We start from the raw sequence: 144,179 nt of genomic DNA on the forward strand, positions 1-144,179 counted from the left end.
AAATTACATGATTTCTTTTACATTTAAATGATAATAACTGTGCTCATCACTATTGTTTATCTTGGCCAAGATTATAGTAACAAACTGTACAAAATGATGTTTTATATATGCTTACAATTACCACATTAAAGTTGCTACTGTATAGCTCCTGATTGAAAAGACTCACATATTAAACCTGTTCCATTATTTGACAGATTTTTCAACTAAATAAAATGTAAATAAATAATCAATCATGATCACAACATTATTATAACAACATCTGTGATCTTTTCACTCTATAAATCCAAATCACCTGAGTCTAACAGTGAGAAACATGTTTCACCACCATGTTGCCTCTACAGCACTGTTCCAGCAGCTTTGGACTATTCTTCTGTTTTTCCACCATGTCACACTTTTGTGATAAGGACTCGGTATATGCTGGAAGAAATGGAAAAAGCAAACCAGAATCTTTATCTCTCAACATACTGGATAAACTTAACCTCTGCCTGGATGTTATCAAACACCAGTGAGCAGGACCATAATTCTAGTCCATGTGAACATTTACCCTCTGGTCTTCTCTGAATGGAAAGGTACTGTAAATTCTGAATCTCCCATCTGGGGAACTGTTCCTTTTGCACCCTGCATGTCTTGCCTATGATAAATCCTTTTCCACCATATGTGTTCAGAGGGAAAAACATGATTTTGTGTCCCCATTTCCTCCCCACACGAGGCCAAAGGAATATAATTTAAATGTATTAAGCTATCATGCAAATGTACATTCAAACTGTCTAATTGAAAAATGCAGGATACCAAAAATATTTTACTACACACTAAACAAAACACGGAAGAAAGGATTTCAAATGCCACCTGGCTAATTAAGGAACAAGGGTGCTTAATATTTGAAAAAGACATTTAAAGACATTTAAAGGAAAAAAAAGAATGAACAGAAAGCCTTATGTGCATAGGACTAGTATTACCCAAAGACACCAAGCAATGCAATATTTGCAGAGTGTGTCTGTAAATCTATGAACATTTTCACTGCAAATTACATATAACAATTGAGAAGTCCTGTATTAGTACAGTATTAGTCAACTGTGGCACCTCTGCGATTAAAGGTCATTTGGAAACTTTGCGTGTCTCATTTTGATAAGCAGCCCTGAGACTCGTTCACTAAAAAACAGCATGAGGAAATCAACACTTTGCTGTCTCAGCATTTGTTCTGTAAATGCCTATTTATAGTAACATTAGGTCTATAGTGAGTGACTAGACATTTTCCAATCAATATTTGTCATCATACCCCGGTTTAATGTCAGTAAATATGAGTAAAACTCAGACAATGCTTAGCCCCTGCACAAAAAGACAGACCTGGGAGTCATTTCTAAATCTCATGATGTCCCCTGGTAACACTAAGCCAGTCCAAATGATGCTGTGAAAGCCTAATAATTCAGACTAGGCTTTAAGAACAGTTTAACCATTGTCTGATCTGATTCTTATGGGACAGGTTTTTTTTTTCTCCACACAGTTTCAGGGCTGACACAGTTACAGCTCCATCGGAGAATGCTGAAAGGAGAAACATCACAGTAGTTTGAACGCAGAGCACTGATTTAGTCTCTGTTGCAGGGGACTTGTGTTACCTGGGGAATCTTTAGTAAAAATTAGTTGTCTTTTGTGATCCCAATCCTGTGCAAATCTCTTTTGCATGAATTCAGAAAGACATATGTGGCTACACTGTAATATAGACTCATTAAAAAAAGCATAATCTGTTGGTATGATGAGCTATTTCAAAAGGACTTACAACTATATGGCAGTCGTGGTTTTGGTATAGATTTATAACTGGCAACCAGTAAGTTTGACTGGTTTGGCTTCTGTAAGTATGACTTCTCTTTTTTGCTCATGTGCAACATGAAACGTAAACGTGGGTTTCTAAAATATATCAAGTCCCATGTTAATACTCATTCTTTGTACATAGGACTTAAGAAATAATGAGATGTGTTCCTATTACGGGTTGAAGAATAAAGAACCAAGATGCAGAAGTCTTGGCAGACTAGAATAACAAAAAGCAAACCTTTTATTAGGTTGAAGGTGCAGGCCAAAATGAGGACAAACAAAAGTCCAGAAATCATCACAGGGAATAAGGCAAGATATTACACAGCAGAATGGCTGTAGAAATGAGGAGGAAGTGTTGAGGAAGACAAGATTGAAGTTTGGAATCAGCCACCCAACAGAGGAAATCTGAAAAGAACTGTTCCTTTTTTTCTGATGCCTGCAATAAACACTGACCCTTGTGTTTTCCTGACATCAGATCAAGTGTATGAAACCCCAGCCCAACAGAGCAGAACAGTTGTGGAAACATGCTCTGCATGTCAGTTATTGGTAAATCAGGTGGAGAATCAGAGACAGCTGCTTCACTTATTCTTTCGGTGCTTGGAAATGGGAGGGGCTCTTAACAACTGAGCTAGACCGCTGTCGTTCATAAAACATATCCGCATTTAAAAATGTGCCTTCTCGAAACCCTGAATTTTTTTCATATTACTATAAAAACTGCCTTTTAATTCTATTGTCTGTAGATTATAATAATGGCTTGATAATCAATTATGATCTTAAAAAAGAAAATCTTTGAGAATGTATTTTGGCACAGTAACCGACTCCTAGGTTGGGTTTACTTTCTTTGACTAGCAATGTTAAAACGAAACCTTTACTAGCTCAAAGTTCAGGGTTATGGGAATACCTCTCACTGCAGTTAAGTCAGGACATGGACAGTTAAAACCAGGAAAAACACACACTGCTATGGCCAGTTTAGCCGTGTAAGATAAAAGCCTCTTCGGTAAGTCTTTACCGTTTTGTATTACAGGCCAAACATGGCGTTCACGCTGTCTTTAAAAGATTTTTACATAACAATTTTCATTCAATATTCAAAGTTACTGTATTGCAACAGTGCAATAATAGCTAGTGAAGAAAATTATCTAATGGTTATCCCAATGTAAAGACATCATACCAGCTTTATAAGCATAGTAAGCATTTAATTTGAAGCAGGTAATTCACTTTACACACTGCAATGTTTGTCGTGTGTCTTGATGCATGGTCAGTCATCCAGATAAGGAAATCCCAGAAGGTATAGTTTTTCATCTGGCGCTACGTCCAAGCAACAGAATCAGCCGTCTGGGATTTCCTAGAAGAGCTTTGTCCTGAATACTGGGTTGAAAGGTATATTCTATGGAAAACACAAAATATGTAGGCATTAGTGCAGATACTATAATTTAAAACTAGCTGAATGTCTGCAAAAAATGTAATTACAAGCAAATATTTAAGCTTCAGTGATTATTATTACTATCTAAATGCCTAAACTGGCCTGAAAGAATTTGACTGAACGGCATCTTTTTAAAAAAAAAATCTTATTTGCACATTAATTATTGCAAAGGTTAGTGGCCAAGTTGTCTGGCTCTACCTACAAGTCATTACTATGTGGAGGGAGGGAAATGTATATTTACATATGCATGCCCAGCAGAATACAGATGCTTTTTTCTGCCAGCACTATTAGGGGTGTTCTCCATTCACTGCACATGTTTTGTGAACAGTATGGCATTCTAATTTGGTCATTTCAGAGGTATGCTGCACACTCCATGCAGCCCAAGCCCCGGAGTCAGAGTCTGCATGTTTCATCCACTGCAACAGTCGAGGCCACAAGAATAATTTGTTTGTGAAAGCCATCATAAAATCAGCTGAAAGCAACATTTCACACTGACTTATATCTTGGCGCGGCATTTTATCTCAACTCCGAGGAATGATAAAAAACATATGGTGTCATTCCCACTGCAAGAATGTCTTTCTAAACATTAAAAGAGAGTCGGGTTAGTAAATGTGCATTTACCCTACAGCCTAAATGACTCCATGGTCACAGTTTACAGATGGTATGTATTAACAAAGAGTCAGCTAACAGGTGTGTTGGTGGCACAGCCATGCTGTTTTGAGCTGTGAATAGAGGATTTGTCCACCTGTTCCGTGGATTACCTCAGCTTTTTAAACACTCACGTGCTTTGTGATCAAACAGAAATATTATTTGTTTTAATAGTATAATTAATCCTGTTATATTGATGTACATTGTTTCATTTTTCCTAAAGTCTGAACCCAAGATCTTTGAATTCCATGTGTACTTACCTAAAAATGTGGATAGCTTCCATGTGGCACTCACCCATGCACCCACACAAACATAGAAAAATAAATCTAAACAAGCAAGGAAAACCGCTCACACAAGCACACAGATAGGACCTTTCCTAAACACTGCTGCCAATTCTGATTTAGTTACTTTGTATCATATAGCACACATCATTATAATTACATATATTTCAGTTGCAAAATATGCAAATGCTTCTTACTGGAAGATTTTTTTTTATTATCTTAGGAAGACATTTGCAAAAGCCAGTCTCTTGTTCCTTTTCATAAAGTCTTTAGTCATTTTTACGGATCATTCAAATAGTTTAAAAGTACAAGCTGCAAAATGATACGTTTTATTTTTATTTTAAGTATTCATGCTGTGCCAAGTTTCTGATCTGCTCTGCTGCGTATTTGTTTATGTCTTGGAGACAGAATATGTGATTTATAGTTAGACTGGTGGGGGTGGCAGCAAGGGAAGCTGTTATGTTCTTCCTTTGCTGCTTGTCGTGCGCCGCTGCTGTTCTCTCCAGCTTGCTGTACGTTCACCCCGATATGCACCCTCAGGCAGTATGCCTTTCATTATTTCTTTTGAAACTTTCATCTGAAGTCTCTGAGGGATTAGCCCTCTTGATTCCTGACACAGTCAATGAAAAACAAGCCTCATATACAGGGAGGCTTACAGCCAGAAAAGCTGTGCACAGCCCCCCCTCTCCCCCCAATCTCTCAGTGTGAAACTGTATAATGGTTTGCACAACAAGTGGAGTTTCATTTTTGACCATTTTGGCACATTCACATTTGTGTTGGATTTGTATGCAAATATATTATAACTGTGAATGATCATCCCATACTCTCACTGCAGTCGTTTTATATTTTTTTACCAAGTTCTTGTAATTCTTTTTATACACAATGAGTCAAATGATTATAATGCAGTATGAAGCTGTTGCTTGTAGTGTGGCCAAGAGATATAAAACACCAAACCTTTTCACACAATGCAAGTTTAGCTCCTTAGCTGATTTGGGTTCACAGGCTGCACTTGTGGCTGATTACCCAGCGCTTACTAATCGACTCCAGTGAGATGTTGCTTTGTTTTGGCTGAATATTTGCATCAATTATATTTTCTGCTACCTTGTTGACAGTGTGCACTCAAAAATAAACCAGTTATCATATGGATACATTTGGTGAGATACACTTTCAAATATTTTATAATTAAATAATTCTCCAATTAGGATGAAGGGAAATGTATAGATGTTAATAAATGTTGTGCAAAAACAAAGAGTGTTATAAGGCTTTTTTTTTTTTTGTAACAGAGCTATGTGTACCCTTTGTAATTTTTATGTTACTGTTTATTAGTATTGCAGCATAATGATAGCTGGTGAACATTTTGCAGCATGTAGCAATGCTAACCACATATATCCTCCCAGAGTAGGTAGAGACCATAAACAGAACTACAAGAGATTGAAATGAATTTAAAAGAAGCTTTAGATTGTAATTCTTCTGGATATGCAAATGAATTAATTGAATGAAAGAATGAATGAATTTCCCATATTACCTTGAAAGGTTTTTGTTTGTCTTGTGTTTTCTATTTGATCACAAAGGGCAAAAAATGTTGATTAATTTTGAGTTAATTTAAAATTAGAAGATAACAGAAACTAGCTACACCATATATTTGCTTCTTAAGTCTTTTTTTCCTGAATGACCTAATAAAAATATTTCTGAAAACAAAAATTTACAACTGGTTATTGATTAGTACTGACGCAGGAGGTAAGACTGGGACCTGGTTTCTCGATGTCAATGTTTCAGTTGAAGTTTTAGATGATGATCAAGTTTAATTTACATTAAAGCAGTATGAGTAAGTGACTGAATATGATCTAAATTTAAACTCAGTGTCTTACGAAGTCATGATACATGATTATGCGGAAGATCAGGATATTTGCTAAACCATGTTGAAATGTTGAAATGTTGTGATCTTGACTTCTAAAACTGTAAAAACGGCGAGTTCTTAAAAAAGAGCATCAAAGTCCCTTTGGGACCTAAATGCAGTGTAATGACGCACACCCCACTCATTCTCCTTTGAGCTTACTTTTGTCAGCAGTTTCATTACTTTGCACTTTGCTACTAAGCAGGTGGAGCTAATCTATCTAGTTTGCCCTTCAGTTATGGTTTACTGTCCAGGGGACTGGACACAAGTGTCTCCAATAAGCCCTTAATTAGGCAATGATAGACTATTCATTTAGTATGCAAAGCTGCAAATCTCTCCATCCACTGCACAGAGCCCTCTGCAGTCATATGGAGACCAACGCTAATGATCTCAGCAAGTGGCAGCAATCCATTGGAGCGCTGTAGCAAGTGCACATTAATCTTGCTGGTGATCCAGTTGATGAATGACCCTGGCCCAGAAGCCCTGGCAGATCCCACCTTAATTATGCTGAGGGAGTCACACCTGGGAGGCACCAGGGGACATTGCTAACTCAGGAACGACTCAGGAGGAGGCCAGTGGTCCACAGACAGTGCGCTCCATGCAGATCCAGTCTGGTCGTCATTGTATGGCCTTGCTAAAAAGAGTTTTACAGCAACTCCATGGAGAACATTATACCTGGGAGTGACTTCCAAAGCACAAGTTGTGTAAAGGGCAAATAGGTGTCACAAATTCACGACAGCTCCCGCCGATAAATCACAAGAGGAAAGCAATTCTTAGGATTAAACCAAAAGAAAATAACTCATGATGTCTCCTTTTTTTGTGACGACACCTCCAACAGAACATTTTGAGCACAACCCTAATTGTACCCCATTATCTGGCTGTGATCTGACATGTTTTAAGAAAAAAAAGCACAGCGGGCCAAGTGTTGCATCAGTCTAACATCAACATCCTAAAGATAGCACACTGGCATAATGGGAGGTTGAGTAAAAAGAAAATACGATCAAAAAGCATGAGTAAACAATATGAGAAAAAAAGGAAAAACACTAGCAGAAACATTAAATCGTCTGGAAAAAATGTGATTATACATGACAGAAAACCTTGGACACCACCTTTATTTAATTTTAAAAAATCTTTAACATTTATGGAACCTTTTATTTATTTTGTTTCTATCTTCATTTTTGATATAATATAATATAATATAATTCCCCAGACAAAGCTCACAAGCTTTGTTTTAATGATCTCTAATGCTATAATAACATTGTTTTTGTGTTTTAGTTGTTATCACTATACAGTTGATAAACTGGGTAGTAGATGAGAGGAAGCGATTGGGCAAGTCTTGAAATGAGTTTTTGCTCCAAAACAGAAAACTGGTCATTGCTGCTCTAACAGAAAAAAAATATAGCTTGTCCCTGTAAGATGACTGTTCTGCTTGCCCTAATTTTAACTACACTTAATACAATTTATATTTCAAATGTAGGGACAAGAAACCTTGAAATTACCTTGATGGTAAAAAAAAAAAAACCAGAGCTAATCAAAATGCTTTGCAGTTTAAGGGCTTTCTAGTCACCTCTCACTGATCCATTGGGAATTCTCCCTCCCTCTATGTAATTTACACTTTCCCTACTGAAATGGGCAACATGTCCTTATGTCCTCATATGAACGCAAATGACCAATATAGGTTAACTGAAGTAAGATCTATCTATCTATCTATCTATCTATCTATCTATCTGTGAATCAATGCGTGCAGTCTAACTGATGCATCACAAACATCCAGCAATCCGATAAAACTGCATTCATGTACAATAAAGTTAGGATCTAAAAGGTCAGCTCAAAATAGGACAAAACCCAAAGGAGTTCTCTTAAGGTCCAGCTGAATTTAATACACATCCATCACTTTTTATCATCTAATTAGTCCACAGTGTGGCAGCCTGGTCAACAATGGAGGGAGGCAGAATTATTGATCAAGAAGCAGATAGTATCTATCATTTCACTTCAGCATTGGCTCTCTAGTGATTTGAAAACAAGGAAGACAATATCATTGTGACAATGTGCATAGGAAATCACGAATGGCATTGATAACAAAGGTAATTCTATTGTTCTCTTCAGTTGCACCACAGGCTAATAGACTTGTACTGACTCTGCAGTTCGACACTTGGTGAGGTATTAGCACTACTATTTCCACCATAGTTTCTCAATCGATTTGCAAATACTTAATTAATAACGACTTGTCTTAACCAAACGTGAGATGAAAAATTAGTCAGTTGACATTATCTTCTACAAGTTGAGGGCATCACATCAAGCAAACTGATAAGATGTTTTCTTCTAAAATTAGGGTGTTTTTTAAGCAATGGGATTGGTATAAGAGTACAAACATGAAGGCATCAAGGGGTATTATTCGAAAGAGCTGAAAGAACAAGTGAAAACACTTAGTAAATGGAAAAGGCAATTTGATGTTGGCCTTATCTTTGCCGTAGTAAAAAAGAAAAAAGAAGAAAAAGAAAAGATAAAAAATAAATAAAGTTATCATATTCTTTCTTCGCAACCCAAACCCCACACCAACCACTCTCTCATTACCCCTCTGCCCCTCAAGTTACAGAAAGCCAGCTAGTAAAGGGGGACCAAATACAATTATATTGGTGCAATTTATCTAATAGACCATAAGTCACTTTTTCATAAGATGCCAACTTAACCATCGTCATTAGCCACTCCTCATAGGGAGGGGGTTTCTTTTTCTGCCAATGTCTTAACAAGAGCTGTTTTGCCGTAGTAAAAGTCAGGATGATCCATTTTTTTGTATAGCAGGAAAAGTCTCCATCAGAAACTTCTGTAGTTATACCAAGTATGGACAGTTTTTGTGAGATGCCAAATCTTCTTTTCAAAACACTGAAAATGACCTCCGTTGACCTCCCACCAGTCCCGAAGTGCCGAACAGCTTCATAAGATATGTGAAATCAAAGCATTTTGACTCCAGCAATCGTCCACGGGGGCCAAGTTCCTTTTATACAGTTGTTGCGGTGTTCAATGCCACCTATGGTTATCTTAAGTTGGATAAATCTACTGCCTATTTCTTTATACATAGTATTAACATTATGGAGACATGAGTCCCATTCAACTGAAGATATGTCCAATGCCAGGTCCTGGGCCAATAACTTTAAGGGTGCATTCTACCTTTTATATCTGTAGGGAAAAATGATGAGATAAAAAAAGAAAAAGGGGAATATACATGCTATCTTTAAAACATTTCTGACGGTAACTTCCAAAGTCTCTCAGTTTTCTTGGTCATCCACTAACAAGAAACCTCTACTGTTCCCCTTCTAGAATCCAGTTGGCTTATGCCTATGTCTGTTCCTCAGTCTGCATTTGAATCTGCATGTAGATTTGTCAAATTTCAGACCCATTTGATGGCCTGCCAATGCAAAGACTGTTCCAGAATCGCTAACATTTGTGTTCACTGATCCTGGAATATGTCTACTTTCATCTTTTCTGTTTCTGAGTCTCAACTGGCAAATGTAGATGGCTCCTGAGTTATTGTTTGGAATTGCTGTTATTTCTTGTTATATCTCCTTCAATCTTTGTTTCTTTCAATTTTTAATTATTGTTTGTTTTGCCAATTTAGTTTTGACTCGTATTCAATGAATTCATTGTGTATTTAATCCTGCCCTTGTTACTTTGTGTGCATACATTTTCCATAATTGCCTCTCTTTTGTTTTAAAGTATTCATGTTCTTTCCACAACCTTCCTTCATGTCTCTGTGTCCTGTATTTGGGTCATCTCTTGAACTGAAATCCTTGACAAGACAATTAACTGAAGTGCCAAGGACTGATGAATACTGAGGGCCATAGATGATGTGTTCACTGTGTCAGAACAACGCTGCCTTTCCACTGCCTAATCTGCTGTAGACTTTGAAATAGGACAGACCATGCCCATCCGTTATGATGATTTTAAAAATTCAAACTTTTAAAGATGAAAATTCCACAACTAGGACATGGCTACATGAATCTCCAGTGTCATCTGTAATGCTAGAACAAGCAAATCAATACTGCCAGTTAGTCATTCTGTCAGGTGACCCAGCTGAGTTGTGCTGGCAAATTCAACACTTGCAAAGCAAGTGTTTTAAAGGAACAGTTATCTGTTCTAAGACAAAACGCTCAGCAATTGTGTTGCAAAAATTACAACAAAAGCACAGGGGAAAGTGTAGCTGTCCAGTGAGTGCACCTCATCACTCATAACTATACACAAGTCTCATGACAATGAATGATTTTAGTGCCAAAAAATTGAATATACCTTGATTATTCTGGTAAGTCCATTAAGTTAAATAAAAATGTTGTATAATAATGAATCATTACATTTAAATGTTAATTTTAATGTCTAAACTTTGATATGCAGTATGACCCTCCCCCTCGAAACCACCCGTTCTGGAAACAAAAAGCAGCTCCTCTTTATTGCCTTTCACACTTATTAAGGTGACTGCATTAAAAATCGATCAGTAGAGTTTTTACACTTGACCTTCTAAACTGAATTAAGGCGCTTCGAAATTCCTTGGTATGCTGGATGGAAAAAGGGACACCATTTTATAGTGCAGACCTTGAGATCGGGTTGTGATTTTGCGTTCGAACAGGGTGATAAATTAAGCTCACTGTATAATCCAGGGATGTGGCTTGGTGTTATAGGATCAAAGCACTAAAGAGGACTCTAGTCTGCCTCCATTTGGTCCTATTCAGTCACTAATGACTCTCTATATTTGTCTCCATTCCGAAATGTATCGTGCATGTGTTACGTAGCCAATAACTGATTAACCAAAGATTTAATAACAACAACAAACAAAAACAAAGAAATAAAGAGACATGAATGCAATACATAAATAAGTAAATAAATAAGAAGATTTTTATGCACATGGGGAATAAAAGTGCACACAATAAACACCAGAAAAAAAGAGAACGTTTATGTTGTACTCCAACTTTGTTTTTTGTTTTTTTAAATTAAGCAAACCCACATTTTCATGAAAATGTACAAGACGTTATATCTAAGGAGATATTTAAATATTATTTTTCATGGTTATTCATCCCAAATTCTGTTTTATATGTAGGCCCACAGGTTTAAGTCTCAAAGTGTTTATTGTTTACCATTCCTACACAAATGCATTAACCAAATTTCCAATTATGTTTGGGTTGCTTACCATAACCAAATGGTTTTTTTTCCACATATGATTGATACTTGTCCAAATGTGTTTACCAGGCCCCAGAAATAAAGAACGACAATCTAACGTTTCTGGCATAATGAAAAGGTGATTTGTAGGTGTGTCATTTTTGAATAAGGAAATGTGGAAATCTTTTTTTTCCCCGTAGTACTCTTTGGTGCTTCACATTGTTGTTCTACATAAAAAGAACAATAAAAGTAATAACAAAAACAAAATAAAATAAATTCATGCCTTAAAACAATATTTCTACTCTAGGGCGAACATACAAAATCTTTATATTTCCAATCTTCCTGCTGAGAGATTCCACAATGAAATTCATGAGGAAAATGCCTTCAAGGATCACTCGGGGGTATTTTCCTCATGAATTTTATTATCTTCATTAAAGGAAGACAACAAGGCAAGAGATTCTCCTGAACCTGCACCACTCCTACTTAAGGTAGATTGCTGCAAAAGTTTCTGTATCTAGATTGCACATGCTTATGCTTCAGCACCATGACATTGTGATTAATTCAAAGGTTCCATGAAAGAGAGAGAATTAAATTACAAGGTCATGCAAATATTGATTTACTGATTTGTAGGCCAAAGGCAAGTTTGCTCTTTTTATGGTATTTTCTACTTTCTTTTATCACTATCAGGACGGTCACTTAAATCCATTTTGTCATTTCCTTTCTAAATGTAGCCTGGTAAACCATTTTTGCAGGTACGAGCCCCAGCGGACAGCAGGGTGTGATTCTGCTGGCCGCAGTACTCTGACTTTAATTGCACTGAGCCCCGTAACAGTTTGAGCATATACAGTCTGCCAAAACCTTCCCACAATAGCCGTTCATCTCAGCTCCACCAGACAAGCTTAGACTGTGGCAGAGTTCAGAATCAAGTCATTTCATATTAGTAGACTCAAATCTCAAAGGTGGAGCTGCAGCTCCTGAGCTGTAACTATATTGAGAAAGTGCCACAGGCCTGATGTAGTTTGCACTGGCAGAACAGAAGCTTCGTGTGTGTGTTGTGACAAGAATTATTTTGCAGTCTTTGGGGTTTCAGCATAATACTGTGTATTGCAACTTCAGATACTCAATCAGACACAGAAGAGCCTCTGTTGTCACATTAATTCACCATAGAAATGATGTGTCTTGCAGGAACTGGCTCTTGGCTAACTAGGCTGCATCCCCAGTACACCATGGAAAACAAACTGGGCATTAGTTGCTGGTGTAAAAGTCATTTTTTTTACATTTTAGATTTAACAATTTGTTGTCAAGATATACAAACCACATTACATCCTTTATGCTGATTTAAATCATTTGCTTTATTTTTAATCGAATTCCTGTAATAAATATTTTGGTCTTTAACTAATAATGATGGCATGTTTAAACATCATGGACTAGATGTGTCTCATGTGTATATAGCATTTGAAATGACATTTATTTTCTTAAGATCCAATATGGATAATTCATATCCAAATAATATCTACACATGAGGCAAGTGTTGATGTGAGCTGCAAGGAGTAATAGCTCATTTGGCTCAGAGTCTTACCCTGATGAACACTAAATATGTGGTGGTTCACTGTGTGGCACTCTTGTGCTAGTTACATAATGAAATAATGAGTTAGGTCTGTTAGAGTAACAGCAATGCTGTAAAACATGTAGTATAAATTCCTAAAAGACCTACTGCCTATGGGTTAGGAAAATATCTGAGTTCTGATTTTGGCCTTTGACACAACCAGTAGGTCTGCAGCTCTCTCGACTATCAGAAGTAAATGTCAGTAAACATTTTTTTTTTTTGAACAACCACTTATTTGTAAATGCAAATAGACACAATCTGAACACTCAGTTACCAGAGGGATAGACAATGTCTGAGCAATTTATGAATGGCTCAGATAACAGACACAACAAAGGGAAGATAAAATGACTTAATATATTTTCTCATGTGCTCGTGTGATAATCATTTATCATCAGCGGCAAGTCGAAGCTTCCTTTTGAATACCATTTCACTTGTGTTATTATTAACAAAGGAAAATTCTGCTGCAACTACTTCATGGAGATTCTGAACATGCCCAGAAATCTCTGACAGAGTGACTCTTAGACAGGTAGATGGTCTGATAACAGTGGGAATTCACAAACGGTGCAGTTCGTGTTTGAGAGCTCTCTGATTCTCTGAGTGGCAATTTATGAATACAACAATTTCAACAAACCCATTGAGCTCTCCTACACTCTCTTGACTGCCAAACACCTAGTAACCATTGTGCTCTAAACACTTGTTCATACTTTCTTCCCACTCAGCCAATCACCTGCATTGCTTACATGTAGTTTTGCTTTGTGGGTTTACTTGTTTGTTTGTTTTTTAATTACTAAAACCCACACACACACACACACACACACACACACACACACACACACACACACACACACACACACACATATATATACATATACATTTATTTATGTGTCTCTGTGTGTGTATTTCAGCAACTTATAGCCCAGTGAATCTCATGATGCTATCTATTGTGTAAGTGAGGTTTATTTTCCAAGGAATAACTCGGATTTTTTCATATAAATGTATATTGATAGCAAACTGTTGCTTAGTTACACACCCAAGAGTTAATATTATAACCGTTATGTTTCTGACAATGTGCTTGGTCATCTTATGGATGCAAAGTTCAATAAAAAATTCATTCTTCTCTTTCTGAGTTTTTGCTTCCTACTCACTGCTGAAATAAATACATGACCCAATATGTCAACCAGTCACTACATGTATCTTTCTAACCAGGAGTAAATATTTAGACCTCAAACATTCACAACAATCAAAATGACCAACTCTTAAACCCAAGGTGAGCTACAGATCTGGCTTTGTAGGTTGATCAATATGACAATGTGATTATTATTCATATTGATAATCACATTGCTTGTCCAAATGTCAATTTACATCACCGTGTAACAAAAGTATAAATTATTACAGCTTTACACTAATACAGCACCTGCAAAAGCCTTAGTCATGGTAACATGTATTTTTGTGTGTAATAGTAGCTCCCATAATCACAGTTTTTCATTCTTATTTAATGGAAATGCACTGGCTAAATATTAAAGAGCTCCTTTGCTATACTGCAATCCTTTACCGACACTATAATATGACTTGGTATCACCCCTGGTTTGCATGCCCAGCCAGCTACAAGCATTAGAAATGACAAATCTGGTCAAGCAACATATACATAGAAATATTTTTTTCCTATTACGACACAGAGATCTTTAAATATAGCAGGGGCGCGCTGTTCTGAGAAGCAGGCATTGCAAATTGTTTGTGACCCAGTACTTATTGTGACGATGGCTCTCCTGGTGTGTTGGAGGTGTGTGATGAATGAGATTCTCTAATACAGGGAGACATTTCGGTGGCATGCAATTTTAGATCCTCATATTGTGGCAACAAAGTGTACAAGTTAAGGTCTACTGAATATTCTCATCAGTAATTATAGTCTGCAGCCCATGTATAATAAATTCAGTGAATAATACGCCTAAGCAACATCCTCAGCACAATGCAAAACGCGGGATTGTTTTCTGCCTGGATTCTTTCACTTAGAAATGTGACTTCACCATCAGCGTTGTTAATTTAAAAACGCTAAATATCCGTTTCCCCTCATGTATCAGGTTAAACTTTGTTTCCGTTTCTTTCTCCGTCATACACACATTCTCTCGTCTTTTGTAAATTAATGCGCCGCAAAAAACCAGCAGGGTGCAGACATGAGCTTTCTATAAAAAATAACCTCTATCAAAATAATCTCTCTGATATTGAATTTAACAGTGAACTTTATATGGAGCAAATCACACTGCAATAAGCTCTCGCATATTCCAGTGTCGAGTTTTATATCTCCACGAGTAGTTCTATAAAGGAATAAAGATGAGCTTTTTTTCCCAACACAACTCCCTTAGATTAGGAAATCTGACGTTTCTAGCACTACTTGTGCACGGACAGAGGAAAAGTGGGTGTACACACTAGTTGTGCTGTGTGGCTCTGTAGTGCCTCAGCTCAGATGAGCTCACCCAGCCGATGCGCACATCGTAGTATCCTACCAATGTGAGAAGGCGTAAGGACGGCGAGCAGCATCCTGTAGTCAGTGGGAAGTGTGGATGCTTTGGTACAAAGGAAACCGAGTTTCTACTACGCAAAGTAAATAAAGGGACGCGTAAAGGATTGCGCGCCAAACTGCCTCATGTTGGAAAGATTTAGTGGCTTTGTAGGTTGCCTCCACCGATGGGAATCTACTCTTTTGTGGGAGACGGGACTGGACTTCGGGTTGAGCGGTTGAAGAGAAGAAGCGTACTTTAAACACTCTGTTTTTCATTGCCCTTTTCTTTTTCTTTTTCTCCTCTTCGCAAAATGCCAGGATTTCGTCCATCATACGCTGCCCAGTTCCAGTCAGGCTGCTAATTTGGAAGGACGCCAGACCTCCAGCCTCTCATATCTGCAAGTTCAGTCCAATAAATTGTGACATTGTCTGTCAGCCTTGGAATTAGAAATCGATACTCGAGAAAAGGGACGCATTGTTTTTCCTTCGGAATTTTTACGGTCTAGTTCCAGCTATCCTTGTAAATATGCGGTTTGGTTGGATTCGGGTGGTTTGGTCCAGCTTCACGCTTTTTTAGCTGGAGCAGCGTTGATAGTGACTGATTATTGCTGTTGAATTTGTCCATGCAAGACTCGGGGTGGAAACATGTCTGACCACTTCTTTGAGAGGATCATTGCTATCAGAGATGGCATTTTGGTCCAGCACTTCGGTTTTCACCTCTAAAGTGCCCCGGAAAATCTTATTCATGTTCACCCTCTCCCTGTCTGTCACCTACTTGTTCTATAGCTTGATGAGCTGCTACAACTCGCTGCAGTTCCCTCTGCAAGAGACCTATGTGTATCAGGGGAGGCTGGTGACAGAGGAGACAACTTTTGTGACATTGAGAGAGAAACTTTATTCCACTTCCCAGGGCTTTTCTGAATTCACCGAATCCGAGAGAACAACCCCGGTATCCATCGCGAAAGAACATGCCGAGGCCGAACAAAGGACAGTGGAGTGGATTAGGACTCAGCCGTCTCCAACTAAATCGGCGGCGGCGTATCATACCACTGCGCTGGAGAGGGAGCACCAGGAATTCAGCACCACGGACAGCGAACTCAGGGTGAACTGCACCTCGGATTACGGAGAGAAGAAACTTCCCCAAGCCATTATCATCGGGGTGAAGAAAGGGGGAACCAGAGCCCTGCTGGAGGCTCTCAGGGTGCACCCGGATGTCAGAGCAGTTGGAAATGAGCCACATTTCTTTGATAGGAACTACGAAAAGGGGCTTGACTGGTACAGGTGAGTTACCTTTTCAATCACGTGCAGTTGTTTGTAGAAGGTCACGCATATATATATATATATATATATATATATATATATATATATATATATATATATATATATATATATATATATGCTTCATTAGTTAATTAATATTTCCGTGTAGAAATGGCATGTATAGATGACCTGTGTATAGATGACATGTAATCCCATTCACGGAACATAATTTCAGCCTTCACGGCAAAACTTTTCCACTTGTCAATCTGCTCTTTCAGCTACATTAGCATACTTACGCTAAAATTACAAAGGAGAGCCTAAAAGGAAAAGCATCGCACTGTTATTCTCTATACCGATTTTTCGTACATACACACTGGAGACAACGGCATGCTGAAAGTGTCGGAAAAATCTAATAGAGCAGCTTTAGAGAGTGGTTGCTGTACCAGTAATACACATGATTTATGACATTTGTCTAAAACATGATGTTGTCCTTTAAAAGAATTCTTTTGAATTCTTTTCCTTCTCTACTACATGGGTTAAGTGAGTTCTATGACTTTTTATCAGACAAAAACGAGACGTGGTTTTACTGTTTTTATTTGAAGCTTCCCCTGGCTTTATCATAGGGTTTATAATGAAAACATATTTAATCCCATTAAAGACCCACAATAGTATTAAAAATAGCAAAGAGTTATACATTGTTCACCTGGTGTCTGCCATATACCAGTGGATGTGCTGTCACACAGGAGGTTAAAGGTTAGACAGGGGATCATCATCATATATTTTTAAGATTTTTAAGCTATTTATATCCATCTTATACAACATTTTATTTTTATTTTTACAATTTAGCTAATTTGTTTTGAAAGAGCCAATTTGGGCTCCATTCCTCTGCCTTTATCGACCAATAAAACTGAAACACACAACACTTTGGAGAAAAAAAAAGATTAAAGAAAGCCTATCATAAATAAACAATACATCGTTGATAAATTGTAAGAAATTTTCACATTTACATTTTGACTGTGAAAATATGTAGTTAAACATTTCTTAACTTTAGTTTTCCTTACAATTCTGTACACAGTCACACCCATGCACACAAAAGCGTTACCAGTTTTTAAAAAAAAGGGTCAGATTGTTTTTTTTTGTACGTATACTGCTTATTACATAAAGGTATCCCACAAATATTTAAATATATTTCAGTTTATATTTTGATTTTATGAGTCAAAACATAAAACCAATAAAATGAAACCATGAATTGCTGTAGCAACTGCTTTCTTTTATTGTCCTTCCATCTACTTGACTAATAGTACCATAAAAGCTTGATTTCTTGAAACACTCTTTGTTACCAGTACAACCAGTTCTCGGTTATGTGAGAATTATTTACACAACCTTTCATGTGTGGTAGTTGACATTCACTTTGACTCCAGGTTTATATGCCAGTGAAGAACCTGTTTATCACTAATGTGTTTATAGGAGGAAAAAAAAATCAATTTAGGAGTTCATTCATGGTCAGTTGGTCATGGCTCAGTTAGGCGTTGTTTTCACATAATGATGTTTGACCAGGGGAATTTTCTAATGGAGTCAATGAGCTGATGAGAATGACACTGACTCAAAGTCCCTTCTGTTCCTCTGTACATCTAAGTCTGTTACACTGGTGTTTGGGTTGTGGAACATCTGCTTTCATCTCACTGCGTAGACATGGGAGCTCTCAGGCTGTTCATTTATCCTGTGCTAATGCAAGCTGTTTCATTATGCTTACGGTGGAAGGCTCATTAGACAGGAGGATGACATGCTCACATAAATAATAATAAATGCACTTGTGTGTTTTAGGGCCCCTGGGCTAAATAATTCCTGAAGGGGCATTTCATTTTGAACATTCACCTCAAAATGACGCAAATAAACACGCAAGAAATATTTTACGTCGATGGATAGGCTTCATCGAGAAGGGTGTGATTTTGACTTGTTTCAATGGTCAAAGTGAATAGATATATGCTTTAATCATGAGTTGAGTCACCCTTTTGTCATTGATTTAAACATTAATTCAGGCAAAGTTTGTTTGTTTCTAAACACTAAATGATGTATTATATTGCCTCTCTCTTCCCTGTCGGTAATGCTCTGGCTAATGCGCACTTAATGGAAGTGAAATTATGATCACATACTAATGTTTGCAACAGTTTGACATTGCTGTAGTTGAATGAGACCAGTAATCTCACAAAATGGAATTCATAAATTTGGGCCTGTCTCACTAACACCTGCTCTGTATTTTGACAGCTATGATAGAAGATCTATAGGGAATATATCAGTCTGACGACATCCTATAAGTACATAATGAAATGCCTCGGCTTACTTTCTGACCATGTGTTTTTCTGCCGAGGGCTGGTATAAATACAAGATAACAGAGCGTTACGGTTTTCTACACATATCCTACAAATGTTGTTAAAGTGTCTTTAGAATGAATTGGGATTGTGTTTGTGTTTTTCTTGTTTTTGTTAACTACCTATGTCATATCATGGCATTGCACAGGTACATTTTACATTTACATATGTTTATGCATTTTGATATTTTTTCATGCAATTTTGTGAAATTAAAATACATTAAAAAAAATGCCAGGATCAGGAATGAAGGGTTTTTCTTGACACACAATGCATGTCTCTAGTTTAGTTTGGAAACACTGGTAGCACTAGCTTTTTTTGGTATATCATGCAAAAATGACAGATAAAATTCCAAGATTTTTCTCTGCGGTACCCATCTATGAATATAAGCTCTAGTAAACTCTTGCTACAGATGTTATCTTGTACACAGCCACTTTTTCTAGTATTTCAACTGTTATACAATGTTTCTTTACAACCACTCTTACAGAATAGGGCATGTTGTAAAACAAGGTCATATGCATAATTACATGAGTCTGTTGGAGGCACAATCTTGCTAACCCTAAGTAAGTTTTGAGGTTTGGATGTTTAACTGTGGAGTTTTAGGACTACAGTAATGGTAATTTACTTGTTGGGGCATAATGTTAACTTATGCCATACACGTAACTCGCTCTTGAGTATATTGCATTCAACACAGCAGGTTAAAGCATATGAAAACCATTATCTACTGACCAATAAACTCTGCTGGAAAGAAACATTATCATCCCAGGAAAATCTCTTGGACATCTATGTTCTGATAACAGATGATATATATATATATATATATATATATATATATATATTAGAATCAAATTAATCTCTGATCTTACATAAATCTGTGCTAATACATGTGTTTACATTACACCTAATAAACCAATTGTAATTGCTTCTAACACCCAAGCATAATAAAAACGCTCCATAAAGTCAAAGTAAGCAGGTCCAGATGTTTCACAAGGTTGGTTTAAACCTTTTAATAAACTGATCCGAAGAAAAAATATGTCCAGTGTCAATGACTGTTCGTGATTACTTTCTGGCTGTATCCCTTCCACAGGACAGATCATGTTGTAAATGTGTGGGGACATCTGCTTCTCCACGTCCCAAAAATAGCAGCTTCCAAGCTGAACTTCTTCATTGCAGAGTTTCCTTTGAATTCAAACTCGTAAATAATTAAAGAGCTAAGAGCAATGCAATAATGGCAACTGCTGTGCTGAACAAGTGATACATATCCGTTTTCAGGGAGCTGATCAAACACACGTGAAAGAGAAAAGATGCTTAACATACTCATCACTTTTATACATGTCACACTGTTCTGCATCAGTGCATGTAAACACCAGAGCTTATTAAAGCTATGTTCCTTAAAAAGAGCTGGCACAACATTTTTAATTGGAATGATTTCACTCAGAATGAAATGTAAAAAAAAAAACAAAACACATGGATATAATCACAGTCAAAGGGAGTCATAGGTTCTCAGCAGGAACATATTTTCTATTTTTTTTTTCCTGCTGGCTTCAAGCAGTTAAAGCAGTTATGTCATAAACAAAAGTGTAAAGCCTTGTGTATCTTGCCTTGATATTAGAATTTAGTAAGCCTTTCACTGGTTTCAGGTTTATTTTTAAACGTGAATTTGTTAGTTATAGGACCCTTTATCTTGACAGAAATGGCAGGGCTAAATAAGGCCCTGCCATTTCTTACACACAATAAGAATGCATCTAGGCAATGTAGTACTTTAATTGACAGACAATAGTCAGTTGTATCCATCCTCAGTGATATATTTTGCATTTATTCATTTAGAATGAAAATAGCTTTTTTTGTAGGAAATGTAAGGAATGCACTCATATAGACAAATGTATTGGACCATCTACTTATTACAGCTACAAAGCTGTGGCCTATGGCTAAGCAGCGGAGGAACTGAATTGAATAGTTATTGATCCAACTGCATAGACATAGTATAAAAATTGAATATAGCTACCATGATGTCACCTGTTGATGTCTGATATCCTGTTCTGAAGTCTTGAGATAAACACTTCTGTAATCGTGGTCAAGAAAAAGGGAGGGTCTCACAGTTGAACCATACACTTACTGGCTAATGACTTGTGATTTACATTTTGTTAGCCGATGAGCATGTCGTTTCGTAATCCTTAATCTCTAAACCACGGTTAGAGCAAATAAAACTTCCGTCCAAAATGAGTGACTGACCCTTCAAACTCCACATGAAAGTTTCTACATGGGTCTTCACAGAAAGCTAATTTCACATTGACTTCTATAGGTCCAGCTGTCTTTTTGCAGCCACAGTTATTGTCGTCAAGTGGCCGAGAAATAGAATAAATGTTTAATGCACTTCCACATTAGCTTCCGATGCAGAAGCTGCGTGCATGTATTTTATACTGTCCATGGACAGCAAAGCACTGGAGACACACTGTGCGCCTCAGTACTTGGTGATCCTGCTCTAAACTTTATGTCGTTTGCCATTTTGTGGCTAATTTGCATTGGTTCCTAAACACTTTCACTTTGTAATAATACCACTTACAGTTGATTGTGGAACATCTAGGAGGGAAAATCTTCCTGGAACTGACTTGTTGCAGCAGTGGCATCTTATTACAGCCAAACTCGATTCAGTGAACATTTTAAAATGAGGCATTCTTTCACAAATGCACATACAGGCAGACTGCATTGCTGTGTGGTTGATTTAGACACCTGTGGCACAGGGACTAAAAATACCTGAATGCTAAGATTAAGAGGTATGGCCCAAGACTTTTGTCCATATAGCGCATAGTTAGATTTAAAACAAAACTTGAGTTGATATTCCAAGTAGATAACCACTAGGGTTTGCTTACTCTTCATAGCTTTAGTGATGTAAGTGTTGAAGTATAGAAAATATATGTTGGTCAATCTACATTGAAAGGGAATACATTTTTATTTAATCTGATTAAACTAATAGGCTATGAATAAAAAAACACAGAAAAAAACACACTACATTAACAATGTGTTACCATGAAATCATTCACTATAGTGCCATAAAAAAGTCTGTAAATTATGGTAAATTTTTTTAAACTCTGTTTGTATGTATGGTGTACATAACCTAACCACTTAAATCTAAAATTACACATTAAAAAAAAGAAACAAAATTAACTTAATGCAGTTTTCTATGCATTTTCAATCACCAATTCCAGTATTTAGATCATATGGAGAGCTAAATACCTTCTGAAATATCTATCTAGTGTCCTATAGTCTATGTTTTAGCAAAACAATATAAAATACCGTATTTATAATGTAATGTATCATACTCTTAGATTGCTTAATTTGCATACAATTATACTAATTTATACTGGAGAAAAGTAACCCATTGCTAAAACCTTAGCAGCTGGAGAAACTTGAGGGATCAAAATGCAAAACTAAGCTTTTTTTTTTTTTTATAGAGAACTTGGAAGGAAAATGATAATTTCACACATTTTGTATATTTCAGAAGATTTTTTAACTTTCTGAAATGGTAACATAAGCATGCATTTCTTTTGCAAAAGATTTCTGACTGGATTTGAGGTTAAAGAAGTTTTTAGTTTTTTCAAGACTATAAAAGTTTAGTTTCAAACCCACCACATGTGATATTCCAATTAGGTTTCCAAGTTTAGTGTAGGCCTGGTATAAACCTCCATAGACAGTCCCAGATTGGGGACTGGTGCTGGGTTCTTGTTTTTAGCACTCTTGGATAGTTTCTCCAGTGTGTTTTGAGCTTACTTGAACAAGCAATTTGCAATGTAGTGCCATCATTACTGCTCACAGAGGACTTTCATCAGCCAATTGGCACTTTTAATGCTGCCTCTATTTCTGAGGAAAGAGGATAAGCCATCACCACAAGGATTTAACTTATCTGTTCTCTTGAGCTTGAGTCAACCTGGTGCAAACGCCCATGCTGGAAAAGGAAGTGTTAGATGCTTGGTGACCAACACAGCAACTGTTGACTCCAGCTCTGCCTGTGCTCACGCATACAGTACTTTAGTGGAAAAAAAATACGTGCATCATAAATTGTTCTAAAGAATTTAATTGATTACCAGTCATTCATTAAGATTTGTGTCTGATGTGGGTAAACACTCAGCAGGAATTCACTTTACACTGATTTAATGAGCACCTATTAGAGAGGTTGACTGTTTGGTATTTTCGTCACTTTTGCAAAATGTCAAACAATGGTGTTTACATTATTGTTAACTAATAGGGTTTGTGAGGGGTGAGAAGCACAGCAAGAGTCTATAAAGAAAAAAAGGATGCTAAACTGCTGTCAAAAAAGCTTCAAAAAGTCATGTATCAGTAAACAAGGCAGAAAACTATCCATTTTTGGACTCACAAATGGTAAATGGACTAGTACTTACATGGTGCCTTTCTACTCAGTTGAGCACTCAGAGCTCTTTCTACAAAATCTGGGGTTCAATATCTTGCCCAAGGTTTTTTTGGCACGTGAACTAGAGATCAGTCCGCTGACCTTCCAATTGTTCAATGACCTCCTGTACCACCTGACCCACAGCTGTCTGATTTTTAATATGCTTCTATTTTAAAGATAGTTAAAATATTAAATTTCAAAATAGAAAAGATATATTTTTCCAAACTCTTTAACATCTAAGGTGCATAGAATATTAATACTAGGAGTATCTGCCTACTACACAGTGGAAAAAAAACCACAATTTTGGAACATGTCAGATTGTCCATTTCAGATTAATTCTATTTGAAAAGCATGTGTATCCAGATCAAATAATACAGCAGAGAGCACGAGGTTTCTCATCTATTGAGGCTCAGTGTAATTCTGTTCCACACTGATGAATACACTGCAAAGTCAGTAGTTAGATTACTCTTTTCACAAATCAGAATAGCTTTCTGCCTGCAAAAAAGAACATCATATGGAGCAATTATGTTGTGTATTATGTGATAAATATGTAATTAAATAATGTTAAATGTTGAAGCCAGAATGCAATTTGCGAGCAATTCCAAGATTCAAGGTAATTAAAAGTGAAATGCACACCAGTTCTGCCTGCAGACTCATATTAAATTTGTGCAGCCTATCTGTATTATGTATAAAGGTGAACATTCGATAAGAGTCTGCTGTACAGAGAACATCAACAGAGTAGATTCAAGCCAAATCCTATGTGAAATTCATCAAAAATCAATATGACTCTGAAACAAAGATGCTGGGTAAATTTCAAGTAGCTCTGTCTCTGTGTGCTAGTACATGCACCTCATGAGTACATGTGCTGTGTTTTACCTTCCATATGTTTGGATAAACTGTTACATATTGAGTTTTCTTTGTAACTCTGGATATCAAATTTGTCAGAGTGACCTACTTCACAGGGGGTAGGGTTATTCATTCATTAACAATAAAAAATATATATTCAAATTTCATTCAAATTTTATCCAAATAAAGGTTACAAATAAGAATCAAAAACAAAATGTTATTTATTCTTTTTAATTTCCCAATAAAAACATACACATTTCCTTCAGCTTTGCGCCAATTTTTTCCTCTGAATGTGTTTGCTCAGTCTGCAGTGGCTCTATGCCCCACCAGTGGGCTCTGCCTCACATTATTTTTTAAACAGCTAGAAATCCATTTCCTGAAAAGTATGAAGCTGTTCTATGAAATGTGTCCAAAAGTAAGACTTATTGACCCATAAATAATAAAATAATGTAATACAACATACTTTAGATGTGAGGTACAGATAAACACAAATTGATTAAGTTGAATACTGCAATACACAATAAAAGAATCCTTGTATATGCCAGTTAATGGTTTTCCTCACAGTCCCACTCACAAAATCTTATCTTTCTTCATGTGGTGCTTTTTCCATTGTTATACCTCTCTGACCTGTCTTCCCCATGTGATGTTTTTGTGTAATGTATGTATGGTCGGAGGGTAAGATGGCGCCGCCATTGCGTGCAATAGGTCGGCAGCCTTAACATGAAATTTCCCACTTGTGGGACTAATAAAGGTATCTTATCTTATTTTATCTTATCTTAAAATAACTAATCAAAATATAGAATGTATCCTTTAGTCATATGGGAAAATATTGGAAAAATGTAATTCAACATTCAACTGTGAAGATAATTACATATAAATAAAACTTGTAAATTAAAAGAAAGTTCATGAAAATTACAAATGATGACATGAGTGGATCAACAGCTCAACACAGGTCTGCATGACTGTAATGTTTAAATATATTTAACCATAAGATAAACTGGTTACCGGTGAGCCAGAACCAACATTTTTCCGAGATTTGGAAGCTGTAATATGTCTGTGTTATTAAAATGACACTTTGCAATAAAAGCTAAAGAGACATACCCATAAATCTTTGGGAGATGGCCCTACCTTACCATCTCTGTGCTAAAAAAAAAAACAAATCAGCATAGCTTTCAACTCTATAATTGTCCCAGCAGATGTAAGTTTTATTCCAAGAAATTTGAAAACTATTTTTGTTCAGCATCACTATGCATCACACTTAAATGTACTTGCTAAGTTCCATCCTTCTAAATCCAAGATTAATGTCGTGAAGATTCATGTTTCAGTCCAAATTATAATATTTTTCAGAACTTAATGTAGCTTCTGGTGCCTAAACCTAAACAAGTGAAAGTGCAAAATGAAATTCTGTCAAACAAGGTAACTAAACGACCACCACTCCAAAATCCAAATTCACACTTTGCTGCACAGGACAGGTACTTTAGCATCCTCCATTAATCGATTAATTATTTTACTTACTATAAGGTTTAAAATGAATGAGGTTTTCAACTTTTACAAACTTCTCATAAGAAATGCACTATAACCATTGAATCCTACACAGCTACATCCCTTTACCTCATCCAAGGTCATACAATAGAGTACGTTCAGTCCTCACCATATCTTATCAAAGAAACACATCTATTTTTTGCACTGCACTGTGAAAAAAATCATTTTCTTTTAAATATTAAACTCAGTGGAAGAAGTGTCAGTGTACAATGTCTGATTTAGCTGCTGCGGCACGTCAAAGGAACAGAGTGTAACGCAGAATAGGCATTGGTGTACCTGCAACCTTTGGTCATAAGACAGGATTCGAAACAGGAGGTGTGTAATCGAGATGTGAATCCATGGCCAAGCAAAGCAGCAGAAAGTCTAAATCCCGCATTTATCCCTTGTTTAGACCTGCTTTCCTTCTCTCAGCTGCTCCTAGGGCAGCTTAGCCCCTGACTCTTGCCACCTGACTGGGAGCCCATGACTCCACTCAGTGGGGAGATGGGAAAGAGCACGGTGGGCCAGATCCCGGAGTAGGCAGGATGCCATCCATTCCAGCTGGGCCTGTGTGCTGCTGCAATGCTTCCCTCTCCTACGCATTCCCAACATGGCATAATCTGCCTACGCCCGATAAGACAGTGCCAAGACTCGCAAGGACGCACCTCTGAGTGCTCCAGTGCCAGTACTGCAGTTGTAGAATTCAACTTTTTAATTAGCAGCATACCCCTGTGCTGTAAAGACAGAGGACTGCTTCACTCAGGTCTTTCTCAGTGCCCACCCTCTTTCCACTTGATTAAACTCTCAAGGATCACAGAGCTCTGAGGTACCAGTTACCACAGGAGCAATCATGTTTATTTCTTGTTTCAGAATCTCTTCAGATCCTGCATAGCTCAGAAAATTTGCTCTTTGGATTCTAAAAACGGAAAGAGCAGCCTTTTCTTTTTTGTCTCTCTAATACACAATAATGTATAGGTCTACAACACTTCAGTTTTAATCTATCTTGTTGAACCAACAAAGCGATGAAGTCATTCTTTTTGTATTGGAAATGACTTCTTATTGCAACAAGACAATCCTTGGTAATTTATAAATATGCTGCTGACTATAAGAGTGTAAAGGTAGAGTACCAGCAAGTAACTGTGCAATCTCTCTCTTAATCTGTGTGTGTGTGTGTGTGTGTGTGTGTAAGGGGGTGGTGGTGGTGGTGGGGGGGTTATATTCAGTGTTAATTGAATAGGCTCAAAGTGGTAGTGTTAATGCTAGCTAATTTTAATAAACGACACTGACAAATGCAAAACTAGGGTGGCACTGGGATTGTTTTAGGGTGGTACATGCCACCCCATGCCACCACATTAGATCTGCCCCTGCTCCTGTTACCTTTGAGCTGAACAGAGCTAGAGTGAAAATTGTGTATGCTCCGATGGGCTTTGTGTCGTTAATGTTCGCTAACTAAATGCGGTGTTCTAAAAGCAAAACACACGTCTTGCTGTTATTGTGTGATTTTATTGTATCATCAGGTTGTGAATTACTTAACCTCGGGTGAGACCTCTGAATTTCAACAAGAACAGGCACTAAGCTGCAACTATTCCGAATTGCTAATTAGTACGACTATTTCAACATGATTCTCTGGTGTCATATTTTCTGCAGCAAATATTCTAATACAGTGGATAAACACATACTGTACATACCTCGGTGTAGAATTACCTTTCAAGAGGTTTTTTTTTCCTCTGGTGATTTGTTTTGACTGAATAGAGGCTTCTTTTATTCCAGGACAACAGATAGGCTTGATCTTATTCTAGCCATCTGTAATGTGTCATGGGAATTATGGAAGAAGTAATAGCGCTTCATCTTTTCTGCATATAGAAGAAGGGGGAAAAAAACTCTTCAGCAGTTAATGGGTATAGCCAATTTCATCCTGCCTTTGCTTCTGTTCAGAATTCATGCACATACCTCCTCCTCTTTTACACACACATTTGTCTCTTTCTCTTGCTCTGCTGTAGCTACACTCCAGTGCTTTCAAGTGGAAGTCTATTTTACTTATGGTTAGATTTTAATTCTCCATTTTTTCCCCTTCCACTGCTATGAAGTGGCCCCGGGTTATGGTTTGCCATAAAGGCTCATATCCACTTTTTTGTGTCCATCAAAACAGCTAGATACAATTCGCAGCAGTCTTCTCCTCTGTTGTTGCTGGGATAGAAGGAAGGACTTGGGCTTGTGTGTTTGTTCCGCAACATGGACAGATTGTCTGAAAATGAAAGACATAGCTTCATCTGTTAAATTATTTATTTTGGACTGAAAATAAAGTATAAGCTGAAGTCATTTTATGCTCAAAGGGATTCATTTCTCCCAAAAGATTATTTGCATGCGACAGAATTGCCGTGATATGCTTCTAGTCTGGAGGAACAATGACTCTGTTCGGCAGAATGCTGGTTTACAGACGTCTTTAAATCTCTGCAAATAAGACTACCTTTGGGACAAATACGCATGTCAATCATACTTGTCAGGATTCCAATTTTCCTTTCCACATCTCCTGAAGCACTTTTGCTGCTCACGCTCCTTATTGGCTGCGAGCGATATGGTCTCAAGACACAAGCTGATGCATTTGTTCAGTCAAAGGGAAAACCTTGACAGGAATGGACATAGAGCCAAGATACAGGAACCGCTGGAGATATGTTTCAAGCATGTGTCTATGGAAACTGATGGGTTCTTTTGTATTATAGGCTGAGGGATGAATAGAAGGAAAGTGCATATGACGGTAAACGCAACGCATTAGGTGTTTGCTACAATGCATTAAATATCTTAACACAAAAATTGGCCTGTTTGCTAAACATAGATGTCATAATTTTTAGAAACCATTTTTTCCCCACTAATTACTATTTTTGGTATTTTATGGGAATGAAAAATGACCGTTTCTAGGGGTGGTCCTTAGAGTCAAATGCTCCTCATAACATCTACAGTTCAGCAACGACCTGACAGACTTAATTCAATTATGGCTGTGTGATGTGTTGAGACTCCGGAGGTGTGAGCTAATTCCTCTGTTTACACCCCTGAGTCACTGTCACAAACAAAGACAAACACATTCATTGGCTTCCAGGATCTTGTTTGCTGTGATTGTCCCACCGCCTTTGAAGTTTCTCATCGCTTTATGTTGTTTACTTATTCATGCTCTTTCTTTCCCTCAAATCACCATGGGGTATTCCGTTAGACGAATTTTAGCACAGTGTGAAACAAAGTATGAGCCGAGTATTAGATGTGTAAACTGCTCTCAACACACTTCGTACATACAGTCAAGATGTTGCTATGCTGGATTGAATAGTGAGAGAATATTCTCACTATTATTTTGATTTCATAACTTGGTTGAAATATATTGCTGATGCAGTGTGTGTTTGGTATATTGGAAGTCATTAACACAAGCTGTGGCATTTGCCAAACTCCTTTGAGACTTGGATTAAGCCAGTGGAATGCAAAAGGAGGCTTTTAGGGATTATGCTAATTGCTAATTGCTATATCAGGAGGTGATTGTTTTTCCTGGGTAATTTGGATTATTGGTAATAGAGATTTAGGAGAAAGTTGACGAGTTCTGCTTTTCTAATAAGGCTCTTACCTGCTCTCAACCATAAAACCAACTCTTCTCTTGCAGAATCTGTGACATGTATTTGTATCATTTCTATGATTAATAATATAAACAGCAAAGCTGGTGACAATTTATATAACTGAATATTTTGGTTCCAACAGAATGTTTTAATCACAGCATAATATATTGTGTCTAATTGGAGTAAGGGTGTTTTTGTTTGTCTATAAAGAACATATTGTTCATCCTTTTTTATTTAATTTTGTCTAATTTGATACAAACTATGGCCTGTTATTCTTTATTATTGCAAAACAAAACAGAATATGGATAGTACCTTTTTACACCTAGACTACTGTCAACAACACAGAGCACAAAAAAACCAAAACAAAACAAAAAACGCTCAACACTCGTGTATAAATAAGAGTTAAGAAAAGGGAACGTTTACTAAAGAGATAAAAAGTCAATTTCTTTTATTTATTTCATGGAGTAATACCTTCTTTTGTGCAAATTAGTAGCTAAAGTAAGAGCTTGGTTTCAGGGGTGTACGGGGAGCACAAAACATTAGGGGAAAGAACCCTAGTTTATTTTTTTTTAAATTTTGTTTATAATGAAGCCCATACAGCCGATAGAAGTTCTTCAGTATGTGTTGATACAAGTCAAATCAGGTGCTAACTTATTATGCTTATGTTTCTGTATTATTTTGTTTTATTATGTTTTTATATAAACTGAAAGAAACTATCTAACTTGTTCGTATTAAAATCAACAAATAGAAAATATGCTGTCACTGTCTCCTAATCAGAGACATTTTTCCTTTGTTTACTTTTGTTTTCCTGAGAGATTTAGTAGTCAGACACAGACAGAATTGCAAAATAAAAACGGAGGCTTATAAAGATATCTAAATGTTGGTCATTGTTTTATGGCTTCAGGACATTTGTTGCCTAAACCTAACAACACAAGTGTCCTTTAAAATATCATATTCTTAGTGAACACTGGACTAAATGAATAGACTCTGCAACTAGTAAGATGAAGTGAGCGTTGCTTGCTCTCAGAGCCATGCAGTTCTGCACTGTCTATGATGAACTGTATACAGTTTACTTACAACAAAAGTATACAGCTTGCCGGCATTAGTCAAAGCCAGTCCATATGAATATTTTGTCTCATGAGAGAATATTTTTGTTGGAAAAAAAAAGTATTCTGTGAGTTTATAGCGCTATATAGTTATTCAGTTATTTTGTAACGTGGGAATGATTCCGCTTAAAAAAAGGCGAAGCTCTGGGAAGCTCAATTAGAACAGTGAAAGAAATGAACTCATTTTATATTTGTAGCTGTGAAATTAGATCAAAACGATAAACTGTGAAATGTGAATGTGAGCTAACCTGTTTGAACTACTTTTTCACCTTGTACTGTGTGATATTGCACTCAAAAATAATCACTGGAATGTGTTTTAATTGTATACATATTTTCCCTATATTTGGATTTCACAGAATGTCTCATACTGGTCCAAAACAAGCAAACACAACACATTTTAACGGCATAAAAAAATAAGGCTTAATGACTCATTTTAAATACATAACACATTTTTAATATGTAAACACACTGAGTTTATATTTATAATTTATTTATAAAGGTAACAATAACAGTGCACATGTTTTAGCACTTATTCACGTATTCATTAAGGGTTCATTTTAGAATTTATCAGCCATAAAAACCTATTCGTCCAAACTGTGATGAAGATTCATAACGCCTATGTTACACTGAGCTTGCACTAGTAAGATAAGAATAAGAACTTCTCTGCTTTCAAAAGACAAAGACCAAGTAAACCCTTTCCATCCTTCATTTATTAATAGACTGTTATTAAACTGCTCATTGGCTGACACTTAATGGCTCATTTTAGCCCTTTTATTGCTTTTATTTGAAAGAATATATTTATGACTTTTAATATAAAGAATCACTATTTTTATCTTTCAATATAGTCGAGAGTGCTTTGCTATTTCAAAGGCTTTAAATTATTGGATTTGACTGTACTGCTTCTGATTAGTAAGACACTGACCTCTTTAAAAAAGAAGAAAAAAAAAGGCATGTCTATTTAGGCGCTTAACAAATACCAAATGGTGGGTACCTCATCCTCACTGCCAGCTGGTCAATTCTGTGAGAGTGCAGTGAAGCACACCTCCATATATGACGCTTTTTAATTTGTCATTTCAACCCTCACATGAGAGACTACAGGTCAGATCCCACATGGCGTGGGTGATATATAAATAATTTTTTACACATTACTTGTTGTTTTCTTTTTAAAGTAAAACATTATTTTATGTAACTACTCACATGAGAAAGTAATTGGCTACATTACTTGTTATATTGTTTTCTAGTTACTTGTTGTAGCAAAACTTGAAATGTATTGTTACATAATTAACAGTTAACAATATAAACCTTAGGCCCCATTCCTATACACTGACATCAGTCCCTATCCTAATGATCATGTACATGTGATCTTTTTTTTAGCATTTAAGAGTAAAGACAAGGCCATCAACACAAAGTAAAACTGAAAACGAGCTCAGAGACTTCAGTTATTGCCGCTGGGATTCTACTGAAACATACACAGGTAGAAATGGAGGCTGCAATGCTAGAAGGGTGGCTGGTCATCACTCTCTTTGTTACCTACTGAAGATCAGACTCTGGTACTGGTCTGGGACTGGCAGACACTCAGCCTTAGCAAAACTCTGGGTACTTCACAAGCTTTGTGTTGCTTACTAGGAGCCAGTGTTGTGCTGTCTGTGTAATGCAGTTGCTACTGTTCTGCTTGCAGTTGGCACCACTCTTGCCATTTTATGTTATTGTAACATAAGTGTGCTGGTAAAAAGGCATATTTGATTTTTTTTTCTGTCCATTCATTTAGATAATCGATGAACCTTTGATAGAATAGGAACATAATTTTAGCTGTAATGTGATTACTGAATTTAGTAAATCAATGCATAAAATGACATTATGTTACCAAAACATGTTATGCAGTTACAATAATATATTTTTTGTAACGTATTACACCGACCATTGGTCATTTGTATACTTTATTTGGTATTACTTTTGCTTTTCAGTCGTTCTCTTTAGCCCCTCTTTGGCCTGTATCTGTAACACATTGTCCTTTCAGTATAGGAACAACCTGCACATCAATATCCGTGAAGAATTTGTGTGACCGGCTTTAATTTTAGCTGTATAGTTCAGACTATGGAGGCCTTCAAAGGGATATTCCCATCTTTGATTGGACATCCAGAAAAGCTCTAAATTATACATCCCATACATTCTGAAGTCTTTATGCACAATTTTACTGTTTTTCTAGAGAATTTATGACTAGTTTTTATATATAGGTTCCCTTATACCTTGTTGTGTTATGCCAGTTGGGATGTAGAGGATAAATTATTCTGTTGCAAGTTTGAAAAAAAATTGGATTTTAGGTATGTGGCTTCAGATAATGCCATTGTTTCCAAAATATACTTCATGCCAGAACCTACAAAGATGCTGTTGCATTGTTGAAAGTCCTACAACTTGATCAAAATCAGCAAGACTAAATTGGCTGCTAGCTCAAATGGCCTTTATAGCCTCTGAGGAAAATAAAATACTGACTAACGCCTTTAAAGCTTGATGAGCTTTTAACATTAGATTGCAGTGACTGACACCTTACTATTCAATCAGTATCCACAATTTTGAAGGTGTTTTATTTGAATAATATCTCGGGGAAAAAAACCCAGAAAAACACTTCACACAAGCCAAGAGCCTTAAGCAGATTTGTGAGTAAAGTAGTGAGGGATCCAACAAGGTCAGCCTGGTATCAGGCAACAGAGGATGAATAACAAGTCAAGATATTTTACATGTTTTTACTACTGATTTTTTGCTTTTTGCATGTCTTTCACACCGTGATTGGCAACCTCACCCTGACCCTAACCCTAACCTTTTCACATGCAGAGTTAAAATATGCGTTATTAATTTACGCGATATGAAAGAATCTTTGACTTTAAAATATGTGCCGCACGAATCTCCCAACAGTCAATTTCTACTTATTAATTCAACTTATTTATTTTATGTCTATCTGACAAAAACATGCAAACTAACTACTAACTGGTTTTTGAATAAGCACATATGTACTTTTAAGCAACTGCAGAATACATTGATGCTGTGGCGTGCAGCAAACATTTTGTCTTAATTGATGTTAGTAACAAACAAGGACATGCCTTCCATCTTTTGTTTCAAGGTCACTTTGTCATTACAGTCTTAAGCTGTGTCCCCTGGTCTTTATAAAGGACCAACTTACCATGAAAGACTATCTGAGCCGAGGTGAGAAGGTGGCTGCTGTAACTAATGGGTTTATTTAATTTAATTTATTGCTCTGGCTGAGGCATCATATGAGACATGCTGGTCACTGTAAGATTGAGAGTTTTTTCCATGAAAGAAAGAGAGATTAACCCTCTTTTCAAAAGGCCAGAATACACTCTCATGTCATGCTGTAATTTTTTTTTTGGCTAGATAGCTGGATGTATAAATCCGCAGAACTAAATGAATATAGGTTTGTGGTGAAATAGGGTTCTCAAGCGTATTTTGTACAAGCCTTCTAATCAGCGTCACACTGGGGCCATGCATGCTGGGCTGGGAATCTGTAATAAATGAGGGCTTTGTCAACATGTCCACTGTTGGATGATGTGAAGTTGCGTCTTTTGATTTCAGTGTGTAAACTGAAAGGCACTTCAGCATATTTTTTACAAGTAAATGTTTAGCATTCACTGCTATCTTTTTCATCTGTTAGGTATTTCTATGGATTGAGGAAGGCATTCTCTTTTTTTTTTGCCTTGGGCGTATTAAAATAATTAATCTATCCTTAATACCATTATGGTGGCTACATGTCAGACCAGATCTCCCTCTTAACACATTGTCTCCAATTAACATTTTCCAAATTTCTGATACAATCTGCAGAATACAAATGAAGCAGTACTAACAGCTGCTAGCTCTGTGTTGTCTCTGCCCTGTGCAAATAGGGTTTTTTTTTTTCCTAATCGGTTTTGTAGTACACCTCATTTTTACAGGAATAAACATGCATGCTCTGCACACTGGGTAAACTCAACAAAGGCTTCGGGGTTTAGAAAATTAATGTGCCATGATAATTAGTTAAGCAATGGAGCAATGCCAGAGGAAGGGATTTCACACCTTGAGTCTAATAATATATACCATAATTCTCCCTGGTTGTAATGTGCATATGTTTCTTCATGTTATTTCATGGTGTCAGTGTTTAGTGATCATCTCTTACCAAGAGAGCATTTTTTAAAAAAAAAACACATCTTTGTATGTGAGAATATTTTAATCCGTATCTAATAATGTTTGGATGTCATTAACAAATGTTATTGTTATACTTCATATATATGTATTCTATTTGGGGTGTCTGTATTTATATTTTTTGGAACATCTAAACTCAAAACAAATCATATGAAAGTGTAAAATGCTAAAACATCTAGTAACAGAATGTTCAATACACAGCACATTTTCAATGTAAAACTATTTGTGATCTCATGGACAACACTGAATACAACTCCAAGGACACAAACCAATACCTCTTTCTATCCTGCTAGCTAGTTGATTGCATGTAATTTCCCTCACCTGGCATTCCAGGTGTAAAACACTTCCTGATTACATCTTCAAAGTGAAAACCAGCAGGCCTTTAGGTGCAGAGGGCTTGGAAAGAGAAGTACTGCCTTAAACACTCAGCTACTTCCAGAACCATCAACTCTAATTACTATCGTCCATGCCAGTGAATGTTTTTCTTTTAAAAATGTCACTTAGTATTAGATTTTTTTATATAAATGAAAGACCAATTTTAATTTATTTTATTGAGACTTGTCATTCTTTACTTCACAGAGAAATGTCTGTAGAGGTGCAGTGGCAAATTATTCAAATGGATAATGAGACAGTGGGTTGCACAGACACTTTGACATCAGACAGGCTTTGCCCCCTGCCCTGTGTAAGTGCTAAACCACAGAGGCAGGCACAGGTCTTTTTCTCCATAAAATCTTTGCTTTTTGTTTCCTTAGTTTTTTTTTCTCTTTCATTTGACTTTTGAAAGCTCTAACACTGAAAAGCACAACAATGTCCACCGCATGTTCTGCCAGTTTTTGAAAGTTGCCAGAGAAATCGTGCAGTGAAAATGAATGTAATCGCCAAACCTCCCATTGTTTTGATACCATTTAAAAAGAAGAACAAAAAAAGTTAGGTCTCAGAGCTGTGAACATGTAAAAGAAAATCACAGCCAAGTTCTGTAATTAGGTCTGTTTGCGTTCGCTATGCTTTTTTGTGTCTTTGTATGCCTATATCCTGCAGTTCATGTGTGAACCAAGAGTGAAATCTGACATATTACACATATTATTGACTTCTTTTTAGCAAACACCTTTATACCAAACAACAACAATATTTAAATCACCAATGTTCTTTTGGGCAGGTCCTTCATGTGCATTTAGAACATCTCAGATCCACCAAGTGGGACTTCTGGAGTTATCTGTGGTCAAACATGAGTACTTTGAATCTATTTTGATTCTGGTTATGGTTATGTTGCGTTGTGGGCTTCCACATGAAGCACTAGATCAGTCTTGTTCCAATACTAGGATTTGAGGCCAGGCAAATGCCCTGAAGTCTTTGTCATGTTACTAAAGCCATTCTGCAAAGCTTTTGTAGTGAAGTTGCATACATTGTCTTGTAGGGGAGGCCACATGGTCCAGTAGCACCGTTGAATTAAAATTAGTATATCTAAATTTTCTTTACACACCTTACATACAATTTTGATTCAACTTCAAAATATTTTGGCCATGAAAGACAAAGAACTGTTTGGCCAGAGGGAGGTTAACCTCTTTGACCAAAGATAAGACTATATGTTAGATATTATGATCAGTTTTGCCCCCATAATTCAGACAAAAAGATTCAGTGCACTTCTCCTGTTTGAATATTTTGGATATTGCTGAGGTGAATGATTGTGTATCAATGCCCACTCTTGATCTTGATGTGGCTGAGAGGGCTTATGCCAATGCAGAACAGTTGTGGTCATAAGTCATAGACTTATTTGTAGTTAGTTCAGGAAGTGTATAGGTTAGTTTGCCAAGTCAGAATCTTGGGTGATTACTTTACTGAGCAGTAGCTGGTTTTCTAACCCTGATCCTGTTGTTTCCAATGCCCTTCTGAGCTTTGTTCACGCTCTAATCCCTGTGTTTACTCAGTGTTGCTTCCTGTGTTACTTAACAGAAGCCGTCATGTTGTGGAGTGGCAGGCTATCACTCAGTATGTTGAAGGTGTTGTACCTTTGTGAGGATTCTTCATGGAAAAAACATGGTCTTTCTTAGCCAGGCTGGGTGGGAAAGCACACTTCCTTGTGCTGCCAGGTGATCATGTCACCTTCTTCAGCCAGCAGGAGTGGATCATGTTAGGTCCTGTTGCTGCCCAGCTCTTCATGCCAGGCTATTTATTTTCTTGGCCTCTGCTTCTCTTCTGTGTCCCACTAGCCTAACAGCCAGAGCTGTGAGACTTTTGTTTGGTGAATTCTAAAGCCTTGTATTTCTACTATTTCTTTTCCATCTAGCACTTGTATATCACAGCATCCTAATGAATGAGTAACATCTTTTCGGGCTTTCTCGATCCCAGCTTTCAACCTGTTAAAGATCCATAATTTATATTGCAATGGTATGGCTGAGTTAATTAGCTTTCATGATTGTGATAGTGGGTTTTATTAGTTTTGTGGAACAGTTCGAGCATTGATTTTTTTTTTTTTTTGTAAGTTTTGCCACATATTTCACACTTGATCCAGTGAATGTATTTGTCATAATTGATGGTGGTGTATCATCATGTTCTTTAACACTGTTCTCCTATATCAGTGTCACCTTATGATCTCCATACTGTTCAGTGGGGACATTACAAGCTCCAGCTGTAGTAGTAACATCCTTCTATGAGGTTCCGAGTCAGAGAGATGTAAAGCTGGTCATTTTTTTTTTTTTTTTTCCTAGTGGATATTTTTATACCTGCCAATTTTTTGCGAACAGGTGGACTCATCCACAGACACTCTATGTTATAATTCACTAACTACCCTTTGGATCGACTTCAAGCACACTTCGAAGAACTAAGAAAAGTGAAATCTGAAGGCATCTGTGTCTGTGTTGATAGCCAAGTATTACCAAAGGTTTTCACTGATTGGAATTCAAAACTCATTCAGAACTCATTCCATTTCAATACTAAATTAAAAAACAAACAAACAGACAAACAAAAGATGGTTACTATAGTTATATTATACTCTATGGTAAATGGAGTGATGTCCAGTTTTAATTTTAATAACTACCTAGACTGTGCCTGTCTAATATCTTAATAGTTTACTTTAATTTGTTATAATTTAATGTGATTGAAATATCTGAAACATTGCTGACTGTCTTAGCAAGATGTAACTTGTTCAGCAAGCTTAACAAGCATTTCAGATTAATTAGATTCTCTTCACGCTGGCACTGCTATGCAACAGTCCTACTTATTGTAACCAAGACCTTGTATGATTTTATAACTGAGGAATTTCATAAAGCTGCTGTTTTAAGCTGCTGTGTTCATCACCATAACATCAAATTTAAATATTTTGGTTTATGAAGCCTGCCAATTAAACTGAGTTCAGTTTTATTTAGAAATGATGATAACTGCCACCTCAAGGCACTTTATTTCATAGGGGAAAGACACTGGGATATTAGAGGGAAAACTCCAACAATTGGATGACCCCCTCTGAGTAAGCACTTAGTGACAATGGGAAGAAAAAAAACTGTTTAACAGGAAGAAACTAGGCTCAGGGAGGGGCATCTCTCTGACAAATTGGAGGTAAGGGAAAACAGAAGAGAGCAGAGGTAGATAGGACAAAGTTAAGACATGGGAGGGAACTAGGGTTTAAAATTAATTAAAATAGATGCAACAGTGGTGTATAAATGCATAGACAGTGAAAAAGAGTGAAGAAAAAAATGCTTGCATCATGACAATCCCCAGCAGTCTTAAGCCTATTGCAACATAACAAAGGTATTGGTTTAGCATCACCTGATCCAAACATAACTACAAGCTTCATCAAAATTCAAAGTTTTAAGGCTATTCTTAATACAATATGGTACTAAGAGTTCTTAAGATATGATAGGTCAAGACCTTATAAGTGACAAGTAGGCTTTTAAATTAAATCTGGATTTACAGGTAGCTAGTAAAGAAAAGCTAATATGGGAGAAATGTGGTTTCCCTTTCTACTCCCTGTCTGAACTCTTATAGTCCTTTTCCACTAGTACCTAGTCGGCTAGTTACGCCTTGGCTTGGTTTTTAGGGTTTTCCTTTAGGTACCTGGCACCAGGTACTTTTTCGTACCTACTCAGCTTGGGTTCTAAGCAGGATCTCAAAATGTGAAGTCAACAGACTGCATGCCACCGATTGGCTAGTCACTGGTGCTACTTGATGAGTTATGATAGCATCTCCTTCATGAAAATCAAAGTAGGTACTAGTAGAAAAGGGTGATTACTAGGGCTGCACGATTTTGCATAAAATGAGAATCACAATTTTTTTGGCTTAGAATTGAGATCACGATTCTCTCACGATTTTCTTTTCCAATATAAATATTTATTGCACTTATTAACTGCACATCAACTTCGTAACAGTTGAGACTGAACATAAAAACAATAAATAAACATGAAAACAACAAATGTCACGTTTTGTGGTTGCAAAATGTTGTACTGCTTGAAATTCCGTCTCCACCGTTGCTCGACACTGCGTGTCTAGAGCAGGTAGTGCAACAATAGAAAAATAGTTGCGGGACTGCACTGTGTAGCGTTTGTCTAGGGTGTTGATCATTTTCCTAAATCCCTCGTTTTGCACAGTGTTGATGGAAGCCATATCTTTGGTCAGGTGATAAGTAATAGCCTCCGTAATTTCTTTGTGCCTGCGGGAGTTCGACGTGTATAGGGAAGCGCTGTATAAGGTTCCCCTTATTGGTGTTTGGGTGGTTGACCGGGACGGATTTTCTCCTGTCACTTTCTTGTCATCCCTGACGTGCTCTCCGTTGTTTTTTCCCTGCTAATTTTAGCATCACACGGCACAGCTTCTGTATCACGTGGTATAAGGCTCCGCCCTTGTCATTTGTTGAGCAGGAAGAGTGAGCGCTTGTTTTCATGCAGATTACGTCCCGGATTAAAATGCGGTACAATCGTCATCGTCTTTTTTTTTTTTTTTTTTTTTAAATCGTTGTCATTTGGAAATGAGATCGCACATAAGTATGAATCGAGATCGCGATTTTCTAACGATTAATCGTGCAGCCCTAGTGATTACTGCCATTACTGAAGGCTTTTTAAGGAACTTTTAGAACAACCTGATAAAAATGTAGTAAATGCAACTGAGTGTTTCCTCTTCACTCACCTTTTTTTTGTTTGGTTTTCACTCCCTATATGTTTATACACCGCTCTGCATTTTATCATTAGTTATTATTAATCTATAGTACTCTTCCGCAGCATGTCTTACTCCTGTCTTCCTAATACCTGTGGTATGCTATAATTCTATAGCAAAATACTATAGTGCGACCTGTATTCAATGAATTTTAACAGGATAAAAAAACGCTCTGAGATTCCACTCTCAGAGGCCATAATAAGCCATCACTAACCTTCCCTAGTGCTGTATCTATACTGTAATGAATTGAGAAACCTGACTGGGATTCTTCAAATAAATCACTCCTCTACAGATGATTAGTTAGCTGTTTTAAAACTGCTCTTACAAGACTTTTTGAAATAAAAGGAAGATTAAAAATCAGTCTATAATTAGCCAAAACACCTGGGTCAAGTAAAGGCTTTTTAAGTAATGCTTTAATTGCCACCATCTTAAAAGCATGTGCCCATAATAATAGCCCATTAATAAAGATAAATATTTAATGCTGAAGCATTAATTAATGGTAGGACTTCTTTGCTGTTTCCTAGGAATGGGACATGACGTAATTACTGAACTGAACTCAGAACCATCAATGTGTGAGAAAGATTTTAAATAAATATCAGCAGATTTAAACATTGCTGTACACAATATATCTGTGCCATTCGCATAATTTCTATCTCTAATGGTGAAAATGTAAATTTTCTTTACTAGTTAAAGACTTTAAAATGAGATGAATACTCAGTTTAACAGAACTCTGACTCTTTTCCATCCTGACTACATTGCTGTACAGAAATCTGGGGTTATTCTTGTTTTAGAGAGAAAAAAATATTTTTTCCCAGCCAAACAACACTCTTCTAAATTAGTGAAACTCCATTTTTCTTCTCCAGCTTATGGGTTATCTACTTTGCTTGTGAGTTATAACAGGCAGTCAAACACCTCTGATTTGAAGCTTTTTCTTTTAGAGGAACCAAAATAACCAGAGTGAAGATGTAACACTATTAACAAAACAATCGACTTCTGAGGGACTATGGTTTAGGTAGCTGCTCCTCGGTCTCAGCTGTATTTTTTTTCTAAACTTTTTATCACTAATAGAGAATGGTTAGCATGGTGCAGAATTTTCCCTGCCAAATATCAACCTGATAGATTGTTGACCCTGTGTTTAAAAACACCCTAACACGGGTTTTACATGGACACATAACAGCTGCATGGCTGCCTACTGTGTTGGTGTCTTATGCATGAGATAAGCCTCTGGGTGTGAGTCTATCCTCTTCCGGGCTAGTGTTGTGGTTGGTTATTTATTTATTTCCTGAGTGGATTCACTGACTTGCCTGGCCTTTTGATTACTGGATTCCCTAATGCCTTGATTTAATGCACTCTTGGAGCTCAGATATTGTGCTGGCAGCCAAAGACCACTTCCTTCAACACTGCCCCATTAATAACAACAAATAAATCAGGGCATACTATGAATTTCCTCACTTGCATATTGGACCTATTTGGAAGTGCAATGGGGCCATCTTTATTACACAGGAGGTATAATGCCAAACAGTTATCTGTTTATACTTCAATCCCAAGTCCAAACCATGAAATGATCCATATATGAATTAATTAAAGATGTTATTCCCCATGGGATACTTAAATTTATATTGCATTTAAAATCCACCGAGCGCCCAAAATTGATGTACTAAAATAAACTTATTTGATTTCTAAATGAATTTAGAGAGAGAATATAATCTCACATATGACAGTATATTTGTTTCTATGTAGCTCAATATGTGCAAATATGATTTCTTTACTGGCCTCCTTGAAATCTAAAATGGGATTTAAAAAAAAAAAGAAAAAGAAAAAAAAGAATCACGTTTGGAAAACTGTGACGTGCAATAGATTTGCCTTTGCAGGAGCCTGCTTTCTGCACATACATATCAGATTTAATTTATCATCCAAGACAGATGAATTATTATTGTTGTCAGCATGTGTTTATCTTGATTTGGCCCTGTATAATAAACTTCACTCAGCAAGCACCTTTCATTGTATTCAAGTGCAAATGTGGGATCGAACCTTGTGTGTCTTGAGATGAAACTGTAAACAATGCCAAATATATTCTTCTGTTACCTGCACAGTCAGTTTCTTTGAAGCATGGATGCAAATTGTCTTTAAATCAGCAAAGCTATGTATCTGTAAAGGAGAGAACTGACTGAAAACAGGGCACCTGTTTAAATGAGAAACGTCTTAATGACTGAAGGTGTTCATAATTCCCCAAACATAGATCTGAGTTATGCATATTTATTCAGTGAGCTGGTGTTTGCTCTAGCTTTGGCCATAAAGCCCAGCATACCATTCAAAAATGATATTTATATATATTTTTAGTAGAAATTTATAGCAAATTTTGAAAAGGTGAAATTAAGGTCTGTGTAAACAAGTAATAGAAGATCAAGAAATACAAACAAAAGGAAAAAACTGAACACCATTTATATACTTATAGTTATTTGTATTGTTTATATACCATTAATCTCCCAAGTACTCCCCTTTTCCCTCTTCACGTTAAAGCATAAACTGCTGCAGGCTGCTCTTATGCAACTAGCTCTGTCCATCCTGTAACAGAGGAAAGCATACACCATGTTCACATAATCCTCCCTTTAATAGAAAGAACGAAAAATATAACAATATAGGACACTATTGTTCGTGGATGAAGAGATATTTTTATGTATGTAATTATGGCGTTCTGATTTTGCCTTTGGTCGAATGTCAATTTCAACCTCCCGTTGAAATAAAGCTGAAGTAATTAAAGGCTCTGCATTAATTACATAAATGAAAGGGTTCTTGATAATAGACATAAACACCATCAAAGTAACTGTAGAAACTTAATGCAAATGGGATCCTTAGAGAAATGGTGTGCTTAAGTGTGGTGTGTGATTGTGTGTGTATGTGTCCGTGTGTTAACATGAGGACTTCTATATGATTCCTGATGATTTTCAATGAAATTCAAACATGTTGGCCCCCCCAGCTGAATAATCAGCATCATTAGCCATTCTTTCTTTTTTCGTTCTTTGCCATTTAAAATGTACAAACCCACTATAGAACAGATGATTCTAAAGTGATTTAAAGGTTAGCCAATGAAACGGCTTTAAGAGAGCAGATTTTCTCTGAGATGTTAAGATGTATGAATTATGTAGAATGCAATTATTCCAGTATTTATCATTATATGTGATATTCTTTTCTGCATTTGGGGAGACAGGGGGTGCATGCATGACAATAGATATATTTAGGTTTCAAAATTACCAACAGTTGATTTAAACACTTTAGTGACAAAAAACATTGGCCAATTATCTGTTTTTCAGTTGTCCAATCACAATAATCTCATTACAACTCTGCAGTCAATGTAAGTGTATGCTAAGAATACAATTGGGAGACGGAGAGTGAATGGATCTCGTGTTTTCACTTCCATGCTCAACTAAATTATGCACTGGAGCATTGTTTATCCATCAAACTAGGCCCTGTTCCAGCAATCCACTCACAAAGAAATTCAGAATTAATTGGCAAGACTAAAGTAGAGGCAAAGCAAACAGACAACTTTCTTTCTCTGTCCATGAGGCAAAAAATATCCAGTAAGGGAAAAGCCAGCACTTGCTGTGTTTTCTGTCTCATCCTCTCGGTTCTTATGCCAGAACACACTTGCTCTGTAGAGTGTTTAACCTCTGCACCTCCAGTTCCCTAAGACTCCAGCTGGAATATCCTGAGTAAAATTAATGTCATATGGTGAGCAGCGATTGAGGAGCCAAATGAAGGATCATGAATAACGGTCTGATAATTGGGCTGTGCTGCTGCTCTCTGTCGTCCCTTAGATCTGGGGACAGAGAAGAAATGGGAGTCAGGCAGGAAGAAAGTAACAGAGCTTACTCAGCAGAAGACCCATTTGAAGCAGAGTCACACACCACCTTCTACTTTCTACTCTTATAATTGGCCTTTAGTATACTGTTAAAGGACCTGCTAAGATAGATTGCATGTAAGTCACCTGTTTGTTCGTTGTTGTTTTTAAGTAATTCTTCAGCTTTGCTATCAGTGGACCTCGTAGACTGTATTGTTCATGCTTGAGAGAAAGCAGAGGGGAGGGACTGCTGAGGAGTGCACCTTGGTGAGAACTGTGTTTACCCATAAGCCACTCAGCACAGTGACACATGCTTTCACTTTGACTAATAAATCATTGAAGGTCTGATGTGCATCAATGGGAATGCAGTGTCAGTTTTGATACTTGATTAGCATTTCTGTCACTTCGCCTTACGTTTAACACAACTCCAGCTGTGCAACTCAATTGACATTGCTCATGGTCATGACTATGACGAGCTATTCCTCAATCTGGCAGCTGATCGTGGCAACACATTGGCAAATGTGTAATTTCACTGAATATTTGAAAGAAAACGGTTTGTATTCAGTATACTGTAGTAATTAGAATATCTTGTTGTTCCTGGATTCTATTAAAACACTTTTTCATGATTTACAGTTCAAAATAAACCTTATTCAGCTTATGTTTTAAGACGCCTCTGTCAGGGCTAGCGGGTCGGACTCGAGCGTAAGCAGCGGGTCACATTTACAATTTTTAACTTGATTGAACACCAAGTGCTATTTACAAAGTGAGGGATTTGGGGAAGGGCTCCAACGGGTCCACGAGTTGATGGGGAAAGGGACGGGTGCTCCACACTCGCGGGGTCTCAGCCACTCCTCACACTCCGCTCACGCTCTCAGCTATCACTCACGCTCAATCCTCCAAACTGCAGGGAACAGGAAGCGTCCAGGAATCTGAAGACAGGAAGGGAAGCAATCATTAAAGGTACGCAATATTGGACACGAATCTATAAGCCAGGATTCACACTAACGTGGTAATTCAATATCCCAGCGACGAGAGGCTCTGAGCTGCTGCCTTTAGTAGTGTCCAGAAACAGTGATAAGCTACAGGTGAGTGATTAGTGGCAGGTGTGCATGCCAAAGGCAGGAGCCCGAGGAGAGCTCCGCCCCGGCCGAGTGATGCAGGAGCAGAAGGGAGGAGAAACGAGAACAAAACAAAAACACATGTAGCCTAGCAGGGCTGGCCAGGAAGACACAGGGACCATGACAGCCTCAGTTTATCCCTCGTCTCAGTTGAGCTGTTTTAACTTGTTTTTGTTAGTTTTTTCTTGTTTTTTGCTTCCCAATTGGCTGTCCCTCACAAACTGAAAGTTTGAAAGAAAGGTGGCCATGTAGCCAGAGTTGCTATTTATCCTTCAGCTGCCGATGTGACTCAGGTTTGTTTGTAGAAAATGAATTTGCTCACAAAAAGTTAAAAATGTCACACAAACATTAACAACGATACTAATCTCAATCTCCTCAACAAGACACCAGTTCAGACGAGACAGTGTATCTAGTTTTGAGAGGACTCACAAGATATTTTAAATGATCCATAATTCACTAAGTAGCACAATTTGTTTTAAAGATTTTTGGAAGAAACATGTTCCACCTCGCTCAAAGGGCAGTAGCTTTCAGCACCTTTTCAAACGTTTGTTTTAAAAGAATGCTACTAAGCTTAGGAAAACAGCAGGCACTCAAGGTTTGACATGCTTAAAAAAAAATTACCTAAATAATTTTATTCATCATTGTGTTCTGATGGTGCAATATTCAGTGCAATTTACCACGCTATCCTCAGTTTTACACACCACAATCTGCCAAAATCCCTGAAGATTCGCTATTTTTTGAAAGTCTGGTACCAACAGTCATGACACGTTAAAAGTTGTAATCGCACATCCTGCCCATTCTAGCGTTTCAATGAACGGTAGCTGAACTTTTTAACCCCGTCTTCTTGTTAATACTCATGCTTTATTTATACACTTTATGACTCAGAGATTAAAGTGAGCTGTTTGCGTGCCCAGTAATGTGGAAATTGTGGAGTGTATATTAAGCAGCATGGAGTATGTGGTTCACAACTCCCCTTAGAATATTATGTAAACAGTGTGCCTCTGTACACATATGGGATTTAGCATCCTGTCTTAGCATATGTTAACCTAGACTCATCTACCCCATCTGTTAAACTCAATTCAAAACAGCAAAGGATGTAGTGGGGTCTGTGGCACAGACTATGCAGTCAAACTGATGAAACATCAAATGTTTCTACATACACTGATAGACAGCATCTTAGCTTACACAACCCTGCTCTTAGCAGAAGCATAAAGTGAATGAAATTATGAAAAAGAACAAACATTGTCACAAAAAAGACTCCTTTATTCAAATGGATAAAATAGCACTCTCACAGCTGACCCCTTTTAAAGTGAATATATATCACTTTTGTGCTTTGGAAAACAGAATTATTTAGACTGTTCATAGGATCAAAGGTAATGTAGCAGTGACCTTGGAATTCAACTATAATTTAATTGAGGTAAGTGCTTGAGCCACATTTTCATGCACACTGTTAATATGGTAATGAGAGGATATGTTAATATCCACCTTCATTCTTGTCCTCATTCATCCTTGCTGTAGTGATACCTGTCCGTGGTAATGCCTGCTGCTTCCCTCCTGATAGAGGCTGTCCTGCCCCATCGCTAACAGTAATGCTGTCACGTCAGAGCTAGAGGCAGCATGCACTTAACCCTTTCATGGGCATCACCAGCTTCCACTTAAAAGTATTATCTGCATATATGCATGCAGCTATGCAGCATTCCATAGCTAGAGGTTTAACAGAAACATATTTGAATTAGTGGCAATATGTCTGTGTAGATTCTCAGTCATCCAGGTCATGGTAATCTAAGGAGCTTGAAAAGAATAGAGACTGGACTTTTGCCTCTCATCCGAGAAGCTTCTTCAGTTCTAAGACTAAATGATGGAGAGTCCCAGTTTTTTAAGTCGTCGTGGGAGTTGTCCACACTATTTATCATGTGGCTCATCAGAGGTTTGGGGTTTGGGGTGAAACCACTGTGAAACCACTGTAATACCTTGCCTCACCCTATCATGTGACTTACTTAGATCGTCTGGTGCAAGATGTGAGGAAGGGATCTGAAACCTGGATTATAGGTGGCAGACAGTTGGTGTCGTAAGCCATACTGTCTGTTCAAAGGTGGTCGTTCACAGTGGATAAAGATTGATTCTTTAACTCCTCTTTCAAACATCTATCCTCTCTATCCAAAATGTGAACATTAGCATCCTCAAAAGAGTGACTTTTATCCTTTAGGTGCAGATGTACAGCTCTTGTCGAGGAGGTTCTTCGATATTGCTGCATGCGTTTATGAAGTGGCTCTTTAGTTTGTCCATTGTAGAAGTCTGAGCACTCATCCCTGCACAGCACAGCATAAATTTCATTGTTTAGTTTGTGTTTGGGAGTTTTGTCCTCAGGATGAAGCATTTTTTGTCTGAGTGTGTGTGGCTGGGTTTGAAGTGAGTACACAGTAAGGGATGGCTAGGCGGGGTCCCTTTGAAAGAGCCGAGCTTTACTTTCCACTTCCCTAATGTAAAGGTTGGCTACAATGATTGACACTGGGGAGCCCATGACACATCCATGTTTTTGTCTGTAGAAACTCTTGATTTATTTAAAATATGTGGTGGTCTGAAATCTGATCGGCGTTTTCTAAAGAGCTGTCCTGCTGTAGTTGTTTTCTGTCTCTACTATCTCAACTGTACGTATGAAAGTGAAGTGAAGAGTGAGACACTATGGTTTCATCTGTATCCAGTGCAGGTTTCTGGACCTTGTTGGTAAAGCAAAGTCCAACTGTTTGAGGCTATATAAATGTCAGTGGATAAAGCAGCCATTTACTTTTTCATTCATTCATACATTTTGTACAGGCATTATTACACCTGTGCAATAACAAGTATAAACTATCTGTTGAGGTTATGAGGTGTATCACAAAATCAAGTTATTTAATCAACTGCTGCAATTACTGTGTGAAGGTTCAGTGTGATGTTTTACAACATTAATTCTGTCCATTTTTCAGATCATCTTTAAACAAGCATACAAGAAAAGTGAAGAGGCATTGTAGTATTGCTCCTGTGTTTGCACAGGGAGTAATATCATACTACATTTCATAATAGAAATAAATAAAAGATTAAAAGAAAGGCATCAGAACAACATTTCAACAAGGTACATAAAACATCTTCTCTTCTACAAAAAAAAAAAAAAGCCAAGGTCAACGATTTGCAGAATTATTTTTGTAAATCAACTAATTGCTCCCATTGGTTTAAAACACATCTAGTGATTCACTGGCAATGTGTCCTCATCTCTAATCCACCTGCAACCCTGAAGTATACATAAAGAAAATGGATGGCTTCAAACATTGAGAAAAGTAGTTTATTTATTTATTTTTAAATTTTCGAAACAATCCTTTAGCATCCCATGTCAGCATCGATTCAATAAGACAGTCATTTATTGGTCTTGTGTACAAATAAAAAGTGAAATGCAGTCTCTATTACATGTTCTGCATCACCTTGTGTTTTCAGTCTTTCATTGTTTCATGTACTCGCTAACTTTATATATTAACAACACTGGTAATGCACTCAATAGTTACAACGTTCTTGTTGCATTTTTGCAAAGGGCATCTAGTCTCCAAATATTTTTGATCACTGTGATTTCCTTGATTTAGAATTGTTAGTACATTACTGGAACAGAATCCCGTTGATCAATGTGTGACACACAGTTTTCCATGGCAACAATAAACGACTTTTTCACTCACTTCTAGCTAATAGAAATCAGCTCTTGACACTGCACAACAGATTAGAAAAAGAACTACCATTAAGTCAAAGAAAATAATGAGTCTCACTGCTTCCAACATTATTCAGCTCAAAAATGTTCATTTCATTTAATACTCTCTGATGGTGGGTAAATAGTCCTACAAATGCAAAATGTGCTGAAGACAACTGGAATGTCTTTTATTATATTTTTACAATAGGAATCAATACAGATGCTGAGTTGGGCGTTTTACTTAATATAACACCCAGACTGATCCAGTGATTAACATTAAGTGAAGTCTGTTGCTTGGTCTATTCCTAACTCATGCTAATCTACTTTCAAAGAGGCCTTGGTGCCCATCAACTAAGACTGTTTAATAAAAATGTAGCACAAACTACTGCCACAGGGATCATTTTACTGCCTGCTCTATTTTCAACACATTTTTTTTCTGTCTTAAATGTGTAACATCACTGTTTTTCTTGTGAGCTGTAAGCACTGAGTTTATGCCCACAGCAGTTTGATGACTAAACCCTTCCAATGTAGGCAATAAATTGAACAATGATGAATACTCCTCCTAACATGCTGCTTATTTTATGTGGCCAGTGTAGACAAGATGCTAATTTACAAATGTATAGCATATAGCAGTGGTCCCCAACCCCTGGGCCACGGACCGGTACCGGTCCATTAGCCGTTTGGTGTGAAATGTATGGTTTTCAGGGTTTTTTATTGGTTTTTAGTGTTATTTTGTTATCGTTTTTATCGTTAACTCTGTTTTCCTGGGTCTTTTCACGTTTGTTATGAATAAATCTTCTTTTTTTGGTACTGGTACTGGTTTTATTTTGCTGTATTTATCCGCGACACCTTAAAGGCCGGTACGTGAAAATATTGTCGGGCATAAACCGCTCTGTGGCGCAAAAAAGGTTGGAGACCGCTGGCATACAGTACTTGTTGAGATTACCTGAAGATAATGCTGGTGATCAAGGGGTACTGCTTTACTAGGAAAGACAAACCATTGTGAAATCTTTAAATCAACTTTTTATATTATATTTTCCACGGTAAGATAACATTAAATGCTGGTCATTTCTCTAATAATAGGGATTCATGTTCACAGATTCCATTTTCCACGCAAAAACGTTAAAGTTCAGTGTTGGTGACTCTCTGGTGGCTCGATCTCAGAAGGGTTTTCTTTCTAATCCTTTTTTATGCTTGCACTGCAAAGAAATAGCTTGTGACATAAACACTTTCAACCGTAAGTTGCTGAACCATTTAACCATACCTGCACAATGAATAATGAAGGAGAAACTGATCCTGGCTGTCAGTGGCAGCTCAGTTATTTACGATCTAACAACAAAAAAAGATAAATCTGTAACCAAGCAACATGAAGCACTTTTGAGAAGTACTCTGGAAATGAGGCCATGGGAGGCCTAATGGATACAAAACAAGGTTGCAAAACTTTGCTTTCAATGGTAACAGGCATACAGTTGCACGGGTTTCATGTTCGGGTTATTTCGCAACGTTTAAAACTGATTTTTCAGTGATAAGTGTATTTTTCATAGATTACAGGCTACAGTTTGAAGGTTAGCAGAATTAGCAACTACTTAAATCTAACAAAATATGGATACTTTGATACTATAACTATAACCTTGTTAGGATTAGTGATGAGTGATTATTCTTTTTTTGTGATTTCACAGCTTTAAAGCTTCAATCTTTGTGTTTGAAAGCCTTGAAATTGTAAATAAATCTGAGCTTTCTATGGGATAACTAATATAATTAGGATCTAATAGAGCAAAAGTAGTTTTTGGTTATGTTCATCAAGGTTTTTAATTTGAAGAACTGCAAACTTATATAAATTCAGGGTTTATTGGCAAGAATAAGCTAATTACCATTAAAATGTTTAAATTATTTAGAGAAACAATTATACTGCTAGCCACAAATCCTTAAGGAGACAGCCATACAAAACTGAAGTTTTTGTTTTTTTTTACATAATGCAATATTGTAATTATTTGTGTTCACTCATGGATTTGTTTGTTTGTTCTGCATGTAATAGCGATACCCCACTAGACAAGTCTAGGTTTGGTGGTTTTCTCTGATTCTCTTCCAGAGTTTATCAAATAATACTCTGTGTGGCTTGACCCCTGCTCTAAGCATTTTGGCCTACATTGCACTGAACAAAGTACATCTTCTTTGTCTTCCCCTGTGAGAGTCTCTGAATCAGAACATAATGGATTCAAAACAGAAATGCTGCTAGGAGAAAAATGCTTTTGGCTATGTCTGATGCGGCTTCTTTTTGGATCATAATAATTATTTCTTATTGTATACTTATTTTGGACATGGCTATGTGGCTATACAATGGTCCTCTTAAATTGGAATGGTATTCTTGAAGACCAGCGAGTGAAGTCAAACGGCTTAAAATTAAAGTGTGACATAGTTTTCAAATCTTCTTATCTTTACAGCAAAGACAAATCACACAGTAGGGCCACACAGACGTCTTCAATCAGTTGTAATTTTATTATTCTTTTTTGTTAAACAACTCAAGCAACTGAAACTTTTGATCATTTTGATTCTTCTTGAGAATAAAATTGCATAGGCCGACTGAATTATTAGGTAACACTGACATTCAGCATTCACCTTTATTAGGGAGAAATTGAAAAGACTTGGTTTAACATTGTCCACAATGGGAAAACATAGCTTAATGTTGAGTGGATATCAGGTTTACAAATCACTCTGTGTTTGTGTCTGCCATGTTGCTGTTGAGTGTTGCAACAGTAATAGCATTTTAAAGCTAGCAGCTGTGAATCTGCCCTACTGTTAGAGGCTCTGACAGGTTTAGTGGCACAACTGCATTAACCCAATGCTGAGGGAAAGAGCTGAGTCTGCCAGTCCCCAGCACCATTTTCACACACTGTTCTCACACTGGACAAAGCCTCACACTTTGATCTGTTGAGTGAGTTCTGCCAGAGAGTCTTAACTGCCTCTGACTTTCCTCCTCGGGCTCCTCTCCAGCAGAGATGTGCACTTATGGAAAATAAAGAAGCGCTGAAAGGTTTAGGTTGAATCTGTTTTACTGTCACTGTAGGCAAATTAGTAATTCTCACTTAATGTTCATCACCATGATAACTGACATAAATTCAATTACGTTATGCCTATATTAACATCTGCTATTGAAGGTGTAAAACTCATATTTTAGATAAGCTGGCTCATGATTTGCAGGAAATGGAAAGCCTTTGATGGTGTGCTCAGTTAACATAGCTTTGTGACATTAAATTACTCTTTCTGCACATGTTTGCATCACGCATTGTTCCTAAAGAAGAATCTAATGAGGTTCACTCCCATTTTTGCCACAGTATTTTAGATTTTTCGTTTAAAAAAAAGTCTTCATAAAAAGTCAGTGGAAGCAAAGTCAAAGAGGTGTACGCTGAAGAGGGGGAAATTTCTCTCCGTTATCATTTTTAATGGGGTATAATTTCATTATGAAACAATTTCTTTCTAAGGACACTGTAACTATAGAAATGCAATGCCAATTTGGGTTTATTGAAGGTCAGATATTTGGAGTGATTATTGCTCGGTGTCTGTGTAATTATATAGTTGAATAGCTAATTAAAATCCTTGTTAGAGGTTACGATATTCCTTTTATTTACCTTCTCTCTGTGGACTTCTTTGGTCTTGTCAATCCTTACAGCCTTGCACGAGTACACCCATCTACCTACACACACACACCAGCTCCACCATTGCTACCATTTCTGTTCCTGTCATTCTGGTTGAATAAGAGATAGCACTGAATTACAAAAAAGACAATACTGGATGTTTGCACTCAGCCATACTGAGGTTATGGTCTGGGGAAGCTGATTAAATACCATGGGAGCTTCTTTCCAGCCAGCTTAATCAGGCATACAGTATGTGGGTGAACACTATCCCATGGTGTTCACACCCGCCTATACTAAAGAATGAAATTAGCCACACATCCCACATCCCGAAGTCTTTTCTCTGCAGTTTCTGTACATTTTCTTTGCCACACAAAGTAATTGCATTTGTTATCTATTATTATCTATTAGGTTGTACTTTGTGTTATTTAGAGAAGTGCAGGCACCAGACACCTAAAGCTATAAGAAGAGTCCACCAAATGAATGCGTCAATGCCTGCACCTACAGTACTATCAGTACTGAAAATCCAATTCCCAGGTGGAACTGTGGGAATGTAGGAGGAAATGTGTGGATCTTAAAATACATCATTTGTTGCGTTGCGAAGGTACACTGAACGAATGTGAATGGATCACTCATTGTATGTGACCTATTTGTGTTTCATTACTTCACTTAGAGATAATTTCATGTTTCCTTGTACCTTAAAGACAGAATATATTAACTGGCAGCAACTCTTGAAAGAAACATTTGTACCAATTTGTAATCAGTTTTTGATGATTTTGCTGCACTCGCCATTCCTCGCACTTTTTGTCCAGAGCAAATGATGCAGTTGCATACAGCGCATTCTTTTTTGAATGTGTTGACTGCAGGGGTCAAATTTTGCAACTTACTCTAAACACCTCACTAGTGCTGACTTAAGACAGCTAAGATCTGATCAAACCTTTAAATGCATAGCAACAATCTATGCACGCTGACAGTAGAGACACGGGTGTTAAAAACGTGCGACATAGGCGTCGCGCTGGTGATGACAATTTCACAGATGTGGCATTTTCATGAAATGATGGAACATGGGAGTATACATCTGCCTGTACATGTAATCTCAAGCCTCAATAGCTGCACACAAGAAAAAAGACATTACAGGCAGAAAAAGACACAGTCTACATGCATTTATCTTACTGAGATGCACACAAGGACCTTTGCATGTTTGAAAGATGTTTTGTGCTTTTGAGTCTTACCTCATTTACTTTGCTCTATATGTTCAGATCTATTACAAAATAAAATGTCTGTAATAATACAGGTTACACTGGTGAAGATTGTCTGTAACAGGTGAAATTATGAGGTCTCGAGAGTTTGCTATTGAATGTATCTGCATCTTAAATAAAAAGATTAGCAGGAGTTAAATTTTGTTTAACTGACTTTATTTTATACTTGCTGCTTTATACAGCAGTTCCATCACAATGCTTTGTGCGCCCTGTGATAACTTGAATCAAAAAGGCTGAAGAGAGAAACCTTAGACTATTGCTGTCCTTTTTGTAGCATCTCCACTCTATGTAACTATGGAGCATGTGAATTTCTCTTAAAATGATACATTTAGCCAAACATAAAAGTTAATAATTGCCTTTTAGTATTTGCACCAGCATAATTTCTCTTTCTCAGTGGTCCTTAGGACCAGTATTGAAGAGCTGCAAAGCTTAGCTTTCAGGTACTACTTCTATTCTGAAGTGGAGCTCTTTGCTGCTGACAGTTCTTGTCCTTTTCAGCCACGAAATCAAAGTAACTCAAAAACGTCGAAAACTTCAAGGATTCCCTCTGTGCCTTTTCACCAGAAGAGCTATGCACGTGCCCACAAACAACTGTAGTATGGAATGCTTTCTTCCAAGAATTCAGCTATCTGCAAAGAAATAGATATGAAGCAAACAAACTACAAATGCTTGAGTGATTTTATTTTTTGTTTCATGTTTTGTGGCAACAGCCCGAACAGTGAGAATGTGATATCACCTTAACAGTAGCAAACTGCTGATTTTAGAAAGTAACTATATGGCTACGTGCCTCGTGAAAATCCGGATTATTTAGTACAATAAAAAAATCTGTGGACTCTGATGATGGTTTACGATGCATTTGCCCACGGAATTCTTTTTTTCAGGATAAGATAATTAATTTTGTCATAATAACCCCGTTTGAAGGTTAACCACTTCTAAAAGGCCAACTTCCCCAATTATTACAAGCTTCTCCTCTGCTTTTCAGTTCCTACATTAATGAGATCACCACAAAACTTAGACCTTTAACATGCACTTACTCACATTACCACAAGAGGTTGCCTATGTAAACAGCAATAGTTTTTAATCCCCTTAAAAACATGACTCCCCATGAAAAACTGAGGATTCTTTGTCTCAATATGAAGAGAGATATTGCTTTTAATCTTCAGTCTGTATTCTTATTGTTAAACTGTATTGTATGTAAAGCTAACATGGATTGTATCACAGCTTACCTTGTATTCCTATATGAACAGCCGTGAGTGACAGTTCACCAGCACAACATTAGGTACTATACAGCAATATCAGAAACTGATAAAATACATATGATGTATCGGATTCTTTTTTTATGTCATAGCTGTTGTTGTGTCCTCCCCCATATACCAAAACGCATACTGTGGCGTTGTTTACCTACTTTTAACCAATCAGAACCACACCACAAATGTACTGCCACAGCAGCTCTGCATGGAGGGGGGTTCACTAAAGATGCCACACTGTGCACGTCCATTGATGCTTTAGAAAAAGCTCGAAAGCCACAGCTGATCCTCTCTCATTTCAGTGCACTCAGCACATTGGGCCCATAATGCCTTGAGTGCTTGCCTGAGCTACATGACATCACTCAGTGCAGCTACTCTCCAATTCTTAGTTTCTCTTCTGATATCCAGGGCAACAAGAATAGAATAACTGAAAAAGAAAAAGGGGTCTTGGCAAGGGGAGGCAAAACAAGAAAAAGCTTGCCCCGGGCACAGCACACCAGAAAGCTCTCTGTGGTACACACTAATCTGACCACCCACTAGTGGTGACCCATGTATTCCCTGCGTGAGCATCATACTCCAGCACAAGCCCACCCCTCCATCACTGTCACATGCTGCACTAATGAGTGCCAGGAGGCATGAGGTCAATGACTAAGCTGATTTGCCTACTGATAAGTGATTGCCAGGAGGTACAGCAGTGGAGAAATTGAAGAAAAAAGTGTTCCTGCATTTTGTAAAGATGAGTTTGACTCCCTTCTCCTAAAAACATATTGCTGAAAACCGGGAACAAGGCGGGCAATTTTAGTAAGACATTACCCCCAAAAAAACGTTTAGTAGGACTTTCAGAGAACTAAACCAACCAATAAACCAAATTGGAGGTAATAATACATATTCATTATTTACAAAGGAGGATGATACCAGTGGTGCAATCATAAACTAGAATTTGGTGCATTTAGGATCCAATTTTTTAGCATTCCTGTACATGTGTCTTCTAAGCTATTTCAGATTTAAATGGCCCCTTAGTGATTTTTAGCATGCCATTCACATAGGTACGTGATAACAGCCCCTCAAACTCATTTACATGTGATTATGCAGCTGTTACTGTAGAAAAGAAAGTACAGCAGTAATTGTCTAACTTTTTTTGCAAGCAATTACATAGCAATTTGCTCTCTGTAATCTGAGATGCTATAGTGTGCACTGTGTGGCAGCATTAATTAAAGACAGAGAGGTGTATTTCTTGATACTCCTGATCCTTTGTTTACATCTCACTACTAAATTTATGTTTTCCACCTCTATATAAAACTAAACATTCTTAATGGACACCGGAATGGCTTCTACATTTCCTTTTCTAATACACGTACAAGACAAAAAAAACAAAAAACACCATTGCAGTAATTACCATACAGCTTGTAGATGACAAGGTTGTTTTTTTTCCTCGTCGTGTTCTGTGGATAGATCATTATTTTTCCAGGTTATCTCTCACTCGCTTTCTTAACTCCACTAAAAGCAACATCAAGATGCCGATGACTTTAATCTTGAAAAAATGAGGCTCAAATTCAAAAGAAAGATGAAGCCTGGAGCATTTACAATTTCAGGCATCAGGTTGGGTTAACTTTGCAGTCTACTTGCAGAGGATCAGAGAAACACTTGATGTCTTTATTTTGGCGAGACATTCGATATTGGCAGTTCTCAAGGAGACTGACAGTAGTGTAATCAATCAGGTCATCTGGTGTCATGGCGAGACAGCCGCGTCTAGAGGTGGGTTGTCTGTCATGGCAGCCATCCCAGGCCCCAGGACTAACTGCATCGGTAACAGTGCAGATGTGCATAAATGAAAAGGTTGTTTAAATTAGTTGCTGCCTTCTTTTTGTTTATTCACTTTCAGACACCTAGTGCCATTAGACAAAGGCTAAATTATGCATCAGGTACACGCCACAGAGTCGATTTTTGGGCTCCCACACGAAGTATTTTTTTACGTTTGGCAGTTTACTCATATGAAGCTTTTATCAGAATGGGTGCAGGCTACTTCACAGAGACCTCGTGTTTTAGTTTTTTATTTTTTTAACTTACCATTACGTAGTTTTATAGCTTCGGTTTGGGGTTTTATTCAAGAGCTTTCTCGGTAAGACCTTGTAAATAAATAAAAAAGGAAAACAAAAATCCTTTATCTTATGAAGCTTCACAGAGCAGAGAGATTCTGCATAACTACACAATAGTGTGTTTTTGCATTATTGTATCTTTTTGGAGGGGGGGGCAAATGATTTATTCTTGCAGGAGGACAGAGGCAACATATGCTGTCACAGGTGTTGTTTGTTGTGAACCTACCCGAGAGCAAGTCTATAAAACAAAATCCATCAAATTTACACCTGATTTTGTTGCCATTGAGCAAATACACATTCAAACATCTCATAGCTGCTGGTTACTTGTAAAAGTAACAACCAATAGTAAAAACATTTGTTTTCATGCTGCTTTTTTTTCTCCTCTGCCACATTGGAATACCCTTAAAATGCAGTATTGCTAGAATATAATTGCAATCATCTAATCTTTTTCTTTGATTTTTATGTTGAATAATAACAAGTCAGCAGAATGTTTAGCTTTTAGGAACCAATTCAACATTTAGGCACGTAGACACGGTCAAGATGACCTGCTGATGTTCAAACTGAGCATCAGAATGGGGAAGAAAGTTGAGCTGAGTGACTTTGTCAGTGCCAGACAAGCTGGTCTGATTATTTCAAAAACTTCAAATATACTGCAATTTTCCAATACAACATTCTCTAGGCTTTATACAGAATGGTCTGGAAAAAAGCACATAGGGACTGAGTGGCAGTTCTCTGGGCGAAAGTGCTGTATTGTTGTTGGACGTGAGAGAAGAATCGGTAGAGCAGCTTTGAGCTAATAGGAGGGCAGCACTCAAATAATCACTTGTTACAACACAGTTATGCAAAAGAGCATCTCAACAACAATACATTGAACGTTAAAGCTCAGGAGGCCCCCGTCAGCTAAGAACAGGAAAGTGAGGTTAAAATTGGAACCAAACGCTTGCCAAAATTGTAGAATAGAAAATTGAAGAACTGCTGCGTGGTCTGATAATTCCTAATATTTACAGCATCATTCAGACAGTAGAGTCACAATTTGGCAGGAACAGCATAAGCATGGATCTATCTTGCCCTGTACCACTTGTTCAAGTTGGTGGTGGTGATGTAATGGTGTGGAGGATATTTTCTTGGCATGCTTTGGGCCCCTCAGTACCCACTGAGCATGGTTTAAATGCCACTGCCTGCCTATTGCTGCTGACCATGTCCATCTCTTTATGACCAGTGTACCCATCGTCCACTGGGGGATTCTAGCAGGATAATGGACCATGTCAAAGCTCAGATCATCTCAAACTGTGTTTGAACTTGACAATGAGTTTGCTTTACTCAGAGGGCTTCCACAGTAACCAGGTCTCAATCCAGTAGAGCACCTTTGGGAAGTGGTGAAACAGGAGATCGGCATCATGCATGTGCTGCTGACAAATCTGCAGCAACTGCATGAAACAATCATGTCAACGTGACCAAAATCTCTGCAGAATGTTTCCACAATCTGTGCCAAGAAGGCACAGCCCAGTATTAGCAAGTCATACCTAACAGAGTCGCTGTAAAGTGAGTTAAATTTCTGTTTTTTGTTTGTTTGTTTTTTGCATATTTCTTCTGAGAACTAGCGCACTGTTCCCAGCTGAATATTCATATATCCATGAACTATGCCAACCTTGACGATTAAGGACAGACTGCAATAGGCTCAGGGACAGCTAAATTAATACATAACATAAATACTGGAATTAATTTCTTCAGTAACATAGTTGATCTCTTACTTTTCAAATATATACACTTAAACATGTTCATACAATATTTATGTTTTCACAAATATTATCCACTATGTATTGTGGATAATATTGTCCTTTCTGATAGTCACCATGTGCTTCCTTGCTCTAATTCTGAAAGGAGAAAAAAGGGGAGTGTGCTGACATTTTAGAGTGAGTGATCCACAACAAACGTCCATTAACAGTGTGTTGCATTTCATGGATTTCTGTTGTATCCTCGAAGCTCAACACAGGTCACCTGCACCATGCCAGGAAAGGTGATGCTTCACCAGCCTGCACAAATCAGTTTGCTATTTCATTCTGCATTACAGGTGCAATTTAAAATGGTTTTCAGTTCATAGGTTCTTTCCGCATGAAAAATACAGATAATACTTCCACTATAATTAAACAACAAACACATAATCAAAGTCTCATATTGCCATGATGTTGTGCAGGACTCTGTCTGCAGTGTTTGGTAATCAGTGTTAAGAACTGGAGCACTGGGAGTCCTGTTTCATAAAAGATATGAAACAAGATGTTACTATTTTCCTTCTGTCCCTAAAGAAAAGGGCAGTTAATGAGGAGATGACCTTCGGAATTGAGTGACTGGCCAAATCACTATAACTTGCACAATGTACTTCTTAAACAATATCAGAGCAACAAAAAGCACCATCTGGAGGCTAAAATCTCTCCAAATGGTGGTCCTACATCATACACCCACCCTTTTAGAACAGGCAGCTACACAAAACAACCAGTGGCAACGTTCATGATGTACTTCCCATGTGTATTGTGTATTCAAGTCTTTTAAGGTTTTCAAGCCTTATGGGCAAACTTTTGATGAACCCTATTTTTAGCATATATTGCTTAGAGTTCTAGAAATCTGCATCACAAATGATCAGCTGTTTGATCATGCATAATGCACACAGATCTGGGGGTGACACCTGGAGTTACTTACGTAGCATTACCTAGAAGATTAATTAATTCATATATTTTCTTATTGATTTCAGTCATTTTTAGTTATTTAAGTCTTTTTTTATAAGCTTTGCTGGATGCATTTGTATTCTATAAACTGTCTTTTGGGGTTTGGCATATTTAAAGGAAGATTATTTTGAGAACTTTATCTTTATTTTCAGAGAGGTAGCAGATAAAATCAATTGAGATAATTATTAACCAACTTCTATTACTATTAACCAACCAAATAATTACTTTTATCAGTACAGTATGAGGAAAAGCACAAGATAAACATATGTTTTTTTATGATTTCTAAGAATTAGAGGGCATATATACTCATTTATGCTAATGGACATCTCACTTATTTAAATAGCTAGATATTTGGATGTATGTCAGGGCTATTTCAATCATATTAGCTTGTTGACATTTAACAATGGCCTTGAATGGGTGTGAAAGAGGCAATATTTTTTTTTTTCTCAGTTTCTTGATCACCCTAAGTAACTGCTTGTAGCACTTATATCACAACCCCCTGCTGAGTCCTCACCCTAAGCCACTGCAAAGACCATAAAAGCCTCCCTTATAGTTTATACTTAATTTGTAGCGTTTTTCCTCTGGGAGAGTGGGATTCACAGATGATATTTCTTGAAAATCTCCCAATAAATCACGACAATAAGAATAATGTTGGCATTTTCGAATAGGAAGAAATAGTATTCCCTCTCATATTCAGGCAAAATAATGCAAGACTTCTATTTAACACCTCAGCCATTCTCCCGGAAAACTTTGGTTCTTAGAAAATTATTAATCTTTTTGGTTTTAATTGAAAACATCAATAATGTCCAATTGAAAATTGTAATTGTTAACACACGTTTTAGAGAGAAGATAAAATGAACCTTCAGGTGGCAGCTTTTGAGGCTGCTCCCAGTTATCTTGGTGTGTGAAAAGAATTCTTATATTCTCTACCTTCATGCATACAAATAGAAGCAACACAGGACATTATCCTGCCAAAGGTCCAGAAATACTAATTACCTGCTGTTTACTGGGCTTTATATACCCCACCTTTCTTGGGGAAATCAATAATTACACACAAAGGCCGAGGGAATGAATTCACCCTGATAACCATTAGCATGAAACTGGATGAAGTTCATTAGCGATTCTGTGGGCATGGTGTGTAATATCCAATATCGGAGACAACCAACTCTGTTATGCCTTTGTCTTTTGTTCTCATCCTTTGAAGAAGGTACACAAGTTGGTATTCTGTGACAATTCATTACAGCCTTACACAATACGCAGTCTAATATATTGCTTCATAACAGCACGGTGAGCTATTTTTGATACATCTTTATGCCTTTAGTAGATGCTCTATCTCAAACATTTCTTATTTCCAATTGTCAAACAATGACTTTTTTGTGAACTAAAATGCTACGATCATTTTCATGTGCCAGATTCTACCAACTTGGGGATAACTGCCAATGTAGAGGTGATAAGTGGGGGATAGTATAATCATAAAGGTGGGATCACAGTGTAAGGTGAAACCGGTGATTGTGGTACCTCGTAATTATCCTGGCAGTTTGCATACATCTATATCATTGTTCCATTACTGTGTGACAAGTGCCAAGACCACAATTACTACATTTTTATTGTCAGAATGTCTTCTAATGCCATCAAATGCATTCAGTTAATGCAGTCTTTCAAAGGGATTTACCAACAAGCACATTTACATTTGGGAGGGAAACTGATCAAAATGTATATGCCCTTAAATGTTAAATAATTTAATAATAGTGTAATAAATGTAGTGTCATTATTTTCATGATTTGGGCATCTGAATCATTTAAATGAGTTCAACTGGATTTTTTTTTTAACAAGCTTTTAACACTTTGTAGATTTTACGTATGAGCATCTTATTGTGTCGCGCATACCCACTCTTATCTTTCAGTGCACTCTAACAGGACACTGCATGACTGGTTCCCTATGGCAGTGCACAAGACAGCCCCTTTCAAACTGAGATGGACGTCACAAAGGGACCGTGCGGGCAGAAAATAAATAAATAAAGAGATGTTAAAAATTAACCTCTGCTTTTCCCTCCATTGACCAAGTGCCTCAAACCACCATGAAAGCTTTCAATAAGAGAAGCAGACCTGCATTCAGAATCAGCATTTAGGCTCACTGAATTTGACTTAACTGCAATGATACTGAACATAGGTGAATATGTCACAACAGATTTGTGAAACTTTCTTGTTCAAGCTCATTTTCCCTTCAGCGCACTTCATCTGTATGTACCACATTTTCACAGTCTGGGGAATGAACCTCAATTTGTACCTTGTATAACCCACTGCAGTCTTTTAATTAGTTTGTGGAGGCACATTTACATTTCCTGAATATTTATATTGAATTGCATCCTATTAAATCTTGTCAAAATATCTCATCAATTAGAATAATTATATGCACACACTGCTCATTAAAGAGAGTAACTGTAAGGCATAACTAAAACACAGTGCAAACACAGTCAAAACACTAGAAAATAACATTGCAACACTTTTAGCGACACCAGCAGCATTGCTCGTGGAATCTGTTGGCAGGTCTGCCACAGTGGTTAAAAATGGGCCCACACCTGGACAGATGCTGTGTACATAGTTAAAGTGAATTTCTCTATAGTGTCAGAGACATTATAAGAAAGAGACACTCAAAAACCAAATCTATGAGAATCTGTAACACCAGACATAACAGTTGTATTACACATGTCCTTAACTGTATTCTTTATAACAGCAGGACTGTCCAATCAGTATGTTGTTGTGTTGATGCATAACCATGCATAGTGGAACTACTGACAGGGTCTTGATATAATTGGCCAGAGGCGTTACAAAGACAGGTGCTGCTTAGGCGAACACTTGCCTTGAAGGACTTCAGTAATGCCACTACATTGGTTTAGAGTGGTCATGAGTAAAACACCTCGACAACTAACGCATGTTTTGCAATAAAATTGTACATGTCTACAAAGTTCCAAAATACAGTGATAACTCAAATGATTTATATACATAGTACCAATGTATATCATGTGGATTATATGCAGTGTATATTATAATGATGCAGATGCCTGCCGTATACTGTAAACAATGTGTGGTGAGGCGTGGTCTGCGGTGGCCTGCACAGCATCCTTAATCACACCCGCCTAGTTAAAAACATGGGGACTCAGGGGTTTGGGTGTGTTGTAGTGTGGTGTGAATAAGGCACGGCGGGACCAAAGATCATCATTTAGAGCCATTTTATTGATTTCACATCACACCGCAACACACCCAAACCGTGCAGGGAGGGCGGACGCACCTGCACGGTGCAGACCACGCCCCACCACACAATGGCAGCCATTTGTAGCACAATTTTGGATTAAAGAATGCAACCAGAAACACCCGAAAATGATAAACTTGACACGAGACAAAAAAAAGGAGATATTTTGACTCTGCAGAGTTAATGATTTGGAATTTAATTTACAGTTAAATGAAATTGTTCTGACAGCTGTGATGGAGCACAGGACTCAAACTGAGGATGGCAGCTCTAAATTATCTGACTGTAGCCAGGAAACTGTAAATTTGTCTGTTACACCTCACCTGTCAGAGCTGTATGCCATCAAGATTTCTTTTGTTTAGCATACTTAAATCACATTTATAATAAAGCAAATCAATGTGTCACTCAATAAATATAAATGAGAAATCTACAGCTGTGTTACCATGGAAATGTACATATTGGTGGTACCAGTGTTTATCTATTATCAGGGGAATTGAACCTTCAAACAGCTGAAGCTAAATTAATAAATATGTTTTGTCAAAAGCCTGATTACATGTAGGAACACAGGAAGACTTTACTGGTGATGCAAACTGGACCGAATTATTAATTGACACGTGATTTTGGATTGCAATTCTAAGTAAATGAGGAAGCGTTTCGTGTCCATGTTTCTCTTTTAAAACGCAGCATTCTGTCTTTTATACCATTTAAAATTTATGGACTGATTTTTTTAGTGAAATACAGATAAAGTCTAATTTGTCAACACTGTGTTATGCATAGAGAGGAGCTGTGTTTTATTAATATCACTGTTTTATTTATGAAGAAAGTCCACTGAGACTTTTTTAAGAGAACGAGAGCCTTAAACTGGTTGTCTAACACCAAAAACACAGGAGTTGGCAGCTCTGGCTTAACGAAAGCATGTTAGTATTGTCTCTGTGTTAGCATGCAGATGTGAAGTGCTTGCTGATTGGTCAAAATGCTTTGGCCAAAAAAACCCCCAAAACATCACCCTATGCACACGAGACATTAGCCGGAGCTATGACAATTCTCCATATTTACACAGTAATGTGGCTGTTTGGAACAAACAGTGATTTCCATCACAGTCAAACACCATGTCTGACAAGTGAGAATAACCCGACCCTTTGTCTTCTGTGCTTGTTCTGTTTTTATGCAGCAAAACACTTGACAGAGGAGAGAAAAATAGAAGCGTTATTGGTAGACAGTTGGTCTATTGTTGTTTTTTTATCGTGCTTTTTATGATTCGTCATTTCAGAAACACCTGCGTATCGAATGCACCTTTTTAGTATGCATCTTTAAATGCACTGGTTTGAAATGTGATAGCTATTTGCATATTTATCCAGTGACTCTGATACTACGTAATTTTCCTTTATTGTCAGTTTCTTATTTTCATACCTCGTCGTTTAGGTGAACAGGTGAATACTGAAAACCACAATCTGTGTAAAATGTAGAATTTAAAAATGTTACGTTAGGAGCAGTGATTTTAATTTCAAATGTTAAAGTATTTTGAGGAGAAAATATAGTGCCGTATATATTTTTGGCATTCAGCTCTCATAACACAGTAAGTCAAAATCCTTTCAGCAACAATACACCTGAATGGTGCAAACTATGCTAGGATACAACTAGGATACTTTTTCAAACAGTATTAATAAAAAAAATACAAATTTAAATACAATTTAATGAACGTTAGTGGCAATTTGAAGAATTCCTATAGTACATACAAAAACATATGATTCCCATGAATATATCACTCTTTAACAGATGTCCAGCTTTGCCCCAAAGACTGCTTTCCCTAGTTCTAGTTCTGCTTCTAAATTTCAAAGTGAAAAGGATAATTTACTGTGTGCCCGGGGAAGCCTTGCTTCACTCTAGTAAACCTGTGTCTTTCAAGTTTTCTCTTTTGCAGTCCCTGCAGTAAATCAAGTGAGCGCACTTCTCTTTTTCTTCTCTCCTGAGACATATTTTGTTTCAGTTTTCTGAAAATCACACAGTTTAGTCAGAGTTTGAGGGTGTTGTTTACCGCAGTAGAAACGCTGCTTGGGAGGAAGTCATGAAACACAGCGTGCTTTGCAAAATGAATAAACAAACTACGTTTGACTTTTTTTTCCCTCTTCAATACCACAACCACATCATCCAATTCGTGATGTTTGAACTGTGCTCATGGTGTTATCCTGTAATCGCCAAATATAACCTCTAAGTGCGCTTGTCCGTGTCTAGTTGGATACTTGATGAGAGAGAAAGAGTGTCTCAAGAAGAGAGGGTGTTAAAGTGCTCAGCATACCCTTTCTCTGACACTATCTTAAGTGAGACTTACGGCGAGTGGACAGGATCAGAGTGCAGAAAATATCACAGAAAGAAGAAAAGATAAGATTGATCAAGGAGAAAAATAGGATGCTCCTTCAGAGTCATTCATCATCACCTTGTTTTTGTTAATTTAAACTCCCGATTTCTCTGAAGGATGTGCCACAGTGATTGCTGATTCATATAAGTATTTGAAACATGCTTCTTTATAAAAGCGAGTAATTAAGTGATCTTATCTGCCTCTTGTAAACCCTTTTTAAATGTCTACATAAATACAGCACCACTAAAATAACCACAGTAAAGGAAACACACTTGGTGCTAGCTGTGCAAGCAGTAAGACCTTCCACTGAGAATGGAGTATCATTTTTCTCAGCCGCATGATTGTCATCCTGGAGGCCTAGCAGAGGTGGCAAAAGTACACACATTTGTCACTTAAGCAGAAGTACAGAAACATGTGTTAAAAAAATGGTAAAAGCTCTGGTGAAAGTACTGATTTAGCTTTGCTACTGAAGTAAAAGCAAAAAAGTACAAGCTCTGAAACGTATGTATTAATTATTAAAGTAAATAAAGTAGATCTTTACATGACATTTCTGCTAACAATTTGAAACTACTATTAACTTTTTCATTCTTTTTGCAAAGCTAACTAAACCTCGTGTCATATTATAATAAAATAATACATGAATACAAGAGAATTCCAACTTTTTTCAACCTTAATGTCAATTCTAAAGAATTCACCCAGCTTGAAAAGAATAGAAAAGATCTATAAGATCTATATAAATCTATAAGAATAGAAAAGAAAAGTAAAGCCACCAAAGCTAAGGTAACTTTGCTTCCACAGCTAAACAGAAAGATGAGTATAACCAGTGGGATTCGGCAGGCATAGTAACACCAAGGTTGGTTGTAACGGTGCAGTGTGAGGAAAATAATCACTTAGAAATTAGAGACAATAATTCGTGTTGTGAGCAAATTATGATTTAGTTTTATTTGTAGTCTTTTGACTAAAATATCTTTTAGTTTTGGTCATTACTTGGGCATCTAAATTATTTTAGTTTTAGTCTAGCTTTAGTTGACCACGTTCTTTTGTGTTTTTAATAGTGAGAGGTGATCCACACAGTTCACAAAGGGTCTTATTTTCATTGATATTAAATGCAAAATTTCTACGATTGTCTTTCTTCCGAGCACTGATATTTGGCCACGTTTTCATGAGAAAGAAGTAGCATGGGAGGGGGGGAGCTCTCAATCTTTTTCTCGGCAGCAGATCAAAATTTGTGCATTTAACCTTACTGCACATGGAGAATACTTTTGGATCACTTTCAAACTCGATTGAATATTAGTTTCAAGAATTCGAGAACAAATGAGGACATAACATGTAAGCTTTCAATTTCCAGTTCAACAAATATCACTGTGCAGTTCTTACATTTAAATCTAATCTCTCTTCTTCCTCTCCTGCCCTGCCTTTCTTACATCTTTCTCCATCTCTGACTGAAGTTATCTCACACATTCTTTCTCTCCAAGGGAAAAACAGCACCTGCGCCTTTAGCTAGCAGACACTGTGTGACAAACTGCACAGAGACAGTTAGCTGATAATTTTTAAGCTGTTAGAAACATTGAATTTGAAATTACCTGTCAAATTACTACCTATGTGCTTGCTCCTTACAACTTATTCCATCCATTTAGGTTCAAATCAGTTTGATGTTTGAAGGCATGCAATGACGGGAAGTAATACCCTCCCCTTTTCTTAAACCTAAAGTAACGAACCCGGTTTGAAAATGTAAGCACAAGTGAGAAGTGATTAGAAAGTGTAGACTTTTCTGTTAAAATAAAGGGATTAAAAAGTTGTGGGAAAAGTAACGTATTTTACATACTTTACCTCCCAACTCTAGCCCTAGCGGTGTGCTATAACTACACTATGCACTTCGATACGTTTGACCTAAATAATTACTTGAGCCCATGTCATTTGAGAAGCTCCATCATGACAAAAATAACCATATGAGCTTAAGTACTACCTTTCCCTCGATCGGTTTTGAGCAGACCTCAGTTTCTAGAGGCTTTTCACCCCAGGCGCATTTCTTACAATAAGAGAGCAGAATATTTTTATTAAAAAAGAACCCTGTCTTATTCAGCTGATACTTCCAGCCACTCTGAGTCACCTGTAAAAATGTTCCATGTCAAATGAAAAACCACTGTAATAAATAAATAAAACAATATTCTACTGTGTGGTTGCCCACCTAATCTGAAGTGAAATGACTGTTCTACTTTTTGGGAACAAAGACAGTTCAAGAGTGCTGGTGCTTTGACGAGGCTGTTTACTTTAAGACATGATTTGAACAGCAGCTAAAATTGTTTGCCTGCTCAGTTCTGTTCAGTGTTTATCTATCCAGACTCCCCTTCCCACCCAGATTAGCTTTAAATCTATGTCCCACTTTAGAGAGGAGTTAGCTCTACTTGACAATTTTTGCTATCTCTCTAAAATGACAAATGCCATCAAAGAATCTGGAGGCTGAAGTAATACTGTTTGCCTTGCAGTTTGCCAGGTAATTAAAATGGGAGGGCAGCTTCCTCCCTAATGTCAAAGGGATTTCTTTATCAGCTTTGCAAGGTGCTATGAAATGAGTCTCTCTGAGCCATAGTCTTAACCGTTCATATCACCTTCCTCACTCTGGCTTGAGTTGCAGTTTTAGACGAGGTTGCTATCCTGGGCCCATGACTCGATCATTAGAAGGTCAGAGACACACAGAAAGAGACAGATTGTGCAGCCACCTCTCAACAGGACTCATCTCATCTCGTTTACAGCACAGTGTGTTGCTTTCACGGTGCTATGCTCAGGAATGTGACATGGCTAACACTGACAACTTGAAATGTACATAAAACACAGCAAGAGTCAGCGATCCATCCTGCCCACTAGAAAGGAAAAAAAATGTTGTTTTGAGATGCAAATTTTTCACTAAGTGCAGTCGCACTTCACATTTCTGACAGTGTTGTCACATGGCTGAGTACTGCTCTTAAAGGCTTCATCCTAATGATGCTGCTGTTAATGAGGCGGTGTTTGATGACACACTATTTAACGTTAACTGAATATGAGCACACTACATACTAGTCATACGATATATAGAGAGCTGGTATGCAATGCAGGCGATGGAAATGAGCATTTAAGAATAAGTTCAAAAAACTTTATTTTGTTCATGCAATAGTTAAAGGAACAGCATGCGCCAGTTAAATATGGCACAGAAATTGTGTGTAGGATTTAAAGAAAAACTCCATCAACCGCATTTGCTGTCATTAACGTTCAGGTATACTGAATTTAAGAAAAAAATTAAAAAATAATCAAATTAAATCACATAAAAATAAAGTCTACCTATTGTGATATTTCCATGGTTGAAAATGGCATACACAAAACAGTAGATGGAGAATGGAATTTAGTTAAATAAAAAAAAAGAAAAGAAATATACAACATTTAAATATTTAAAAACTATAGCATGTAAAATATTTTAACTTTTTTTGGCAAAGGAAACTAATGTAAAACTGCCATTAATTCAATTCAATTCAATTCAATTTTATTTATATAGCGCCAAATCACAACAAAAGTCGCCTCAAGGCGCTTCATAGATACAGAGAAAAACCCAACAATCATATGACCCCCTATGAGCAAGCACTTTGGCGACAGTGGGAAGGAAAAACTCCCTTTTAACAGGAAGAAACCTCCAGCAGAACCAGGCTCAGGGAGGGGCGGCCATCTGCTGCGACCGGTTGGGGTGAGAGAAAGAAGACAGGATAAAAGACATGCTGTGGAAGAGAGACAGAGGTTAATAACAGATATGATTCAATACAGAGAGGTCTGTTAATACATAGTGAGCGAGAAAGGTGACTGGAAAGGAAAAACTCAATGCATCATGGGAATCCCCCGGCAGCCTACATCTATTGCAGCATAACTAAGGGAGGATTCAGGGTCACCTGGTCCAGCCCTAACTATATGCTTTAGCAAAAAGGAAAGTTTTAAGCCTAATCTTAAAAGTAGAGATAGTGTCTGTCTCCCGAATCCAAACTGGAAGCTGGTTCCACAGAAGAGGGGCCTGAAAACTGAAGGCTCTCCCTCCCATTCTACTTTTAAATACTCTAGGAACAACAAGTTATGAAGGTACATCAGTAGTCCATGCTCATGGTACAGTATAATTTGGCCTGCAATTTTTGTGCATTGTTAGGTGGGTGGTACAAAATCTACAAATGGATCACCATTGTTCAATTATGGTGGTTGGTAGGCAACACAATAAGATCATAATAGCAGATATAGGGTAGATAAGAACATTCAGGGGCCTAAAATATGATACCTACCTACATACCAGTTTGGTTGCTCAATGAGTCTTCACGAAGGAAGAGTCTGCAAACAAACTAATAAACAGATTTCATGTATCTTGGAAAGATAAGAGAGAGAAATGTCTTGTTAGGATTCTGTTTAAGTGAGTAAATTTAAGAAGTGAATACAAATATTCTGTCATTAATCATCATGCTCTGTCATCTGTATAAGATACACATTACATTATGCTTTATAGACTAAATACCACATACATCAAGTCAGGCAAATATGTGGTTCAGACTCTATCAAAGAAAATATGGAGAAAGTTTCAAGCCTCTTATTGCATGACTCCATATTGGTTTCCCAAATCAAATGCACGCATTCACACACATGCTGCTTGCTACCAAGAATATCCTCACACTTAGTAATGACTTGTAACATCTCGAATAATGGCTTTCCCATCCAGGCAAATTCTAACTGGTGGTTACTGGTTGTTGTAATTTACACCACAGGTTTCTGGATCTGAGAAGTGCTAAAAGTGACTCTCTGCAAGAAGCGCACACATAACACAGTACTGTGTTACCTAGTGACTGGGCCCGTGACCAAAGTAAAGCGTCATCAAAAAAAGTGCTACATCACCAAAAAAAAAGCAGTCCTCTCTTTATCTACAGCTCTGGGGAATAATTAAACCTGCTGCATATGTTGTGACAGAGTATTTAATTATAGCAGTTGTACACTGTGAGGCACTGCTCCTTTGGGCTAGATTGATGTTTAAATAAAATTAGCCCTTATTGTCCAGTGTTAAGCAGACACTTTGTGTTATTTATGTGTGTGTATCCTGGGTACAGTAAAAGATTTAATTGGCATTTGGGAAGTGCTGTCTTTTGTTTCCTATCAATTTTTCATACTAGGGCTCCTGTCTGCTTTCGTAGCTATGTGGAGTAGCTGACTTTTGAGACACAAACTGTCCAAAATGAATAACACTGGCTTTTAGAAAAAAGACGTTTTAGCGATACAGGCGGAACAGTAACCAAAAAGCACCATCTTTTTTTTTTTTCTATCCAGTTTTCTATTCCCCAAACCCAGTTTTTTCTTTCCATGATCCTCTCTCTAATAGTGTTTCTCTCTTGCTTTTACTTCATATGACAAACCTCCTCTCTGCCTCTTAGTCTCTCCACGCTTATAAAGCTTTTAAACATTGATAGTGCCTGCGGAGGGCATGGATGCCCACGTGGGAGGACAGTTGGTGACCTCAGGTGATTTTGAGCACCTGGCTCTCAGTGGAGATGTGTGAGGAGCGGATCCACAGTTTCTACTTTGCTTTTAGACAGACGTGCGCTGCAGACCCACTTTCTCCGACTGCTGATGAATTCTTTTTCTTCTCACCAGTCACAGATGTGCCTTTGATCACTGTGTCTATTTTTACAGTCTTTCCTTGTCACTAAGAAATAAAACTAATACAACACATAAAGAGACCGCTATTTTGCAGAATGGAAATGTGAAGGAAAAGAGTATATTACTCAGCGGATCTCAGGCTTATCTTAGATGTTTGACATCAACCTTGTAAAAAAAAGAAAAAAAAGTGATATTATTTTCATCTCTGTTTCTTGTGTGTGACTGACTTCACTGCTCGTTTGAAACATAACAGACAGCACATCACGGTGTAATGAAAAGGACAGGCAAACACAGCACACAGCTTATTTAGGATTCCCAGAGAATTTAGAAATCATGGGGTTGTTCCTTGGCACTCTGTATTCTGCTGATTGCTGTTTTTATGAATCTGGCATGAAACCATATGCCTCTGTGCTCTGCAGTGTTTGGTAAAGAATGTGGTGACTGTTTGTTTTCCAAAACCTAATGCGGCTTCATATTTCCAAGGATGCATTTAGTCATACCTCATTTGGTTTGAGGACACTTAACACCCTCAATTAGTTTGTCTTTTCCATCATTCATTTTGATAATGATTATTGTCTGCTACATTCTCAAATAAAATAATTATGTCCTACACAGCACAGCCAATGCTCACAAGTGATCTCCCCTGGAGGATGTTTTCCAACAGTCTGTTGTAGCCGTGCATTACAACTGATTTTCTTCCAGCACATGTGCTGACAAACAGTGATTTAGATGTCAAAATCGGCTCTGTTCACTACACACGCTAAAGCAGCATAGGCGTATCAGAGCGGTCAAGCATGGCATTAGTTTTCCAAATTCCCTGAATTTGTCGGGTTTTAAAGGATTAACAGGGAGTACACAGCTCAGTGCTGCTCTAAACTTTCCAGATTTTGCATTTGTAATGATTGATATGTTGAGCCAATTTTAAATCTGTGGCTGCTTTTAAATGTCTGGTAATCTATATTATTCAGGTTATATATAAATATATATATATACTCCTGTTCCAAAACAGTTCAGGAAAAAATGTCAAAATTTTGGAAAGTTTCCACTTCTACCTGTCTGGACAAAAATAATAAGCCATCACTCTGTGACTGAGCTGCATGGCACAATCAATCTTTTAAGAGAGACACAACAGAGACTCCATAAGAAAAAAAAAAATATTTCCCCTTCTGGTTACTGGAATCAGATCGCGGCCGAGGAAAAGGTAAATCATTTGTATACACTACATAATATATAACGTTATCCTTCACAGCCACACTCATAAAGGTTTATAATTCAACAGCAATCCAAGCCTTCTCTAAGCTCTTGCTCATTAATAGTTGCTGAAAAATTCATGGTGTTAGCATTTAAGCATCAGTTTGCAATTAAGTTGGGAGAGGTGCTGCAAATTTGCCTCAGGCTATGAATGCCACAGCATGATAAACGGCTTCATTTAAGTCGGTGGTTATTATGTGTTTATGTCCATATAAAAATAAACAATTCATCATATCGATCGGGCCTTCTCATTAACAGAAATAACGGGCCACTTTGCTTGAGACTTGTTGTATTATTAGATTTAAATCATTAAAAGGTCTTTTGGCTTTAGATAACTTTAAATCACAACTCCTAGTTAGAAGCTGATTATTTCATACTGTGTTTTACAGTTTGAAAATATGAAAATGTCATTGTCTGCGGTTTCTTAGATCCAGTAGCTGTTTACTGTACTTCCATGTTTGTTACATCTCTGTAAAGCTTGTTTTTCCTAATTAGTTGTCAATATCATTTAATTGAATATGATTTTATTAGAAATAGTTTTTTTTATTGTAACACAATAAGTAGGGTTGTCTTATTATGAGAATAAATCATCCAAATCATTGAATCCAGGTGTTCCAGTCACTTCCATGCTGATTCAAATCAAGCACCTATACATACAGATACACACAGCCTTTGTTAAAGAATGGGTTGCACTCAGGACCTCAGTGAATTCTACCGTGGTGTGATAGGATGCCACCTGTGCAACAGCAATTTTTCAGGAGTTGGACTTGGCCCCTTAGTTTTAGTGAAAGAAATTCTTAATGCTTCAGCATAGCAATTTCATGCTCCCAACTTTGTGATAAACAGTTTGGAGATTTCCCCTTTTGTTCCAACATGACTGTGCACCAGTGCACAAAGCAAGGTCCATAAAGACATGGATGAGCAAGTTTGGTGATGAAGAACTTGACTGGCCTGCACAAAGTCCTGAACTCAACCCCGAAGAACACTTTTGGGATGAACTGGAGCAGAGACTATGAGCCAGGACTTTTTGTCCAACATCACCATGACCTCACAAATACGCTTCCGAAAAGCCTTCCCAGACGAGTTGAAGGTGCTATAGCTGCAAAAGGTGGGCCAACATCCTAATAAACTTCAGTCAATTAAGAATGGGATGTTGCTCAAGTTCATATGCGTGTGAAAGAATACACACAAATTCTCGGCAATATACTCTAAATATAGATACAAAGAAACCTTTTGCTTTTTTTTAATCTTAGATCTTTTTGGTTTGTTTTATTTTTTTCAGCAATAAATAGATGGCCATACTGTGAGACTTTTTGTAACCATGGTAACCACACAGTGCAGGGGCAAACTTATTGTTCATCTGGGTCTTGGTGCATGTGAAGCTAGAACAGGTTTATATATAGAGGGTATGTAAACATATTGTTCTTTTGTAAAACATGAGACATTCTTTTCTTTTTTCCAAACATGGCTGCACTTGTCACTAGACATGACAGTATTTACACACAATGCTGTCATCAGCCACCTTTTCATTTTTCCTTGCATCTCTGCTACACACTTCACACTGCTACACACTCAATCTCAAGGTAAAACTGAACAGTGGTGACAATGTCTCTGAAGATAAACAATGGTGATCAGCAAGAAGTACGTCATCGCTTTGATTCAGTCCAATTCAAGTCAGTTTTATTTATATAGTGCCAAATCACAACGCCTCAAGGTGCATTATTATGTCAGATAAAGACCCTACAATAATACAGAGAAAATCCCAACAAACCTATGAGCAAGCATTTGGCAATGGTGGAAAGGAAAAACTACCTTCTAACAGGAAGAAACCTCTGGCCTAGTCTCAGGAAAAGGGCACCATCTGCTGCCACTGGTTGGGGGGATGTCAAATTATTGAATGAAAAGAGGAAGATTTATAGGAAAAAAATTTATATCTAATTGATATGTAGAAAAAATATATATCAACATGAAAACTAGGAATGAACTTTGATCCTAAAGCTTTGTCCATTATATTTACATTAGCCTGAGATTGCTGTCTTGTCTATTAATCTGATTTTTTTGTGCCTTTTACCATAATAATGCACAAAAGTTTTGCTTTTATTAGTACAGATGTTTCAGTCGAGATTCCAGGTTTGAATCAATATTGTTTAGTGCCTAGATAATGACCCGATAGCTCAAATATAAACATTTTAGTATTTACAAACACATTTTGGAAACTGCTAAAATTCCTCTTGGGTGTAAATATGTATGCAACAGAATTCTGCCCTTTCTGAAACATTCAACTTTTCTAAATTGTGTTTTCAATCAATACAAGTCTTGCAAAAGTGCAAGTCTTTTGCAAGGTTTTTTCAAAGGCACTTCATTAATTTCAGATATTCAGTGTAGTGTAAAAATATCCATATTAGGCACAATTGGCAAAATTCCACCAGTAACTACCTACAAATAATTTATCACAGAGCCTAAAAAGTAACAGTCTGCTCTATTTTACTTTACATTTTTAATGTTTAATGATAACTTAACAAAAATAATCATAATAACAAAAACCTTGATTGCTGCACCTAACAGCTAACTGTGATTCAGGTCCTTCTGATCACAAATATTTTCACCCATTTTGATTCATTCTGCTTAAGACACAAAACATCTCCACATGCTTCTTATAAGCTCTCAGCATTTTGTTTTCTACCCCCTGCCTGCTGATGCATCTCACTTTTCAAGTCACTCACAAACTATCTAAAGATGAATGGAGAGAAAAATGGAGGGGGCCTTTAAAAGAAAACCCTGTTTATCTGAAAGCCGTTTTTATTTCCAGACGTAATTAATGTTGGGCATCAAAATAAAACACAGAAAAAAAAAACTCTTACAAGTTAAATGAAAGAAGATTTTAGAAAACTAAAATCTTGTGTGTCCGCACGTGTGCAGCTTTCTCAAGCACTTTTATATTTCAGTGCTGTAGTAAAAGTAATACGTGAGGAATACACTATTCTTCCCAGTGATCATGTACTCTCAAAGGGCTGCATTGTTTTGCTTGAATAGCCTTCGTCGTTGTGTTTCAATTGCTATGTGAACAACCCATTTGGTCAAATACACTATTTTAGTAGAGAAGACAAACATACATATTTAATGATATTGTTTGTCTCTGAATCTGTTGTTCTCTCTTGAGTGCCATTCTGGCTAGTGTAGTGCATGTATAGTGTCAGATCATCCAAATTCAACTGTATTTTTTATGCAACATCCAGTGAAAATTTAAGCTCAACTGTGGCAAAGCGATTAACCTGTTGATTACTGCCTCGCAAAGCTGTAATAAATTGTCAATAATTTATGTGGTGTGGTGAATGCTGCTGCTATAGATTAATGTTGCATTCTTTGTTTAACTGTTGCTACGACAGTACATAAACTCAGGTGTTGCACAGGGAACATCAGGTTTTATAATAAACCAGCCACAGGAGCCTCAGCTTCCCCAGAGTGTGTTTTTTGCAAAGGCAATCCTGAATACAATAAAAACACAGTCATGTATATTAAAAGAAAATAATAGTCTTACATAAAGTATAACAGTTGGCATCAACAGTGTGGATATGATGTTTCAAACAGACAGAAGAAGCTAAGAAAATGTAATAATCCTCCCAGCGTAACACTATAATTTATAAAAACTGTAAACTAAAACCTAGTCCTGACATCTAAGATATCCATCACTCTGTTTATATTCAGTCACGGTTCCTTAGTTTATTCTAACCAAATGTTTGCCGATATCTTAGAAAACTAGTGTACCCCCTGTTTCAACCATCCAGTGAGATTTACATCAGCTAAATGTTGTCAGTCTAGTTGTTGCTTTATGTCTTTTTTGCCACAAGCGATTCCTTCAAGTGTAATCAAGCAATACTTTTAAAATGTAGTCTCTCCTGATTAAATTACCACTACCATCTGCCACTTATATAATAATGTCACACAAGTTTAAATATGTGATAATTTTTGTGGCATTCATTATCTGAGAACTGTGTGGAACAGGACCACATGGAACATGTTACATTGGCTTTACTGCACTGTACAAATTGTACAATTTTCAGTCACTATTGAGGTTTCTGTATTAGCAATGCTACCTTTACATCTTTAACCAGAGCAAAGGTTAATCCAGAGCTGACAAAAGAACAAGGTGAAACTGAACGCTGCCTGGCTCACATTTTGGTCTCTTATAACAAGGTTGACACCAAATCATATTTCTACTTAAGTCAATAAAACAGCCGCTTTTTAAAAAAGAAAGAAAGAAAGAAAGAAGGAAAGAAAAGGTTAGCTGTCTTTCTACAAGTGTGGTTGGTATTAATTTCCCACTTTTCTGGTTTTCAGGGTAGGCAAATAAATATAAGCAGGTAAATTAATGATAATGGTATAATATTCAAAAGGTCATGCGAGGTGTTGATTTATTTGATTTTTTTTTCTGTCTATAACAGCCAGATGTTGTTCAGCATGAATAGCATCAACAAGCAAGGGGGCAAAGGGTAGCCAGTATATCAATCCGGGTCAAGAGATCAGTCTTCACTGTGATATGTAACCCACAATCGTAGAGCAAGCACTGAACAGAAAGCTCAACACTCTTTGAGGCAGCAAAGGTCAGAGACTTGGATTCCAACTAACTGATGTCATGTGCCAGGAGCTCGTCACTTTGTGCTGAACAGCTCAGCCCTCACTTTGACTCTAGAACTTTGACTCTACAGTGGGCTAATTGCTATAAATTGGAAGTAACCTGTTAACCTAATGTCTCTCATATTAGTCTGTGGCATATTTATCTTTAATTGGCTGCAATGAGGTTTTATTCCCTGATCTGTGATGCATGTTAGATGACATTTAACCACTTTGACTGACATTTCCTTCATATTCTTTTTCACAAGATTTTACAAGGCCATCCTATCAAGGCAGTTATCAAAACACTTCTGCCTATACAGATAATAACCTCGGCATCTCCTTTGTGCATCATTTGAAATAGCTCTGCTTTATATGAATGACAACCTTTTAGACATGATTTATTCTAATGTATGACAAGTAGTTCATAAAAGTGCAGGAAAGAAAAAAGAGCAGGATCACCTTCAAGTCAGACTTGTTCCTCTTTGGTGCCCCAAATACGAGAGGCATAATGACACTATACTAAATGTATGATTATAAGACTAATCCAGAAGTATTTCTTTCTTTTTTTACATGCTATATTGAAAATATTTTCATTTTGTAATTGTATTAAGGGATTTTTTTTTTAAAGTGAACATTTTTTTCAGCTGGTCATATTCAGCAGACTCTTGACTGTGAGGCTTTGTGGAATGTGCAGTCAGTCTGCTGAATTACCAGGATAAAACTACTCTTTGCACAGTAATTTTCTTCTATACTGTAAATTTTTATAAGGTAAAAAAAAAATGTTTTAGACTTAAACAACACATGAAGGCTAAAGTCTGTATTACTATTAGAATGACTGCAGTCCTATTAATGTAGGCAGTAGAGTGACACTAGGTTTGCCTGAAATTTGTCACTGTAAAGTAAGCAGAAATTGGAATTTTCATTAATGGTAATATGCACATAGTAACATATGTGTATTACCAAGTGGCTATTTGTAACTGCAGTAAAGTCATGTTTCATTTTGACCATATGTTTGGAGAAAATGTTCGTTTTTGGTATTCCTGTATTTTAGAATATTATGGTCAATGTTCTGCCTTAGGGATATCAGAGATTTTGAGTATGTTTGTATGAGAATGCTTTTTCTTGCTTTTTGAGAATTTACACCCAAATACCAGCCGACGAGCCTGTCAACTGTGGGGCAAAAGGTTTAGCTAAGCTATATGAGGTTCTATTGTGTTTTTTGTGCACCTGCTTTATTTAAAATGGCCAAAAGGCACACCAATGATGTGTCTTGACAGCTATTCAGACCCACTTGAAAAATACTTTTATTACAAAGAATACTGTTGAGTTTCAGGGTGTGAACACAGCTCATTCTAGCTGAGATAGAGTGTCAGTGGTGTAGGCAGACTCTGCGCAGAAGAATGTGTATGCAGCTCACAGCCATGTGCTTCTCTGTCATGGTCAGGGCAAATGACAGCCAGACTGCATTCTCTGTCATATCAGCTCACAGCGAAGGTTGGGGATTGTCTGGGGCCAAGAAACACGCACTTGAAAACACGGCAAGAGAGTGTCATACCATCAAAACATCACAAAATGCTCTGTCTTCAAGTGAAACTGATATTTTTAAAGAAGAAAGGACAGAATAGAGACACAGTTTACTGTAAAATAAATATGTGAACATGTATTTACTAAACTTTAGTGTCAACTAAAACTGCTAGAAAATAACATGAGGACAAAACTTTAAAAAGTCAGTTTTGCTAGCCCAATTCCAAAAAAATGTGCAAGCTGCATACAATGAATGCTAAGATTTGCAAATGACAGAAAAGGCTGACAGGTAACAAAATTGAACTTAAATTTAGTTCAGAATTGTCTTGCACGTTTCTGCAAGACAATTCTGAACTGCATACTGCTACTATTAAAACAGCAGCACTTCACAGTAGAAGAACTGTCCGGCCTGCAGTATAGACCTTTAATCAGCTAAGACCAGGACGGTTGAGCAGCTAGCTAATCTTATATCAGACAAAAATGGGACAACATTCCTCTCCCAAAAGTCCAGCAACTGCTCTCCTCAGTTCCCAGAGAAGACTGCTGTTAACATACAGGAAATTCAGTGGGAAACATGACCCCACACCAACTTTTTCATAAATTAAAATTTTTTCTTTTTTTAAACGGTGCGTTTTCTGAATTTAAACATTTTATATGTTTTCTATGCTCTATTGTGAATAAAATATGAGTTTATGAACTACAATACAACTGACTGCATTCGGATTTGATTTAAATTTTATTTACTACGTGCACAACAAAAATAATCCAAAACATTGTAAAGGACTCTTGAAAAGTAACTATGTTCATAGGTGAACATATACGCTAACAACTAAATGCAGACATAGGTTAGTATACAAGACTCAATGGGGGAAGCAGTTTCCCAAAAAGCAGCAGGAAATAAATAAGGAAAAGGCTGTATGCGTGTGTATATGTGTGTCACTATATGAAAACAAAAGGCTTTCAGCCTATGAAATACTAATACTGATGAAATGCTGACATTGCATTTAAGTACTGTTAGTAAGCAGGTAATATTTAAGGTACAAAGCCTGCCTGGTATCTTCCTGCTTCACTGCTGTGGCAATGGTTATGATGGTACAATAATAATAATAATATTAATTATTATAATAATAATATGCTACATGCTGTCAGTTGAGTGAAATATTTATTTTTTGCCTTAGGTCTCCTCTGTGTTTGGCTTAAAAAAAATAGAATAATAGCTTTAGCACTTACTGACTGGCTATGACTCATTTTTATTTATTTTAAAAAAAACAATATAGGCCAGTATTATCAATGAGGGTTTTCTATAAAACAAAGAAGTTAACGATAAAATCTTTTTTTTTTATCTGCCACTAATGTTGTTATAAACTTAAGTCCTTAAGCACAAAACTTAAGGACTTAATAAGCAGACTTACTGCTTATAGTCATTACAGACTATTTTTCCTACTCCATTTTGAAGCTTTATGTGTTTGTGACAGTGTGTAAATATATTAATTTTTATATTAATTTTATATAGTCAAACCTGTAAAAGTGCAGCTTTTTTACAGTAGCTTTTTCTCTTAACTGCCTCTTTTACATTCCTGCGGCGCTCCGTCAGATTGCTCTGAACATCTGCTCTGAGAATAACAGGGAAATATCATGGGTGCACTATGTTGCTAAATAGTAATCAAATCAACATAATAAGTGCCTGATTTGATTACTTGCATGTCAGGGACATCAAAAAACACACTTCAGTATAACAAACTTAACCTTTAAGGTATACAAATACTCTAGTTAGACATTTTAATTACCGAGCATCAATTAGAGAAACCAAGAAGTCTTTGCACCATACACGTCCACATCGTAGCACTTGGGTTTTTATCTCAATAAGCCATTATGAAATGTGCGAAGAGCCCAACTGTGTTGTAAAGAAAAGGACTCAATTTATTTCAAACAGGCTTTAGTAAAGTAAGTCAAACTGGACACTTTTCTCTTTTGCAGCACTTAAGCAACACGAATAATTACAAGCTTTACTGAGAATGTCTGACAATGTGATCATGAGACTGGCTGTGCTTGTCACAAGCAGCACATTAAGTCATCAGGAATACAGAGTTGTCCAATTGGGACACGTACCATATCTTTATCAATAATAATGTCTTTCTCTAAGACGTCATCGTTCTGGCCCTGAAGTGTCTGCAGCGGATGTCTGTTGTTTTTTTTTTTTTGTTCTCCTCTTTGCTACAATATACTTATGATACGTTACATGTATAGAATGTGTTTCATTGAAGGGATTAGTCAAGTCTAATTTAACTGGTTGTAAAAATGAAAAGTACAAAAGAAGTATGTTTGTGAGATTACATTATCGTGATGGTGCCTCGTCAGTTTTGGTAGAGAAAATGTATGCATATGAGGCTCATCTAAATTTCCCCTGACAGGCCTGAGGCTGGTCACTTCAGGGATTTTGTTTGAGATGTCAACATCCGTAGCTGTGCAAAATAATGAACATCCAGAAGGAGAATAAAGCATCTTTTAATAGCCCTCTGTCTTGCTGAGGTAAAAGTCAATGTGCAAACCATTTATAATGAGGCAATCATCAGGTGGAGCTTGCGATAATATTGTTTCTCATAATATACCCTGAAATTTATTATGGCTTAAAAACCGTTCCCAAGACAAGAAGAGGAATTCTTACTGAGCTTGTTACAACCCGAGGAAGGAACAACACATTGCATGCATCCGCAGTGTGCGAATATTCACATGAATCATGCAAATTGCCAAGGTTTTGAACTCAACATTCAGCTGGGCTTGTAAAGATTAGTAAGACCTGCTGACTTGGAAATGCACATTTGAAATGTGATCATGTGAATAACCAAGCAAAGGATTTATTGGGGAGAAAAATTCTTCCTGACAAGCTTTTAACTGCTGCGCTCAACTAGACAAACTGTCCATTAATAGCTTTACCCATTTAAGTTCATCTGAGATTATCCTTGGTTAAACCACTCTTGGTTTCATAATGTCTTCAGTATCTAAGTGCTGAGAGAGGGCAACACTTTATATTTTCAGATGAAACCAGGAAAAATGCATCCTTATGTGAAACCTGTCTCTGATGAGTAATATTAATGGCACTCTGTCTTCATAGAAACTAAAGTAATTTACAACAAATAATGCAATATCCCAAAGACAAACCAAAAACAACAACATTATACTTAATGATTTAATTTAATTACTTACTTTATATACAAAATATTATACATAATGGCTTTGTAGGTTTTAACATGGCTGGACTGCTGATAAATTGCATTTGTGATGCCTGCATGGGAAATGGTGATTAAAATACTACTCTTCTGTGACAGCTTTTTTAGCAGATTTTGAAACCAGGGCAAGGGGATCTTTGCTCTTATTCAGTCACAAGAGCATTACTGATGTTGGGCAATAAAGCCTGGATTACATTCGGCATTCCAGTAAAACCCGGAGGTGTTGGATGGCATGCATGCTGGACAGACAGCCCTGACTAGGACTCGTGAGGGCTCTGTGTACAGAGTGTCTGTCCTCAGTCCACTTTTGCCACGACATTCTAATGAAATCCTGTTATTTATTTATTAGTGTTTACAATCTTATATCGAAAAGTACCAATTTTCACTATGTCTTAAGGCTCAGTACTGCATACTGACAGGGCCAGGTTGATGCTGTGAGGCCTTTTTTTCCCCCTCTCTTTTATTCTAGAAAGTATTTATATATTAATCAGTACTCCTTTGCCCCCTTCAACCAAACCCACTATTTTCATTGTGCTTGTTCTTGGCATTTTTTCCCTGTATGCCAGTCTCGTCATATTCTTTTGTCTATAATTTTTCATTTCATGCAGTTTCATTTAGGTAATCTCAAAACCACTGTCTTTCTGGCAGACAGTTGTTCCCTTGAAAAAAAAGATAGGTGTTAAACCTAATTAATTACTGCTAAAGGAAATAGCACCTGGATTTTCCTAGCCCATTTTCTATTCTTCACACCAAAGCCTCATTTATGCCAAATTTTAGAGTGGTGGAGATGATCATACCTTGCTTTTACACATTTCTGACATTTGAATGAGCTGATAAAGTCACTAGAGAGGGCCTTTGGTGAAGCTATTTTGATTTCTGCGCACATTTATTGCCTAAATAGATTCCTGTTGAAGAAAATATCAAGTCACATTGTGTCGTGAATGATATCTGAACTACCATTACAAGATTATAAGACGTATCTGCTAACAAGGAGCTACAAAGAGCTCTTGTTTGCTGCTTTTGTGAGCTTTCAAATGAGGTGCTTGCTTTTCAGAAGCCTTCTATTCTACTGCTGGAATCATAAGAAAATATTGCTTGTATGTGCAAGAGTCATTAAGCAATTAATTTATTGTGCAACTTTACACACCCCGGAGTCCAATTCGATTTATAACTACAGATTGATTGGGATATTAGATTCTTTAAATTAATTGAGCTTTTCTTTTATATAAAGGGAGTGTCCATAATCACTGCAGCGTAACATGGAGAGTTCGAGTACTGGTCAACTTGGTGTACACACCAAAGGCTGTTTTTCGTGGCTGATAAATCAGTGAAGAGCTCATAGTGGTTAATGATGCATGGTAACACAGAACTCACTGCACAGAAGAAAACGTGACTACTGGCAGAGATAAGACAACAGTTCAACTTCCAATTGAGTGCTCAAAGTGCTCAAAATGTGAAATGCACGTCCAAAGGATTGTTATTGTCTTTGCTAATTGTTATTAATTGCAATCATCTATATATCCCAGATTCATTCACTAGAAAAATACCTTCTTTGTAATATACAGCTCCTTTACTCCTTGCATTTCAATGCCGCAATGCAGTTTGCCGTGCCAAATCATCTGATCACAGTGCTTAATTGAATACTGATGTGAAGAGTACAAGAGATAGCAGAGCAGGCTTCACAAGTAATTAAAACATGCAACTCAACCCATATGGATAATTTGCTTTAACTCATTTATCCTCTGTGTTGAAGTGTACCTGCTTTAGCTGGTGGTTATTGATAAGACACTCCCATTCTCAGGAGTGCATTTTCTTTTTGGAGAATTTAATTTCCAGTCAATATACAATATAGAAGGTTGGAGTAAAGGAGTAATGGGTCTGTTATGTAATATTTCCCTTACCTTTGTCTGTATCACAGGGATTTACTTGGTAGCAGAAGCTCAAAGATTTTCCACAGTACAAGGACAACAGGAACTATAGCACACTACACAGTGAACTCCCAGCTTTGCAAATATGCATTTATCAGCTAATTTGAATGTGCATAGGGATGGTGTGGTGCACAGTGTGCCTCTAAGTGCATTATCCAGTCAGCAAATTTTCTTTGGCAGGAATGTGTTCCAAATAAACAGCGAAGCTGTGGCACCGATTTGGCGATATATACAACCCAGATGTGGTTTATATCTTTTCAGCCAAATTCAAACCATAACACCGTCATGCCATGACCACGGCTAACTGTTTTTTTGGTGTAACTGACTCGGGATGCATCTGGACTTTGTACAGAATTCAATTTTATCCTTTAGCCAATGGAAACCGAGGCGGGAAACTGTTAAACTGATGTAAAAAAAAAAAGTTAATGTTGAGCGGGTAGAATTACTTTATAAATTGCTGCATACCTGCCTGTTTCAGGAGTATGCGATACAGCATGGTTTTCTAAGAACGTATGTTTGTGTTCTTATCTAAAAGTAAATGTGCTGTAGTGCCGTAGCCCTGAGCTGCTTGTTTTTACATGGGCAGTTTGTTTCAACATATTCTGTTATATTAGGAGAAGCCATCTGAAGGAAGATGACTTTAACCTCCTAAAACCTGAACTCTTCCACGGCATGCATTTTTAATTTCTCTTTGATATTTCGGCTGATTGGGACCTCATGAATGTAAAAACAAAGAATTACCAGATTTTTTTTTTTACACAGTTTCTTTTTTTGTTTCTAAGACAAATAAGAGCCACATATGAGAATATTCATTTAAAATTTTGATAGAACAGTAGCAATATAATGTCCTCGTAAGTGGATATCAGGCCCTTGTAGAGCAAAATTGAGTATTTTGGGCTAAATAACCCAAAATGTAATGTCCACATATGTGAACGCCAGGTCTTAGGAGGTTAAACCACTTAAAATCTTTTTCCCATATTTTCATAAAGCATGTATTTTTATGTAACTTAGCTCTTTACTATTTATATAATGGTAAGTGATACATTTCAAGAATAGTGCAAAACATGTGAGGACAACAATATCAAAAAGCCTTCTGAGATTAAGGTTTAATATTTGGTTTTATTCTATCTATAAACATTTGACACATTTCTCTTTAAGCTCTCCCTTTGGCAGCCTGGATTACATGAGCAAATCTGTATATCTCTAAAACATTATCCTGCGTTTGTGATGTGTGTTTATGGCAGATTCCCTTGCTGTGTCAAACTACCTCTGCTGGGGAGATTAAGGGTGTGTACAGGGTTTACTGGAAGTGCTCAAACAAGCTGCTCAAAAGGCTGAGGGCTATACTGAGATTCATTCAAGGATTACATCCTCATATCTCCTCCCATCTTGAGTATTGAAAACCAGAGAGATGTTCAATGACTTGCAACAGCCATTTCACAGCTGAGGTGTTGTCTGCCCATTTCCTCCATGATAAAGACTGTCTTTCTGGTGGTTTGGGGCTGTAACCAGCAGAAATAATGCGGAACTGACAAAATAAACAGGTCTCGCAGAGTGTCTCTGCTCAGTGAGATCTTTGGTTGATGTTCAGCTAATATTATAGTTGCAAGTATTTGAGTCCATGAGACTGGGAAGGAACGTGCCACACTTTGATCTTCAAAATGATTAAATATACATGACAGAAACCAGAAAGCTCAAAAGCCATGATACGAAGCTATTCCTCCATAAAGAGAGACACTTAGCGGAGCGGTTGTTTAGTAGCTATTTTCGTGTTTTCTTCCTGACAGCACAGCGAAGCCGCTCACGCTGCAGAGTTGGGTCTTGTTTATAGTGGACTCTGTCTAATCCTGTCTCTAATCCCTTCAGTCTTTGCAGGTATGAAACTCCGGCAGGGGAAGCAACCCTGTGAGATTAAGGTGTTACATTAAATCTAACAGTGATTAAATAACCAACCATTATATGACTGTAGCAAATTAATTTCCCCAGTGCCATGTCAGCTGGGTAACACAGTCTATCTGTGGAGCCAACTCTGTGCTGCTGATTTTAGATGAAGTCACACCATGCAGAAACATAATAGATTTGCCTCTGTACATAAGTCACAGTGAAAACAAAATTCCCCTAACACAGGCAAGAATTCAGGCCTGCCAAGTTGCGCATTTGCATCTTGAGCATTCCAGCAGGGCCTTAAAACACTTTTTTTTGCCAGATATAAGAAAAGGCCCCTGCAAGTAAACACATACATTTAACAGCACGTTGTGTGCTTTCCTCTGCCTGCAGTTGCAAATATAACTGACACAGGGCTGGTTTGAGCATGATGTAAGCACGGCAGCTGGGCTATTAAGCCTATATAAAATGAAAGCACAATTAAGGCACTTTGAACTGACCATAGCTGGCATTTCATAGCACATAGCATGAAAATAAACTTTTTTTTTTATTAGAAAAATACATCATCTCTTGTGCATATGTGATACTAGGAGTTTAATATCTTATAAGTGATAGCAGCTCACATGGCAGGTGAATCATTTCAGCTTTTCAGCCCTCCCAACAGACTGTCTGAATTGAGCAATCTCTGCCAGCTAAAGCACAATTTGGATTAGCAAAAGCCCCACTGATAGGTCAGCTTAGCCCGTAATGGAGCAGCTTAGGCCTTGTCTGCATGATTATAGCATTCTTAGCGGCCTATTGCCTTGCTTCCAGATGTTACAGCACAAACATGTCTGCCTCACTTCAAGTCCAAAATAAAATGTAGATCAGAGGAACAACAAAATGATGAACATTTTAAAAACACCTTTGCATACGTGATACATTTTTTCAAGAACCTTAATTGTCAGCAATGCTGTTTGTGATAAATGTTGAAAGGATCTTTTAGCTGTAAAATATGTCAAGCAATGCTTCTTCCTTATTTGGCACAAATAATTTATTCTAAAAGTTATCATCTTTCTTTTTTCATCTGTTTGCTAAATCAAAGCATTCTAATGTCAACTTTAACAACATTTTAACTACATTCGACTACAGCAGACATTTCATTTCTGACGCTTCTTTTTGAAATGCTGGCATGTGACGAATGCTTTATAGTTAATTGATATTTAGCAGCACTGTTATTTTGCACCGTCTGTGCATTTAAGCAGCTACACATTCAACTTCAGAAACCCCATTTCTCAGACCTTCAGCAGTAATTTATTTTCAACACTTCAATTTCTGACTGCTCTTTAAATTAGAGCTCTCAGCCTGTGCAAGTTGTTCTCATGAAACACAAATGACAATGTAAATTTCCTCATGGTGTGACAAAATGACGCCGTTCGTGTGCATATGCATTTGTTGGAAAGTGCTCAACGCACCACCACGTAGTGATTCTCTTCTTAGCATGTTGTTTGCATTATCAGTACATTACATAAACAGGCCAAGATCAGGTAAGAAGTTTTAAAGCTTTATGATGCTGTCAATGATGCAAATGGGTTTAAGAAGATTACCTGAAAAATCAATGTTTTATTTTTCCAAATGACAGTCCCAGTGTTTATGCAAACTGCTGTGTGGTTTAGTTATTTTCAAAGGGCTGTCTGTCTTTAGAAGTCTCTCAGACTCTTCTGATCACAGGTTTCACTCAGGGGGCTTTCATCATTTACCTTTCTCCTTACCCAACCATACCAACACTTCCACTGTTAATATTAAACGAGACATCCTCATAGAAATAAAACACGTGCCAGAATGTTTTCATCAGCTCGTCTCTCTTGCACGTGAAACTTTTTGTTTATAAGTTCACGGCTCATTTAAAAGAACTTTTGCCGCTAGCTTAATTCACATGCCTCCACCATGAAAATGGACACCTACGACCAGCAGTTTCCACCACATTATTGCAGGGCACCCCGCTGCTTTGACTTCACGCTGTAATTGCTTTAGCTCCGAAATGTCATGAACGTGATCTGTGGCATCATCTTGTAGCTTGCGAGACAAAAATGTCACTTTTATTCACTATTATTGTTTTAAAAAATATCTTCTGTTTCGTCTCAAATACTCGCATACTAGCCTTTTTACTGGATTAAGTTAGCTGTCTTTTTTAACAGTATACGTAGTTACTTCCATTGCAATATTGAAGTCACAAATTGATAAGGATCTGAAGAATGAGGAACATAATGGGGGCAAAGGGAGCCTATCCCAGCTGCCTTAAGGTGACAGGCAGGGTACACTCTAGAAAGGCTGTCAGTCTATTGCAGCGGTCCCCAACCCCCGTGCCTCGGACCCAGTCCGTGAGTCGTTTGGTACCGGGCCGCGAGAGTTGAGGCTCAGGTGTGAAATGTATAGTTTTCAGGTTTTTTATCGGTATTCAGCGTTATTTTGTTATCGTTTTTATCGTTTACTCGGTTTTCCTTGGTCTTTTGACGTGTGTTATGAATAAATTTTCTTTTTTTCGGTACCGGTACTAGTTTTATTATGTTGTATTTATCCGCGACACTTTAAAGGCCGGTCCATGAAAATATTGTCGGGCATAAACCGGTCCGTGGCGCAAAAAAGGTTGGGGACCGCTGGTCTATTGCATTGCTAAAACAGAGACAGTCAGTCATTCTTGTTCACATTAACACCTTCAGCCAATTTAGAATCATCAATTAACCCAACAAAGAGGAAGCCAAAGAAACAAATGGAGGAACAAGGAGAACTTGCAAATCTCAGTATAATGTATTAAACATATTTTGGAAAACACATTATTTTTTGACTCCCTCTGGTGTTCCAGGCCTTGGCTGATCAGTGTTGTTGTTCTCATTGTTTGGAGGGGAGTTTTTATTTTCCCTCTCTCACTTTCAAGCATCGTAAATGCTTGAAAGATTCACGTTGCTGTTGATACGTTTAATTTCAAGCTTATTTGTATGGGCTAAAAAACAAACAAGACACTAATAAAAGTGCTCATCGATTAGTTGATGATGGGCTAAAGTGCTGTTAGCAAAAGCCTGCATTTAGACACATAACTGTTTTCCTCCCTTTGTCAGGTGCACCTCATACCCCCATATAATACAGGAACCTTTCTCATCTGTTTTCCATCCTCTCTTGCCACAGCCAAAGGTAATATTTTACAATGAGTATTACGATGGGCCAACCTGCCCAGATGACCAAAAGCAGCTTAAAAGAATTTGTGCCGCTCTGTTTGATTGGTATTAAAGGTGCTTTTGCACCACACTACACACTGTTGCACCGTGTATAAGCAGAGACAGGTAGTGGGTAAATCTCTCAAACACAGGTAATAGATACAGTTTATTTCATGCCTCCCTTATTTTCTTTTCTTGCTTTCTGTTTTGCCTGTTGGGAGCAAAAATCTTAGAGGCTTTTTTTTTTCCAAATGCGAGACAAAAGTGAAATATACTCTCAAGCACTCGTGGCAGCCACATGCACACTGAAATATAGAAGTATATACAGAATATGAAATGCCTAGAACATGGGGACAGAGGTGCAAGGCAAGATGTGAAAGACACAGACCATAATAAAAATACATGAGTCACACCATATTTAAAATGAAATACAATGTTTACAAAGCACTATCAGCAATGGCACATTGCCCAAAGTCATCTAAAATCACGCACACCAGCAGGCTGCCACACTCTCCAGACAGAATAGACTCACACCCTTCCTCAAGAGAGAAAATCACTTTTAGTTGCTGACCAGTCGCAGCTATGAACTGCTGACCCAACATTTCAGATACTGCACGTTTTACTTTGTAAATTTGATCAAAGTCTTTCAAGTTGCACCAAAGCTTAAAGAGTAGGATCAGGATCCATGTTGCAGAGCAACTACCATGTGTTTCTGCTGCCGATCATATGATCATATTGTGGTGGATCATAAATTTGATTAGTTTTGAAGTTGTACTTCTCTGTTCCTTACATTTCATGTCATGCCCTTATTAATGTTTTATTTGTTGCTTTGATTGTTTTCGAATAGAATATGCAGTGGGAACATAGAGGGAGATAAGTAGTGAAAGTTTTGCCTGGGTTGATTGTGCGTCGATCTATTGTTAATGCCTCAGGGCTCCAGTAGGTGGGTTCGCGCGCCTCCTCCTTCACTCAATCAGTGTTGCCAACTTAGCGACTTTGTCGCTATATTTAGCGAGTTTTCAGACCCCCTAGCGACTTTTTTTAGAAAAAAAGTCGCTAAAAAAAGACGTGAAAGCGCATATCGCTTTTACTCTCAACAAGCAGCGGGTGCTGTAACGCAGTCAGTTCTTCTTTTACTCTTATGCTGTTTTGTGGATCAGGTTTAAAACTACTTATAAACACATACACACAAAGTAACTCCACCAGAGTGCCTATTTTGGGTCACTTTTGCCGGTCCAAGCCCGGGTAAAGGAGCAGGGTTGGAAATGTGACATTACAAAAAACAATAATTGCTAAAAGAAATTTAATTTGTAGTTCTAAATAAATTCTAAATGCATTTAGGACGTTTTTTGCTCACTTTATGTCTCGTCCACGATGTTATTTCTCTCTCCAGCAGTGTAGGTTACAATTACATTAGCATGACCAATTATGCAAATTAGGTGATGACGTCATTTAGCGACTTCTAGCGACTTTTAGGACAACCAATAGCGAGTTGGCAACACTGCACTCAATACAGACGAGTGAGAGTGAGAGCTGCATGTCTGTGCCGTTCTTTCACCTCTCCTCACTATTTCCCCTCTTTAAGGTAACTGCCATGCACAGATCTGTATAAACGTGGCAACATGTGTTACTGTTGATTATTAGGTCATTATCATTGTTCATTGTAGCGAAAGATGTGAATTGCGGACTATTTTGCTGAGAAGTTCCAGTTAACCTCTGTTGCTGTGTATGCTAGTTTTCGCTATTACTCCGCCATATTGTGTGAAGATTTTTCTGTTACTATCTGTATAAGTTAACTACTGAACGACATGCAGTACTTAAAGTATTATTTCATTGCTGTGGAAAGTTAGTGACTGTGTCAGCTAACATGTGCGAGTAAAAAGATGTTTTTGTCTAATGCTACAGTTCATGTTATCTAAAGTATTCTCATCAGCTAATGCAGCGAACAATAGTGACTTAGTTTGGACACAGTTGTCCTGAGACTGAGTGCATCCATAAGAATATTGTTTTGGTTGCATTGCATCTGAAACTCAATAGAGACGAGTTAGAGCTGCGTGTCTGTGCCGTTCTTTCACCTCTCCTCACTATTTCCCCTGTTTAAGGGCACAACAATAACAGAAGGTCAAACACGAGACAGAAGCATGAAGACAGAGAAAATACAGAGGAATTGCAATTAAGTGATATTTTTAATCAGTTAATGTTTTTTTTTCTATAAATCTTAAAACTGCTACAATGATTTAATTTATGTTGAAAGAAATTAAATAGAAAAGAGGGACCTGGTAGATAAAACAGTGTTAATGAGTGTTAAGACTTGACCTCGTCCTCACTGGCTCAGGCAGAAAGACAGTTAAGTGCTAGAGGCATTTCTCATCTCTTTTGAGGTTAGAAATTTTGCACCACAGTTGACTGAGGAATTCACTTAAAAACTCAAGGATAGAAACTATATGAACAGATTCGTGGGTCATAGTGTATTCCATATTAGCTACAGTTTAAAACTGGACAGTTAAACCTGTACTTTAAATGTATTTTTATTGTCTGTATTTGTCCTCACCACGAATCTTTCTTTTGTTTTTAGACAATAATCCTTCTTCTGAAAGCTGAGTTTCTTTTCTATCTGAAACGTCACGTGTTGTTTCTAACCCTTTCAAGTGCACCAATAATTGCAATGTAAAATGCAGAGTGCCAGTGTGGAAATGTGGCAGGACACACCCAATTTAAAATATTGGTTAAATGCAAATTACAGAGATTATTATCTGGCAAATATAGGCTTAATTACTATTAGTTGGGTCTGCACAACTTCAAGCTTTAAAAAAGCAATCTTAGAGATTTGACAGTGAAAACACAAACTTTAATGTAAATGCCTTAGGTCTACTCCTTTTTGTCCCTTTACTCCCTGTGATATGTCAAACTGATCCACAGTCTAAAAATATGTAAAATAACCTTTGTCAAGTCTTATAGATGCATTTTTAATAAATAACTGACACAAGTGCACAGCTCATTGATAAACACATTGCCTTTTCTGTTTCTAATTCATAACTGATAAATGGATGGATACTTTTATAGCAATTTTCTGCACAATTTTAGAATTCAAAGCACTTTCTTACTACTAGCCTAATTTACCATTTATACAAGTGCCTTTTTATGCCTCAGCACTTTTACCCTAACATCCACACACACCGATGGATCGACAACACTTTGATCTTCAGTATCTTGCCCAAAGATACTTTGACATCAGGGTTGTAGTCGAACAGGAGGAACAGATAGCGGATCCGTTGTACCTTCTTAGTCCAACACAATACAATTTTTTGTTTTGCTAGTTAATGTTTTTAATGTGAAGCTGTAGCAGTTGGTAGTATTTGGTGTGCAAATTAATAACTTAATACAATAAATTTATAAAGCATTTGTCTCTTGGCAAAGTCACTAGATTTGTAATATTCCAAATATAAATATGCTGCACCATTTTTCATCAGTCGGCAACAGACTTAATTACGATTGTGATACCACATTAAGTGATTTATGGGGGCTTCCAGACATTTATTTGAATGAAAATGTCCAGGATTGCCAAGATTGAAAGTGGCTTCATGCAGCATTTATATGCCATTATGTGTGGTGTTCCTGCAGTTCTGTTGGAGCCGCTGAAGTCCTTGATTAATGTTAAACATGAAAGGCAAGAAAGGAAACGCAGTACACACTTTTGCTTTTGCTGGATTTCTTATTGATGCATTTCAATATCTGCTGTGTAGTAACTAAGAAATGAATGCAAATGTGCTCTGAAGAGTGCTATTTAGGTTTGGGTTGAAGCATCAAGACAAATACACGTAGAAAGAATTGATGGTGAACCAGTGAACCAAATACTCGCTTTGAATGCAATAACCCCTACCTAATTCAGCAGCGACTTAATTTTTACAAAAACATGTTTCATTTTATTTACTATATTGCTTATTATTCATTTTCTATAGCTATGACAACTGTGGCCAGCTTAACACATACACTTGAGGGAGAAAATAGCCAAGTACTCAACTCAGTCACTTGCGTCCTTTGTTGCAGCGGTCCCCAACCCCCGGGCCTCGGACCGGTACCGGTCCGTGAGTCGTTTGGTACCAGGCCGCAAGAGTTGAGGCTCAGGTGTGAAATGTATAGTTTTCAGGGTTTTTATCGGTTTTCAGCGTTATTTTGTTATCGTTTTTATCGTTTACTCGGTTTTCCTTGGTGTTTTCACGTGTGTTATGAATAAATTTTCTTTTTTTCGATACCGGTACTAGTTTTATTTTGTTGTATTTATCCGTGACACCTTAAAGGCCGGTCCATGAAAATATTGTCGGGCATAAACCAGTCAGTGGCGCAAAAAAGGTTGGGGACCGCTGCTTTGTTGTAATGTGTGAATAAGGTGTATTATATAGAATCAACAAAGCCCAACACTGACTTTTCTGTAAGGCTTCATTGCAAACATTACCGACTTTTACAACATGAGAAAAGACAAAAGTAAAAAAGTCTCCTTGCTTTCAAATTTTCATAATATTCATCCTGACATTTTGTGACTCAAACTTCTAAAAGGAGAAAATCGTCAAAGTTCTGTCTGTGTTAGGGTAATGTCTTGCACACAGAAAGTAAGAGTTTGTGCAGTCTTCTTTTTCGTAGTGTCACGCTGACCTACAACCTAATAATAAGTTCGGGGGAAAAAATTAGAAAAAAGTAGGAAAAAATACTGCCTCTGATAGGTCATTTCTGGAAAATGCCCAGGTGTTTAACTGATCGAGCTGCCAAAAATCTATCATTTGGATATCAAATCTTTTCTTTTAAGTTTTCACCAGAGTACTTATGAGTAATGGAGACCAACAGTGTCTGTAATGTATATCTGACAAAGACCTACATATTATACTCAAAATTACATAAAATACAATTTGTGCTTTCCAGTTATATTAAGTTATATCAGCCACAAATATGGTGACATTAGTTATCCATTTTACATTATTTCTTTCTTCAGTCATATGGCGTTGATCTGATGACATGCAGCAGCTCATATGCTCATGTCTTCTTGTTTAACCACAATAATTGATGCCTTTCAGTCTTGTCATTCTGACAGACACTTTATCAAAAGTTACACTTCAGCTACCTCATACATCCACTTAGAAAAAGCATGGAAAGAGCTCATGGATGTGTTATGTAATCAAAATAATGAGCATTTTAATAAAAGGTTGCTTTACATAATGCAGCCAAACAAGTGCAAAGTTTTGTCTGTGGTCAACTTAAACTGATTGGATCCTGAAGTGTTGCCCATTTTTTTTCTCTGGCAAGGAAATCTATCATGTTCAAACTGTCATATTAATTGGTTCTGCTTAACTGAGCTGGATCTGCAATATAGCCAGGATGTAAATTTTAGCCTTTGACTTTGACGTATTCAGGTGTGACTTTCAATTAGAGCTGCTGTTTTGTGCATTTCGTTGAGCTATTAGACATTTGGTAAGGTTTCAACGGTGTAAGCGAATTAAGTTGGGCTAGGCAGGCGCTAATGAAAACCCCTCTGTTCCACACAGAAGAAAATGCAGAGCTTTACATTTTTAACATAAATACCATAAAGTATTAAATGCAAAAAAAAAAACAAACCAACAACTTTGAGGTCACACTCTGTCCACTGTCTCATTAACATTGATATTATCATATCACATTGACCTGCATGCGGTTGTTATGTTGTGTTCTCGCTTGTGCTCCAACTTTGTAAATAAATGAACGTGAAAGTGGTGCAGCACTGCTGGGACAAGCACATAACATAGACTTGTTTCTGTAGTGGCAACATCAATAATGGAATATTGAGGGCAATTGTGATCAAATTGAATGAGTGTTGTCTGAAGTGCTCTCATCAGTTCATTCAAAGGCAGATAAACAAACAAGTAAAGAACAATAAAAGGAGACAATCGTCTTTCAAAGGAGTGGCAAACTGCTGTTTTTTCATTAGACCACAGATGAGCCATTATGTAAGGATATTATTTTGGGTTATGTACTGTGTGTTTATTTCGAGATTTATGATTAGAAATCGGTTCCTTTTTATAGCCAGCAATGTTAAGACAAGACAGTGAAGTTGAAAAAAAAAAGGCAATATCCTTGAAGTTTGATTTGAGATAAGATTGCTTCCACTCTCTCTCCCAGACATTAATACAGTTAAAAATAGACTTATTTTCTGGCTCATATACACTGTTATGTACTAATGTTGCAGGTCGGTATAGCATTCCAAACATCCTCATAGTCTGCTTCATTGCCACACTTTATTTCATGATGTTTTATGTCCAAAGGGCATCTGAGCACAGCTTCAGATCTCAGCACTGCAGTCTGGTGATGTGGGCAGAGAAGTACCTGGCTTGCCCACTGTTGGAATGGGATGGTCTTTAGGGGATCTCAGGAAGGGGGTGGGGAATAGGGGTTTGATCAGGACCAGCTGTCACTTCTGTCCTCAACTATTTCTCAAAGTCTACAGTCCCGCAGAAGTACAAGTATAATAGGCTTATTTAGAGTGGGGAGGCTATAGCAGTTTTGCTCTCCTTGTCATGTTACAGACGTGATTTGCTTGTCTTTTAATCTCTACTGAGGAAAGATTGACAATATTAACATTCAACAATTTAGCATAACTCCGACCGCTAGGCTCAAAATGTTGCATTTAATTAATGAATGTGGTGAATTTGTAAAAACAGCATGATGAATGTGGACAGATATACAGTCTATATTCCGTGATCATGGCATTGCAGGTGAAAGAAAGCAATGCACTTGAGAAGAAAGCCAACAGTTTGTATGACAAACAGCATTAAATCTGAAATGTGTTTAAGCTGTTTAGAACTTGGTTCATAGTGCAATAGGAGTCCATGTTAAGGTGTACTTATTTACCATTATTATGCACATTAGTAGCTTAATGACTCTTTAGAAATAATTATAAGTCACTTATTAATGACTTATTCGTCACAAAATATTCTCCAGCTACTAGACCATTAACTTAGAGTTCTCCCTCAATTACCTCCTAATTACTACTTAGTAAGTATGAGAAAGCTGTTATATTTGAAATATGATTTTAATCTGCTTTGCTTATTTTGGCTCTTAAAAGGTGGTAATACCACACCAATAGTAATTTTCACATAATAGCAGTTAATAAATTTAGTGTACTATTAAATGATAAAGTGACTTTAAAAAAAACTCAAACAGTGTTCCTCATTCTATCACCCAATGTACTGTTATGATTAAAGAAAGGAACAAAAGATCTCATACTGCAGTTTGGCATGGTTTCATCCTATTGTCTAAACAGCTTTGAAACAACCTAGCAACACTCTTCAGTCAGTATGGGCCTGGTTTCATCGCTGCTTCTTTGTGCATCAGCCAAACTGGGAACTCTGAGTGAAAAGAAAAATAAGTAGATAAAAATAATGTTCTAATGCTCATGGTAGTCTTAAAGGTTTTTCAAATAGCTGGTAATAGCTAGTGTTTTAGTTGATTAACAGACAAAAAACAGTTTAAGGGAGTAAAAGGGGATATTGTAGAATAAACAATAATAAACGATGTTGTAGTGTAGATTTATTTTTTTTATAAAAATGCATGTATCGTTGCTGATTACCAAGCACCTGACTGCATTTTGAAATAGTTTGGTTTGGTTCTCATGAAACTACTTCTAGATTTGTGTTTTTAATAACAACAGGCAGTAAATGTAAACAAGAAAAAAAAAGAAAAAATGAAATAAACGGGAAGTCAGTGAAAGAAAATAAGTGTTTAACGTAAAACGAGTCAGGAAAATTCTAAAAGTAAAAATGAACCATTTCCATATTGCCCAATGTAATAGTAAAAGCTCTGCATCTGAGACTCTGCTGCACAAAAAAGTAGCATGCAGAGCTAATATTAAATACATTCAACCATATCTTCTCTTTTACTGGATTTCAATAAAAGGCTTTTATGCCTATTATGCATATACATATCTTTCTGGTGTGAAAAGCCCCCTTGGATTTGAAGATAATGAAAGAAAGACATAATATTTAAGTGATTCAGAAGGAATCATTAAAAGCAATAAATGGATTAAGTTTGGGTCTGTGTATGCACACGCGTCTTTAATTATTATAATGTAAAACTTAAAACATGAACAAAAACGAATTCATTAAATATATATGTATATAGGTGCGACACATGTGAAAAGCCTAATGTCACTTTTTCAATGCGCTAAATGACAAATTACATAATATTCTCACTGTAATTGTAAGTGGCTCTATGTACATTGCATAACTAAATCCAGTTAATAGCTTAAAGGCAAGGCTGCTGAAAGGATACTTTCACTACACAACCATGTGGTTAGGTCAGATTCAGGTTGAGAAAAACAAAAAACAAGCCAAACTCTCTCCCATTACTTGAACATGATCTGATGGCTCAGAATGGCAGCCTTCTCTCTATTTATTTTCTTCCTAAAAGTTGCACCTTAACCGTGACAAAACAATGCCTCCCACTCCACAGCAGACCCACCAGGACCCCTTTGCTCTGGCCTGTGGGCTTGTTTTTTTTTGTGTGCCAAACATGTACGCATCCACTTGTTGAGAGCCAAGCAAAGAATGACTCATTTGACCAACCTTTGTTTTCTCTCCACTTTGCAGTAAACCCAATTCTTTGTTTTTTGTGCCACTGTAATCACAAACATGTCACTCGTGGTGAAATAATTGGATTATTCATTGCAAAATGACCACAGTATCTCTCACTGCTAATGTCTTGACTGTTTTTGATGAAAAACGCTTTTACACCCTCGACTGATATTTGTAATTCCAATTGTAAGTGTAATACATTTGCCTGTTCTTTTACTGGTTTGTTTTTTTGTTGGGGGGGGGGGAGGCTGCCTGTACTAAGCACTGGTTAACTTATGGTAAATGGCCTGCATTTGTATAGCGCTTTTCTAGTCCTTAAGGACCCCAAAGCGCTTTACACTACATTCAGTCATTCACCCATTCACACTCACATTCACACACTGGCGATGGCAAGCTACATTGTAGCCACAGCTGCCCTGGGGTGCACTGACAGAGGCGAGGCTGCCGGACACAGGCGCCACCGGGCCCTCTGACCACCAACTTATAAAGGTTTATCAAAGCCATTTTTAGTAAATCCGAGTACAACTTCTGCTTTCTCTATTATAGGACTAAAAAGTATCTTCCTTCACAAATGGCAAGATGACAAGATTCTGACACCTCCCCGACAAAACGATTATTCTCTCTTACTGAGTCAATATTGGCAGACAGCAAAGAATTCCTGTAATTTACACCTCAATATCATTATGTTAGTTTTTAGGCATTATTGAAAAAAAGTAAAATCACACAAATCTGCCCACAACATTGGAGCCCTCTCCAAAGCACACTCTCCAAGGAGTCAGAAGCTTATTATGAGTGGACTCCTTTAGAATAATTGATTGTATTTGACATGACGTGGAGGAAGCACGGCAGATTGATACTCTGCAGCTGAGATGTGATCAATCCAAATGAGAGACTGTGGGAGCGTTGATTCCTCTGCCAGAGTTTATTAGAAACAGCAAAGCTTCTCTGGAGAAACTGCATTTCTCCATAAACAGCTTGGACCTATTAGTATCTGGGAATGTAAATGAGCATCATGCCTCACCTCATCATACCTCAAAATATTCCCCGCACAACAGTTTGACAAAACAGAATGAAACATCGAGTTAAATGCTCACATATGTTGTAGTGGGTGTTTAGGAAATAAGACTTGTGATTATCTACTAAGATTCTGTCTTAACAAACACACACACAACAAATTTGATTTGATGTACTTCACACTCTTACTAATGAATCAACTTTCTCAAATGGCATCGTCCAGATCTGAAAATTATGAGGAGTGGGTGTGAAATGGAATTCCTTTCCTACGAGTACGTAACCTTGGTGCAACTGGAAAGTGAACTTGTTTTTAAAGGTTGATTTTCTCTTTTCATAATTTATTTCACTGTGGATGACTTCTTTCTTCCACTCAAAGTATCTGATTGCAAGATGTATTGTTAATATTTGATGGAAATATTTTTCTTTGCCATAAATTGTCAGAGGATCATATCTTGACAATGATTTTATGAGTAATTTTATATTATTTCCTTAGATACTTGTAATGCAACACAGTTAGAATTCCACAAATGGTATGAGAGACCTTTCCCCTATCTTCAAACTTCTGTTTGCTATGTAAATAAAGTGTTAGGCACGTGTTGAAATGCAAGAAATAAATGTTATGTGGTATGTTCTCGGTGTGAGGCAGTAAACAGCAGATGGTGAGCAGCGCCACTTTAGCGCTATGGATTTTATTTAGCTACCCACCTGAATGACCTGCATTGAGCTGAGCAGCTGATGTGGAGAGAAAAAAAAAAGTAAGAGTTAACTGTTTACTCGTGTTTACTTCAGTTCCACTAGACTGCAAGGCCAGAGGAGTCATTTGCAATGCACAGTAAAATTAGCTTGCTTATCAGTGTTTTGATTTCCTTCCCGCCTCAACATCCAACTGACATTTTAGACGTACATGGTCCATGACTGATTCTCAATCAAAAGCACAATAACAAGCTACCGGGCTTATGTGCTTTCGCTCGCTTTTTAATTAAATGTATGATGACAAGCAATGAGCGTGATTACAATAATAGCCTGCTATGTTTGTGTTTTCAAAAAAAGTAACCTTGAACACTGTATAACTGTCCTTTCAATTGGATATGCTCCAAAGATTGCCAGGGAGACGCTGCAGCTAATGTCCATACAGTAGGACGTCGGTTGTTTCAAGGTGATTCGCTGTGGTGTGTATCTGAACTTTTTTTTTTTTTCTGCATGGCGATGTTGCTCTATTAGACCACCTACTGGACTTTGGAGTTTAATGGCAGACAGACCTGAAGTCCTTGAAAGGTTAAAACAATCTTTAGCCATTTATTACTGGAAGGGGGAAGTGTGGAAAGTGATTGAATATAATGAAAACTAATACTCTTTCTGGTCACTATGCTATCTGTAGATACGTTTAATATCCCATTACAGGCCCAGAAGTAACCACAGTTCTATACTGTCAAGAGACAAACATAATCCGGAGGGAAATTACCCATCAGGAAGGCAATACTGTTACTGAGATGCAATTACCAGGCCACTTGTGAGACTTTCAGCCCAGTATCCGTGGGTACATGTGTGTGGTCGATATGTGCATAACAGCTCTTATGTCTAGCAGAGTAAATTGGATTCTTTGCTGGAGAACAGTTAATTTAGAATATGTCCAAGATGCAAATGATTGATGTGACTATATCGTTACAACTGTAGGTTTGTGGTGCAGGGCAGCCAAATGGAAAAAGAATATTGCAGGGAGAAGGAAATAGCTTTTATCCCAGAATTATGGGGAAATTTCTCCACTAAATCAGTGAGTCTCCAGAAGAAATAATTTCGATTTTGGTCGGTTGTTCGGACATTCATTTCCAAGCAAACATTGGTGAATTTGGAAGGAAGCAGCTTTCTACGTGCTTGGATTCTGCTTCTTTTTTTACAGTGTATTACACATCTCCTGTGCTTGTATTTGTTAGTAGTTAAATAATCTGCATGTCTCACAGAGGATTTAATGTACCAATTTAGCACTGAATCACATAGCCTACAAACAAAGAAAACAGTACGGATTGGAATGAACATCAGTGTAAACATTTGATAAGGGTTTGCTTGAGGCGATTGCTATGCTTTATTACTGATACAAAAATAAAAGCTGCAAAAACAAGAGTTGCCTCTGTGCATTTGATATACTTGCCTCTGCACTGGCCTATCCTACAACTCAGAGATGAAACTCATAATGTTGGTGGCAATGGCACATGGCTTCCTGCGACTCCCTGGATTAATTCATCAAGTCTGGGACATTTCAACTGTACTGCAAATTATCTCCTTGAATCTGATAATTAATCACTGCTGCTTTAAATGATTGGCCCCTAACCTTAAATGCAGCAGAAAGAGCAAAAGAAAAGAGCTGCCTGCACCCATTCCAATCTTCTCCTGCCGGGGAAGTGCATGTGCATTAGAAATAAAACTGCCTGCACAGAGTGTGAGCCTAGCATGCATAATAAATGTATGACAAAACAATACCCCAGGCACCCCAGTATTAATGATATGCAGTGAACTCATTATTAAAGTTCCAAAACAGCTCCTGGAGTAACACAGATGGAGTCAATTAAGCAATGAGCATACTTGCTTTCCTGCTGTTTCATCTTCCTTCTTTTATCTCTTGCATATTACTCTATGGATGTAATTAGCTGTATGTTTCTCCTCACAACATAATGTCCAGTGATAATAACGGTTATTTTCTCTTGTAATTTCGAATAATGCACTGCTTAGTAAATGTACCAGATTTGCTTGCACCTTGTCCTTGGGTATGTTATTTTCACTGGAAGAGGTGTTGAGGGTAATACCATGCTAAGCTCTTTTTTTTCCCCCCTCTGCTGTTTCTGTTCCCAGAGACCTGATGCCTTCAACGCTGGAGGGGCAGATCACCATGGAAAAGACACCAAGCTACTTTGTGACTAACCATGCCCCCAAGCGCATCCACTCCATGGCAAGAGACATCAAGCTTATTATTGTCGTGCGTAATCCTGTCACTAGAGCCATTTCAGACTATACACAGACTTTGTCCAAGAAACCCGATATCCCCACCTTTGAGGTTCTGGCTTTTAAGAACCGGACGCTGGGTCTTATAGATGCCTCGTGGAGTGCGTTGCGTATAGGAATATATGCGCTTCACCTGGAGAGCTGGATGCAGTATTTCCCACTCTCCCAAATGCACTTTGTCAGTGGAGAGAGGCTCATTGTGGATCCTGCTGGTGAGATGGCCAAAGTGCAGGACTTCCTGGGACTGAAGCGGATTGTCACAGACAAACACTTTTACTTTAATAAAACGAAAGGATTTCCATGTCTAAAGAAGCCAGAGGACAGCAGCACTCCCAGATGCCTTGGCAAGTCTAAAGGGAGAACTCATCCTAAAATTGACCCAGATGTGATTCGGCGGCTGCACAAGTTCTACAAGCCCTTTAACATGATGTTCTACCAAATGACTGGTCAGAACTTTGAATGGGAGCTGGAGGAGGACAGTGAAACTCGTAGCTCTCAGGACTAGCATGGCACGTCTCAGCCACACCACCAGCCTTCTCACTAAAACTAATCTTGTCCGGCTTCATCTTCAGAGAGTGCTTGAGCACGCCAATCAATCATGGCTGTCTTTGCAGTGTCTGTACCCATTAGCAAGAGTTTACTGACATGCTTTTTCTTGATGATGGCAGATCATTATTGTATATACTAAACATAAAATATATTTATATTTGTGTAAATGAGATGATTTATTCCTTTTGGGTTTAAAGCATAGAACTGATATAAAAAAAAATCATGTTGACTATGGCAATGCATGCGATGAGTTAAGTGTCCTTACCTCATGAGCCCTAAGGGTAAACTCTGCCTGTTTCTTCTCCCTTTACTTTCCTGCAGTTTGTTGCCCTCACGCCCACTCACCAGCATTCAGTACAAAAAGATATTCTATTTCAATGGCTAATGCCATGAAGCGTTCTGTATTATTTCTTTTAAAAGAGTTCTGCTGCTTTATAAGAGAGAGAGGAAAGAGGACATGATAGACATAGAACTATAATCCTTTGACATGTGCTCATCTTTTCAGTTGTCTATATCTGAGTGGAGACAATCCTTTTAAGTTTACCAAAGTGTTAATTTACTCTGTGTCACTGTTATGGTTGATCTGCACTCATTAATTGCATACATATGAGAGAAAATGTACAGTGGCCATCATTCAATAATTGGATTGTTTCACTGCACAGTTGAACATTAGCATACTGACGACCATGCGCACCAGTGTGGTGCACTATGAGTAGTTTTGGTATAGCATTACAAATGAATCTGTTTTCTCTTTGTGCATCAAACGAGTCTGCATCTAGGCAGAAGAAAAAAAATTGGTGCTGCCAAAGCATTCCCAAAAATAACAGTTGACTTTTGTGGTCCTGCTTGCCTTGTGACCCTCCTCTTGTCACAGTAATACATGTCAATGAGGGTGAAGAAAAACAGAGGACCGAGCAGAAGTTTGTTACCAAACATCTGCTGCTATGCAGTCTTCTGTCGTTAGAGATTAATGGCGTGTTAAATAAACTGCTGCTGCTGTTGGAACAATGTCAATGTCAAAGAGAATTTGCTGTCAAGGAAAAGCTACATACATGCCCAGGTAAATTACCAAGCCATTACTGTATGTGCTTAACTTGAATGGGATAACTCATGCCAGTCAAATGTGCTGTAACTAGACGTTTTACTAGCAAACACTTAATCACATGATCAGCAGCGCTAACTGATTGAATGCTTGTATCAGATATGACAGGCTTTTGCTGTGAAATGTTAATTTACTCATACAATGAAATAACAACATGACCCATCATCTTTCCTTTATTATTTTCTGATTTTTGAATAATCTACTGTGCGTCTGTCTGTTGTCTCTGGACTTTTCATCAATTGAGACAATCAATACAGCCAATGAGTCAATAAATACAGTCTGCTACACATCACTGGTTGCTACAGCTATGATGCATTGCTCTGTTAATCTTCCCTGTTCTCTTGCCATGGATGGTTGGATTGGTTCGCTCTCTGTAGACCTCTCTGTCACCCAGGGGAAGCCAGCACCAGCAGCTACTTACACAGAGCAATTGATTCAATCAAAGTAAGCACTATACTGCCCTTTGTAGCACCAAGCCTGAACACTTACCTCTGAGTCTCACTATCCCAGAGTCACAACTTCCACTTTGAGGCTTTTCTGTGCAGCCATCCCTTGGTGTTTTCTTGACAATGTCTCTGCACTTTTACCCCCCCTTTCTATCTATTGCTCTCTCCTCACACATGTCATTCTCCAAAGCTGTGAAGTGTGTTGGCTGTTTCACAAAGGTGAGGCACTGAATAAAGATAAGCGAACTGCAAGCAAGACATGCTAATCACACCGTTAATAAAAGCCCTTATCATCATTTATTTATTCACATTTTTCATTTATTTATTCACATTTTTGCTAAGCTTAAGAACAAGCATTATCCAACTTCCAAGCCAGACAGTCCCTCCTACTCAGTGTACAGATACTCAAAGAAATCTGCAGAAAGCACCCTACAGGGTTATTAGGACAGATGACGACTCCATTTTACATCTTTGAATATGCAGCCGTGTTGTCATTTGCATTTCCAGGATCTTAAGGGAATTCCTTTCCAAAGTGAAAACTTGGATCCAATTGCTCATTAACAGAAACACGTGCACCTTTTTTTTTTTGTGTCTCTTGCTTGTTTTAGGTACAGGAGGAGCACTGTGATACATCCGACAAGGCTTACCATGCATGAAAGACATGCTAAGCTGTCCTTCATGTGTTCCTCCCACTGGGGGTCATGCTGTGTTAATGTGGTTCCACACTGTTTCCAGCTTCAAGTAAAGAAGATTGTGATGATAAATGAGCGTCACCTACTCATCAAACTGTCACTGCTTAAGTGCCATCATTTCGGAAATGAGGTACAAATTCATATTTGTCAGACATTACTGAAAATCTGGCAGGAAGTTGAAACGGTGCTTTGAATTTAAAAAAAAAAAAAGAGAAAGAAAAAAGCACTTGGACGTACCAACAAATGTTTTCGCAGTAGCCTTTTGTGCGTTTGCTTTTTGGCTGAAGGGCTTTAATCTGTGCATGGTAAAGTGCGAAAGTATGCATTCACTTTTCTATTTTATGAGCACCAATTATATACAGCATAATGAAAGGGTGCAGAAAATAAGCTCGGTCTGGAAAAAAAAAAAAACATACAGTGTTAATAGTTTGCTTGCGGAAACATGGATGTTTGAAGAGAAGTCTCCATTACTACCAACTAATTGGTTTTTCACTTCATTTGAGTGAATGATCACCAGCTGTGTAAAGAGGCACAATAGTGTCAACTCTGACAACTTAGCACTCCTCCACTCTGAGTAACTCTCTAATGTAGTCTCTTAAATTGCTCATTTTAATGCCCACTGACATTCACATTAGTAAAGGACAGATTCATTTGGAAATGTAGTTTTAGAAAAGGTTTCAAAATCTTTTTTTAAGCAACTTGTTTGCTAATTGTCAACAAGCAATAAAGGGTTTTTTTTAGCAACTGCAAAAGATCCACAAAAAATTGTTGAAAATTAGATGGAAGTTTACATCACGGTAATTTTTATTCATTTTTAGTGAAATAATTCATCTACAGTGCAATTTTATTTGCATGGAAATGTCCCAAGTGTGGTTTAGGCAATCATTGATTTGAGATGCTACCCATGTATCTGAACCTGATTCTGCATCTGATTACTAAAGTAAGGATTGCACAAAATCCCTCTCCCATTCTCTACAGTCATGTATTTTTTTAAACAGTGTATATCTCCAGATGGATACAAGGGGTGGGTCAGACAATGAGAACAATCAGTTGCCAAGAACAACCCTTGCAGTAGTAATCGAACATACCAGCACCTGCAACTCAAACATGACGTATGTTTCTTTAGCAATAATCCACATTTCCATCTGAAATGTATAAAAGTGTTGCCCTGTATTGTGGAGAAGAAATTATATTCCAACCCATTTCAGTCGAAGCTGGTGTTGAAGCTCGCTCTGAAGTTGCTGTAATAATCATTTCAAGACAATAACAAAAGAGCAAAGATTATTACAGAAAGAGCGTTCAATCACACATGGTTCCAATATCCTGAGATCAACAGTTCCTGCCATTTCCATACACCACTATCAGTGCTGGCAATTATGACCAATCATTTCATCTAATGCCGCTTTCCAAATCAGGAACTTCCTCCTAACCACCTCAGTGGAGAAAAAGCATCTTCTCATAAATCTTGACTCAAAACCCGTTCTCCTCTCCGTGCTGTGATGGGTGATTTTCAATCCCTGCTGCCCCAACACATTCTCTGTGTCTGCCTCCTCTTGCGTGCAATCCTGTGTGATGCTTTTTACAATGACTCAGAGATGAATCATCTTCTGTTTTTTGCAACTGTCCACTTTATTACAAATTCTCATGTTTACGATGGAGAAATTGTTAAAAAACGACAAACACTTTTGATTCATAGCACTTTAGCAAAAATAAAAACTGACAAGTAATTGAATCTAAAAGTCAAGGAAGTCTGGTAGAGTATTTTTACCACCGTGCTGTTGTTTGTTATTAATTCAGCTTTCTGAGCTCTGTTAATTGATACTGTCCTTTCACTGCAGGTGTTGTGTGTTGTGTAAAAAGTCCAGATGAGCAAAGACGACTTCAAAAGCAAAAAATGCCATTCACTATTAGAGCTCACAGTTATCATCTAATCACCAATTAAACAGTAATCACTGACAGATAAACATGTTGATATTGTAGACCAGTAAATTAGGCATACATAATTAATGTATGTTTAATGAAATTGGCAGAAAATCACATTGCCTTCCCAAAGTCTGCTATGGTAATGCACAGTAATCTAGTTGCAAGTGAATGCTATTAACCCAGTGGTTTTTCCCCTACCCATCATTTATTAATGCTCACAATAACAACAACAACAACAACACCCTAACTCAGACACGCACACACACACGCACACACACACACACACACTTATTTTTGGTTGCGTGGTTGTTTCAAATAAACAATGAGCAAGAGTGTAAAAAGATGACATGACCCAGAGCAGCAACTTCTATTCTAATCAGAGAGAGCCAGGTGACTGCAGTTATATGACTGATGGGGGGGGGGGGGGGGAGAAAACAACTCATTCATACAACATTTTAAAGACAACTTTGAACAAGAAATTATCAAGCCATGCCAGTAAACAGAAGAAATGAAAAGAAATTAAATATATGTGACACTGAAATATTTCTGCTTCAGGCCGAATATATACTAGGTGTTCTGCAGATACTCTGGTTTTTCCTGCTACTTTACAAGCCACACATTGTCTTTATCTACTTGGTACCAAATGTATTTCAGTGAAGATCAGAAGAAGGATCAAAAATGTAGAGACTAGCCCTGCAGGAACAGACCTGAATGTCTGGACTTTAGGTCAATGCAATGGATCATTTTGAAATCTGGCATTCCACTAAAACTTCACAAGCTCTTTTAAAGACATCCTCTGTCACTTGAATTTGAGGACATTTCATACAGAAGAAGTATATGCAGCAGTATTAAAGTCCAGTTTGTGTGGAAAGTGTGGAAAAAAATAAATGCATATGTCTATGGCTAATACAAATGTGTGTCTGTGGCTTGATGAATTTAGATCCTTTTCCATACAAGGCTAGTTATCCTGAAGCATACCCCAAATTAATATTAGGTAAAATATTTTAGCAGGTGTAAAACTGTGTTGTTCAGGTAGTAAGACAAAAAGAAAAGATTCAAATCAATACTAAAATTGACAGATTTGTACCTTTCTAAATAATTTACATACTGATTTTGATTCTGATAACAATAAAAATAAACCCCCAATAGGCACTAAGAGTAGGCATGAGGCAGCCACGTCACAGTTGGATTGAGCTGTATTATATGCCGGAGCCAAGCTTTAGTGTTAATTAATATAAGGACTGCAGTGTTGGCTGAAGGAATGTGATAAGCTGTTGTCAAGCCAAAGGACAAGCAAAAATCAATTTTATAAAATAGTAAATTTTGAAGCAACTTGTTTTAAAAAGAGACCAAGTGCAGCATTAACAATGTGATGTTTGTGTTAACAAGCAAACTGAGAAGATGTGTGATTAATAGTGAGTGCCGCTTCTTTCCTAAACTGAACACTTATTTGGTTTGAGGGAGTGCTGAAATCACTAATGGGATGATTTCCCTTAAGAAATTTGGATCTCGGCAGACAGTTTATGAATACTGAAAACAGGGAGAAACATTTGCATAACTAGAGTCGTTCAGGAAAGGAAATGGATTTTTAAATGATCCTATTGGTGCAGCTTTTCAGACAAACATTTGAGTTGGTGTGGAACACTATTTGGAAGGAACAAGCCCAATATATAGATAAAATAGAAAAATAAATCCAGTATGTTTAAGTATATAAGTGTACGTAGAAGTAAAAAGCTTAAGCTTGTAGCTAAATTTGATACTAGAAGGCTGGTTTGACTTTAATATTTATACAAGAATGTTATTGATTTTTTATACATATATAGTGTTCATTGTATATTTATCTAGAGGACAATAATATTAGAAAAATAGGCTTAAAATTAAATAATTGCGAAATTATTAATTTATTATTAATCATTAAATAGATTCATATTTTAACATTAAATATTTTGTGAAAACTACCTGTACACCCTTTGAAAAACATCATTTTAAACAAAAAAATACTGACGGCCCCTCAGCCTCCTGGTTGACACACTTGTGGAATCAATTTCAAAATAGCCCAGGTATCATTTACACAGACCAAGAGAGTGGTTGGTGACTCCCCCTGCCGCCTCACTTAGTATAAACTTAGTATACCCCAACCAGTTGGTGAGTGGTTGCTGGAGGTTGCTGTGAAATTGGTTGCTAATGCCCCAGTTGGGCAGGCCTAGAGACTAGTGATGGGTCGTTCGCGAACGAAATGGCTCTTAGAGCCAGGTCTTTGAAGTGAGCGACGCGAGCCGGCTCCTTATTGGAAGCCGTGAGGTTGTTTTTTTTTTCTTTCTCTCACCCTCTCTTGCGCCCTTTTTTTCGCTAAACTCCGCATGCGCGGCCTGTACTTTGCGCTGGGCAGAGGGGGGAGGGGCGTTAGTTACACTCGCAGTAGCACAGGAACAGAGCCAGAGAGAAAGAGAGCGAGGGACAACAACTTCACATTAGAAAGGTATAGTAATCATCCACTATTTTCAGTTGCAGATGATAAAGGATTCAGAAATCATGCAGGCCCATATGACAGAGAATGTGCATCTTCTTTTTGTTTTAATATTTTCATTTATATTTAATTGTGTTGTGGTTTGCAGTGTTTTGTGTTGTTTCACGTTAAATTTGTTTAAAAGGAAAAAGCTGAAAATTTAAATAGTTAAAAATTTTAAATGTAAATAGTTGTTTTTTGTATTATATGATTTATTTATTACATTTTATGTGGAGTGAATAAATAAAGTATATTTATGGTGGCCCTTAGAGACAAAGCACGTACCAACTCCAAAACACGTACAAACTCCTAAGCATGTACAAACTCCAAAACGCGTAAAAACTCCAAAACACGTAAAAACTCAGAAGCACATACAAACTCAGAAGCACATACAAAAGACAACAGAAGTGCTCCAGGATGCTAGGGTCCAGTGTTGAGCTTTTGTTTCCTAGTGGCTACACAAGCCAGGAAGTATCAACAACCGGATTTGGTGTGTGGTAGTAACAGGTAAATGAATTTTTTTTTTTTAATTATTTGAATAAATATGAGTGCTTGTCTATGAATACACAAACAATACACACATGCTTTCAATTGTGTAATTTAAGTGATCTGGGTAGCTCTGTTTTGGAAGTTCAGTAAACGCTAGAAATGTGTTTTGGAGTTTGTACGTGCTTTTTGGAGTTTGTATATGCTTTAGAGGTTTGTACGTGCTTTGTCGTTAGGGGCCATATATAAACATATATAAATAAAACCACTTTTTTTAACATTAGTAATTCCTTTTCTGCATAATTTTATATTATTGTTAATGATTAAATAATTAAAGCAACAAAACAACCTGAAGAGCCGGTTCGGAGCCGAAAGAGCCGGCTCTTTTTAGTGAGCCGAGCCGAAAGAGCCGGATCTCTAAAAAGAGCCGGAAATCCCATCACTACTAGAGACGAGTCAGTCTCCCCCTAGAATCCACAGGTTGATGTGGAAAAAAATAATATTCACTGGTTGGTGGAAGTTGCTCAGAGTCACTAGGTTAAATTTATGGTAAAGAAGTAAAACATCTTTAGGATTTTCTTTGGTTGCACAGTCGTAGTTTGCATGGAAGATGTCAATTTGTGTGCAAACACTGTTCAATTACCATTGAATGTGTTGATGCAGGTAAGGACAATTTTTTACTTTGGGGCCAAACATTCTCTGTTTCAGGTTAGTTTTATGCTGCTCACAGTGGATGTAAGCGGTTCCAAAACAACGTGTTACTGCAATTACATTACATTTTTTGTTTTCACAATTTTGTAAGGAATTTCTGTGCTAAATTCAGTAATAATATTACAGTTACAATTATGTCATTGTTTTTCAGGTTTTTCAGTAATCTATGGGCTGGGCAGATGGGGGAGCGGTTTACAGAAGAGATATGGACATTATTTTCAGTGATGAGCAGTCAAATTTGAAATCTCAAGTTTTACCTATTCCTGTTCTTAAAGTAGAATAAAGTAATATCTTTGGGTTTGTTTTGACCTTCAGCTCTCTTTTGTTGACGTTATGTTTATATCTAAAAATTAAAAGAAAGATTGCATGTCTGTTGTCACTATGATAGGGATTTGTGTTGGTGTCTGGAACTGCAATCGTCTAGTGACTGCCAACAACCACTCACCACCTGGTCAGGGCATACGCATGTTTTTTTCCTTGGCAAACTAAAGTTGCCAGGGTGTCGCTAATTGGTATATAAGTTTGTGTGCTAATCATTTACATATATAGATATGCAAAGAGATGCTGAAATGACCAAAGGAACTAGTAGCTTTAGACTAAGTGGTAATTTTCGCCCGATAGATTCAATTACATTACAACTGTATAGCACCATATGGATAACAGTCAGGGTGGTGTAGCCAGAACAAATAGTGGACACAGTATCTATACTCAGACGGAGCTGTAGTAACGTAGTGTGAAACAGGATTTTAGACATGAGCTGTGGCTAGGGTGAGAGTCTGGGGCAGCAGCTGAAAACCAACAGCAGGGTCTGCAGAAGATTTTCAGCACTGGTATCAAGGCATAGGGTTCGGTGGTCTTAGTCACTGTTAACAGAGGGAGACAAGGGTCAGGTGGAGTACTGGTTGAGAGACCGGTAAATATATGCATGTGCTGCTCTGTCTTACTTGCAATCCAGTAAGCAAAGGTGCGGGGCAAAAGGACTGACGATGAGGTCTGGGTGAGTGTCCATTTGAAGTGAATCCAGGGAGCCCAGAGATCCAGAGAGGCAGTGGCATTAACAGGTACCGTGATTTCATCAGAAGACCAGCAGCCAGGGAAACTTGAAACTGAAAAGGTGGTAGATGATCCAGGGGTTTCTACAAGCACAGGAAACAAACACTTAGTATACAGGAATTCTAAGCTTAACTTGACTTGACAGGCTGCACTAACGAAGGTTAGCTGACATTCTGGCGATGACTTATGACTTTTATATATATATATATATATATATATATATATATATATATATATATATACATACATATATATATACACAGCCATGGTGATTGGTAGCAGGTGTGGACAATGAACAGGTTGTCGAGTCTCCAACCAAAGGCGGAGACCAGCAACACAAACACAGCCACTTACCCGGACCATGACAGATAACTACAAAAATACAAAAATGGTTACAATAAAATGAATTTTCTCACAACAGAAAAAAGAAGATCAGAATTAGATATACAATACTTTAAAAAACAAACAAACAAAAGCAAAAAGAAACCCTCAACCTACAGTCTGCAACTAACATAAAATTTCAGCTCTGTTGCAGATTCAATTTGACTGTGTTACTTTGAAGTGCTGTTCAAATGAAGAATTGATACATGAATCAACCCATCTCCAGAGTCTACTCTAAGTACTGTCTTACTCCCTGCCAATTATTAACCCAGTGCCATTTTCCACAGAGACATTATTTCACGCATATGAATCACTACTGGTGGGATATGCTGATAGTTTAGCTCTTTAAAACAGCAAAAAAATAGGATGGTACAAAAAAACAACACAAAAGAAAAACCCTGGAGTCTTCTCAAAAACAATAATGTTGCAACTTTTAGATGTAGGAAGGAATGATAGTCTTCTAAACATTAAATATAAAGCTAAACACCATGCTTTTTTTTTTTCAATCGTTATCCATGGTTATTCATTTCTAAATCATAAGAGAGGGGGAAAAAAATCTTATGTGAAGGACATTTCGTTCTACTCCAAACCATTCTTTCATTGGCTGCAACCTTCAGCATTAGGGATCGCTCAGTGAAGGCCATCTGGTCAAGGGCTTCAGTAACAGATGCATTATTTTTCAAATCAATACCACCGCATCCCAGACAGCACTGCTTTGAAAGAAGACTAATTTTGTTATCAATCCGTGTAGGTAATGATCCCATTAATTCAGTGTTGATTCATTTTCAGCTGAGTGGAGATTAACCTTTTGCCAGTAATCATTAATTTTCTGTGGGAGAGGTGTGGTATGTTGTGATTGGAGCGCCATAAACAAACCAATTAATAGGCTCCTGACATTAGAGGTCCTTCATGATGTCCAGCTGACTTCTTAGACTCAAATGATTGATTTATTGATCCCTTTACGCCTCAACCACAAGGACTGCTAATCTCTCGCCCCGCATGGTAAATTTTGCAGAAGTGACAAGGGGGGTTATTTGTTCTGTTTTGCCGAGCCATGCATGCAGTTTAAATTATCATGCTCTGAATACTCATAGGTTTTCAGACAGGGATTACTGTGCAGCACCTGGTCACCACATCCCAGTGTGCCTCAAAGTAAGTGCAGTTAAACTGAGGGCACTAATTATAATCCTTTTAAAGTTAAAACATTTAAAGTGTTTAATTTTAAAAAGCATCCTTGTTATCTTCCACATATTTATACACAGTCAATTCGCATACACTGTCATTACACTACAGCTCTTTATGCACACTCTTGCATAGTAATTAAACTCGCCTCTGAAGTGAATTTCTTAAAATATGCCTTTCTGACAACTCCCTGTATGAAAACCCAAATGTTCACGACCATGCGAGTTTAAGCTCACACTGTGGATCTTTGCTTGGGATTCACCCTGCATTTCAATTTTGGATATTGCCTAATGTAATGCTGTGAATAACATTTAATGTGTGTTCCTTCTGTTCATATGTGCCACACTTCAGCTTATGGGCTTCCCATAAGAAAATCGCACTCACTCATTTTTTTTACTGACTCTCATGAAAGACCGCTACAGCTAACAGGAGTCCAGTAAATCCTGCACCAAGCAGGGAGATTTACAGAAACAAGACAACTGGAGAAAAGGGTCCATAAACCGAATGTGCCATGAATTCTAAGGTCTGATGTATTGCTGTAAATTTTAGTAGGTATTGGTAAATCCAACATTCTGGTTGTACGTGCAGAAGAAAAAGTTTATTGAATAAACTGATTTTTTTTTCTTTTTGCAATAAATTATTTAAATGTGTGCAAAGTTTGAAGAAGATGAGGAACACTGTGTACTGTTTGTCTGACGTTAAGTCATAAAAAGAGACAATAGCTTAAAGGAATCAGATCACAGTGTTTGGGTGGAAGAAGAATTGTCTGCGTAGGTAGAAGAAAGAAGTCAGTGTGTTGCTTAACAGCAAGAATTAAGACAGGCAGAAAGTTTCACACTACAGGGAATCAACACCCAGTGGCCCATTGTCTAGCACTAATGAGGGTATTGTGTGTGTGTCTGTGTGTGTGTGTGGGGGGGGGGGGGGTAGAAATTTTATGTGTTTCTTTTCCAAATATTTTGCAACATAAACATATTATATATCTCAGCATGGAAAAAAAATAAAGTGGAAATATTATGTAAATATAACATTTTTTGAAAAAAATGACTTAAAGTGATGGCCTGTCAGAAATGTCATATTTTATTGAAGCATATTGTACCCTGCAGTTTTTTGAAAACAAAATTTTTGGCATAAAGACAGACAAGAAGACAAGGGAAGCTACATTGTAGGGAGAAAATACAGGCAAAACGTAAGTTGATCCATAGTGGATTTGCACTAATGAAATATAAATGAGAGATAAATATGTGGAGATAGGTTTCCCACCATATTAAATTGAACCCCAGTCAAAGTTGAACAATGAGGCTGACAGCTGCATTTTTCCATCCTGTTTGATCGCTCACTCTCTCATCTGGTCATGACAACTGCTTACATTTTCTATCAGCACTAATCTAGCCCCTAATTGTTGGCGTATGATAAACTATCCACTTCTCCAGTAGCAGTCTGTCAGTCTGGAGATAGTGTTTGAAGGAGTATGCTTGACCCCGCAAGTGGCAGGTATATTTCTTAGGTTGTGTAAAAGCATCGCAGCTCTGAATGCAAATGGGGCCTGAATCATGACTCGAGGCCTTGGGAGATGAAGAAACTTCACATCTAGCATTCAGTTTTTCTCCGACAAGATGGTTGAACTAAGGATCAATTTATTCCTCCACCTTAAACCACGACTTTTTTACATCTTAATTCAAAATGTTCGTGCATTTTCTTTTCAACTCAAACTTTTTATTCCTGCTCTCTGGTCTCATAAAAGTGAACTTTAACAGACTTAATGCGTTTTTAAAATGTATAATGATTTTGCCCGCAGTAGGTTCGTTATCAGACTGACTGGGACTTGCCATTGAAATTAATGCAATTTAAAGCTGTGAAAAAGTCTTGTAGTAAATTCTTATGTAAGGAAGTGTTGATTAAACAACAGAAACACCTGTCAATCTTGATATTAGCAATCAACTCTTAACCAAATAAAATAAAAAACTGTATTGTGCATTATATAAAATTTTCAAAACATATCACTGTTAGTCTGTTATCCTTTTTCATTCTCGGTTAAAATTCTCCTTAGTAGCGTTACTTCCACTCTTGCTTTATTTCTTGGTTGTTTAGTCTCTGTCAATGCTGAGAGTTGTGAAATACTCTTTAAATAAAAATGTGATTATTTTTATTGGAACAATATAAAGCCGATGATGACTCTGATTCAATCTTTTAGATGGTGGCAGCACGTCAATATGTTTGTTCACTGGACTGAATCTGTTGCAGCTACTGCATGCCAATGCTGACAATGCATAAATGATGCAGGACTCAAACTCATGTCAGATTTTTTGCCTCAAGCAATCCAACTCCTAAGCAGAACACTTGAAGAGCAATACTAAAATGGGGGAAAAAAAGATGGTTAGTGCATGAAAACACCATTAGTCTCCAACTAGCATTCTTGCTCTTCTGAAAAACATGCTTGTTTATAGATAAAGTTATTATAAGATATAAGTTTTTAGCATCATGAAGGCATCAGGCATTGCCAACATGCTAAATAACAGAAAAGATGAATACAGCCTTTAAAAACACAGTAACCACTAGCTACTTCATTAGGTACATGTGTTCAAATATTTTTTAACGCAAATATCTCATGAGCCAGTCACTTTGTAGCAACCCGATGCACTTAGGCATGTAAACAAGGTTTGAAACAACCTGCTGATTTTCAAGCAGAGTGTCTGAATGGGGAAGAATTGTGATTGAATAGACATCAAGCGTGACACTGTTGTTCCCAGCTGGGATGGTCTGAGTATTTCAGAAACTGCTGATCAATTGAGCTACTTATAGCAGTCTATGCCAACAACACATCCCAAAAGATCAAGCTCTTGTTCCCGTTTGTGTGTTTCTTGGACTCATTGAGTTGAGAATAAGATTTAGACAGGTTTAATGAACCTACTTGAGATTACAGAAGCAAGTTGGTATTCCTGACCTGCTGTCCGTACTGTCAAACCAAGAACACTATGTTAATGTTTTCAACAAATACTACCATTGCCCATCTGCTGGAATTTGTGTATTTTACAGCAAAGAGTTGCTGTCAAAGCCTGTGTTTTTAATCAAGAAAAAAGCGGATTCCCAGGAGATGCGAAGATTCTGCGAACCTATTGATTAAACTTCTTGAGAGAACTGAAATGGCACAAAGTATAGCACAGGTAAAAGCAGCTAGGGAGTTTGGAGGTTTAAAGGTAAATCTTTCTACCTATAAAAAAAACCCACACATATTGAAGTAGAATATAACCCCTCTTCCTGAAAAGAGTTTGGACACTACCTTCATTTGAAAAGTGAAAAAGAGCTTATCATTTAATTGAATAGAAATGACAGTAGAAGAAATCATAACAGATAGTGAGAGTTGGAACTGTGCTGCAGAAACAACTGTGTCCCATAACAGTGCAAAAGACAACGCAGTGCAGGCAGGGACATATGGAGGAATGAGCTGTGGTGATCCGTAGCTAGTGAAATCACCCTTAGAGCAGATTTATTTGTTATGAAATATGTGGAAAACAGACCAGACTCTTTTATATTATTACAGTAAGCATACCTTGCAATTATTGTGCATATGCATAGCTTTCATTGATCTGCTTCAGCAGGATGTTTTTTTTTTTTTTTTCCGTGCATAGGCTACAAGGTTAAAATCCTCTGCGCATAAACACCGTTTGTTGTTTGCCTGATATGCAAAAAGGAATATATAACAAAGAGAAAATGCCCTTACAATGAGAAATAAAATCATTTAGAGTAAGTCCGTCAACAGTGAGCTGAATATAGCTCATCGCTATGAGTAAATGTCCAAAGGCATTTACAGTGTTGTGACTAGACTCAAATGGAAGCCTGCGGCCAAGAGCAGACAAACTAAAACATTTTGAAAACCATTTCAGCTTCTAAAAAATAAAGAACCCTTCAATATCGCACCTTAAAATGTACTTTATTTCCTGACCCATTTTTTGAAAGGTAGCAAAAGAAAACAACTTGATGGCGGTGGCTACCTGGGCTACCAAGGACAATGGTGTTATTATGTGTGTCACATCATGTGTACATGCACCAGAAAAAAGACTTGTTTTCACCCTGTGGGAAATGGTTAATAAATATACTGTAATAATAGCCTTTCATGTCACGATACAGAAATTAATAACTATTAACTATGTAGCACCATAGGGAAAATAAACACACATCCCAAACACACAGCCAACAAAGCCTTTCACCTTCCTATTTTAACACTGACTCGCAGGCAGTGAGCTTCTAATTCTGAAGAATGTGATGTGGCTCAGAGTCAAACCCCATGAATATCCATTTGCAGTGCACATAGGTATAGTCATCATCACTAATACCAAGAGTCAACAGTTGTTTATGTAGAAATACTGCTTTTTAAATTTCTTTTAATGTAACAACTATGAATAAAATATCATCCTCCAAAGATGAAAAAACACGACCTCTCAATAAACCAGACACCATTTCTTATTTTTTATTAGTTTATGTGGCTTAATACTTCAAATGAATACACTGAACATAATAAGGGCAGAAAAAAGAAAACCTTCAGAGTGGTAAAAAGGTAAAAATATTAATAGTTATACAATAGTACATCAGAGAGAGAACATCACATAGAATGTATGTTAAAGCGCACCATTCCTGATATCTTTTAATGAGCTTGATACAAAATGCGAACCCATTTCTCCGCTGTCCCAAATTACAATGGACTTTGATTGTAAAGACATTTCCTTTCACTTTGAATGGAAATCAGTAAAAGAATGCAGAAATCATTTTACAATAGGTTGTAAAATAGGACAGATTATCCCATTAATCAGATGTATTTAGCAAATATTTCACTTTTTTTTGTCTCTGGAAACCACTGCTGTTAGCAATGTAAGTGTGAATCCGTGTGCATGTATGCTTACATCAAATTTTCGTGAAAGAAGCGCAAGAAGTGTCTCCGCTGTTTATCAGAATTAGAAGTTCAAGTGCTGAGCTCTGTGAGACTCGTAGAACAAACTGTCCCGTGCATGGATGCTTAAAATGCTGTTGTTACAAAATACTATTTTCATTCATGGCAGGAGTTTTACCTTCAGCAAATCAAGGTTATACTGAGCGACAGAGGATAACTCATCATCTGCTTTTGTGGAAGAAGTGTTCGCTCTTTCAATGACAAAACATCAACTCTCACTGGCTGCTGTGTGCTATAGATGACGAGGTCAAAAGGAGATGGCAGAGGAGTCTTAATTAAAAGTCACTGGTGATACCACCCAAATTCAGCCTGTCGAGTCATTTCTTTACTGACAAAGAATCATTACATTAGATGTCAGAGTGGATCAATATTCTGACAGGGTGAGCTACCCCCAAGTCCCATCTCTCTCTCCAAACCTGTGCATTGACTGTAAACCTTAAGCAACAAGAAGGATGAGGTCAAAGATTTGTTCAAATCAGCACCTCCATCCCCGCAGCTAAGACAGGGGGAATCACTCTTCGTTTGTTGAGGCAGGCTGTACCAGCGAGGCATCATTAAATTCCTTCTCACTGCTTATTGTGCATAATTCATATTCAGCCGCTGAAATATAAATGTTGCTGTGTTGCAGAAACTCTGCTAGACCGAGGCACAAGATGAGGGCCAGAATCAAATCCCAAGTGGGAATCCAGGTTCAAGGAAACGCGTACGGGTGAGGGACTCCTTTGGACAGTTTTTGGATCCCCTGCGGCAAAATCAATTTTAATGTTATCCTGAAACGCACAGGGCACAGGCAAACAAAGAGATCCATTTAACTGCTCTTTATGTGAAACATTTTCTTATTCGGAATATGCTGCGTAAGGAAAAGATCTCAGACAAATAATAACACGTTTTAGATTCCACATATTTCATACACAGCAATATATGAAAATGCATCAAAAAAAGACAAATTTCAAGATATTTAAAATGAAAAAAAAAAAAAAAAAGTGAAAGTGATGTTTGCTAAGATGTGTAAACCTAAATACTGCTATGCTTAAGAGGTGAGCAGATGAACAAAATCTATACATGTGTAAAAATACTAAACTTTGGGAGAGGAAAATATGCATTTATCAAAATGTCACCTGTTCCTGAAAAAGCTGGTACACAAAAGTGTAAATGAAAACAAACATAAACTTGTAACTTATGTTATATCTCAGATATTCATATACAGGAGGTCTTGCCTGACTTTTCAATAAAAAGGGTCCAAATTCTCTAGTAGTGCATCTAAGTGAGTAGCTACACCCCACCAGTACAGTCATCAGCCCCACGCATAAATGGTTCTCACCTCAGATGTACCTTTACTAACAAAGAATTCAGAAACTCAGTGTCCCCAATTTAGCCTTTAATTGCAAAATGAATAATTGTTTAAGGGTCTGGACAGGGGCAAAGCATTCAGGTGAAGATTATGCAGTCAGATTTCAGAATAAATCAAAAGCCAATTTGTAAAAATCACTTCATAAATCACTAAAACATATTATAACAGCTGAAGCAGGATAACTACCAATAATTTTGGAAATAGAAGGGAAAGCTGTGATTCTTGGCAGTAGATCCAAAGAAGTGATAACACCATACAAAGTTACAGAGAAGCAGATCACAGCAGAGAAGAGAAGTCTTATACGTCCAGTTTATAGAATGCAGCTTTTTGACCCTAGTTAATCCTCCTTATTTTATAATCCAGCGACTCTGGTTACACCACACTTGCATCCTGTCTAGTACTGCCTGCGTGTAAATGGTGAATTGCTCCAAATCTGTAAAAGTTGTTGAGCATCAATGGTGCTTTCACAGAGGTGCAACTCACTCTTGACTTTGCTATATTCTCTGATGTTGGTTTTAAAAAGTGTACCCATGCAGCAATTTCACAATTCAGAAACGGTGTCAAAATTAAACCAAGCATTAAACAGCAGACAGATCGATTTATCAGTCAACCATGGCACATAGTGGATAATTTTGAATGCTAAAGACAGATTATATATGAATTATGCGGTGGGCAGGGATTTAGCTCAAAATGTATGCTTTTATCGGTTTGTGTTTACTGGATGTGTAAATTAACAAATGTTTGGTTATGCTTTACCATAACAACCGTGCTGCTATTGAAGTGTTTACAACTTGTGTGCTCTCAGGGATCAAGGTTGCTTGGAAAAAATGTGAGGAGAATTTTGTATATTTTCAAGATATGAAAAACAGCCAAGATGAAGATGACTTGTTGGGATACTTGGTAGTATGCCCGCATATACATTATATCTTCTAATACTATATATACATAACTCTATATAGTTTAACATTTCCCAACTGCATTCTAAAGCTCATTTTCTTTCCCTTTCTAAATAATGTGTCAGATTCTCATGAGACTGTGTAATTTGTCTGCTGCAGTAACTTGTAGATCAATACAATGTTGATGTGTTCTTGTCTTATACACAGAAATCTAGCTCCCCCAGCTTTGCTTGCATTTAGGTGAGCTGGCTCTCTTTGTGCACTGATCCCTACAGAATGATTCACTGTCCTGTCGCTCTCCTACATCCTACCAAATCCTTCTGAGTTGGCCTGTTTTCAACCCCCTGAAACATTATCAGTCAACAAGCATCGTGTTCACCATCAACCGTGAAGCATCATTTACGGAAACATTACATTTTCCAGCTGTTAGTGCTTTCCACTACCAAAATGAAAAACTTCCAAGAATGAAGTGCCACCTGCACCCAAAATAATGGACTGGAATTGTGTCTTCTCGCAGTATTGTGAACAAAAGATTTTAGAGATTTGTTTGTGTCACAGGTGAATATTGTACAAGCTACAGTGGGGCAAAAAAGTATTTAGTCAGCCACCGATTGTGCAAGTTCCCCCACTTAAAATGATGACAGAGGTCAGTAATTTGCACCAGAGGTACACTTCAACTGTGAGAGACAGAATGTGAAAAAAAAATCCATGAATTCACATGGTAGGATTTGTAAAGAATTTATTCGTAAATCAGGGTGGAAAATAAGTATTTGGTCACCTCAAACAAGGAAAATCCCTGGCTCTCACAGACCTGTAACGTCTTCTGTAAGAAGCTTTTCTGTCCCCCACTCGTTACCTGTATGAATGGCACCTGTTTGACCTCATCATCTGTATAAAAGACACCTGTCCACAGCCTCAACCAGTCAGACTCCAAACTCCGCCATGGCCAAGACCAAAGAGCTTTCGAAGGACACCAGGAAAAGAATTGTAGACCTGCACCAGACTGGGAAGAGTGAATCTACAATAGGCAAGCAGCTTGGTGTGAAAAAATCAACTGTGGGAGCAATCATCAGAAAATGGAAGACATACAAGACCACTGATAATCTCCCTCGATCTGGGGCTCCACGCAAGATCTCATCCCGTGGGGTCAAAATGATCATGAGAACGGTGAGCAAAGATCCCAGAACCACACGGGGGGACCTGGTGAATGACCTGCAGAGAGCTGGGACCAAAGTAACAAAGGTCACCATCAGTAACACACTACAACGGCAGGGAATCAAATCCCGCAGTGCCAGACGTGTTCCGCTGCTGAAGCCAGTGCATGTCCAGGCCCGTCTGAAGTTTGCCAGAGAGCACATGGATGATACAGCAGAGGATTGGGAGAATGTCATGTGGTCAGATGAAACCAAAGTAGAACTTTTTGGTATAAACTCAACTCGTTGTGTTTGGAGGAAGGAGAATACTGAGTTGCATCCCAAGAACACCATACCTACTGTGAAGCATGGGGGTGGAAACATCATGCTATGGGGCTGTTTTTCTGCCAAGGGGACAGGACGACTGATCCGTGTTAAGGACAGAATGAATGGGGCCAAGTATCGTGAGATTTTGAGCCAAAACCTCCTTCCATCAGTGAGAACTTTGAAGATGAAACGAGGCTGGGTCTTCCAACATGACAATGATCCAAAACACACCGCCCGGGCAACAAAAGAGTGGCTCCGTAAGAAGCATTTGAAAGTCCTGGAGTGGCCTAGCCAGTCTCCAGACCTCAACCCCATAGAAAATCTGTGGCGGGAGTTGAAAGTCCGTGTTGCTCAGCGACAGCCCCAAAACATCACTGCTCTTGAGAAGATCTGCATGGAGGAATGGGCCAAAATACCAGCTACTGTGTGTGCAAACCTGGTAAAGACCTATAGTAAACGTTTGACCTCTGTTATTGCCAACAAAGGTTATGTTACAAAGTATTGAGTTGTATTTTTGTTATTGACCAAATACTTATTTTCCACCCTGATTTACGAATAAATTCTTTACAAATCCTACCATGTGAATTCATGGATTTTTTTTTTCACATTCTGTCTCTCACAGTTGAAGTGTACCTCTGGTGCAAATTACTGACCTCTGTCATCATTTTAAGTGGGGGAACTTGCACAATCGGTGGCTGACTAAATACTTTTTTGCCCCACTGTACATGCTTACAGTGTTAGATTCCCAAGGTTTTTTCGTCTTGTGTATGTGTGTGTGTGTGTGTGTGTGTGCAAGAGAGAGAGAAAGAGACAGAAAGAGAGAGAGAGAGTGAGAGAGATGGTCAATTAGCAATGGCTTTGAGAGCAGGTTACTTTCTGGCTGTAGCACGGTATTAACCATGGGAGTGCAGCTTGGTGTGGCTGATCCTATCTATGGCACTCATTCATTTTACCTTTCCTGTCACAACACTGTGGGGCAAATGCATGTAATGAATAATATACCAGGAGACTAACAGCAGGCTAATTACAGAATAATGAATGAACCCCCATTTGCCTACAATGTCAGGAAAAAAAAGACTTGCAATATGCTTGAAATCACCCCTGACCATCCCTTGAGTGTAGTCACTCGTGCTAGCATATAAGCAGGCTTGAGTGTGTATACAGTACTGTGAAAAAGTCTTGAGCCACTAGTCATTTTTTCATATTTTGCGAGGAAAATTGGAAATTAGATCAGCAATTTGTTGAAGCATGTGTTAACATGAATGGAAATCTATAGTGTATACTGCATGGTGGATGAAAATGTGACAGTACTTTTCTGTGTCATAATTCCATCAATTGTTGATGCAAAAATACTATTTTATGCCTGTCACACTGTATTATCATTAGCCTTTTTTCGTAGATTTAACATTAAAGCAGTAGGAACAAATTATGGTTTTAGCGAAAGGATGCTAGTAACAAAATGCCTAAAGAAACAATCTAAAAATTGTTCTTTTCCCCTTTTATGCTTTATGATTCATAGGTCAGAGTTAGGTGACTTAACAGACAAAAAGAAACACACACACATCCACACCTCAGGGGTTTGGTATGTGTGTGATCCTCAAGCTTGTCCTCTACCAGAGGTCTGGGACTTTGAGAGTTCTATCTTAGCTGTTCCTAGGACTGCAGTCTTCTGGACAGAGACTTCTGATGCTGTGCTTCAGATCTGCTGGAGCCATTCTTCCAGTTTCATGGTTACAGCTTCTAATGCTCCTGTGAACTCTACTTTCCACATTTGCTCCAGTTGTTCCTTTAGCCCTCCTACTTCTCTATTTTCTTGTGCTCCTAATTCCATATCTTGCTGTTCACTGGGATTGCCACATCTATGACAGCTGCGGTCTTCTGCTCCTTGTCAGCCACTACTATGTCTGGCTGGTTGGCCAACAGCTGGTTGTCAGTCTGGAACTCAAAGTCCCACAGGACCAAAGTCCCCATTGTTCTCAATCAGCTTTGGTGGTGTCTCCCATCGAGATTTGGGGACTTCAAGTCCATTTGCAGCACAGATGTTCCCGTACACTATCCCAGCCATTTTGTTTTGTCTCTCAGTATATATGCTGGCCTAGCTTGCCTCCTACATCCTGCTGCTTTATTTTCAGTAGTCTCCAGGTCACCTTTGCATAGCCTGCAACTTGGATCCTGTCAGATATAGGAGACTCCTGCCTCTATGGATCTGGTTCTTGGGCCTTTTCTTGTGCTGTCATCATCATAGTCTCTGTGCTGTCCTTTAAGCCAGCCTTTTCTATCCACTTGTAGGATTTCTTGTTGTCAGCCACATCCTCTGTCTATTGATGGTACATCCCATGCAGGGCTTTGGTTATCCATGACAGTTCCTCCTCCTGTTCCTCATCACTGTCTGTCTTCAGCTGCCCGAGGCACTCTCAAAACAGCTCATCTCAGGGGCCATTTTCCTGATGTATTTGCAGATGCTTTGTGTTTCATCCTGGATTGTGGCTCTGACATTCACTAATCGTCACTTTGCTTTTGTTCGTTACTCATAGAGCCTCGGGGTGCTGGACTTTGGGTGGAGTTGTTGGGAGTTTTTATGTCCTGACATCAGTGACATCTACATCCTCCTGTGGCCAGCTTGTTTTTTTTAATCTGGGTATCTGATCACCAGTAGAGTTTATTGATAATCCAGGTCCTCTAACTAAGGTAAAAAGATCTAACAACCCTTGTCCAATGAGAAGGTCATAAAAATGTCATCCGTGACATTATATTTACATCTAGGAGTAAACAGCAATGCTGATCTCAATTAAAGAAAATGGCTATAGCTGTCATGCCACTAGTGTACCACTGCATCACTGTATTCTATTGTATACAATAAGAGAGTTATTATTATGCAGGCTAGATTTTCTTTGATATCCTCTGAAACTTCCTGGAGTTGGAACTTAGATTTCATTCTTGACCTGGCGGGTTATGAGTTGTCCAAGGATCTCATCATCCTAAAAACCCACCCATCCTTTCTTTCCCCATTGTAAAATAGTCAAATGGACTAACTGAACCCACATACTGCTGATGGCTATTATAACTGGGTGCACCCACAAGGCACAAACTGACTTTCGACCTGACTAAATACTCTTTTACATGAAGAAACAGGCAGTTATGAAGTCCTGACTAATTGACTGACAGTTGCCAGTGTGCATACCTACTGGAAAAGAACAGAATGAAATCAAAAACTCTATTTAACTTAAAGAGAAAGAATATAGAAAAAATTGTGTTATCCAGTTTGTCTGTTGATAACCATATTCTAGAATCTTTTTATTGAAGTGTTTGTTTGGAGTAACATTTTGTAGATTTTAGCTATGCTGGGGTAACATAGTGTAAAGCACAGTAAAGAATGATAATATTTTAATATAAAGTACATAATGCAACCAACTTAAAAACTTAAAAAATGAATTTAACAAACTCAGTTCCAGCTATTAACTGTAATCTCAGTCATTCTAAAAGCTACCTCGCAAATCTAAACTGTGGTCCACTATACTGCAGTTTATTCAGACCCACTGGTGAGTCTGAGGGCGTCACAGTAGCACAGCAACAAATGCATCTCCTTTGATGGGACTTTATGAGTGAACTGGAGGAGTCACATTCTTGGTTGTATAGCTGCCTGGAGTCTGGCAGCCATATTCATCCTCTGCTCAGTAGATGCATCTGTTATAGCAGGTGGCTGGGCATCATCTAGGTCAGTTACACTGATCTTTTCTACTCATTATGGTCATGCTGCTCAGTGTTGTTCCCATTGTGCTGTCAAATATGGATCTTCAGCTTCAATAGTAGCTCTCTTCTATTCATGTTATAGCTCAGAGCTACCAGGATGTGGTTTCAAATCAAACGAATTTCAATATTAGATAAAGATACAATGAGTAAATACAAAAGATTTTTTTTTAAATGGCTAAAAAGTGGTAACGTTTGCTTTTACAAGTGAAAAACAGTGTTAAAGTGTTAAACACTCCCCCCTCTCCACCACCACCATATAATACATACACATACACACATAGACAAGTCACCCTCATATATCCAGTATATTATTAAGTCTTTTGAAAACATAGCCTTCATAGTCTGTAGTCATGTTTGTTTGACATATACAATAATATATCAAACAACTGCATCTAATATCACAGGCCTGCCATCCCTTATCACAAGACTGAAGCTCAACCAGTTTACAGGCAGAGCTTGAAGGTATTTGTATGTATGTGACTTTTTTTTGTCTCCTTTTGATCATTTTATTGCAGCTCAGACGCCATATGATTTATAGCACAGAGTCCAGATTGTTAGAAAAATTATTTTACTTCTCTCACAGTCTCAGCAAGGCACTTGCTCAGCACTAACGATTCAACCACCAGCATTTAAACTAAAGAAAGAACCAAATGCTACGGCTTTAAAAAAAAAAAAAATCAATCGACATTCCTTTGAGTTCAGCAGCAGTAGCCATCATTATGAGATGGTGGGATATGGACATTTTGTGGCTAACTCTGAACATTTTGCAGAATAATTTGTGGAAAACATATATGTCATGTGGAAGAAAATCACTTTATGCATCCTGTGTTCCACTGGATTCGTGTAATAGAGTGAAAGGCACCATCATTATCCCAATACAGTCCCTGCTACACAACGGTCACATCAAGCCACTGCTGAGAAATTGAGTGTTTTGCTTTGTACTGCAGGCATAGTGTGCTATTCATGTTTAAAGTCCCATTGATTTAATGCCTGTCAATGAACAGTGTTCTTTTCAATCAGGCCTTGCTCTCTTATATTGCCCAACGTACTGCTGCTAATTCATGTTTGTTAAAGTCAGACTGGACTGACAGGCCTGTTTTCTGTTTCGCTGTGTGACCTAAAAAAAATTCCCTGATAATGGAGTCATAATTGCTCATGTTCTTCCCGTTCTTCCATGCTGTGCCCGGGTATTTTTGATCTAAAGTGTCACAATGATCTTTTAAATGTAAATTATTTGAATTATATCTTTAAAGACACAGCATGAAAGAACATGGCAAATGAGAACCTTGTGGCTCAGGGGTCGACATTACTTTGTCGACTGACAAGTATCTTTTTTTTAAAATTTAATTTCAGTGTCACTAGGGCTTCTGTAAATCATTATCTGTAAAAATCACAACACCCCTCGGTGCAGATTAGTTCAAATTAGTTTAAAAAAGCTAAAAACAAAAAGAAAAAAATCTGTAAAAAAGTAAAGGGGTTTGTTTTGAATATTTAGTAAAATTGTATAACTGTCCAGATAGGAATCAGTTAAAGGTAGCAGAGCTGCTGAGACCTTATTCCAGGACTCCACCTCTACCATTGTACTGCTGTACGTGCTTATTTTAAATCCAAAGGCTGCCATGTTTTGCATTTGCCTGAACTGGGGAACAGACTTTCACAGCAATGAATCTGCCTGCTTTGAAATGAGTGATGAAGGCAAATTTCATAGCTTTTTCATACCATATGAAAGAACGTATAAATGTGTTGTTGTGTATACAAATAAGAAAATTGTTATTGTGAAGCTTATGCACGTTTCCAGTCACAGTTTCAGACTCTCATTCCTGCAACTCACCTCCTCCCTATCTCTGCCTCCCCCTGGTCACTCAGAGCTTCTTCCAAACCTCCATCTTCAGCTTCACTGCCACCAACATCTAGACTCTGGGTGGTCCTGCCCTAATTCCTGTCACCACTGGGATTCCGCTCTGCATCTGAGTCTAATTGCCAAATAGCTTAATTGAATTCTGTATCTCAATAAATCTTGTTGAGTTCTTCCAAATCATTTCTCCTTATTGAAATGCAAGTTGCAAGTTGAATGAGTACATGTTGAACAATGCCAGGCTAAGATGTGAAGTGTGTGTATTTGCAAAATAACAGCAATCCCCTCCACAGTAAGGTATCCTACATTTCTGAGATCCTGTAACCTGGACAAGTTTGTTTGTTTGAAGACCGAATGGGACAGATATTAATATTTTTCCAGTAAATTTATTTCAGTAATCAAGAGCAAAAAAGAAAACATGCTTTTTCTGCATTAAATATTGATGCAATTAGAAGTAAATTGCATGATTTAAACATTATTTAATTAGTTTACGTTTTCAATTTAAATATTCTACTCCCAATATTTTGCACCTTAAGAAAGCAACTCCCAGAAATACATATGCATACATATGGGTCAGTCGCAAAAATGTCCCTCTACCTTACACTTACATGCAATGTTGTCACTCCGTTCGCTTTGTAAATAACAATGGTACTTTTTTTTAACATTTAAAACCCAAGTTGCACTGGTGCAATGTGTTAGTAAAATTGGCCCATGGTTTTCTAGATAGTGTTTTTTTCAATCTCCAACAACAGGAGATAGAACTGAATGTTTATTAAAACCGACTGCGCTATGAGGAGCAAATAAATGGCACCGCCTTCTCTAAGCCTGAGCAGAAATTCTCTGAGTCTTCCTGAATGTAACCAGCATAAATCTTTATCAGGGCATTTATTCAGGGGCACATTCCATTTAAGAAGATTTGGTGACAGTTTCCTATCTGGTAATAGAAACAGAACTTTCAAAAGATAATGTGTTTTTAGAGAAAGGGAAAGTGAGATGTGTTTGAATATCATTAGTATACCTTCTGTATTTCCCAATATATAACATATGACATCACATAACAGTACAGTACATTAGAGTGTCCCTTTAGTATTATCTTCATAGCTGTAATCAAGGGTAGGTATGTTACACTTTTTTACAGTTAGCCATTATTGCTGGCAGCATTGGCTTATTTTCCCATTCTATGTGTGCGTTGTCTTTATCAGTATATACTCTATGTTGCAAAAGCCAACTCCGTTTTTTCAGATCATATTAGCCGTACCAAGCATGTGTCTGACCACTTTTGCCTCACTAGCTTCTTGAGATCCTTGTGTAAGATCAGCTGGAAACTACGGGGACACAGTGACTGAGGACTGACCTTGTCTGGGACAATCTTTCAAAGTTATTGAGCGGAGATGGTGGTGACAGTTGAAAAATGCTGTGTTACACCAGTGAGAGTACATCACTGGCTAAAATCGTCTTCATATTGACCTGCCTGAAAAGAATGGGCTCATTTTCGCTGTGGTCAGAGTGGTAAAAATTGTGATGGGGATACAGGACCACTAGAAACAGCTGGTGTGCGTGTGTATTTGTCGTATCTCGAGCGTTTAGCTTATCATGTAACTTTCGGATGTTCTTGACTTACTCGATTAACACAGCAGCAAGAAGTTTTGTCTTTGTGCCATAAAACAGATAAAATTTCAAGGCACCATTAGAGCTTTGAAAGTCTGATGAACCTTTTACTGATTATAGTTTTCTTAAGCTGTCAAAATGTGTTTAGAATGAAGGCCTCTCTCCTCATTAGTGACTGCAGATATTTCTCATGGAGATACACCTTGTCATTAGCTGGCAGTTGAATAGCTTTTGAAGTTCATTGTTTCTAGCTTTGAGATGATTTCACATTCTGAAACCTGTACTGTCAATGTCATAGCATTTGCAAGTGGGTGAAGATAAGAATCAAACTGCTGTGGATTCCTAACTTTTCACTGCATTATAAGCCCTTGTCTACTAAACCAAACTAGTATCACACAGCATCTTTAAGGCACTGTTTTTTGCTCTCTTCTCATCATGCAGGGAACTTTAGGATCATGCAGTGCAGTCTACACAAAAGCTTTGTGTACTTTGTTCAAAGAAATGATGCCCAGCATCTGTGAATGATGAAATCAGTTACAGATGCAATGATATTTGTTTTCCTTTTGTCATATCCCAGGATGTACGATCATCAAATTTTGAAAAGATCAACCAGGTACACCGAAGTGGAGATATGCTTTGATGTTATATAAGGAAATATAAAAGGGAGGCTTTTTCTGCTGCCTAGACAGTATTATAGATTAAAACCTCCAGGAATCCCAGTCTGGACATGCAAGAACCAAACATGTACCTATATTACATATAAACAGTCATTTCAACTGTTGGAACATTTTGGAAATGTTCTTTTATCAGCTGTATATTGAAGATATTATTGTATTCTGTTGGTTAAAGATTTGATTTACCCAGCTATAATTTGTTAGTGTTTTTAATTTGAACTTTAATTTATACTTTTTGAGAAATAGGGGGAAAACGTGATGTATTAAGGTAATTATATCATATAATTAGTGGAGGAAGTCTACAGTTGTTGGCGGCAAAAGAGTGGTCAACAAAAATAACACAAAATGCTGCGAGTTGCAACTGATAGAAGTTGTTTAAAATTAACTAAATTGTCAAATACTGCGTTCTGTGATGAGTTCATTTTCTTACTGTCCAGTGTAAACAGTACTGCAATTATATGACTTTTAATAATAGTCTTTGTTAATTCATTCATAAAATTAAGCACAGCAGTTATCTCCATGTACCATAACACACGGTAAATAAACTGATGTTGTAGATGATGCTGATATAGCAGTAACAAAAATATTCAGTCAATGCATTGTTTCATTTCTCAGACGTGTACATTTCCAGAAAAAAAATCCGCACACAAAAGCCAATACAGAAATTTCTCCTTATGTGCTTATGTCAAATCTTCTACAACTGCGATTAGTAGTTTAGTATTTCTGAGCCCAGTTTTTAATATTCTAGTGCCCTGTAGGTCTGCATCACCGCCCCTCTGATCATGGTGGATGACGGCTTTCTGTCCCTACTCTCTGCAGTACAGCTAGGGTGCTGTTTTCCATGTTGTTCTGCACTACTGATCCCTATAAAGTACAGCTTTGTGCCAAGGCACTGTGGCCAGAGATAATAGCTATTCCTTACAGGGAGGATAAGGAAGATGTGGGTTTTAGTTATTTAAACTGCAATATACAAACACACAAAACAAGTTAAAGGAATCTGCAAATGTGGCTGGTATAAAAGCCTTGCAACACTTATTATAAGATTATGGTTTCCCTGTAGTAGATCAGGTCAGAGAAGGTCTTGGGTTAAAAAATAATAATAATAACAAATGTCAGCAGTTCATTGAAGCAGCTGTGCATTGTGTTTTTGGTTACTCTGTAATTATTATTAATTAGTCACGAATTTGGTAAGACAAAAAATAGAGTATTATCAGCTATTCTGGCTTGCTGTGGATGTTAAACGCAATTTGCCATTACTATCAAAACAGACTTGAAACACAGTAAATGAGAAATATCATCAAAAGAATCTTTTATACCCCTCGTGTTATCCTCAGAATGTGGATTAACTTAATTTCAGTGGGTTTGCACTGGCAAAAGTAAGTTGAACAACTGTAAATCCATCTATAAGTCCCCTTAAAAGCATCAAAAATCAGAGGTGAGGGTTACTGTGGCTTCATACATACTGTACACCCAGATAGAATCTGCTGAAGATGCTGACCTCATCTTTTTCTGAGCATACTGTAATGATTTTTACTTTAAAGTTAAGACTAAGAATATATAGCAACTGCTTTTGTTGACACTGAGCCTAAAGTCTGTCCTGCAGAGGCCGTAATACCAAATCCTCAGTAAATCCTTGAGTCCAATTAAAATGCACCAAAGAGACTGCTTGTTAGGATTTGGTTGTTATAAGACAGCATTTCAGAATGAAATGCAGAACAAAACTTCCGCGAATTCTAATCAAAAGATAAAGTCTGAGTTGTGATTGTTGAGCAGGGTTTTTCTTGTTGACCTCTGTTTAACTTGTATGTTAGCTTTAGTTCTTTGGATACAACTTAAGTGTTGTCACCATGCTGTTCAATGAGTTACAGTCTTGGTTAAAAAGGCTACAGCTTTAATTACCCCTTAGTAATTATATGCTTTGTATGTTAAATGAAGTGAATCAGAAGCTATTAGAGGCTTTCACCTGCTGACATGGATTACATTAAAATGAGAACAAACTTTACTAAACTTGCAACATTTTGTCTTATTTGTCAATATGCAGGCAGCATTTAGGGTAAGGATTTACTCTTTTGTTAAAAATGATGACAAGCCTTTTATCTTTCTCATTTTTCTGCATCTAGATGAGCTGTGTCTGTTTGTGCTGTTGAGAAAAAATAAAACAGAAAATTACAGCCATCCATTAAAGCAAAGTTGGCTCATGGTTCCTGATTGCAAAAGATTTAGTCATTTGCAATTTGTTGCTTTGCCTGTCTTGACAAGTAGAGTGGGGGGCGGGATATTAGTAGTAGCCACCAGGCAAATCAAACGCTTCTGAATCTTTGGCAGTGACAGGAAATCCTGTCAACTCTGCCAAACACACTGGCAGTAAGCCACCTATCATTTCCACATTATTTTCACCTTTTGAAGTTATTTTAAATAGTGGAATTTTATCATCACGGCCAAAGATAAAATGAAATCCAGTACAGTGTAATTATGTAACTAACAGGGTCAAATTGCTAAGAATAAGGCAAGTTTGCTAAAAGCAAGAGGTCCTGTAGTTATAACACTGAAAAATAAGGATTTGTTGAACAACACATTCCAGTGTCCTGCATGCATAAGCAGAACACTGAAACTTGAATGTTTCAGTCTTTCATTTTTGTACTAAAATATTTATACATAGGTTATAATCCACCGTGAAAGACCTTACTAAAACAGATGAGCCAAGGAAAAGACCTTGGCTCATCTGTTCACCCGAGCCTCAGGTACCTTGGTGTGATCTTTGATTCTGCCATGTCCCTAGAACAACACTCTCGCCAGTTAATTAGGAACTGCCTTTTTCAGCTAAGAAACATCTCCAAACTGCGAACTTTGCTGTCTAAGTCTGAGTTAGAAATGGTTATTCATGCTTTTATTTCTTCTCGCTTAGATTAGTGTAACAGCCTTTTTCTTTGTTTGAGCAAAAGGAATCTTTACCGTCTCCAGTTAGTCCAGAATGCTGCTGCAAGGCTTTTAACTAAGACACGGAAAAGAGAGCACATTACACAAGTGTTACGTTCATTACACTGGCTTCCAGTACATTTCAGAATTCATTTTAAAATCTTGGTACTGACTTTTAAAGCTTTGAATTGTGATGCCCCTGCTTACATTTCTGATCTTTTAGAACCCCACGCTCCCTCTCGCAGCCTGAGATCTTCTAATCAAAGGCTGTTGGTAGTCCCTCGAACATATTTTAAAACCAGAGGTGATAGATCTTTTAGAGCGGTGGCCCCCAGGTTGTGGAATGCTCTCCCTCCATCATTACGTTGCCTTGATTGTATTTATTCTTTTAAAAAGCAGCTTAAGACTCATTTATTTAGATTGGCTTTTAATTAGATTTGTGCTGTGTGTTTTATTATTAATGTATTTTATGTATTTCTGTTTTATATTACTGTGAAGCACTTTGTGGTTTTTATCCTGTGAAAAGTGCTATATAAATAAATTGATTTGATTTGATTTGAAATCAGCTGTTTACTTTTTCCATTGAGCTAATGCTTGTGGTAATATTTACCATCTCATTTGCAACTGATCCAACTTCCTGTTGTTGATACAGAACTGCATGACCTTCACAGATCCTTAGTCTTAACAGCGGGTTTTCACTGAGGTTTTCTTTTTGGGAAAGGTCACAGCTGGTAAGCATTTCCAACCTAAAGTGATGCAAAATGAAACTATATCTTTTGATTTAAATGTTAGCTGTGCAGATAATAAATCAGATGCAACTATACAGTGGTCCCTCGTTTATCGCGGGAGTTACGTTCTAAAAATAACCCGCGATAAGTGAAATCCGCAATGTAGCTAACTTTTACTATTATTCTAGATGTTTTAAGGCTGTAAAACCCCTCAACACACACTTTATACACTTTTCTGAGACCGGCATGAACATTTTCACACTTTCCTCTCTTGTTTAAACACTCTCAAATTTCAAACCTTGTAGAAAAATAAGTGCAGTATTATAGAATGAAACCAAAGGCACCCGCAGGTGACGACGTTTCGTCGACATTGTTGTGTTTGTTGGGGGGAAAACTTACATATATACAGTACAGCACTTCAGAGTCACAAAGCTAGCGATCAAAGATTTATGTAAATCTGAAAAGCTGAACGCATTCTGTACTGCACAGGATACACGACACGAGATTCATTGACAATGAGGACGCAGAATACAGTGTGCTGTAAAAAAAAAAAAAGCATGCAAAATTGCACAAAAAAAATCTGCGAAAGAGCGAGGCTGCGAAAGGTGAACTGCGATATAGTGAGGGACCACTGTATAAGCAAGATATTGTTTGGTTGACTTTTACTGAGCCAGTGCCTACATTTGAAATGTGGCTACAGTATACTGTACCATATGGCAAAAAGAGAAAGACATATGAAATATATCACCATGGTATTTTTTTTCTTCTGTTGTTCTATTCTAACACTGATATGTGTAATTCAGTCTTTTCATTATATCACAATTGTTAGCCCCTTACACTGTTTAAAGTCCAGTAAGAAGTCCATATAGAAATCTAAAGTAGAGCAATAAACAAAAGCCAGGCAAGAAAAACACAGGCTAGTAAAACTGACACTGCAACACGCTTGGCAGGGGAAATAGGATGGGTGAAACAAATCAACCATAACGAGACATGGGAAGTAAAACTGAAGACAAGACACGATGGACAGGAGGCTACCAAAACAAAACAGGAAGTGACTGACTACAAACAGAGACAAGTCCTTATGAAGACTTTACATACTAGAAGGATGTAGAAGCTGAAAACCAATGAAAACACAGAAAATTACACCAAATAAACACTAACCAGAATACTGATATCAACGAGCAAGAACAAAGGCTCACAATCCAAAGGATCAAATTCAAATCAAATCAAATTCAAATTTTATTTGTCACATACACAGTCATACACAGTACGATATGCAGTGAAATGCTTAGACAACTGCTCGTGACCTAAAGAAAAAAAGACTATGAATAGGATAGGAAATAAATATGAAAATTAAAATGAAGGGTAAATTTAACTAGGAAGGAATAAAATAAAATATAAAAATTAAAGTTAAAAATAAAATAACTGTACAACAACAAATTAAAATGAAGGGTGAATTTAACTAGGAAAGAATAAATAAAATATAAAAATTTAAAGTTAAAAATAAAATAACTGTACAACAAAATACACAATACACAAATACACAATATAGAAATGTATAAGAATATATGAAGAAATATAGAACAATAACAGCAGCTGTACAAGTACTAAATGGTAATGAAGAAATATAATGTCCAGGGTTGTGCAATCCACATGTGTAAGTGTCTTGTGCAGTGCAAATTTGCTTAAAGTGATTTATTTAAGTGACTTAGTGATAAAGGGATTCGATTAGATGACCACTCAGTGCAGTTGTGCAGTGGCCACTAGTGTAAACGAATGTCCAGAATGTCCAGTGTGTGTGTAAAAACCATATGTGTGGGTCAGTACTATGTGGTGGTTTGATTGAGAGACCGTATTGCCTGTGGGAAGAAGCTTCTCCTCAGTCTCTCTGTGTTGGTCTTCAGGGAGCAGAATCACTTTCCTGACCTCAACAGAGAGAACAGTCCATTGTTGGGATGGCTGAGGTCCTTCACGATCTTCCTGGTTTTGGTCCAGCACCGCCTGCTGTAGATTGAGTGCAGGTCAGGGAGCTCAGAGCGGATGATGCGCTTGGCTGATCGCAAAACCCTCTGTAGAGCTCGTCTGTCCTGCATGGTGCTGTTCCCGAACCAGGTTCAATTCAATTCAATTCAATTCAATTTTATTTATATAGCGCCAAATCACAACAAAAGTCGCCTCAAGGCGCTTCATGATACAGAGAAAAACCCAACAATCATATAAGCCCCTATGAGCAAGCACTTTGGCGACAGTGGGAAGGAAAAACTCCCTTTTAACAGGAGGAAACCTCCAGCAGAACCAGGCTCAGGGAGGGGCGGCCATCTGCTGCGACCGGTTGGGGTGAGAGAAGGAAGACAAGATAAAAGACATGCTGTGGAAGAGAGACAGAGATTAATAACAGATATGATTCAATGTAGAGAGGTCTGTTAATACATAGTGAGTGAGAAAGGTGACTGGAAAGGAAAAACTCAATGCATCATGGGAATCCCCCGGCAGCCTACATCTATTGCAGCATAACTAAGGGAGGATTCAGGGTCACCTGGTCCAGCCCTAACTATATGCTTTAGCAAAAAGGAAAGTTTTAAGCCTAATCTTAAAAGTAGAGATAGTGTCTGTCTCCCAAATCCAAACTGGAAGCTGGTTCCACAGAAGAGGGGCCTGAAAACTGAAGGCTCTGCCTCCCATTCTACTTTTAAATACTCTAGGAACAACAAGTAAGCCTGCAGTGCGAGAGCGAAGTGCTCTAATGGGGTGATATGGTACTAAAAGGTCATTAAGATAAGATGGGGCCTGATTATTTAAGACCTTGTATGTGAGGAGCAGGATTTTGAATTGAATTCTGGATTTAACAGAAAGCCAATGAAGGGAAGCCAAAACAGGAGAAATATGCTCTCTCTTTCTAGTCCCTGTCAGTACTCTTGCTGCAGCATTTTGGATTAGCTGAAGGCTTTTCAGCAAGGTTTTTGGACATCCTGATAATAATGAATTGCAGTAGTCCAGCCTGGAAGTAATAAATGCATGAACTAGTTTTTCAGCGTCACTCTGAGACGCTGAAAAGACGCTATTTCTAATTTTAGAGATGTTGCGCAAAACATCTCTAAAATTATGTTGCGCAAATGGAAGAACGCAGTCTTACATATTTGTTTAATATGTGCGTTGAAGGTCATATCCTGGTCAAAAATGACTCCAAGGTTCCTCACAGCGTTACTGGAGGCCAAGGTAATGCCATCGCCTCTGTCAGTGCACCCCAGGGTGGCTGTAGCTACAATGTGGCTGCCATCACCAGTGTGTGAATGTGTGTGTGAATGGGTGGATGACTGTATAGTGTAAAGCGCTTTGGGGTCCTTAGGACCAAGTAAAGCGCTATACAAATACAGACCATTTACCATTTTACCATTTACCATCCAGAGTAAGAATCTGGTTAGATACCATATTTCTAAGATTTTCAGGGCCGAGTACAATAACCTCAGTTTTATCTGAATTAAGAAGCAGAAAGTTAGCGGCCATCCAGGTCTTTATGTCTTTAAGACATTCCTGCAGTTTAACTAATTGGTGTGGGTTATCTGGCTTCATGGACAGATAGAGCTGCGTGTCATCTGCATAGCAGTGAAAATTTATGCTATGTCTTCTAATGATACTGCCTAAGGGAAGCATGTATAATGTAAACAGAATTGGTCCTAGCACCGAACCCTGTGGAACTCCATAATTAACCTCAGTGTGTGAAGAGGACTCTCCATTTACATGTACAAATTGGAGTCTATTAGATAGATATGATACAAACCACTGCAGTGCAGTACCTGTAATACCTACAGCATGTTCTAATCGCTTTAATAGGATATTATGGTCAACAGTATCGAATGCTGCACTGAGGTCTAGCAGGACAAGCACAGAGATGAGTCCACTGTCAGAGGCCATAAGAAGATAATTTGTAACCTTCACTAAAGCTGTTTCTGTGCTGTGATGAGCTCTGAAACCTGACTGAAACTCTTCAAATAAGCCATTCCTCTGCAGATGATCTGTTAGCTGTTTGACAACTACTCTTTCAAGGATTTTTGATATGAAAGGAAGGTTGGAGATTGGCCTATAATTAGCTAAGACTGCTGGGTCTAGAGATGGCTTTTTGAGTAAAGGTTTAACTGCAGCCACCTTGAAGGCCTGTGGTACATAGCCGATTATTAGAGATAGGTTGATCATATTTAAGATCGAAGAATTAATTAATGGCAGGACTTCTTTTCTGACGAAGGAAACTTGTCAGAAAATGTTGTGGTTGTTTTTGTACCCACTCTCTCCACTGGGCACTCATTGATGACGGGAGTCTGGTAGTTCCTCTCCTGCTTAGTGCTGAAGTCCACTATCAACTCCTTTTCTTACTGATGTTTAGAAGGAGGTTGTTCCTCTGGCACCAGTTCTCCAGATTCCTAATCTCCTTCAGGTAGGCCGTCTCGTTGTTATCAGAGGTCAGGCCCACCACGATGGTGTTGTTAGCAAACTTAATGATGGTGGTGGAGCTGGTAGTGGCCACACGGTCATATGTGTACAAAGGGTACAGCAGGGGGCTCAGAACACACCCCTGGGGGGCTCCAGTGCTGAGATTGATGGAGGCTGAGACATGTCCACCCATCCTTACTGCCTGTGGTCTGCCAGTTAGGAAGTTGGAGATCCACTGACACATAGATGAGCTGAGTCCCAGGTGCTCCAGTTTGGTGGTGAGTGTGGAGGGAATTATGATATTAAATGCGGAGCTGTAGTCGATGAAGAGCATTTTAACATAATTTCCCCTTCTAGTGTCCAAGTGAGTCAGTGATGTGTGGAGGAGATGAGAGATGGCATTGTCTGTGGAACGATTTGGACGGTAAGCGAACTGTAGTAGGCCCAGTGTGTCTGGTAGTGAAGAAATGATGAAGTCTCTGACCAGGCGTTCAAAGCACTTCATCACTACTGAGGTGAGGGCTACAGGGCGATAGTCATTGAGAGAAGCAGGGTGGGGTTTCTTCGGGACAGGAACAATGATGGACTCTTTGAAGCAAGTGGGGATCACCGACTGACATAAAGAGATGTTGAATATCTCAGTGAAAGACACTAAGGAACATGGAAGTCAAATAGAGCAGTAAAGAATCTGAGACCTAACCACGACATCTAACAAAAAACAAGAATTCAAAGTCTCTCAAAATTCAGAATTAATGGACCAAAACCCATGACCCTTTAAATTACACTAACACATGAGCCTGGTACCAAGGACCATGGACATTTGCTTTGATATGTTTTCTCTAAAGAGAGAAGCAAGCTGAACAACTTTTATATATATAACTATTTTTACATTCAGCTACTTCAGTTAGGCTTAAAAATACTTTTACGGTTTGTGCCGCTCTGCATATAGCTCTGTTACCATAAGCTGACCTGTCAAATGCAGACAGAGTTTCTTCTTGCACAATCACTTTCAATTAAGAACTGGAAACATGTTCTTTCTTTGATGTTGTGTCATCATCTGTAATAACTTGCATATTAAGCGCTTTCCTTTATGGTTTCTCTTTTGTTGTCTATTTTTATTTCATCCACGTTCTGTATCCTGCAGTGTATTTTGATGATATGTTGTTTATGTCCATCTCCACTGCAATTATTGGACTCTCAACAATTTGTATTATTTTTGTAGCCACAGTTTCCGGCCAGTTGCATTACAAAGTGATTCAGCTACAATAGTGTGTAAGCAAGTATAAGGAAAACACATAGCACTTGAAAAACAAAACAGTTTTATATAATTGAGACACTATTATCTATAGCTGTTTAAAGGAATAGAATGAAAATGGTAGAGCTCGTTTAATCAGTCTAATATCACGGGGGAGAATGTTGTAAAGAGTTGGTGAAGACAGATGGCACACAGTCCCCTCTGATTTATAACCCTGTCCTCAGGACAACTAGAAATTAGTGAGACGGCCTGAGAGGTTTCACATGGGTAGAAATTATGAAGCGCATGCAGCGTATTCTCCCCGTGCCTCTAAATGCATTCCTGCATGTTTTTTTTATTTGTTTGCTTGTTTTAAGTTTTTAAATCTTAAGCCATAATCTACAGCAGGTTTTCATAATATGTCTTAAGTTAAAAAAGACTGACCAAATTACTTTGTTTTGAACTGAAATTGTTTTCTTATTGTTCTATTGGTGGTTTTTGTGTATGTGCCAAAAACATTAAAAAAAATATCCTGGCAACAGTATTGATTGGAAAACATTGTAAATGCTGTTTTAGACAACTGTCAGCTAGCCAAATGTTTAACAAATAATTAAGACACTGCAGCCAGTGGATTATTAAAAATTTATTTCAATATGCAAGATGTCAGTTTTGAATGCTTAATTCTCCCCCCTTTTAACATTCTTTTAAAAATGGTATCTGCTATCCTGTTTGGTGTATTAACATCTAATTGCCTAAAGGCACTAAGTTCATTGCTAGATAGATTAGAAATTCTGAAAGTAGGGTTTTTTTGTTTTTTTCTTTTTTCAGAGCTTCTTCTTACAATAAGATGTAATACAATATGAAGAGACTAGAGTTGGATGTCTGGAGTATATTTTAGCTTGTAGGTTCAGTGTGCTGAATTTTAAGAATTATTATTTTATGTTATATATATACAGTGGGGCAAAAAAGTATTTAGTCAGCCACCGATTGTGCAAGTTCCCCCACTTAAAATGATGACAGAGGTCAGTAATTTGCACCAGAGGTACACTTCAACTGTGAGAGACAGAATGTGAAAAAAAAATCCATGAATTCACATGGTAGGATTTGTAAAGAATTTATTTGTAAATCAGGGTGGAAAATAAGTATTTGGTCAATAACAAAAATACAGCTCAATACTTTGTAACATAACCTTTGTTGGCAATAACAGAGGTCAAACGTTTACTATAGGTCTTTACCAGGTTTGCACACACAGTAGCTGGTATTTTGGCCCATTCCTCCATGCAGATCTTCTCAAGAGCAGTGATGTTTTGGGGCTGTCGCCGAGCAACACGGACTTTCAACTCCCGCCACAGATTTTCTATGGGGTTGAGGTCTGGAGACTGGCTAGGCCACTCCAGGACTTTCAAATGCTTCTTACGGAGCCACTCCTTTGTTGCCCGGGCGGTGTGTTTTGGATCATTGTCATGTTGGAAGACCCAGCCTCGTTTCATCTTCAAAGTTCTCACTGATGGAAGGAGGTTTTGGCTCAAAATCTCACGATACTTGGCCCCATTCATTCTGTCCTTAACACGGATCAGTCGTCCTGTCCCCTTGGCAGAAAAACAGCCCCATAGCATGATGTTTCCACCCCCATGCTTCACAGTAGGTATGGTGTTCTTGGGATGCAACTCAGTATTCTTCTTCCTCCAAACACGACGAGTTGAGTTTATACCAAAAAGTTCTACTTTGGTTTCATCTGACCACATGACATTCTCCCAATCCTCTGCTGTATCATCCATGTGCTCTCTGGCAAACTTCAGACGGGCCTGGACATGCACTGGCTTCAGCAGCGGAACACGTCTGGCACTGCGGGATTTGATTCCCTGCCGTTGTAGTGTGTTACTGATGGTGATCTTTGTTACTTTGGTCCCAGCTCTCTGCAGGTCATTCACCAGGTCCCCCCGTGTGGTTCTGGGATCTTTGCTCACCGTTCTCATGATCATTTTGACCCCACGGGATGAGATCTTGCGTGGAGCCCCAGATTGAGGGAGATTATCAGTGGTCTTGTATGTCTTCCATTTTCTGATGATTGCTCCCACAGTTGACTTTTTCACACCAAGCTGCTTGCCTATTGTAGATTCACTCTTCCCAGTCTGGTGCAGGTCTACAATTCTTTTCCTGGTGTCCTTCGAAAGCTCTTTGGTCTTGGCCATGGCGGAGTTTGGAGTCTTACTGGTTGAGGCTGTGGACAGGTGTCTTTTATACAGATGATGAGGTCAAACAGGTGCCATTCATACAGGTAACGAGTGGGGGACAGAAAAGCTTCTTACAGAAGACGTTACAGGTCTGTGAGAGCCAGGGATTTTCCTTGTTTGAGGTGACCAAATACTTATTTTCCACCCTGATTTACGAATAAATTCTTTACAAATCCTACCATGTGAATTCATGGATTTTTTTTTCACATTCTGTCTCTCACAGTTGAAGTGTACCTCTGGTGCAAATTACTGACCTCTGTCATCATTTTAAGTGGGGGAACTTGCACAATCGGTGGCTGACTATATATATATATATATATATATATATATATATATGTATATATATATATATATATATATATATATGTATATGAAAAATATACCTAAAATATACACTATCAAAAATATATTTTTGTGTTCACTGTCATGTCTACTTTATATAGCCTATAGCACATTTAAACAACAGAAGTTGATCCAAAGTGCATTAAAGACAAACACATTTACATTCCAGATCTCCAAAAACTCAGTTTACATGAAAAGCTGAAATGTGTTATTCAATGTATTAACACACACAACAAAAACAATCTCAGTGATTTAGTGGTCATTAAATGTTTTCAGAATTATTAATAATGATTCATCTTAGACATCATGCCCTACTGCTTTTATAAGTTAAAAGCATCGGTATTGGCACTGTATTTATTTGTTATCGGATCAACTCCAAAATTTGCAGTATTGCACAAGAAGAAACAGACATGAGTTTAATGTGACAAAGGTTAAAAGATAGCTTTAAAGGAAGCATACTCAATATTCTTCTTTTAGTGAGAATACCGAGTACGGTAGTAAGGTAAAGTATATTCAAGGTTTTGAGTAAAATATATTGCACTAATGAAGCAGATTTAAATGTAAAATCCCAAATTATATATTTATGTGTTTGAAACTTTATAAGATATATAGTTTATTATTTTCTTCATTGTTTTTAATCACAAAGGTTTTGCTATCGTCTTCTGCTGTGAAGCTCAAAATATAGCATTGTTTTTGTTGTAAAAGATTTCAACTTTAACGTTACAGGAAAAACACTGTATCGCATTGCTAGGTGCAATAATGAAATTCAAGCATAATTACAAGGTTGTAGATTCATAGTGCATTAATCTAGAACCTGTTATGCTGTCTTTTCACTACAGTATAGTATTATATTCCTTCAATTACCATATTTAATTTGCATGCCTCTTGTTAATATTCTATAAATAACAGTTTAATGCACCCTCATAATAGGAAAATTTTACATGTTTTATGTGGCATACTTGTAAGAAGTTCAAACCCTAAATGCACACAGGTTAGCATTCTGTGTAAATTATCTTGAATTATGATAATTCATTTTCAGTACTGTTGTACTTGCAATAGCTGAAATGATTAGCGGTCCTGAGGCAACTCTTTTATTCCAATTTTATCACATATATATAAGTTTAAATGGGTACAAAGGAGGAAGATTTTACATCCCAGGTCTCACAAGGTTTAAGATTGTTCTGTATGACAGACAAAAGCATGATAGGGACAACACCATTTTGATTTGTTGCTTTGATCAGTGAAGCAGGCGAGAGCGTTCAATTAAATATTTTACTTTAACATCTATCAGCAAAATGTAGTCCCAGGACTGTAGGCCATCATACCCCAGATTCTTTTGCAAGAGAAGATCTTCTAATGACAAGAAAGACATAATGGTTATCTTATTGTCATCACACTTCATATGCCAGCTGAATGTACTGTCTTACTTCTAGTTTTATCACAGATATTATTTATTCAGCCTCGCCTCAGACTGTAAGTCTTTTAACATGACTTATCCGTATTGGTGCTAGCTCCACATTTTTGGATATGATGCACGCTTGCAGATGCAGAATCCTCCACTCTGCCAGCAATCACTATACCACTTGAATACCATTTAGAATAACACTTTGTTATGCAAATACATTGCCAGATGGCTTAAGATCTTTTCCTAGTTGAGTCCTACATGATAGCAATATTAACACCTAAAGAACAGTGTTTGAATCTATGATCAAACTCCTCTACCCTTTTTTTCCCTGTTTTGTACTCAATATATATTATTCATGCATTTGTAATCATACAATCATGATGCTAATGCAGTTCCAAGATATTTGCACCATCATTAAAAAATGAAGGTGTCCATATGTAAATAGGCTGTAGGTTCTGTAAAATATCATTCAGGAAGAGAAGAAAGAAAAAAAAAAAGCGCTAACCTTTGTGTGCTCTCGCTGCAACAAAGCTGTGCCTAGCTAAGGTTTTATCAAGCAGAGTTTAGGTCAGAGAAGTGTTGCAAAATAGTTTCTCAGTCAGTGTGAGAACGAACTGAGACACACACACATATGTCTGTGTATACATATAAATATATATACATAAATATACAAAATTTGTATAAAAATGTAAATGTAATTTTATGCAAGAAAAGGCTCCTGTTAATGTTTGACTAGGATCATAACCATATGGACAACAGACATGACATGGAATCAATAAAACACAATATAAAACAACAGCAAGACCCAAGAAGAAAGCACTGACAACACACACAACCAAGAAACTAGTTTTTGTAAAAGCACTATAGTAAACACAAAAGTTACTATAAAGTTATTGAACAATAATCAGTGAAACATAGGCAGTGCAGTAACATAGAACAAAAAAAAAAATGAATGTATAAACAGGTAAAACATTTAGGATTTGGCCATACCGCTGGCATCTCAGCAGAACCTTAACACTGTTCCATAGGTCACTACACATCCTTGAAATAAGTGGACTTTTAGCTAATAAGCTTCCTTGTAAATGCTACATGAGCTCAGAGCTCTAACAGCAGTCCAAAAGAGTGGGCAGAGCACCTACTTCCCTGGTCAGATTTTATTGTTTAGATTATGTTTATGTGGGCTGAGTAGAAATAAAAATTACACAATTAAATGAATGACACTATAAAACCCTGACTTCTGTGAACAGCTGCAAATAAATGTGGCAGTAAATAGAAGAATTGATTTTATTCTGTTTGTCTGGAACAGTTAAGTCTCTTCCTGAATCACAAAATTGAACCTGAAAAGAATTGGATGTTTCTGAGAGAATGGTTAATTTTCTGGATGTCAAGCTAGTGTCAGTTGCTAAATACTGTTGAACCCTCCAAGATATTTAGGGGGGGTTGTTTGTTTTTTCCATTAGAGACAAAAAAGCATGCCTTTTGTGGACAAAGTCTGTCATGTTCTAATTTATTTACATAAGTGCACTTAAATGCTTCTTATTCTTTCGCTCCTGCACATGGTTTTGAATGAGGCGCTCATTAGCATTTTATACTCCAACCGCTGCTGCCCCTTGAGGTGGTGGAACACATAGGCTCATATTATTTGCTCACTGTCAGCTGAGACTTCATTAAAAATCTAATTACAGATTTTAATTATAATCCTTGGATTATAGTTTTACATTATCACTTTAATAATCATATTCACTTAACTCGGTGTTAACATGTCATCAGAGAAGGAACTCGGAGTATCTGATAAATACAAAGACAGTAGGTTACTTTCGAATAATATATACTGTATGTGTACAGCCAAAAAAACCTTTAATAAATCTGTTGAGGAAATAATATTTTAAAATGTGTCAAATAGTTAGATGAAACTGATTAAAATGACAAAAGGTGACATCTCGGTTTTTAAATAACCAGATATTTTCTTTTTGAACTGTGTGACATGTTGAGCCATTGTTATTGTTGTATGAAGATATGCAGAAGAATCACAATCACTTATATCATGTATAAGCACAGAAGCCTGTAAGTGAGTTAATAATGTTATAAGGCTGCAAGTGCAGTGCTGTCAAACTAAGAACCCCCCCCCCCCCACACACACACACACACACACACACACACACACACACACACACACACCCTGATTGTTGATTTAAAACATGCAAGTGTGGCAAATATGTAAAGAATAAAAAAAGAAATACAAAATCAGGAAGGGAGCGAATACTTTTTCACAGCATTGTAAGTAGCACCAAGTGGATAATGACTATTTATCCAGGAGATTTACCGAGAGAAAATAAATAAATCCAAAGGTAGAATTTGCTGTGAATGTAGTTTACTGAAAGTTATACTGAGCAATGCTGTGTCCGCTCCTAACATGAGGGTAGTCTCCTGTGAGACAGTCAGCGGCTGGCTGTAACCACTAATTTCCCCTATCGTGCCACGAGTGTGTCGGCCTCTAATGTGATGAAACCAGCCGAGTGCAG

General features: G+C 37.6%; 1 protein-coding gene across 1 annotated transcript; it reads left to right on the plus strand.

Annotated features, from left to right (window-relative positions):
• Window positions 1-15,288: 15,288 nt before the first annotated feature.
• On the plus strand, window positions 15,289-103,036 carry hs3st4 (heparan sulfate (glucosamine) 3-O-sulfotransferase 4). The gene is made up of 2 exons (XM_006798169.3): window positions 15,289-16,578; window positions 100,654-103,036. Exons 1-2 carry the CDS (start codon window positions 15,983-15,985, stop codon window positions 101,306-101,308), a joined length of 1,251 nt encoding a protein of 416 aa, XP_006798232.1. The 5' UTR covers window positions 15,289-15,982; the 3' UTR covers window positions 101,309-103,036.
• Window positions 103,037-144,179: the final 41,143 nt, after the last annotated feature.

This window comes from Neolamprologus brichardi, chromosome 4, assembly GCF_056152115.1.
Source record: "Neolamprologus brichardi isolate AB-2024 chromosome 4, ASM5615211v1, whole genome shotgun sequence".
Classification (NCBI taxonomy): Eukaryota; Metazoa; Chordata; class Actinopteri; order Cichliformes; family Cichlidae; genus Neolamprologus; species Neolamprologus brichardi.

What these genes read in the sequence shown, in the direction of transcription:
- hs3st4 (XM_006798169.3), top strand. Translation starts at nt 15,983, where the DNA reads ATGGCATTTTGGTCCAGCACTTCGGTTTTCACCTCTAAAGTGCCCCGG. An exon ending in AAGGGGCTTGACTGGTACAG is followed by an intron (nt 16,579 to 100,653) that starts GTGAGTTACCTT and finishes TTCTGTTCCCAG; the next exon opens with AGACCTGATGCCTTCAACGC.